The 141249-nt window shown below is 39.9% G+C and overlaps 14 protein-coding genes and 1 long non-coding RNA gene across 22 annotated transcripts; 9 read left to right on the forward strand and 6 right to left on the reverse strand.

Annotated features, from left to right (window-relative positions):
* The first annotated feature begins 4670 nt into the window (after window positions 1–4670).
* On the forward strand, window positions 4671–12340 carry LOC110053484 (monocarboxylate transporter 10-like). 5 transcript variants are annotated; one of them, XM_020759718.2, is made up of 7 exons: window positions 4671–4966; window positions 5659–5725; window positions 6567–6636; window positions 6759–7058; window positions 8504–9066; window positions 9586–9955; window positions 11131–12340. In XM_020759718.2, exons 4-7 carry the CDS (start codon window positions 6851–6853, stop codon window positions 11403–11405), a joined length of 1416 nt encoding a protein of 471 aa, XP_020615377.1. In that variant the 5' UTR covers window positions 4671–4966; window positions 5659–5725; window positions 6567–6636; window positions 6759–6850; the 3' UTR covers window positions 11406–12340. The 5 variants fall into 5 exon arrangements, with proteins under 5 accessions (XP_020615377.1, XP_020615378.1, XP_020615380.1 ...); XM_020759719.2 differs by having other exon boundaries at window positions 4671–4869; XM_020759721.2 differs by having other exon boundaries at window positions 4671–4762.
* Window positions 12341–14613: 2273 nt separating this feature from the next.
* Window positions 14614–20112, forward strand: LOC110053483 (monocarboxylate transporter 10-like). Its single transcript, XM_020759716.2, has 4 exons — window positions 14614–15037; window positions 16122–16681; window positions 18096–18465; window positions 19018–20112. The coding sequence occupies exons 1-4, from the start codon at window positions 14857–14859 to the stop codon at window positions 19338–19340; spliced, it is 1434 nt and encodes a 477-aa protein (XP_020615375.2). The 5' UTR covers window positions 14614–14856; the 3' UTR covers window positions 19341–20112.
* A 2306-nt stretch (window positions 20113–22418) lies between these two features.
* Window positions 22419–40118, forward strand: LOC110053480 (cytochrome b5 reductase 4-like). Its single transcript, XM_020759713.2, has 16 exons — window positions 22419–23043; window positions 24769–24869; window positions 26293–26389; window positions 26890–26967; window positions 27130–27178; window positions 27978–28035; window positions 28220–28316; window positions 29961–29990; window positions 30161–30286; window positions 30748–30888; window positions 36552–36701; window positions 37087–37179; window positions 37705–37765; window positions 38084–38173; window positions 38328–38501; window positions 38865–40118. The coding sequence occupies exons 1-16, from the start codon at window positions 22761–22763 to the stop codon at window positions 38917–38919; spliced, it is 1683 nt and encodes a 560-aa protein (XP_020615372.2). The 5' UTR covers window positions 22419–22760; the 3' UTR covers window positions 38920–40118.
* Window positions 40119–41798: 1680 nt separating this feature from the next.
* Window positions 41799–52758, reverse strand: LOC110053466 (uncharacterized). The gene is made up of 2 exons (XM_089282844.1): window positions 52673–52758; window positions 41799–48091 (listed from the first exon to the last, which is right to left on the reverse strand). Exon 2 carries the CDS (start codon window positions 47937–47939, stop codon window positions 44982–44984), a length of 2958 nt encoding a protein of 985 aa, XP_089138970.1. The 5' UTR covers window positions 47940–48091; window positions 52673–52758; the 3' UTR covers window positions 41799–44981.
* Window positions 52759–54834: 2076 nt separating this feature from the next.
* LOC110053500 (uncharacterized) lies at window positions 54835–58436 on the forward strand. Its single transcript, XM_020759739.2, has one exon. It carries the CDS (start codon window positions 55146–55148, stop codon window positions 57912–57914), a length of 2769 nt encoding a protein of 922 aa, XP_020615398.2. The 5' UTR covers window positions 54835–55145; the 3' UTR covers window positions 57915–58436.
* Window positions 58437–58456: 20 nt separating this feature from the next.
* On the reverse strand, window positions 58457–68703 carry LOC110053501 (lambda-crystallin-like). 3 transcript variants are annotated; one of them, XM_089282848.1, is made up of 9 exons: window positions 68616–68703; window positions 65072–65120; window positions 63869–63896; window positions 63186–63395; window positions 62641–62805; window positions 61876–62070; window positions 61277–61382; window positions 59945–60187; window positions 58457–59184 (listed from the first exon to the last, which is right to left on the reverse strand). In XM_089282848.1, the coding sequence occupies exons 2-8, from the start codon at window positions 65116–65118 to the stop codon at window positions 59961–59963; spliced, it is 978 nt and encodes a 325-aa protein (XP_089138974.1). In that variant the 5' UTR covers window positions 65119–65120; window positions 68616–68703; the 3' UTR covers window positions 58457–59184; window positions 59945–59960. The 3 variants fall into 3 exon arrangements, with proteins under 3 accessions (XP_089138974.1, XP_089138973.1, XP_089138972.1); XM_089282847.1 differs by lacking the exons at window positions 65072–65120; window positions 68616–68703 and having other exon boundaries at window positions 59958–60187; window positions 63869–64239; XM_089282846.1 differs by lacking the exons at window positions 65072–65120; window positions 68616–68703 and having other exon boundaries at window positions 63869–64239.
* Window positions 68704–69006: 303 nt separating this feature from the next.
* On the forward strand, window positions 69007–75522 carry LOC110053464 (uncharacterized). 2 transcript variants are annotated; one of them, XM_020759690.2, is made up of 5 exons: window positions 69007–69102; window positions 69233–69814; window positions 70458–72715; window positions 73232–73745; window positions 73940–75522. In XM_020759690.2, exons 2-5 carry the CDS (start codon window positions 69385–69387, stop codon window positions 74143–74145), a joined length of 3408 nt encoding a protein of 1135 aa, XP_020615349.2. In that variant the 5' UTR covers window positions 69007–69102; window positions 69233–69384; the 3' UTR covers window positions 74146–75522. The 2 variants fall into 2 exon arrangements, with proteins under 2 accessions (XP_020615349.2, XP_020615350.2); XM_020759691.2 differs by having other exon boundaries at window positions 69233–69808.
* Window positions 75523–78610: 3088 nt separating this feature from the next.
* Window positions 78611–82236, reverse strand: LOC110053477 (large ribosomal subunit protein eL24-like). Its single transcript, XM_020759709.2, has 5 exons — window positions 82138–82236; window positions 81745–81820; window positions 79978–80225; window positions 79185–79236; window positions 78611–78768 (listed from the first exon to the last, which is right to left on the reverse strand). Exons 1-5 carry the CDS (start codon window positions 82140–82142, stop codon window positions 78682–78684), a joined length of 468 nt encoding a protein of 155 aa, XP_020615368.2. The 5' UTR covers window positions 82143–82236; the 3' UTR covers window positions 78611–78681.
* LOC110053504 (coiled-coil domain-containing protein 28B-like) lies at window positions 82217–84499 on the forward strand. Its single transcript, XM_089282850.1, has one exon. It carries the CDS (start codon window positions 82331–82333, stop codon window positions 82736–82738), a length of 408 nt encoding a protein of 135 aa, XP_089138976.1. The 5' UTR covers window positions 82217–82330; the 3' UTR covers window positions 82739–84499.
* A 235-nt stretch (window positions 84500–84734) lies between these two features.
* Window positions 84735–94400, reverse strand: LOC110059927 (5'-AMP-activated protein kinase subunit beta-1-like). Its single transcript, XM_089282849.1, has 7 exons — window positions 94335–94400; window positions 92199–92359; window positions 91359–91536; window positions 90673–90766; window positions 89806–89929; window positions 86709–86932; window positions 84735–85695 (listed from the first exon to the last, which is right to left on the reverse strand). Exons 2-7 carry the CDS (start codon window positions 92314–92316, stop codon window positions 85615–85617), a joined length of 819 nt encoding a protein of 272 aa, XP_089138975.1. The 5' UTR covers window positions 92317–92359; window positions 94335–94400; the 3' UTR covers window positions 84735–85614.
* Window positions 94401–94474: 74 nt separating this feature from the next.
* On the forward strand, window positions 94475–105214 carry LOC110059928 (uncharacterized). Its single transcript, XM_020766642.2, has 2 exons — window positions 94475–94612; window positions 99056–105214. The coding sequence occupies exons 1-2, from the start codon at window positions 94552–94554 to the stop codon at window positions 103255–103257; spliced, it is 4263 nt and encodes a 1420-aa protein (XP_020622301.2). The 5' UTR covers window positions 94475–94551; the 3' UTR covers window positions 103258–105214.
* A 2621-nt stretch (window positions 105215–107835) lies between these two features.
* Window positions 107836–110345, reverse strand: LOC149117188 (uncharacterized). Its single transcript, XM_089282851.1, has one exon. It carries the CDS (start codon window positions 110286–110288, stop codon window positions 108069–108071), a length of 2220 nt encoding a protein of 739 aa, XP_089138977.1. The 5' UTR covers window positions 110289–110345; the 3' UTR covers window positions 107836–108068.
* Window positions 110346–114603: 4258 nt separating this feature from the next.
* LOC149117189 (uncharacterized) lies at window positions 114604–120112 on the forward strand. The gene has a single exon (XM_089282852.1). The coding sequence runs from the start codon at window positions 115070–115072 to the stop codon at window positions 118862–118864; it is 3795 nt and encodes a 1264-aa protein (XP_089138978.1). The 5' UTR covers window positions 114604–115069; the 3' UTR covers window positions 118865–120112.
* A 2955-nt stretch (window positions 120113–123067) lies between these two features.
* LOC149117190 (uncharacterized) lies at window positions 123068–130926 on the forward strand. The gene is made up of 2 exons (XR_016205581.1): window positions 123068–123990; window positions 129755–130926. It is a non-coding gene; the product is annotated as an uncharacterized LOC149117190 (long non-coding RNA).
* A 1178-nt stretch (window positions 130927–132104) lies between these two features.
* Window positions 132105–139630, reverse strand: LOC110059929 (basic phospholipase A2 taipoxin alpha chain-like). The gene is made up of 4 exons (XM_089282853.1): window positions 139465–139630; window positions 137200–137347; window positions 136024–136121; window positions 132105–132758 (listed from the first exon to the last, which is right to left on the reverse strand). Exons 1-4 carry the CDS (start codon window positions 139550–139552, stop codon window positions 132637–132639), a joined length of 456 nt encoding a protein of 151 aa, XP_089138979.1. The 5' UTR covers window positions 139553–139630; the 3' UTR covers window positions 132105–132636.
* Window positions 139631–141249: the final 1619 nt, after the last annotated feature.

Raw genomic sequence — 141249 nt, forward strand, 5'->3', positions numbered from 1 at the left:
AAATGGTAGCTAAATTTTGATTGGTTGTTTATCTTATTGCCACATTAGACACTTCAGAATAAATTATTTTGTCCCTGCTGGAACTGGAATTTTTAGCTACAAACACTTTTGTCTTCAGTGTGGATCAAGCCCTTATCGTATGACCAACCTTTAGACTAACATTGTTCATGTTTACTCGTACTCTATCGTCTGTAGAAAATAACCCAAGGAAAATAAACACGCTGATTGGTTAAAAACTGCGCTGGTTGGTTAGCACGCTGATTGGTGAAAGCGCGCTGATTGGTTAGAGAGACAGAACTAGCAGCGGCTGTTGATGTAATGATGGCGCGAGCAAAGAGAATTTACATTTTAATGATCAAAGTAAGCAAGTTGTTTTCTTTTTTTCAGTGGTCGCGGAATTTTCTAAAAGAAATAGAAACATGTTTTCAGTGTTTCTCTCGGGTTGTAGAAACACTCGTGGAAGTTTGGGAGAATTCAGAAAAGCTGGAGAAACTCTCGCCTGTCGGCCCGTGTTCCCTCTTAATGCGTTTAAGTTCGTTTCTTACCACATATTTCAAGTTTCGTTGTACAAGCCATCAGCGTAGTGGGACCGAAACGTAAGTTTTTGTCGTTTTCATTAAGTTTGCTAACCTATGATTTATAGCTGACTTGCCCTCCCTCGTAGGGCTTTCTTTCTTCTTTCTTTTTATTTTTTTTTGTTTCTTTTTCTTCTTCTTTTTTTTTTTTAATAAGGGCCCCTACGTATGAGCCTGGTCAACTGTGCTGGCTCGGTTTTTCCGAGATCCGCCTTGCCACTCTTTTCTTCGTAAAAATTTCGATGAGTTCATATGAGAAGCCGGCCTGACCGGGTTACTGAGATCTCGGTAATAGCAGGGAGAGGAATTTTCCCATATGCATGTGGACACACGAAACTTTTTTGACTAAATAGCTTTGCTTTCCCTGACATAGAGCCAGAATTGCGTAATCAGTTTTCCTTTGTATGTATTTCCACTTCAGAAGTATGCGAATTAACTTTGTATGAGTGACCGGACTCAACAAACAACAAACATCTTCGTGGCACGATTTTGTTTCTGTAAATTTCATCCCGGTCGACAGGGCTGAAATTTCTCATGCGAAGAGACAACAAAATTCGTTCTGATAACCGAGCCAACCCGGTTATCGACTTTACATATTGTAATTCGCTTCGCGTTTTCGTAGGTATTTTCATTTTACTTTGTATTGTCTCCTTTACTCCTCGCCTGCAATCCTAATACAGGCTTGCTAATTCAAAAAATATGTTTCCCTTTGTGTTAATTTAGTCCTAGTAACCAATTCGTCTTTCTTTTGGTTGTAGTTTTTATGAGACGTTTTCTCTTTTGTTACTTAGTCTGTGTCGCAGACGCTACATACCGCCGATATATAGCTTTTTATTCTAATTGCGCATTCTTTAACCACTCCGGTCGCGCAACTTCTAGCTGGCAATTCGTTCTGTCTTAATTTCTCTTACCGCTTAAGTAATTTATGCGTAGTTGCCACTAGACATATCGTCAAGAAAAGGAAAAGGGTAGGACAGTTGTATCCGAGGAAGAGTTAGACAGCTGGCTGTCGGTTTTTTTTTCTCTTCTGGTCAGACGACTGTTTGACCTGTTTATTCATGAACATGACCGTAAGGGGGCGGCGTTTGGAAGGAGAGAATGATCGCAGGTTAGGGCGCTATGGACGATAGGCGTTGGGTTTTTTGTCTCGTGATGAGTGCCACGCCCATGTCTTGTCCTGACTCCTTTTAGTCTAAAGCGTCTCGTCTCATCCTGCGTGCCTGATTTGGAGAGAAAAACAGACTAGCCAGCAGCAGTCTGGGAACAGACGGGTGGTGGGGGGTAGGCCTTTTCCGTATAATCCAGCTGAGGACGCAGCATACGGAACATTCCCAGCATCCGATGGCACTACTATGAAGCTAAATTTGTTTATGACTTGACTGTTAGTTGCAGTTAGTCTTGTGTCTCGTGATCATCACTGGCTGTGCAACAGTCAAGGTCAGCCCACACGTATCTTGTCAAGGTTCTCAGTTTCCTTACACGTTTTGTCTGGGAGGTTTAGCTTTTAACAATAATAGCTTCCATCGGTGTTCATGTTTGGGTCTGATAGGGTCTCCACTGAAGTTCCTGTTTTGGCGTAAGTTCTTAAAGGAACTCAGTCACGGTATTTTGAGTTATTTTGGCCACATACAAAATTACCTGTAAATGGTAGGAAATCTGAAAATAACAGTTTAATAAGATGGAACAACACCAAACACATAATGATAAACCATAAAGGAACAAGGATGGCTAAGGATGGAGAAGATTACTGGCATGGAATACAAATGACGAATTTGAAAAATTAAGGCTAAAATTTTCAATATGCGCAAACCGCGAAGTCCTAGGCCTTGATGGCTTTTCTATTGTTTTTACCTCTTTTGAGCGGCCAACCCCTTTTAAGCGGCCACAGTCCATTTCTCCGAGGGTGGCCGTTTAATAGGGGTTCGACTGTATGACGACGATTAGGCTTTTGTCGATTGTGCTAGTATAATTTTTGACATAATTTAGCAAACCAACCAAATTTTTAAGCTTTTAATCTAAATTTAGCACTGTTAGCATAATCTAGCTTTTTTGACTTTCACGAAATGAAAGAGTAACGTAGTTTGGTTTTGACTATTCTTCTTTTTACGTGCTCTGTTTTTAAAACTCTTTCTCTCAGTAAATCTTCTTGGCTCCGGGCTGCCTTTGGTCGGTGTGGTGTTTCTTGGTCTCAGTCCCGCGCGTAGGGTTCGGTAGTGAGATGATGGTGTGGTCGTCGATCCGACCACTTCTCGAGTTCAAGTCAGTCAGTTCAGCAGTTGACAATGCCGTACAAAGAGCTTCAATCTCTCGGAAGCGTTTATTGAAACCGACCAAAGGAAAATATACCGAAGAAAAAAACCTTAGAGACAAAAACGGATGTCTTTATGAATGAATTAAGGTCATTCCACTGAAATAGAACCTGCACTGAGATTTTTGTAAAACTTTGCCTATTGATTGTTTATATTGTAGGAACTTAAATTTGGAAATAAAAATGAGGGGTCCCCATGTTCGTTTAGAAGCAACAGCACCTTGTTTATACCATATAAATCCTTACAATAGCACCATGATTATAGTGACGATTGCTTGCTAAATTCACGTTTCCGACGATTGTTTCTTGCTCAACACTGAGAATTGGCCCATATTTATTTTACATGGAGAAATTTATTACTCAGTTCAACACTACAGAAAAAAATGATAAGTCACGGTACTCGTTTTCGAGAAAATGACGATTTACTTCTATGGCGAGGTCCAGCCGCAAAGAAAAAGCCGCCATTTTTTAATGCGCGCGCGCTAATCACGCGTGAAATTATGGGCAGTAGGGATGCGTAATGCAATACTGGGGAATGACCATAAACCGGCAATTATGAGAGGAAAGTTTGAGTCTTCGAAACGCTATGCGCTTCTTCGTCAGTGTTTCGTTTTCACTCGCCCTGTTCTGTCTTTATTTTGGTTCAAAGCCAAGTAGCATATTTTTGATGGTAGGAAGCATAAGTTAGAGAAAGTAGCATAATTTTGGCATAATTTCCAAACATTTTGGGCATTGCTAGAGGTATAATACAGTCAAAACTGTATTAGGCGGACACCCACAGGACCCGTGCTAGCGTCCGCTTAATACAGGGTGTCCGCTGAAAACAGGTTCCCTCAGAATTCGTCTTAAAAGGGTCAAATAGCATTCTCGTGAACGGTCGAGAACTCTGAAATACCGTATTTCCATAAACAATGACGAGTATCAGAGGTAAAGCGATTTCAGTATACAGTAACCGTACCTATATTGATCGAATCATGTGAAGGTTTACAGCAAAATCAAATAAGAACAAAAGTTCTGTAAAAACAAAACCGAATAACAAAATGTTGCATTTCTGTGACAGCTCAGTTTGTTGGCAAACTTGAATGACCGATATACTAAAACGTGGACAAAAAACTCGTGCATTCTTTTTGCAGTATCCGTTTGATACAGGTTTCTAAAAATAGAAATGACCATAAAAGTCAAGGTGTCCGCGTCCGCTTATTAGAGGTGTCCGTTGAATACAGGTATTTTTTACAGTAAATGTGGGAAAAGAAAAATGGGACTTGCACTGCTGTCCGCTTAATAGAGGGTGTCCGCTTTATATGGGGTCCGCTTAATACAGGTTTGACTGTACGCCATTTTTACGAGCACAATCGACAAGAGCTTAACGACGATTGTTCAACTCGCAGCACCTTGCCTGCAGGGTGAACTCTCAGTTGAGAAATAATAAAAATTTAGAGATTTTACTTCATATTATTTTCACGATTCAGGGTTAGTGCCTAACAATTTCCTTGTGAAGTTTAAGAAAAGAAAAAAAATTAACAAGTGCTCCAGAGTTTCTCGAATTAATACTTGCGCTAGCAAAATATTCATATAAAAGTTTTCAAAATCAGGCAAAGCGTATATACAACAAAAGAATATTTCTTGCCATGATATTATTTGAAGCGTTAATTTTGCTTAAGAGAGAGTATAAGTACTAGGAATTTGTATTCTTTTCTGCCATCTTGGGCCTTAATTCCGCCTTTTCACAATCCAGAAGTCCATTTCTGACAGGTTTGCATCCTGTTATTCTCGACAGCGTTGTTTACCAGTTGCATCATCCGTTTCCGTTCTTCCCACGGTCTGTTATCAAATTACTATTGAAAAATGCGATGTCAATTTTTCTCAAGCGCAACAAAAGGTGAGAAAATTTTACTATCACCTCTGAAACTTGTTGTAGATACTTCCTCTTTCGTCAGATCGAGTCTTTTCGGAAGCTTAAGTTCTCGAAGGGGTGACTCATTCGATGTAAGTACTTAGCAAATATTCGAACAACTCGAACTATCCGTTTGAGCCATGGCCAGGAGCGATCGAATAACGCTTCGAAAATAATGTTCGTAAGGAGGTGAGTTTCAGCGTCTCCCGAACAGAAATGAACACAATTCTGAAAATGCAGGTTTTCTTACAACTAACGGGATCCACATTTTATTTTGTGAAGCTATTTGGTGGCTTACTTTAAATGTTAGGTGATGAACTGAGCTTTTGTGAATATTGTAATTTAAGAGCTTTTGCAATCTTTCGTCGATTACCGGCTTAGCTGAAACGTATTTGACTTTCACTGTTTTCAGAAGGAATTAAAATAAATTGACCTTGATCTCAAATATTTCAAGCATTACAATCACGCGGAAAGTATTGCAGTATACTTCAACAGCCGGTTTTTCTTACAATAATATTATATTGTTTTAGTTTACCTTGGGCAAAAAATATTCACACCTATTGTAGCAATAATTCGTGCCTTACCACACGACGAGGCCTTAAAATAAAACATTGCACCTGTTCTATTTCAATTAAGGAAGAATTACTTTTATTCACAGTCAACCTAAATGGAAAAACGTGCTTGTAGGACTTCATGTTTTTCAGTATTTTAAGTTTAATTCAATTTACTATCATGGAAGTACTTGAAGTACAGTACAACAAGTTTTTAATTGAGACGTGTAAGAGCTTATCGTTTTTTCCTAAGAATATCGTAGACCTTTTGCCCATGCTATGCTTTAGTTGTATTTTCATCTAACAATGTCATACATTTGTTTTTTCAAGAGAAACAGACGGACCTATCACCTGCCATTAACTGTCAGAATTCCAGGAACAATTAAATATTAGACAGGTATTGGGATAGCTAATTTGAGCAATTTTTCTAACCTACAACCTAAAACTTGACATAAAGTGCTATTAGAAGCAGTAGAGGAATACAGTGACAAGCGAGCATATTGAGCTAATTGCAATTTTGAGGGCTCCAGCTGCTGACTAATGCCTGTTACTTAAGGTCATGGTAGGGAACTGAGCCATTTCTGTGAAGTAATTGAATTTTTGCACGAAAGCTTATTTCCTCGAAGTTGACAGAGATTGATGCCACCCAAGGAAATGCAAGACTCAATGAGAGTATGGCATTCTTTTTGGGATAAATTTAATATTAATGCAAAGGATAGAATTGGATAGATTAAAATAAGTTTCATTGTCAGTAATTGGACAGGTGCACAACAAACTGGCATCAAGTTTGTTTTTTGCAATAAACTATTGCATAAATTATAAATTCATGTGTCTGTCCACTTAATGGCGAGGAAAATCAGCCAATAAGCACACAAGAATGTTTGCAGTTATTGTAGAATTAATAATTATTCTATTTGCGAAATGAAATGTTCATCAAGTACTTTGGGTATGGTAAAGGCTTTTTCATGACTCCTAGCTAGGACAGCTGCTTTATCTCCCCTGATTCCTGGGGGGGGGGGGGGGGGGGGAGGAGGAACTCCCATATAAAATGGACAGGGTTGCTCATGCCCTAAGGGATACCAAGATCCTGTCTTGTAGGTGTGGCTTGAATTTTTTTTCACCCCTAAGAGTCTAAGAGGTACCAATTCTAAAACAATACATTAACTGACTCCTTCATAATTTCATCTGCTTGTAAAGTTTCAAAGCCTTTAGTAGATAAAATTGAATATTTTTTTCAGCTCAGTACCCCGAAAGGTACCCCAAAAGCTCCTGCCACTGTGGACGTTTCAAGGCTGAACACCCTAAGAGGTACCAAATCGCTTTTTTAACCCCTAAAAGATATTCCCAAAAAGATGCTTGCTCAGATAAAAAAATTCAGGAACAATAATGTAATATTTACATCACCTGTTTACCTCATATTTATGTTTCAGGAGTACTTTGCAGAATCAGTCAAAACAGCATTTAGCTTTTGTGGGATCATGCCAACCATTTCCTAAAAAGCCTCCTAAAATATACTGTGAACATGGAAGATAAAGAACGAATGCTTGGAGACAATACCGATGCAGAAGAATCACAACAAGACAACTGTGGAAAGCCTGAAGGTGGCTGGGGCTGGGTTGTATGCTGTGGCACATTCAGTGTCAACTTTATAGTGTTTGGAATTCATAACTCCTTTGGTGTAGTCTATGAATATTTGGTGGACGAACAAAACATGGGAGAAGCAGAGACAGGTAAAATTATAAGTCAAACTACATGTGCAGAGGTCTTGATCGATAAAACTTAAGTCTTACTGTTGCTGGTTTTCATTGTCATGCCATCAAGAATAAAATTAAGATATAAATAACCTTGCTAAGATTTGGTCTGTGTGGGTTTTCATTTGCATGTTATTTGGAAATGTGTTTCACCCAAATTTATAGAGTTTCCTATGGAAATGCTATATTGGTGCACCTCAGAGGGACCCCAGGATGCAGGCCATAAAGTAACAGAAACTTCAGAAGGATTAGTAATTTTTAATTTTGGAAAATGTTGACATCACATGACAACCAGAAATTCAGCATCCCCGACCTTTTTTTATGGGAGTTTCCTCCCTCCCTCAGGCATGCATGACTCCCATCTGCTACTTGTTCCAGACTGCGAAGTTCAGTAACAATTACTGTGAAAATCTGAATTCAGTTTCCATGCAAAAAAGTGCAGTGAACAGCGCTAAAAGTCACATATGATCCCTGAATAACAAGTTTACATTGCAGGTATTAAAATCTCATAAAGATACGAATAATTCCAGCAAGAGTGGTGTAATTTCCATATCCTTACAAGCGAGGATATTGATTACATCATTTGCTGCTTTATCATGGTTGTTTCTGCAAACAGTTACCTCTCAAAAATGAAATTTAGATTTTTGTGCTGCCTTGTAATATCCCATTTCTTATACAATAATTATAGACATGAGTGTTGTACTGGAAAATACACCACTAAAAATTCATGGGACCCAAGTGGCATATTTGTATGGTCTTAAATTTATGACATTTTTTCATATCTTTAGAATTTCTGAAAATGTTACTTAACAACAAAACTTGATGTCAGAAAAATACATCTTTAAATTTACCAAAAACTTGATCAAGGGTAAACTTACTGCCTTTGCATTGCAGTGTTACCCTGTCATTCAACTCTTTTAAACCATTGCCACTGGGCTGTGCTTCAATTTGATCAACTCTTTTAAACCATTCCCCTTGGGCTGTGCTTTAATTTGATCAATCAAAATCTAACATTGGATGGGTGAAGCTAGGTGCATGTTGTTAGTTCCACACAAGCTTGTACAGGCTCAGCTAGGACACTAGCAAATGGACTGGGCACTAGCGCTGTCTTTTTCACGCACGGTATCATCAATAACTGGTTACAAACAAACTAACAAACAAGCAAACAGGCATTTACATTGGATTCTTGCAAAATCGTCCAGTGACATGAGGGTAAGATTAAACGAACGGACAAACAAAAACAGAAAGAAAACAAACGGAACAGCCTGGGATTTTGATGAACGACAAGCTAAGGCACCTGAATGACTGTACCAAAACGCTATACCTTTAAGAAGAGAGAGCCATATTAAGTCAAATCAAAAGATCAAGAATACAGCTTACGGTTGATCAATTCCTAATTTTCTATGTTTCTTTCTGTATTTTAGCATGGGTCGGCGCCATGGCTGCATCCCTCAACTTCTTCTTTGGTCCGCTGACCAGTATTTTGTGTGACCGCTTTGGTTGTCGTCGAGTAGCCTTTGTTGGAGCTGTTCTTTCAGTATCTGGACTTTTTCTTACGTCGCTTGTCACGCGTCTGCATTACATGTACCTCACTTATGGACTCCTTTGGGGGATAGGCTCGAGTTTTTCTTTTGTTCCTTCTATCGTGATGCTGGGAGAGTACTTTGATAAAAGACTGGCTTTAGCAAATGGACTGGGCACTAGCGGAAGTGGAGTAGGCTCATTGGTAGCCTCGCCTGCGATTAACTACTTACTACGGGTTGTTGGATGGAGTAATTCTTTGCGTATACTTAGTGGTGCCGCGGTGTTTCTAGTTGTAGCGTGCTTCCTCTACAAGCCTCACAAAACGAGACAGCGTGACAGGAACGTGACAAAACAATGCAGTCAATTGTGTGACGTTTCCATTTGGAAAAACCGTGCCTATGTAGCTTGGGTTCTAACAGTAGCGCTTTTCCAGTTTGGATATCCAGTCCCTTTCGTCCATCTGGTAAGTTTAATTTGAGGTGGGGGTTTTATTGTTGGGTGATATTATCGGTACCATAGACAGAAAGCTGCCTTGATTCCCGTCTCCCTCCTTACCGCCTAACCATTAAGCACCGCTCTGCCTGTTTACTGTTCGTCAAATCTATCTTGAATTTGTCTCCCTCGGCTTTCCCTCCACTATTACCAAAAAGGCTGTTGGCTGGGTAGGCTACTGTTATATTTTAATAGTTTGGACTGTAAAATGTATTCTACTGTGAAATTGCTAAAAAAAGACAAAGGTGTAAAGATGTTTTCATGATTTTTCGGTCTCAGGTTGAGGGTGGTAATGAGTGTTTTCGTGTGCGGTGAATCGATAGTTTCATTCAAGCCATTTCCATCTCCACTTTCAAGAACAGCTCGTACTATAGTTTTCCTACACGTCAATCCTTCGACTGCAAAACTGACCATTTACACAAAGGCTGTAAGAAGATGCTTTAGCACAATGTTTATCAGTTATTAACCCATGTTATCTCCCTTTCACCAGGTAAAATACGCAGACGATCTTGGTATCCCACCTTCTAAGGGCTCGTGGCTCGTCGGCTTTCTGTCAATCACGTCCACCGTGGGACGAGTGATCTTCGGCAAGCTTTGTGAATTGCGGTGCATCAACAAGATTTACGTGTATCAGTTTTCACTGCTCGCCATAGGACTCAGCACAGTGATCTGTCCGTTCACAGCGAGTTACGCAGGTCTCGTGGCCTATTCTGTTGTGTTTGGGTTTTTCGATGGATGCTTTGTGGGTCAAGTCGCGGTAATCACGGGAGATATCGCGGGCAAGGAGAGACTCTCACAAGCGATAGGCAACATGTTTGGTGTTCTGGCCATACCTATGAGTCTTGGTCCGCCAGTTGCAGGTAAGGACATTAATTCTTGCTCTTAGTGGTCGGAAGTCTAGCTTGTTTACGATTTCTCATGGGTATATGAATTCTCTAGTCGCTTCATGCTACAGAAACCGGAATAAGCTCCGGCCTGATGGGCCACTTGATTCGTATGGCTCTGTTCCCGACGGAGGTCCGGCCCTGCAGTATCTCTGATTGGCAGTTGCTCGGTTGCTTGGCAATTTTGCGCGCAAAAACAACCAATCCGAAATACTACGTGCAGTGCTACGTCATCAAAATTGATTTTCTCGCTTCCAGTCCTCTGTAGGAAAAAGATGGTGGGTGTAAATTTTACGGCAATACAATGCGAGCCTTACACAGCCCATGAAATGCAAGGAAAGCCATATTTTGCATATTGTCTCTGTGCTAACGTCATTGTGTATAATAGGTTTGAAGATTTTAGAAGTTTTCAGTATGCTTTTGTGAGCGTTGTAAAAATTTTCCTGCGCACGGGTAAATGTACCAGTCGCTATACTTTTTTCTTACGGAGGAACCCGGACGTCTGTATCTCAGGGCTTTAAGCGCGCGAAGAGACAACTGTGCTTAATTTAGTCCCAGGCTAACCTGGTGATTTGCAAAGTCTAGTGTTTGCCTTAACGTATTAAGTTAGTGAGAGGCGCGTGGCCTCATAGTTAGTGCACTCGTGTCCGGATCAAGCGGTCCGGGTTCGAGTCCTGACCGGGGACATTATGTTGTGTTCTTGAGCAAGACACTTTGCTCTCACAGTGCCTCTGTCCACCCAGGTGTATGAATGGGTACCTGGGGCCCGTTTCAGGAAAGCCCCGGAAAGCCATTTTTAGTTAATCGGTATTTATAAACAGACAGGTGTATACGCCTGAAACTTCTTGTATAAAGAGAACCTCTGTTAGTATTAAGAATATATGAATAAAATAGCTCTGTAGTCAAAAGGTTTGAGATTTTGCTATTGCTTTTCGGTGCGAAAACTTTTCGGAACCTTCGAGAAACGGGCCTCTGCAAACTTAATGCAGGGGGTAACCCTGCGATGGACTAGCATCCCATCCAGTGGGAGTAGAAATACTCCTAGTCGCCTCATGCTACAGAAACCGGGATAAGCTCCGGGATAAGCTCCGTCTGCAGACTTAACTTCCACCTAAACGTATTTAGTGCGGATCTATTTTTGTTTTTCACAGGCTGGCTTTACGAATCCTCGGGCTCTTACCATCAAGCCTTCTTTGTGTGCGGTGGTGTGGCCATTGTTTCATCTCTCTTCGTTTTTATCGTGTCTCACTTGGATCGAAATCAAAGGCGACGTTGCACCCTCCGAAAACGCTTAAGTAAAACAGCCGACCCAAGCGCCGCCTGTGTATGCGAAGAGAGTGTGGAAACCGGAAGTGAAATGTCTGCCTTGGTAGAAATGATTTCCCGTGAAGTGCTCATCGTCACGGACAAAGAAACTGTGTTATAGTTGATAGATTGCGTGACAAGCTGAACTAACCGCCACTTCGGTACAGATGCGTAAAACTGTCTTCATCAACTTTAATTTTTTCAAGTAATAATTTTTTCTTCCTCTCTTTATTGATGTTTTAAATGCTTGGCGTATTAGCAAAGAGAGATTTCTGTCTCTAGGACTTACTCGGCTGGATTGAAGTGAGGGAGGGTGGTGTGGGGTGGAATTTCATGCGTTTTACCTGTGATAAGAATTGCGCATGTGTTGCCAGCGTAAGTAAACATTGTACGCTAAATAAGAAAATAATAGGTTAAGATTAGATCGGAAACAAAATTGAAGAAAAGGAAAAGAGTTTTTAACAAAGTTATCGTGGGTAGGGAGTCTAACGAGATAATTGTCCGCTATTTCAAGCGTACACTTCTTTATAGAAAAAAACATATGCGTTGTTATATTTTGAGAATCATATTTTTTTATGGTTGGTATTTTTCTACTTGTGTAATATGGGCCGTTTTATTTACATTTATAAACTTATGCGGCGATGATATATCGTTAATTATTTATTGATGGTGTATAATAATATATCAATATCTGGGAGTGGCTTGCGGACCACATTGGAACTGGCTATGTACGTTTAACAAAGATTAATTTATGTTTATATTATATGGGAATTTTTAGTCATAACAGTTATTTAAGTATAATATAACAGAGAAATTTAAGAATTTACTTCTGCCATATACATTTAATTTAATGCAACTGGTATTTCGTACTAATCTCGTATATTTAAAGACGACTTACGTATTTAAAATTGCTAAATTAAATTTGTTTGGAAGACGTAACTATATAATGATTATGGAATAATTATCAAACTAGAAATTTAAAGGTAAACAAGAATGTTGAAACATTGGGGATAATTTGGTTTGCGGAAGGCAACAAGAATCGCAGAAAGGACTCTTTCTACTTCTCTTTCATTATTCAGCTAACTTCAACTCCAACTTCAACTGATCTGAACTGCGAGCAAATGAACCCTTTCTTACATACTCTATCCCTGGGCATGTGTGGTCACACGGGACAACTGACCTTGAAGGATCAGACACTAACCAAAACAGACAAACCTGTTAGAACATGAAGCAAAACTCTTTCACACGACTTTAGCTTTCAGAAGCAGACTACCGAAAGCTCTTCAGTGAAATAATTAATAGACATTAAAATTCGGAGAATAAAACCAAAACAGGGTCGTCCTTGGGAGATCCAGACCAAGGCCGGTAGACGAACCCAAACACGACCCGTGATTGTTCAGAGCTAAGAGCTCGCAATACTGAAACTAAGCGGAAAAAACAACTTAACCCTTGAATACCAACTAGGCATATATGCGTAATTAATGTTCTTTGTAACATCTGTGACGTCATCAATTTCAATGTCATCAGATATTTTGGCTCATGCGCATGCCCGGAATTGAAATTTTGCTCAATTTTGTACCTAATCCTCGAAAAATCTCTCCTTTTAGTAAAAAAGAAAAAGCTTTTTTAGCAAAACTTAGGCTTATTTAGCGTCATGGCAGCTAAAAACCTGACTAAACGGTTAAAAACGGTATTTTTTGGCGAAAGTTTGGTATTCAAAGGGTTAAAGAAAAGCACAAATTTTCTCTAAAACTTTCTTTTTCGCCATAGATCGGTCCAATTTTCCATTCTGTCTCTAACGAGCAAAATTTAGCTCGATGAAGGATTTCATAAATTTTTGGTTAAGGTTACGAGACATTTTTCGGACTGTCGGGTGTCCTCGTAAATCACAAGACTCCCACAGTAGATACATAAAGAAAACAAATTGAAGATCATGTCCTAACATAACTTGATTCTACAAACAATGTTAAGCTTCAGAACAAAGAACTGGGAAGTGAAGCAATGATTGTTTGGAGAGGTATCATTATTGACAGCTAACCATGAGTAAGCTAACCTGAACATTAGCCTAACTGGAGCGTTATTCAGACAAACCAGTGAGCTATTGCGGCTAAACGGAGAATTATTCAGGTCTAGTAATCTACTTTAAAAAGGACAGGCAAGCACGGGCAGACAAATGCTGGCTATAACGAGTTTTCAAGATGTTACATGTAAAGACATTGTCATCGAATACTTCCTACAAATATAATCAGTCTAAAAGTATGATCATTACCTCCTGACCAGTTCGAGTTCTTCGATCGAGTGCAACCCTAAAAGATATCTTACCGGCTAAAAGACGTTTAGTCCTGAACACTGTACGTGAGACCAAAATCCGTGATTTACATGCACCCCGATGCCAAACGACGACTACCCCCGACCTTTTCCCATGGGAGCTCCCCCGGGTATTCTGGCAAACGAAGCGTTGATGCTGCTTACCCGAAGTACTATTTGGACTCGACTGAAACTCCTTACAGGCTTACTGAAATGGTATTTAGAATATAAACGAAATTCGATTTAGGCTAAGCGCTGAGGCTATTTAGAGTAACCGAAGTGCATTGTGATCAGAGTCAGTTATTCACTCTTCGACCATCCTTTGAAGAAAAGTGTCAGTTACACTGTACTTTTGTTTTAGTCGCATGTACGTACCGGTATTACGTGCCTATCTTTGTTGCTCTTACATTTCATGTAATAATTTTTGAACGCTTTACAGTGCTACACCTGCATGTACTGCCACGGCAATAAAAAAAAGAATGGCACCGTAAATCAAGTAAAAATATATTTCTTTCCACAAAATTGACCGTAAACCAGCACTGGAAAGAAATCACTTCCACTGGAAAAACAATAACACTGACAAAACAAATAAAACAGCTCCTAGCCTGTCTCTCGGAACTGGAATTTGAACTGCAAGTACATACGTCACAATACGCAACCGAGCTCATCTTTATATACATTTTGTGATCAGATTGAGAGCAAATCTCTTTGAGCTTCAGTCGCAAAAAGCCTCCAAAAGTGAACTGTCTTTCTCTGAGAGATTCTTCATTCCTATTCACAAGAATAGCTATGGCCACAAAAGCATCATGAGCAAGTGTGGTCAAATGTTGGAATCCAAAAGTCCCCCCTCTCTCCCGCTCCCCCCCGGGTGGTCACACATTGAGAGCAAGGGTCATGTTTTTTCTAAGACTACGATTGATTTATCCAAAAACATGTGACAAAAACATGTAAAACCGTGCTCTGTGCTACGACAGGCGACAATAAAACTCTGTCAATTTCAGTATTTCCTCATGACAAATGCACTGAAGTAGGTTCTTTTGCAACCATATTTGGGCTCAAAGCATGCCCGTGTCGTCACCGTCGTCACGCAACGCTTCAAACGAGAAGAAATTTGCATACAATCTATATTTTCGCGCGCCTCTGAAGCTATGCAAGTTTCAAGTTATCAATACTTAAAGTTTCTTTTTTTTTTTAATTCTGAAATCTCAGATCCAGATCTGCTAAACTGAACAACGTTTCGGTTACAGAACAGGTCATTTTGTGCAATGAAGGACAAGAGCGAAGCAGAAGTTGTCTTGCGCGACGCGAAGCCGGATGGAGGGTACGGATGGATTGTATGTTGTGGAACTTTCATCGTTAATTTTGTGGTGTTTGGGATCCACAACTCGTTTGGCGTTGTGTACGTTAATCTACTGGATGATTTAGACCTTGGAGAGATGCAAACTGGTAAGCGATTATGGTGCGAGCTTCTGTAAAATTAGGTAAATTTTGTTGTGTACGTGATCAATTGTCTATAATATGACCGACAACACTTTTTCATGTCAATCGCATTCGATGAATCTTCTTTTGTTTTAAAAAGTTTTCCTATGGCGCGTGCTGAACTTCTCAGCAGTGCAGATTTATTGATGAATAATACGTTCTAGCTGTTTTACAATTTAACTTATATTCCCTTTCAGAAAGTGAGTGTGACTTGTCAAGTAACCAGAGAAAGTTTACTTAACAAAAATTAATATTAATTATAGTGTAATGAGTTTGGGTTGCATCATCCCATTTTAATATTGTTAGTGTGACCTTTGATACTCTGATTATTATAAAGATTTATTTGGGCCCCATATGAATTTTTGATACAGTGATCTGTTATGCCAAGTACTTGCATGCAGATCTCATTCTTTGCACCGAAGCCTCAGAGCTACTTTGTCTCGCATTTTACTAACCAATAGATCTCAAGATGATCTTGTGATGTGATAGAAGAGCAAATGAATTTCAGCTTCAAAAATCAACAAAGCATGAAGTAAACATTCCTAATTTTCTTTTATTACTTGCCCTAACTGCTTTGTGTCTACCCTTAAATAGGTTTAGGCCTGAAAGTTGATTTTTAATGTATGTCCCTTCAAATTTCAGTTTTTTTTTTCATATCATTAATTACATTTTATTGTTTCCTTTGTGACATTTGTATACAGTAATCTGTATAGTGAATAGTGGAGAGAGGGCAGAGTAGTGGGGATAAGAGAGGGAAAGAGGCCCTGAGAGAAGAGAGGGGGAGGGGAGGGGGATGAAGAGAGAGGGAGAGGAGGGGGGTGAAGAGAGGGGGAGAGGAGGGGGCTGAAGAGAGGGGAAGAGGAGGGGGAAGAGAGGGGTAAAGAGAGGGGGAGAGAAGGGGGAGAAGAGAGGGTGAGAGGAGGGGGAGAAGAGGGGCTGAAAGGGGAAGGGCAGTAGGGATGTAGTAATTGGAAGGACCTTCCCAGATTTAATAATACTTCGATCTTTTTAGTGAAACAATTTATTATTATAATTATTTTCTTGCTCACAGCATGGATTGGTGCAATGGCAATGGGCTTAAATTTCTTCTTTGGTCCAATAACAAGTGCTCTGTGTGACCGTTTTGGATGCCGTATTGTGTCCTTTGCTGGAGCATTATTGTCTGTTCTAGGGCTGTTTCTAACATCCTTCATACAAGAAGTTAATAAAATGTTTGTGACCTATGGCTTGGTCTGGGGGATAGGCTCCAGCTTTGCCTTTGTGTCATCAATTGTTGTTCTTGGACAGTACTTTGACAGGAAATTGGCCCTGGCCAATGGAATTGCAACATCAGGAAGTGGAGTTGGCTCGCTTGTGGCAGGACCGGTCATAAATTATTTATTACAGACAGTCGGATGGAAAAATTCCATGCGTATTCTAAGTGCCATTGCTTTGTTGTTATGGATTGCTGCACTGCTTTTCAAACCAAGGGAAAGTCATCAGGATATCATGGAAAGGAAGATGAATTCCAAGCTATTTGATACATCAATATGGAAGAATAAAGCTTATGTCTTATGGGTTTCTACTGTAGCTTTGTTCCAGTTTGGTTATCTTGTTCCATTTGTTCACTTGGTAAGTCATACATTTACAATATTCCTATCTTGCCAGAGGTTATCCTACATAATGTAATGTAACATAATGTAACATAACATAACGTAATGTAACGTAATGTAACATAACACAACACTTTTCTGTCTTTATTTAACCAGGGAGGTATAAATCCTGGTTTCAATAGGACTCAATGATGACAAGTATTTCCACTTGCTCTGTAAGTCTTAGAGGAGTGTCAGGGATACCCTTAGCATTAAATTGCCAATATAGCAGACACTCCTTTAAGCAGATACCCTTGCTGCCAGAAAAAGAGTTTTTTTGGGACAGGTGTCTGTTTATGGTTGGTTACAAATGTAGCGTTTGTGTGTTGGCTGGCACCGTGAACAAGTGTCCACTACAGGTGGTGTTTGTCGGCAGAAGGCTTGATCGTACCATGCTACACACCTGGGTAGTCTGAGCAGTGTATTCCAAGAGGGAAATGTTTTGCCCAAGAGCACGGTTTAATTTTTGTCGCCAGTGTTTAAACCGGCATCAAATAATCCAAAGTCCAGCACATTAACCATTAGGCCAGTGTGCCTGTCCAAGGTGAGAGGTGTACATGTCTAGTAGGCTACAAATGTATATGGGTCGCCGGTCTGTTCCACACTGAATAGTGGTCTGGGTTCTAGCTCCTCTCAGGGTTGTCATGTTGTGTTTTTGAGTGAGATTTCTTTCATAGGGCCACCCTTGAAAAAGGGCATAATCTGCAACAGATCACCAAGGCATTTACCATCAGGGGTGCAACTGGTGGCGGGGGGGAGGGGGGAGGGACTGGCCTGCAATACTGGAACATTCAATTGCCCCTAAAACAAACACTTATGTATCTTGCAGCCCATACTATTTGCCTTAGAGGGTGTCTGCCTTGGCAGAAACATAACAGAGATATACTAGTGGATTAGTTTTAGCACGTTGTAAATAAAAAAATTAGGGAAATTCTCAAGGTGTTTGAATCCATAAATGCACTCCGTAACACAAAGTAACTAGAACTGTAGATCTATAGTGAGACATTTCCCAGGTGTTTTACATTTATACAATCAACTCTTGTTATAGCGGACACCCTCGGGACCGTCATTTGGTGTTCATAATAGCGAGTGTATGCAACAGCAGGGAGTGATGAAAAGTAGCCTTTATTTGTGGGTTTTGAAGTTTCACATATCCAACGATTTCGCAATAGTGGGAGTCCGTATTTTGTGGTTTCAACCGGAGATTTAACCTGTTCCAAGCTCACGGTCAGTGGCGACGTTCGAAAAAGCGGGCGCGGGACGAGTATGTCCATAATAGCGGGATGTTCATAATAGCCATGGGTGTGTCCGCAAGGCGAGAGTTGACTGTAGTTGTTTTGGAGTTCCAAAGTTCCCTAAAAGTAAACAATTTGTTTTTGTTTTTTTATTTCTAGGTGAAATATGCTGAGGATCTGGGAGTGCCAAAGTCTCAAGGAGCTTGGCTAATTGGATTTCTTTCTATCACCTCGACCGTTGGACGGGTGTTTTTCGGCAAGATATCAGATCTCAAATTCGTCAACAGATTATACATGTACCAGTTTTCGATTTTCGCTATTGGATTAACAACCCTTCTGTGTCCTCTGACTAGTAACTATGCAGGTCTTGTCAGCTACGCGTTGATATTTGGATTTTTCGATGGATGTTTCGTGGGTCAGGTTGCTGTGATCACTGCTGATGTAGTTGGTCACGAGAAGCTCTCTCAAGCGGTCGGAAACATGTTTGGAACGCTGGCGATACCCATGAGCCTGGGGCCCCCTCTTGCAGGTAAATCAAACCCTGTGGGGGTTTTAAAGGGAATTGAAAGAGCTTTGTCCCTCCCCCTCCTATTTCCCCCATTAAACTGCCTGCCCTTCTCTAAGTTACAAGACGTACCAGTGCAGTTTTCTAAAAAGAAATTTCAATAGATTAAAATCGTGTTGTTTAACCCTCCAATACAAGTTAAGACGAAAACTTTTTACTTCTGCGATACCTTTGTGCAAAGTTGCAATTGGTGGTAAAGAAGCGTGAGACCAGTCACGCAACTTATGGCCTGCGTGACAGGCGTTTAGAGGGAAGGATGAGGGGGAAACGAGAGGCACGAAGCGTAAACTTACTATATTATTTCCAAACTTGACCAAACTTAGTGTAAGTCTTGTTGTTGTAACTAAGTTACTTGGAGAAAGTGTAACATGCCTGCTTGACTTGGGTACATGTAGCTGACAATAAAAAAATATTACTGGCTTTCAAGGAAGATAGTGGATCAATGAACGTTCAGCTAACTAGAGCGAAATGTATAGTTGACGTTTTGGTCTCACAGAAATCTTCGTTATATTTCAGGTTGGTTACATGAAGGATTTGGCTCGTATGATGGGGCATTTTATATCGCTGGTTCTGTGGCCGTATTTTCCTCTCTGCTGCTCTTTGGTGTCGACCGCATGATACGAAGTCAGTTTAAAGCAAGCAGGCTTGTCGAGCACAGAGAGACCAAGAACAACGCTTCGTTGATTAGTGGTGATAATGATAATTCCTCGCCTTACGACTATGGTTATAAGGACACGGAGTCCCAACCGATGTTAGAAGATGAATGTTCTAGTACACATTTTAACCGGCTGAAAATTAGCGAGTTTCTCATGTTTAGTGACAGAGAAACTGTTTTGTAGCAAAGAGTTGGAATAACTTATCGAATCACTTACATCTCCAGTAGAGGTTAGGCGCGTTAACACTACGCTAGAGGAATTTGAAAACGGAGCTTTATTTCTCCCGTAAGACCTGTCGTCCACACTAATCCTTCACGAAAACGGAGCTTTTCGAAAACGCTCTTCAAACCGGAGGAATTTGACAACGCCAACTTTGCGTTTTCGTGTGGACGGAAAACGTTTTGAAAAGGGAGCTTTTCGAAAACATTGACGTCGCGATAATCATGTGATTTTATATTCCTGGCCTAGTTTTCTTCAACCACAAACCCAAAATGACGAGCGATTATTGCGTTTTCAAATTTCTCCGGCGTAGTGTGAACGGAAAACATTTGATGCGTTTTCAGAGTGAGAGCTCCATTTTCAAATTTCTCCGCTGTAATATGGAAGGGGCCTTAGTTTTTCGATAAAGTTTTAAACATATAGAATCATGAAAATGTAACTTGTATTCACCGTAGCAAAAAAAAAAAAAAAAAAAAAAAAAAAGTTACAAGGCAATTTATTGGGTGGGTTCACCGTTTATAGATATTTAAAATCTTTTAAAGGATATACGTACATTTTTTACTTGGTAAAAAAAAAAAATTAAAAAGTCGAATATTAATTATTTAAGTAAGTTTAAAAGATCAGAGTATAAAAATGCGCATCGTTTGCTAAGACCATTTTTAAGAACCTTATGAGTTTATAGTTTCACTCGTCTAGAAATATTGAAACGGAAATTACAAACCTACGTATATGGTAAGCCATTTCTAATTTGCTTGTACCTCTGTTTCAAAAGGAGTCTTGATGCACAACTTTTGATATTGAAATGGGATTTTCTTGCACGTTCATTGTCTAGCAAATCCCGGGACGCGGGGGGGGGGGGGGGGGGGAGGTGGTACTCCCCTATATGGGCTATATAGGTATGTTCGCCCTAAGGGTAGGGTTTTGCAGCCGTTTTGGTCATAAATAGGGTATCGATTTTGGCCATTTTGGTCATAAATAAGGCATGGTTTTTGCACTCTGGTCTTGAATTGGGTATGTTTCTTAGAAGAAGCTACTTTTTCATCATTATCAATAAGACCGTCAACAAAAGCCCTTCATAACTTATGTTTACGACAACTGTTTCAGCCGCAACGGACATAAATCGGCTATCGAATTTTTGGTCAGGCCATACATAGGTTGGGAAAAAAACGCAGATTTTGGTCATAAATAGGGTAAGGGTTTTGGGAAGCGGGCCGCACACCCCACCCAACTTTTCCGGAAGTACCCCCTCCCTCGGGTGCAAATCAAACTCATTTCCATATGAAAGGTCGTGTACCAGGACTCGTTTTGAAACAGAGGTAGAAAAATGGCTTATCAGTAATGTAGCTCACCCCGATTTTTCGTAGCACTGAAAATTTTTTTTCTAGGTATTGTACGTTTAGAACTGAGAAATAAACTATCAAAATTGAATGGCGTGATACTCAGTAAGCGCATTAGAGGTTTGTCATTATAACACTGTTCTCCATACTAAACCGTCAAAATGATTTTTGTTATGCAGATGTGTAGCAACCGAAATTGTTTCTAGCAATGTTGCCAAATTAGCATTGTTTTTTTTCTGTTAGTTTCTACCTTGAAACATTGCGCGTAATTTTACTAATAATCTCAATGTGTATTTACCAATTGCAACTAGGCCGTTCGACAAATTTCACGAAAAATCGCCAAAATATCTTTCCGGAAATTCCAATAAAATTTTCTGGCTGGCTGGCTGGCTGGCTGGCTGGCTGGCTGAATAAATGAATAAATGAATAAATAAATAAAAATAATGATATTGAATCACTTAGGCTAAAATTTTCAAACTTTTCTTGTAGGAGTAGGAGTTGAGGAAGAAGATTCTGACAGGCGCTTCAATTTTGTTAGCATCCGCCATTTTGGAAAATTGTGGCTTTAGCGCTTTTAGTCTGGAATACATTCTTCAAGTGGAATTTCGCTGACTGGATTGTTTGTGGCGTAGAGCGGACTATTGTTTCAAGAAAATTGCGAGGAAAACACAGGGCTTGCCTTCCATAAATTTCATATATTTGTCATGGCCCAACATATTTATTAAAAATAATATAAATTGAATAACAATGCCAAATGTGGCGCTTCATAAGTATTTCTAAATATCCCCAAAATTTAGCTAATTTTCTGCCAAATATCCTAATATTTTCTAAATTTCTCGGAAACTTCTAAATATCCCTTAAAATATCCGAAACATTGTGGCGATTGACGCAAGTAACTTAGAACCAAGCTGTAGCCAGCTGAAAAATCGTTCTTACTGTGATTAGTATTGTATACGATATTGCACCCAAAGTTTGAACAGTTTAATTTGCAGCTTGTGGTAACATTCATGATCATCCAGGTGAAAATGAAAGACAATATCAGAATACTGTGTTCAAGAACTGATGTGTCTTTTTTTCTATTAAATAAATGTGCACGTTAGATGAAATGCAAATGCGGCATTATAGTACGGTCTCCGAACTGAAGAAGCTTCAAGGCATAACGAGTAGAACGATCGCGTGACAAATCGATGCAAAACACATATTCGTGAAAGACCAGTGACAGAAATTAAATCGAACAGAGTTGTTAGAAGAAATCGCACAAGAGGATCGAGCACTGGAGTAAAGCTTGACGAACAGACTGAAAGGAAAGAGGTGCAAGCAAATTATTTGCGCTAAATACACCTTCAAATAAAGTGCAGTCCTAAGTAAAACAAATTAATATTATGTCAAGCATTTGCAAATACGACATCTGGTAAAGAAAAAAGGAAAAAGATAAACAAATCGAACAAACCGAAAAAAACACAAAGAATTCCGCTTCAGGTTAATAAAACCGAGAGAAGTAATTGATTGAATTGTTTTTCTCGCGATCCGTAAAGAGGAAAAGGATCCCTGAGTTTCTGTCAATTTCAATTTTAGGAGAAACCATACATAGCAAATGTTTTTGTTACCAGCGGTTTTTGTGCACAAACAAGTGGCGTAACAACATCCCGTTTCTATGCACAACGTTATGCTTTTCGCAGCATTAATTAGCATTTTGCTCATGATAGGAATGTATTTGTCAGGTATGGTGTGTAGGTGACAAGTTTAAGTACGATCGAGCAGTGCAAGTTTTACACAAGCCATGAAGCAAATGAAGAGAGGATCAACTTAAGCAGCTTCAAGGTAGCGCGCGAGCAAGCTCTCTGAATGACATTTGCGTACGGGATTTAATTTTTCTCACAGGTCTCACGGAACCGATTTGGAAGCTTTGAGCACGCCTCATCTTGTTGTGCAGTTACTTTACCAAAATCATTTTAAAACAGTAAGTTACAGAGCAGGAGAATTTCAAACCGGCAAGCTGGGTTGTTCAGGCTCGAGCACCGCGAAATCAGCGGCTTCAGACCGAAACATGCAGGCACGTGATGACGAAAACGACAACAACTCGTCCGCCATGACAGCTCCGAAGATCAACTTCCCGGCGGAAAATTCGCCTCAGAGAGCGAATTCGGCGGGCTCTTTTAACATCAGAGCCAAAGTTGTCCCTCTAAAGCCGGGAAGAAGTTTGATGGACTGGATCCGGCTCGGAAAAAGTAGACAAGACTTAGCGGGAACCGATGGAATTACAAAAACTGTCACTGTAGAAGAACTAAGCAAACATAACACAGAACACGATGCTTGGATCAGCATTCGAGGTTGTTAAAGTATTTTATTTCGCTTTGCTCTTTGTTAGATTTTGTTAGCTAAGCATCACGTTTTTCTCATAGGAAGAGATTCTTAGTATAAAATCAGCCGGGGGAAGAATGTAGACAAAACAAGCCTACACCTTCGAGATCGATCTGCTCGATAGCCTCTGGTCGCATTCACAATGCATAAGTTAAAAACTAGTATTTTTACTTTATTTGTCCCTGGTTGTGGACGGCGGCCGATGAAGCGATCAAGCGGTTGTGAGCAGAGCCTCCCACTGAGCAGAAACAGAGCCAAAGTTGAGAATCTCTGTCTTGCAGGGTGAAAACAAGCCCTGCCAATACTCTTATTATTTGTATATTCCAAGGTCAAAACTAACCTTAAATGACCTTAATCTATAATTTCGTTGTGGAAGGTTTCTTTCATCGCTTCACGTTCCGTATAAATTTGTTTGTACAGGGTTACACTGGACGTGATCTGCATCATTTCACTAGGGAGGTCATGTAGCAGCCCTCGTAAGGTCTCACGCGAATGGCTCGATACCCGTTGAGAAAACAATAGAACAAACAACAGAGGCAATTTACCTTGCCCCAAAACAGTAACAGCTGCTACACTATGACAACAAATAGAATAGTTGCAAGCTTAAGAGAGTTACTACATTTCTGATTAGGGATGCTGATATTTACATTCATACTATGCCATAGAAAATTCAGCCAATCAGAATACAGGAATGCAATTATATATTTGTTGGTATTACACTCAATCTTCACACCGCACACTGTGCAAATGTCAATAATTTAATAAATACTAATACTAATACTAATACTACTAATAACGATAACGATAACGATAACGATAATAATAATAATAATAATAACTTTATTGTTGAGTGTATTGGCTGCTGATTTTTTTATGACGGTGTATACTGTAGATATATTATATGGCAGCACAAGGACATGAATTTAATTTTCAAGTGGTGAAATATTGCATTTAACACAAGAAAATATAATTGATATCTTCAAGCCACTGTGTAATCCTCTTTCTATGATATAGACAGACAGACTGTTTGCACAAACAACCATGAAAAAGCAAGAAAATACATTGAAGCATATCAGCAAGAATGCAGACTGTACAGATGCACAGCTTGAGGCAAATAGGCAACACCAGTTTATATGGCTGACACAACACCACTTTATCTGCTAAGCAGCTTGGGTGCATAAAAGATGATGCAACTTCTGGTTACCTGAATATGTTACATAATTAATATCCTTGTTAATGAGGGTATGGAAAATAAGCCACTCGAGTCCCAGATGTAGTTTCTCATGAATTTTATGAGTAGTGTATTTTCCATAAAAGACTGATATCTATATAATAAAAAAACAGTGAAGGCTTTGGTGTATGCTGAGGGAGTAGTAACTGAGTAGAACCACCTTTCTTTTATTGTCACTCATTTCTGTTACTTAACATGCTGAAGAACATCAGTTCTACTAAATTGGAGGCTTTACTGTTCATCTCAGCTTTGTATTTTAAAAGCTGGGATTGGGCTTTTGCCAAGGAAAGATAACAAGATGTAAAATTATAAACTTTATTGCCGCCTGTCTCAGACTTCCAGATTGTGAGGCAGGATGGGACAGGAGGCAAGTGAAAAATGACACTAATTAAAGCATTTATAATCATAATCATATTCATAAGTTTCTGATAATTGAATGTATTTTTATTTTATACCATTGTAGGTAGAGTATACAATGTGACACCTTACTTAGAGTATCACCCTGGAGGTATTCCAGAGCTGATGAGAGGGATAGGGAGAGATGCCACTGATCTGTTTGATGAGGTGAGTAGTTAGGTGCTGTTGATACGTGTATGGGGGTACATGACCCACGTTTGGGGGTGGTTTTGAAACCCTGACTGTGTTAAGGACAAAGGAACCCCAAATCACCACCTTATGTAAGACAACATCCTCTATGCTAGGACATGATTTAGGACAGAGGATGAACTGTACATTACTATCTGGTATCCAAATTATCTGCTGTGTACTGATAACATGCAAAAAACCGGTGATCATTTCTGATCTATCAGCAAAAGCAATTGGGTAACCATACTTCTGTTTCCAACAGATTCAGACTCTCTTTAGGATAGACTCAAAAACATTTGTACCCTGATTAAACCCATACTCTGCTGAGGGTTGGGTTTTGTTAAGAAAAGGCCCATTATAGTCCAGTGGTTCAGGGCCTTAAAGTGGGCCACTTATCTGCTTTCAGTAAAACCGGTCCAGAGGCATGTCCCTACATAGACCACATAGCATGCAGAGTACCCAACCCTGCTCCCCGCAGCCCTGGAGCCAAATGATATTTAGCAATTTAAGCAATTGTCAAGTGGTTAGGGTACTGACCGTGTGTTCAAGTCCTGTTCTGACCACTAACTGGTGTTGTTCTCGGTAGTCCCTGAGTTCAACTCCTAATGGACACCCTTATAAAATAATAACCAACCACTTTGCCTTCTACAATTCGGGATTGTTTATAACCATGCTGTTATGTTCCTTTACATTATTTGTTTCATCGTCTGTTTCCATTGGCCCTAAAAAGCCCTACCATGGCACGGTAGTCCAAGGCCTTAAAGTGGACCTTTGGCCACTCATCCACTCATCTGCCTTTTCATGTCTGTGGTGCACCTTAAGTGGCTTTTGATGCTTGATCTGACAGTGTTTAAATTCTCTTTGAGAATCATTCATTATGTCTGGCACTTGGCTGTTTTGTAGATCTCAATGATTTTTAGATAGATCTCACAGCAGGGTTGTTAATTTAAAACCTGTTCAGAGACACTTCCCTTTGTACTAGCAGGGGATTCATTAGGTGCCAGGCACTGGGCAAATTGACCAGCTGTGAGGATGATTTCGCCTGCCTGATTTGACCATCTAAAGGAAAGTTTTTCTTGCAAAGAAGTCCAGTTCAAAAGCTTTTGTCTGCTTGTGAAAAGCATTTTCCCCCTGCTAAAAACATTAATAAATCCTCTGCACTAGTCCATATGACATGCATAGTATCCCCCACTCCACCCTGGAGCCAAATGACATTTAGCAACTGAAGGACTTTTTAAGAAACTATTAATAGTTGATAATACTGCAACAAAAAGTTCCATTCAGCACCAAATGGTTAATTTAGGCAACCTTCTCCCTTACATGTACACACTGGTTATCCACTTGAACATCAGATTCCCTGTCACTGTGTAATATCCTCAATGTATGGTCGTGTACATTACAGACACATAAGTGGGTAAATGCGGAGTCAATGCTGGAAAAATGTTTTATTGGTCCTCTTAAAAGAAACAGTGTGGTCAAGATGAAACCTTCCAGAAGCGGTATGTTTAATGATTATGCCTTTTCATGTCTGTGGTGCACCTTAAGTGGCTTTTGATGCTTGATCTGACAGTGTTTAAATTCTCTTTGAGAAGCATTCATTATGTCTGGCACTTGGCTGTTTTGTAGATCTCAATGATTTTTAGATAGATCTCACAGCAGGGTTGTTAATTTAAGTAGCTGGCAGTGGCCAAAAATTGCCATTTTACTTCATGATCTTGGCCAGGTATTTTGAAGCCTATGGTGCATGTCCTTCAAAACATTGTGACAATCCTGCACAGGGCAGCTTCCTCAACAGTTAGCCAGGCTATCCAAGAGGTCATAAGTTTTATTTAGACCCAAAGTGCTAAGTTTTCTGTAAAGTTCTGTGAAAATCACTTCTGGTCATTGTACACACAATGTACATTTGGGACAGAGTCATACATGTATCTGTGTGTTCTACATTTTCCTGGAGATAAGATTTTCCAAGCTAACCAAAATGTCTGTTTTATTTTATTTGAAGGATCAGGAAAGTCGTTGGATGTTTCAACAGGATCTTTGAAGTCTCACAACAGTCTGTTTGTTCCCGGGGCACAACAAGGTAAGGATCTTATCTGTTTCATTTACCAGTGTATTGTGTAATTTTCTGATGATTGGCTCCCTTAGAATTGTTAGAAGCATAGGTAAAAATCTAGTTTAGACTGTGTTTTGGGGTGTAAATTGGGGAAAAATATAGCTTCAATGTTCTCTTTTTCTTTTCCAGTTGATGGATTTGCTGTTCCAGTTCCTCCACAAAACAAACAAGACCCAAGGTCAGAAACTAATTAATAGAGATCGTAATATTACAGATAGCAATAATTTTAATGTTCAGTCATTGAGTCCCAATATTGATATTATTTGTCACTTCCATGTTGAAATTATCTTTTTTTACGATAACTGCAGAAATTCTCACGTGCTCATTGGCTAATTTTCATTGTCAATAAGCGGACAGACACATGAATTTATAATTCATGCAATGCGTCAATGAGTGAGAGCGGACAATTTGAGAATTTGTTATCGTAAAAAACAAATTGATGTCAGTTTTTCATGCGTTTGTCCTATTACTGACAATGAAATTCGTCATAACATTGTAAAAGTAGTCTGCGTATCCACTCGGCTATTGCCTCGTGGATCCATAATGTTGTTTGACAATGTTATGATGAAATTCATGATCAATAACAGGACAGACGCATGAAAAACTGACATCAATTTGTTAAACTGACACTGTGAAACTCAGAATTAGTTATGGAATGTTATTGTGTAATAAGGAAAAAGTTAATTAGGTGTGAAAAACTAAATCACAAACAGCAATAGAAATTAGTTTGTGGTTTTGAGGTTTCCTTGTGTGTCCTGAACTTTATTATGATTGGTCAGTTCACTAATGACCTGTCTGAATCAAATCAACATGTTCATAAGTGATTTTCTGAATTCTAGCTAATTTTTTTCACAGTAATTAAATACAGTTTTTTTAAATTAATACCACAGTATCTGCGGTCCCACAGTCAGCATATAAAATTTACTGTATTTTGATCAGTTTATTTATCATGTTGCTTATTTTTGTTTCTGTTCTAGCTATGATTGGTACCAGAATGACAAAATAGTTACAATATCAGTTTACACCAGGAAAAAGGTTTGTTTTAGATAAAACTGGTGATTTGTCTAGAGCTGAAATAGAGTAAAATTTGAAAACAAAACGAAAAAAGCAAGCCTGGGAAATAGGAATAAGTCATTGGACAGGGGTAATTTGATTGGTGGAATGTTATATTAATAATTATGTTATAAAGCTTGATGAATTTTGCAATTGTGTCTTACAGGATTTTAAAGCAGAAGATGCCATACTAGAATTAAAAGATGGAAAAGACTTTGATGCTATATTCATTTTAGGAGAAAAAAGCTTTCGAGTACATTTAGGTACGGTAATGTCTTCCTTTTTCTTCATTAATTCTTGCTTGAATAATTAACTGACTGATTTATAGTTATAGGTCATTGCAGGGCTGCAAATAACAGGCGGTCATCAGACACTGGCCAACCAAAATTTTCTCGTGAAATGAAATCCCAATTGTGGTCGGACATGACGTCCCGACAATTTTTTTTCTATCGTAAATCATTTTACGGTAAGGACGAATAAAAAATCTACTGTGAGTAAATCTTACTTTTTTTGGTGATGTCCGGCCACAATTTGTTTTGTCTGACCAAGATGACGTCTTCGCAGGACATATGTCCTTTCAAGAGAAAAAATTCTTTGCAGCCCTGCATTGTTATTAGTCAGTGTCTTATTGAAAGTAGCCTCAATTTGTGTTTACCTTTCCCTAAAATCGATCTGCATTTATGGACTCAGTATGGCCTGTAGCCACATGTTACACTTCTGAACGTAATATTCCACTCTCTTAGGAATCTCTTCTTCAAGGAAAACAAGGATTGTTGAAAGAGAGTGTTACAAGGGCGGTACATTCCCTGCGTAGCTAGTTTACTTAATATTTGCTTTCTTGTCAGTTGGGAAATTGAACTCACGTTCCTTTAAATCAATGATGGATTTGTGCTATACCAGCACCTGCCATTTTTGCCATCATTGAAAAGGTGGCGTTAATTCTTCATTTAAATTGACCAAGACTGCAGTCTCGGTTTGAATATGACTAAATACATGTAAACAACCCCTTCCTCTCTGAATCAATAATGAATTTATGCTAAATTTTGACCATTGTGATGACGCATATCGTTGTCGATAAGAGTACAGACAATGCTAAACCACATTCGATTTGTTTTTTACCACAAAATCAACGTCAAAGAAAATTTCTTTTTCAGAGCGTGACCATGAGCGTGATACATTGACGCGAGCAGCATTGTCTGGACTCTTATCGACAACGGCAAATTGGCCAATCAGATTGCAAGATTAGTAGCAATTGTAGTAAAAAATTTTATGACTATTATGCTGCACAGTACATACCAAGATTCTTTCTGAAATATTCCGTTTTTGATACAAAGCAAATGGCTCATCTAGGAATTACAGATTGGACTTAAAGCTGCACAGATACACAGAAATATAAACGAGTAGAGAAATTTGTCTTTTTGAAAGTCGCCGATTTCGCCGCTTCCGAAATTACATACTTGAAAACTGATGTTTGGTAGTACAAATGTCGAAAGAACAACCTTTTTTGTCGGAGCCATTTCTTGCTTCTCAGTTTAAAATTCCTGGAAAAGCAGCTTTTACAGATACTCGACAATTTACGTGCGGTTGTCCTAAGACCGGCCTATCGCTGACGGGATTCTCTCTCTATTCTCTCCCTTCTTCCCATCACCCTCTGCATTTAGAGAAGAGGCTTGGATCGGTCGGTTATATCACGGCAAGGCTGTGCTTTAGAAGCGCCCAGGTGCCAGAGGCGACTATCTTTTGCCTTTGGGCGACTGGAAAAACTTTCTTTTTTATATATGCACAAGTGCTGGGCACCCAGGATTTCATGGTTAGGAGCCTTTGGGCTCCTTGTAATTTTTCTTAGGCAACAGCCTTGTATCTCGTCAATTTTGATGACAATAATTGCTTTCCTTTTTTTCTTCCAGCACTGACCAGTCCTATATCTCACCAACAAGGTTTGTAGGCAATATAATGTAATTTGTTTTGTATTCGTTCTTTTGAGAATTAGAATTTTTAAATGAGAGCAAGAGTTTTTAGGATTGCTTTTTTGTTTTCCAACTTTGTGTTTCACTCGTTTCTTATTTGACGCTGCCATTTATTTGTTTATTTCATAATTATACAACAGTTCGTTTGTCTGGAGAGAGTGGAAAAGTCGACATTCTTTTAACAAAAGAGACTGCTGGGGTACACTGGACAGAGTTAGGAAAAGGTCTCCAAGGCAATAATTCATTCAAGCTACATAAAGACAGAGGTATGCAGGAATGACGGCTTTTGTCTTCTGCCGTGTACCTAATAAGCAATCCGCAGTTATTGAACGATAAAGCCGTTTGTCATATATATGACTAAGAGAATATTAGCCTGTGAGCAAGCTCACCTTTGAGTCACACGCGCAAGCGGCGAAGAGCACAGCGATCCGGCGGGAAGGAATCTGGTGAAGAGGCGCCACTTTCTCGTCTCGCGGCTTCGCCGCTCGATTTCGCGCTCGCGGCTACGCCGCGCGCGCTTGTGTTCCAACGTGAGCGTGCTCGCAACAATCAGCAGTTCGTTCTTTTTCTGAAGTTAGCTATTTGCAGCTGATTAAATTTTGGAAACAAACCTTTACGCAATGCCCCTTTAACCTTTCGCCCTAAATGCTAACGAGAATCGTGATTTAAGAATCTAATTTTCATTGTATGACACGAAACAGAAAAGTGTTGGAATTTCCAATTACAGAATCCAGGTTATGGGATTGCAGAGTAGTCTCCGTAGAGTCTGTGACACATAACTGCAAATTGTTTTGCTGTGAGCTGCCTAATGGCGTCATCATGAGAATACCAATAGGACACCACATACACATGAGCAGAGATGTTGAAGGTTTGCTACATAGACAATAGCCTACATTCGGTGCGAAAATATTTATCTGTTCCGATGAGCGAACAGTGTAGCTCGAGGAAACCTCTGAGCTTTGAGGAACAGATCATGTCCACGGGCAAATATTCGAGCATATTTTCGCACCAAATGCAGGCTGTTGTGTTTATTATCTTAAACTATTTTTCGCAACACGCACAGTTTTGAAAATTGGGGAATATCACTCGGATATTCCCCCGTTTGAGCTAGTGCATAGTCAGTCACGCGACGCGTTTAGACCAATCGCGTGCCTGTTCTTCAGGCACGTACAATTGAAACTTTCAAAACGTAATAGGCTAACTTCGATATGTTAAAATTCTAACATGACTCCGAGGCTTAGGGAACTAAACCAAGGCTTGGCGTCATGTTAAAATTTTGATATATCGGAATAGGCCTATTGTCTTTCCTGGGAAAAGGACCATCCTCGACATAGTCAGCTGATTATTGACATAAGTTAGTCGACGTGATCTGGCGTTGGGGGTTTCTGCTGCTTTCTGTTGTTCTCTGTCGGGCTTTGTGCGAAGCACGTTTCGATTGTCAAGGCTGTTTTGAGACGCTTGTTTTTGGAGCGGACAGCTCTTCAGTTTACGATTACATTACGCCAAGCTGACCGGTTTTCACAGATATTTTGATCAATGTTGAAATCTTTCAGCGAGATTCTAACGAATCGTCTGTTTCGTCGGTCCTTCTGACTACCGTGGGAGCAAGTTGAGCCACAAATTCACCATAGAAAATGTTCTTGGAATACAGTCTTCACACATTAACGTGCGTAAGTCAAAAGGTTTAAAGTTGAATGCAAATAAGCATTAAATCTATGCTGTTCTTTTTTGCATTCAACTTGACCTTGCAGACATCCACGCCGATACTACAGAAATCCCGGAGAGTGCGTGATGGGAGAAGAAAGGGAAGGAATACATTAACCATCACCATAGTAACATGTGCCCCTATCAAATGACTATCTACCTATCTGCCAACAAGAAGATCTGTTAGATCTTATAACCGCGCTTTTAAAATTTAACTGTTTTCTTAGCACTACAGTCGCAACGCAGTGTATATTCCAAAGCAATCTTTGATGATTCATGGATTACTGTAGACATCACAGCACTTGATCAACACAAACTCTATTATCGCGCTATCAGTCGTAGCCGTTGTGACATCTCCGATGACGTAGTAGTCTTAATCTGGAACTTTCTTCGGGATATGTATGGGCATGAAGATACGAACACTATTACAAACCGCTTTCTTTCTTTAAAGTCACGATTAAATTTAATTGTTTTTTCCCTTGAGTTAAGGGTTAGCAAAGAAGTCACACGAGTCACATAATTCAAGAATTGCGTTATCTACGGCTATCTTTAGTACGGTGGTTATTTCCCTACCAATGACGTAATCTTTGCACGTTCTGACACGTTCTTTGCTTGGCTTGCAAATATTTAATTTTCCTCCGATCTATGAACTGGCTGTGATGAAACAGTCAAGGGATTTACTTCATTTGCGTAAAACCACAAGAAATACTCACAAAATTACAAATAAATTAATGACCGTCGCTTCTGCCGAAATAAACTTGCAAAGTAAACACGATCGTATTTGTCAGGTAGCGAAAGTGAAAGCTGCAACGCCAGCGCATTCCATGGCTGACGTAATACCTTTTTTCACCGTATCTATTATTCCCTTTAAATCCAACGCTTTGATAAAACGAAAAGAAAATATATTTTACCCACAAAAAAGAAAACAATATCGGTAAAATTGTCCGTGTATTTATGTTTCAACAGCTTCTGGCGGAAAAAAATCACATGTTGCGGGACTCAAAGTTTGGCCGAGCGGAAGTCTGCGTCTGGTCACCGACAGAAAAAAAAATAAACAAGAAGATCTGTTAGATCTTATAACCGCGCTTTTAAAATTTAACTGTTTTCTTAGTACTACAGTCGCAACGCAGTGCATATTCCAAAGCAATCTTTGATGATTCATTGATTACTGTAGACATCACAGCACTTGATCAACATAAACTCTATTATCGCACCATCAGTCGTAGCTGTTGTGACATCTCCGATGACGTAATAGTCTTAATCTGGAAGTTTCTTCGGGATATGTATGGGCATGAAGATACGAACACTATTACAAACCGCTTTCTTTCTTTAAAGTCACGATTAAATTTAACTGTTTTTTCCCTTGAGTTAAGGGTTAGCAAAGAAGTCACACGAGTCACATAATTCAAGAATTGCGTTATCTACGGCTATCTTTAGTACGGTGGTTATTTTCCTATCAATGACGTAATCTTTGCACGTTCTGACACGTTCTTTGCTTGGCTTGCAAACATTTAATTTTCTTTCCGATCTATAAACTCGCTGCGATGAAACAGTCAAAGGATTTACTTCATTTGCCTAAAACCGCAAGGAATACTCGCAAAATTACAAATAAATTAATGACCGTCGCCTCTGCCGAAATAAACTTGCAAAGTAAACACGATCTTATTTGTCAGGTAGCGAAAGTGAAAGCTGCAACGTCAGCGCATTCCATGGCTGACGTAATACCTTTTTTCAGTGTATTTATTATTCCCTTTAAATCCAACGCTTTGATAAAGCGAAAAGAAAATATATTTTACCCACAAAAAAGAAAACAATATCTGTAAAATTTTCCGTGTATTTATGTTTTAACAGCTTCTGGCGGAAAAACATCACACGTTGCGTGACTCAGAGTTTGGCCGAGCGGAGGTCTGCGTCTGGTCACCGACAAAAAAAAAAAAAAACAAGAAGATCTGTTAGATCTTATAACCGCGCTTTTAAAATTTAACTGTTTTCTTAGTACTACAGTCGCAACGCAGTGCATATTCCAAAGCAATCTTTGATGATTCATTGATTACTGTAGACATCACAGCACTTGATCAACGCAAACTCTATTATCGCACCATCAGTCGTAGCTGTTGTGACATCTCCGATGACGTAATAGTCTTAATCTGGAACTTTCTTCGGGATATGTATGGCATGAAGATACGAACACTATTACAAACCGCTTTCTTTCTTTAAAGTCACGATTAAATTTAACTGTTTTTTTCCCTTGAGTTAAGGGTTAGCAAAGAAGTCACACGAGTCACATAATTCAAGAATTGCGTTATCTACGGCTATCTTTAGTACGGTGGTTATTTCCCTATCAATGACGTAATCTTCGCACGTTCTGACACGTTCTTTGCTTGGCTTGCAAATATTTAATTTTTCTTCCGATCTATGAACTCGCTGCGATGAAACAGTCAAAGGATTTACTTCATTTGCCTAAAACCGCAAGAAATACTCACAAAATTACAAATAAATTAATGACCGTCGCTTCTGCCGAAATAAACTTGCAAAGTAAACACGATCTTATTTGTCACGTAGCGAAAGTGAAAGCTGCAACGTCAGCGCATTCCATGGCTGACGTAATACCTTTTTTCAGCGTATTTATTATTCCCTTTAAATCCAACGCTTTGATAAAAAAAGAAAATATATTTTACCCACAAAAAAGAAAACAATATCCGTAAAATTGTCCGTGTATTTATGTTTTAACAGCTTCTGGCGGAAAAACATCACACGTTCCGTGACTCAAAGTTTGGCCGAGCGGAGGTCTGCGTCTGGTCACCGACAAAAAAAAAAAAAACAAGAAGATCTGTTAGATCTTAAAACCGCGCTTTTAAAATTTAACTATTTTCTTAGCACTACAGTTGCAATGCAGTGTACATTCGAAAGTAATCCTTGATGATTCATTGATTACTGTAGACATCACATCACTTGATCAACACAGACTGTACTATTGCACCATCAGTCGTAGCCGTTGCGAAATCTCCGATGACGTAATAGTGTTAATCTGGAACTTTCTTTGGGATATGTATGGGCATGAAGATACGAACACTATTAACAACAGCTTTCTTTCTTAAAAGTCAAGTTTAAATTTAATATTTTCCTTGAGTAAAGGGCTAGCAAAGAAGTCACACGAGTCACATAATTCAAGAATTGCGTTATCGACGACTATCTTTAGTACGGTGGTTATTTCCCTACCAATGACGTAATCATTGCATGTCCTGACATGTTCTTTGCTTGGCTTGCAAATATTTCATTTTCCTTCCGATCTATGAACTCGCTGTGATGAAAGAGCCAAACAATTTACTTCATTTGCCTAAAACCACAAGAAATACTCGCAAACTTGCAAATAAATTAATGACCGTCGCTTCTGGCGAAATAAACTTCCAAAGTAAACACGATCTTATTAGCCACGTAGCGAAAGTGAAAGTTGCAACGTTAACGCATTCCATGGCTGACGTAATACCTTTTTTTAGCGTATTTATTAATCCCTTTGAATCCAACGCTTCGATAAAACCAAAAGAAAATATATTTTACCCACAACAAAGGAAACAATATCCGTAAAATTATCCGTGTATTAATGTTTTAACAGCTTCTGGCGGGAAAAACATCACACGTTGCGTGACTCGGAATTTGGCCGAGCGGAGGTCTGCGTCTGGTCACCGACAAAAAAAAAAACAAGAAGATCTGTTAGATCTTATAACCGCGCTTTTAAAATTTAACTGTTTTCTTAGTACTACAGTCGCAACGCAGTGCATATTCCAAAGCAATCTTTGATGATTCATTGATTACTGTAGACATCACAGCACTTGATCAACATAAACTCTATTATCGCACCATCAGGCGTAGCCGTTGTGACATCTCCGATGACGTAATAGTCTTAATCTGGAAGTTTCTTCGGGATATGTATGGGCATGAAGATACGAACACCATTACAAACCGCTTTCTTTCTTTAAAGTCACGATTAAATTTAATTGTTTTTTCCCCTTGAGTTAAGGGTTAGCAAAGAAGTCACACGAGTCACATAATTCAAGAATTGCGTTATCTACGGCTATCTTTAGTACGGTGGTTATTTCCCTATCAATGACGTAATCTTTGCACGTTCTGACACGTTCTTTGCTTGGCTTGCAAATATTTAATTTTCTTTCCGATCTATGAACTCGCTGCGATGAAACAGTCAAAGAATTTACTTCATTTGCCTAAAACCGCAAGAAATACTCGCAAAATTACAAATAAATTAATGACCGTCGCTTCTACGGAAATAAACTTGCAAAGTAAACACGATCTTATTTGTCACGTAGCGAAAGTGAAAGCTGCAACGTCAGCGCATTCCATGGCTGACGTAATACCTTTTTTCAGCGTATTTATTATTCCCTTTAAATCCAACGCTTTGATAAAGCGAAAAGAAAATATATTTTACCCACGAAAAAGAAAACAATATCCGTAAAATTGTCCGTGTGTTTATGTTTTAACAGCTTCTGGCGGAAAAACATCACACCTTGCGTGGCTTAAAGTTTGGCCGAGCGGAGGTCTGCGTCTGGTCACCGACAAAAAAAATATAAAAAAAAATAATAAACCACGGGTAAACCTAGAACCGCGCTCGGCCCATGGCCGCGCGGTTAATAAACCACGGGTAAACCTAGAACCGCGCTCGGCTCATGGCCGCGCGGTTAATAAACCACGGGTAAACCTAGAACCGCGCTCGGCCCATGGCCGCGCGGTTAATTAGATCTCCGTAAAATGCATTTTATCACTGTTCGAAAACGTTTCTTTTTTTCCTTGTCGATTTTTTTTCTTTCTCCGTAGGTATGCAGATTAGCCGCCCTTATACAGTGGTACTGCCATCTCTTCAGGTGGATCCATCGGAGAGGGAATATGACGGGAAACGCTTTCATCTAATGATTAAACTCTACCCTGATGGAACGCTGACTCCAACGTTAAATGCTGTCGGAGCTGGTGAGCTTTTTGTTCACCTTTATTATTCAGTTATCATATTGAATTACAAATTTGTACTCTTAAACTCGATATTGATGTTATTGAAGTTGTGTGCAAACTTGTTATCGACCTGTTTTTGTAACTGTATAACTACTAGAAAATGTTGCTACTTAGACAATAAGGACCGATTTCATCACAGAATGTAAGCAATGCAAATGATTTAGTAACTGCAATGTACTCCTCATTGATTGGCCCAAATGAAAAAGGTAGAAGAATGGTGTATGGTGATGCGTGTCCCTTAATCCTTGAAAATCATCTTACGATGTTAGCACGGATCCTGTCCGTTATATACGCAGGCTTGTATGTACTGTTTTACAAACTGAGGAAGATATTGGGACTTTTGCAGGTGACAGTCTCCAAATTACTGATCACTCGGGAGATTTTCGAGAATCTCGATTGAATGAAGCCAAGGAGATAGTTCTTATTGCCGCTGGGACAGGTGTGTTATTAATAATCCTAATTATCATTGAATCATCAATCGATCGATCAATCGGTCAGTCAGTCAGTCCGTCCGTCCTCCCGTTCTGTGAGTCATTCAGTCAATCAGTCGGTCGGTCAGTCGGTCAGTCGGTCAGTCGGTCAGTCGGTCAGTCGGTCAGTCGGTCAGTCGGTCAGTCGGTCAGTCGGTCAGTCGGTCAGTCGGTCAGTCGGTCAGTCGGTCAGTCGGTCGTTTCTTTCTGTGGTATTTGCCTTCGTTTACTCTTAAAACTGTACTTGAAAATCACTGATTATCAAGTCGTTGTTTTACCAAGCCTCAGAGACTGTGGCTTGCATATGCATGTGCTGTTTCAAGGGTCGGTCTATTCGTTTGAATGGAAGAGGGATGTTGTTAGTGGCCGTAAACGAATCACAAGAAATTAGTTTAACAATCCAGGTATTGATTTATGTTCCTTGCAAAGTAATATTTCCCCAGTTATCCTTTAGATCATCTACCTGTGTGTTTATACTAAGCTGTTTTTCACAGGGTTCACACCCATGGTTAGGCTCATTCGGCACACAGTGTTGGAGAATTCCTCAGTGGACAAGTAAGTAAATTATGTCGTGACTCATTTTACACTTCTTATCCAAAAAGCGAGTGTAATGTTCTCACGCATTTTTGGTATGTTTTCAACATGACAAAACAGTTTTTTCCGCAAGGATATTTCCGTTAATATAACGAATCCCTTTGTTAGAATGTGTTATGTGTTGTGATCTCGTATAAGTATTCATGATAATACTATTTCTTAATTTTCTTAAACCTGTCTGTTTTTGCATCGCACGGGGAACTTCCTGAAATAAGTCGACTGCTGTGGTTATGAACATGTAAGGTTTAATCTCACAACAAGCTTTTTTTTATTGTGCAGGTCTGTCAAGCTCTTGTTTGCAAATCGTCAAGAAACAGACATCTTATGGAAGCAGCAGTTGGACGTGTTAGCCGATATCGCTAGTCCAAGGTGAGAGTTCTTCCCATCATTAACAAGTGAGCACAGCACGTTCTCAGGCCTGTTTGTTCTCGCCGTTTTTTGTCTGTTTTTTTTTTTCCTTTGCTCTGAATCAGTTAGAGGCTGTACGTTGAAAATCTCTCTAGGATGTATCACTTGTTTTCAGATTTCAAGTGTTCTACACGGTGACCCAACCCAACCCTGAGTGGGAAGGCTACGAAGGTCGTGTTTCCATGGAGATGCTGTTAGAAATTTTACCCCCTCCACCTAGTGCCGGCTGCGAAAGGGAGTTACTTATTGGAGTGTGTGGTCCTGATGCGTTCACGCAACACATCGTCAGGTGAGAGAGGGAAATCATTTTTGTTCGGCTTACGCTTTTAATTTTAATTTAATCAATCATGCCAGTAAAGAAGTAGTTTAGGCGCTAGTGAGGTCGACTTTTGGGCCAGTACATCCTAGTTACAGCTTTTCCAAAGGACAAGCTCCAACACTGGTTTTGTTAAGGTTGCACCCTTCAATGTTAGAGTTTTAAACTCGTCGAGAACAACTGCAGTACACGAAAGGTTGAGGTGTGGAAAGTCATGGCAACTGTTCGAATGCGCAACGCGTTTATGAGCATTTTGTAGTGTTAGCTTTGTAAGATATTGTAGTGGAAATTTCATCTTCATTAACTGTGTGTTTCTATTTACCCTTTCATGTGCAGCATGCTAAAAGACCTCAGTTACACTGGAAAAATGATTCATGCCTTCCTGGCCTGATTTAAAGCTTCAAGTGTACATTAGAGTTTGTCTTGTTTACACCAACGCGCCACAGATTCACTCACAAGACGTCAGTTACCCTGGGATAATGAGCCATGCATTCCTGGCTTCATTGAGGCTTCAAGTTTTACTAGACTTAAATGTGTTCACACCAGCGCGCTACAAATTCACCCACAACACCTCAGTTACATTCAGTGCATTCCTGCCTGTATTGAGGCTTCGAGTTTACACTAGATTTAGTTGTGTTCACATCGACGCGTCACGGATTCATTCAAACTACGTCATTTACATTGGAAATCCATGCATTCCAGGCTTATCGACAGCAGTATGCTTGTGTACACTACAGTAAACTGCGTCCACAACAGCACGTCACGGGTTTAGTTTAGATCTCCTACCGTGCAAAAATCATACGTGTAATGTTCACATGCGAACAAGTGATCACTCTCAATACACGAATGTCGATCATGCAGTTACGCACCTGGATTATGTATTGGCATCTTGTACCTGTTTTGAAACTACACGAGTATGAGACTTCCTATCTCTTGTGACTTGAACTGGTTGAATTGGACAGGACCAATTTACGATTCAAACGTGACTGGAGATTCGCATGGTCACAACGCCTCAAAGTTACTCAGACGCTTGAGCGCACGTGATGAGCACGTGATGTGCACGTGATGCAGCACGCATGACTCAAAATTGACCCAGGTCAGTGTATCTTGTACGCGAGTAACCGTCTTGCCGTCCACCAAGCATTATACGCCTTTCAATTACTACGACAGGAATTTTCTCAATTTAGCAAACAAGATAAATACTTTCATGATGAGAACGTTTTGATAAGACAAACTCTAATAATGCAGTGTTTTTACAATTGATTCCTATGGTTACCACGGCAGACACGGAGATTATACAGATTCTAAGACCAAGATTAGATATAGAATTTCCTTGGCAACTTCAACCATACAAAATTTCAATAAATGAGCATCTTTTCTGTAGGATGTCCTTGCTGGTCAAGACAGTCTTAAGTTTCACGAGCTAATCGTTCTCCTAGTAGAGTCTTTATTTATTGTTACATCGTTTCCAAGATGACTAAACTATGTAACTGTAATCTCCCTCCTCTGTGAGACCTAAAAATGTGTACATAAGCATTCTTTCAAATTAAAAACAGAATAAAAACTTTGCGATATCTGCCGAACAGTCAATTGTGTTCTCGTTCATTCTTTAAAACCTTCTTATACTAAACGTTCTGTTAACATTGGTCTCAGTAGCCTCCAACCCAGATGGTCACGCAGACGTTCTTTGGGCTCGTCACGCAATCTTCCTCCTCCACTTGGTGGAAGAAAATTGCGTGACATGTCCAAAGAGCGTCTGCCCCCCCCCCCCGGGGGGTACTCCCTTACATGGGCTACATAGGTATGTGCGGCCCCAAAGGGTAAGGTTTTTCAGCCGTTTTCGTCATAAATAGGGTATCGATTTTGGCCATTTTGGTCTTAAATAGGGTATGGCTTTAGCACTCTAGTCTTGAATTAGGTATGTTTCTTGGAGGAAGCTACTTTCTCATCATTATCAATAAGACCGTCAGCGAAAGTCCTTCATAACCTATGTTTAGGGCAACTGTGCCAGCCGCAGCGGTCATAAATAGGTATCGAATTTTTGGCCAGGTCATAAATAGGGTGGCAAAAATCGCAGACTTTGGTCATAAATAGGGTAAGGGTTTTGGGAAGTTGACCGCACACCCCCATCTAACTTTTCTGGGAGTACCCCCTTCGGGGCGTCTGCATAGAAGGCTATGCTTCCAGTTGATGGAAAGCGGCGGGATTAAAAGTTACGTTTAGGCTGCTCTTGGTAGAAGCATCACTGTTTCTGATGACAGTTTGAAATTGTTCGAGCTAACATAAAGGACTCAAAAGCAGCCAAGAAATGACTCAAAGATGACCAGTTTCTTCATACGGAAAAGTGAAGCAGAGGAACCGTCAGACGCCGGCATAGACTTTCTAAAAGTCTTTTCCAATAATTCTTCCCTGGCCTGTTGGTTTCGCCGTTGGTTAGGTCGCTCGCGCTCGCCCTCGCGACTTCGTCGCTCGAAGATTACCCTCAATAAGTCAAGGATTAAGAAAAGGTCGACTTGTGGCAAATCTAACGTCTGCACAAAGGATTAATACTCTTAAGCTGACTAACTTAATTTCGCTTCAAAAGGTACGGTACGCCTTGAAATAATCTTTTTACCGGATTTATCACGCGGTGGCTCTTAATTTAATAATAAACTACATTGCAAGTTGCCTGAACTGTACGCATAATACAGAACGTTAAAAAAAAAAACATCGAATAAAAGAATCCTTAAAATTAAAATAAGGTCTCTGTGAGGTTACAAGACGATAACGTCTACTAGGAATGTAGGCTGCGAATGCAGACGTATTTCCGGCTGTCGCTTGTCTCCGCCGAAAGTAACGTCTGCGAACCCGAGCCAGGAAACGATTTCTGTGACGTAATGACTTGTTTCTCCTTGGCCAATCAGATTCCATGATAAAATGAAACTCGAGAGCTCCTCGCAGCGAATACCTCGCGCAGTAGTTCTAGGGCTACTTGAGCTAAACTGTGATTGGCTTAAAATTCCTACGTCAGAGAAATCGTTTCCTGGCTCGGGTTCGCAGACGTTATTTTCGGCGGAAACAAGCGACAGCCGGAAATACGTCTGCGTTCGCAGACTACTAGGAATGCAGAGGTCATTAAACAAAGAAGGGCGAGGGAGTGTAATAAAAATAGGATCTGTCGCACTCAAAAAAGGTGGAGGGATTTCTCGACCATTATGGCCTTGAGTTTTTCTTTCAAAAGGGGTAAAGTACAAAGTTTGACAAGCGGTGTGCAACAATCGCGCGCACAAGAAGGCTTTCCAAATGCCTTTAATTCCGCAAAGGATAACAAGGTATTAGCCAGAACCCTAAACAAAATTACCGTTAGCGTGCCACAGTTTATTTTTTAAAAGACAAGACTCCTGAAAAATCAACTCGCCAGAAGTGGCAGATATTGGTTAAGTTTCTAGCTACAGTAATAATCAAATGGTGAGCAACGCGTCGCAAATTAAAACGACTTTGTAGGATACAAGTAAATATCACTCCTACTGGTTCGCACTCGACTTGTCTACTGGAAAATAATCAACTACTGACTGAGATGTAAGTTAAAAATGTTGACTACTTACTCAGGAAAAAAATAGTCAAACATCGGCCTATGCTGCTAGAACAAGACACTAACTTATGACAAAATCAAATGATCAATTGAAATAAAACATGAAAATGTTCTGTGATCCCGGAATTATGTACAGTTCTGGTTATACGTTACTTGTGTAACTCACTGGACATAAGTCAATAAAACAGTGGTAAACAAAGTTAGATACTGCGTCCGTCCCGATCTTGATATGGTCGACTAGAATTCCATCGAGTGGAGTAATTTACTTTTCTTCTGAACCGAAACGGAATCTTCTCTAAAGAAACAGGTAGATATATACTGAAGGTATTAATATACAATATAGAAATAAGAAGCGCACATGTAAAGTCTATACCTTGTGCAAGCTAGATGAAATAATCTCCCTGACCCCAATTGTTCAAAAGGTGGATAATGCTATCCACGGGATAAAATTGTAAATGTTAGCAAAACAAACACACTATCCACTGGATAGTGATTTATCCGGTGGATAACATTATACATCCTTCGAACAACTGGGGCTAGATTACTAAATTAAAATTGTTTCCAGTTTTTACTTTAAATACCAATTGGGTATAGCTGCACAAAAATGTTGTATGATCTCGTTAACAAATTGACGCCAGTTTCTTATGCGTCTGTCCTGTTATTGATCACGAATTTCGTCATACCATTTTCAAACAACATTGTGGATCCACGAGGCTCTAGCCGAGTGGATCCGCAGACTACTTTGACAATGTTATGACGAAATTCATTGTCAACAATAGGACACACGCATCAAAAATTGACGTCAATTTGCTTTTCACGATAACAAATTGTCAAATTGTCCGCTCTCGCTCGTTGGCGCATTGCATAAATTACAAATTCATGTGTCTGTCCGTTTATTGACAATGAAAATTAGCCAATGAGCGCGCAAGAATTTCTGCAGTTATCGTAAAAAAAGTATTTGTAGTAAAAGTTGTATCTGTTAACACGTGATAGCAGGAGCCATAATCGGGGACGGAGACCGTAAGTCTTGAGATCCGCGCGCACCTATGATATGGGAAAATTTTTCTATTTTTAGAACAAATTGCGCCATCCTGACGTCATATATCCGCGCGGATCCACGCACGTGTCGGGGGCTCTCGCGTGGATGTTGTCACGTTGCGCGATCAAAAGGTGAGAGTTGCGAGATTCTTTTGCAGATTTTTCACAGCGATGGCAGGGAATAAGGCAGGGAATAAGAACCAGAGCTCTTATACGTAGTTCTATGCTCTGAGCTAATAGAAAAGGTGAGTTTTTCAGGGTCGAAAACATGACTTCGATTTCGCGCTGTGAATGAATGCTCGCGCTAGTTGTATGCGTAAGCTTTTGCGCTTGTTCTATAAAGAAAAGCTATGTAAGAAAACTCTTTGCTCTGGTATCGAGTTAATTTGTGAGTTTCCCAAACAATACTTAATTATATCCAAACCCTGTTTTGATAGTTTCTTATTGTTTCTGTTTGTTTGGCGAGTTTGCAAAAGTTTTTGAAAGGAAAGTCTGACGCATACAAGTAGCTTATTTGCATAGTGCAGCGCGTGCTCTTTCATGTCCGAGTCGGTGTTTTCAATTGTCAACAAATCTTGACAAAGATTTCTTTCGTTGTCTTTTGTGCCGAGATGCTGCAACAGGTTTCACCAGCGCCAAAAGGCTACTAACATCATGTGTGTTTCTTTAACATAGTGATATTTAAGACTGCGAAAATAAAATAGACAAGGAGTTTTGATAACTCTACCAACGAAATCGAAATCTTTATTCGAGTACCGTGACTATTCGAGTTGATTAAAGAAAGCTGATTATTTCTGCTGTATTCACATATTTTCAGATAAGCTTTTAATATGTTCTCAAACATTTATCAACCTTAAACATATTTAAAAACTAGAGATACACGAGTTCGATGTACGTTTTCACACGAAAGTGGGGAAGTCCAATTTGTCATGTCAGTTTTACTCACTGTACAAAACATGCATCGGCGTGCGCTCTTATTCATCGACAACAGTTAATTTATTGGATTTTTACACAAACAAAACTGAGCAGCACCTACAGACATAAACTTTAATGTCACTTATTAGGCCTTGATGAAACATCAAGCGTTGCTTACAATTCAGGCGAAACTCAAACATGCAATTATTTTTTTTTACTGTTCGATCGAGATAGACTCTGGTGAAATCCTCGCAAGCGTGAGGCAAGAGGAGGGAAACTTTGAAGTCCTGAAACGCTGCTATATCCAAATATATCCAACTGGTTTTTTGCTGTGTTTTGGAAAAGCTGTTAATCTTCAACATATGTGAAACTTAGAGTGGAGTAATGTGGAGCTCTTGTGAAAGAAGCAGCGGAACACAACTTGGTCAGTGATATCATAAAGTGGCACATAACTTAAGTCGACACTGTCTTACTTCACTCAAACTGGAGCAGCTTACGACGAAAATACTGAAGCAAAATTCCAACAGACCTGAAAGTATTGAGTTGTGGGCCAAAAGCATCAAACGTTTCGGGAATTTCGGACGCCATTTCCCCGCGCCACATCCGCAAAAATCCTCGCAGCATGTACGCGCGTGTGCCGCACGGGATGGCGAAATTTGTTCTAAAAATAGAAAAACTGTCTCATGTCATGAGGACAACCCCAATACTACAAATGCCGCGCGCTTACGGTCTCCGTCTCCGATTATGGCTCCTGGTGATAGACTGAATAGTAAAAAATCCCCGAAACAACGCTTCAACTGGTAACGAAGTGTCAAATTGTTTCAATTTCCCGGGTTATCAAACAAAGTTATGGACCTGAGCAAAGAACTGAATCGTTTATAAAACAGACATTAGTATCCAAGCATAAGAAACTTTCTGACTGCGGCAGTTTAGTTGTTTGCACACGAAGAATCTGGCAAGCTTCCTTGTAAGTTCAGCGTAACGTCATCTCCAATCAGGACAAATGGTGCCCAGTCACTCACCGTGTACTTCTTGGTTTCTCTCATCCACTTCATGGACTGGTGAAGAGCTTTACTTGCACTCAGTTTATCACGCACCAGATGCCCGTAGAAACGAATCATGAACTCTTTGGTAGATCTGTCATTCAGAAGCCACAGCGACACCAAAACTGAGCGTGCTCCAGATGCAATGAAGGCACGAGCAATACCCACAACTCCCTCGGCTTTCATGATCTTTCCGCGACCACTGTGACAACAGCTGAGCACAACCAATTTGGCGCGGATACCAACCTTCGAGATGTCTTCCATGGTCAGCATAAAGTCCTTCTTGCTAGGAGCCCGTTCAGCGGAACAACTCGGGGAAAGAGCGATCTCTCCTCTCTCTGCATCACCGTGGGCCGCAAAGTGGATTAAACTCACATCCTGCATCTTTCTAAGAACCTCCCGTTTTGTAGCCTGGTTTCCTACAATAGCAGCAAGGCCCAACAATGCTGCAATTTCTTGTGCCTCCTTTCTGGCTTCAGGCAATGGTTGCAGTCTTGTAATTGGGTGAACGGCAGGGTCACCAACAATAAGTGCCCCTGACGCGCTGTGATACTCGGCAGGACTAGTCTGGATCAGCTCAAGTGTTGTCAGTGAAGGTATTAGGCGAATGCGGAAGGTCTCTGACAGAAATTTTGCATTTGAATCTTGCAGTGCGGAGAAGGGCACCATAAACAACACACCGTCCGGGACAATGATGATGTCTTGGCGTTGAACGAGATCATCAACAGGGCCGAACAGTCTCTTGTACAACAGTTGAAGGCTTGACTCCTTCTCAATCTCGTCTTCTTCATCCTCCACGAGACGCTGCTGGGTTTCCTCTTTCCCTTCATCAGCTGATGACCACATGCGATAATATGCAGACAATGAGCGATCTTCACATTCAGTGCTTGCCGGCAGATTCAAAAGACCCGCGATGTCTTCCTCCCCTGATTTTAGTTTAGATAGTCTTAATCGGATTTGCCCTTCTTCCATAATCCAAAAAAACATGTGATCAAACACAACAGTTATGAAGATAATTGTACTTTGATTTTGAATGGAAAGTTGTCTTAAACCATTCACGTAAATCTCGTTTGAAAGTTGTCTTTGGTGGACGCCATACTTCTGTGACATCAAGTCGACAAGAGCCCTAGCTCGTCCTCTTTCTGCGGTGCATAATGCCTCAGGAACTTTTCCTTGAAGGACCAGAAGGGTACATAATACCCAGTAGTTTCGGGAAGTCAAGTTGTTCAGGGAAATGCTGTGTTCATCCTGAAGTTTTTCAATGTCCCTTTCGATAGAAGAAATGCTTTCAAAAAGATGCTCACATGCCTTTTTCAATTCTCCGTTGTTGGCACTATAAATACCTAATGACAAAAGTGCCACGTGTTCTCTTCCTGCGTCTTCGACCTCTCTCAATATGTTGAGACCTTTCTGTTGAATCTCTATCGCTGTTCTAAATTTTCCGAGGGCGTCGTAAACAGAAGCGCAACAAATCAAAGCTGTTGCTTCGCCACGCTTGTCGCCCATGTTTTTCAGTATTTCAATTGCACAGTCATAGTTCTCAAGTGATTTCTGGTATTGACCATTGTTGCTATAGAACAAAGCAAGGTTGATGTAATTCGCTGACATTTGCCTTTTGTCCCCAGTTGCATTCGAAATTTCGAGCGCTTTCCTCGCGTATATCTCTGCTTCGCAGGATTGTGAGTCTAGAGCATAGTACACAGCACCAAGCCCATTCATAGCGGCTGATTTTAATTTCTTGTCTCCGGTGTCCTGACCTACTTCCAAAGCCCTTTTGAAACAATCGACGGACTTTTTATATTGGCCAATTTCATTGTATATCCGGCCAAGCTCACTGAGGGATCTTCCCTCTGCCGATTTGTCACCAGTTTCCTTCAGAATGTTGACTGCTATTTCCTGGTGGTCGAAGGCTTTTTTGTACTGACCAAGTGACACATAACAAGTCCCAAGACCGTGGTGTGCGATTCCTTCTAGTCCTTTGTGTTGAAGTTTTGTCGCTATTTCACGCGTTTTTTGAAAATACTCGATTGCATCCCTGTATCGGTCGAGCGCATGATAACTAGTACCAATGTTGTTGTAGCAGGCACCTACATCGACCAGATCTCCATGCACTCTCATTATTTTAAGTGACTTGAAATGACAATCGAGAGCTTTTTGGAATCCCCCAATCTCTTGGTAAGTACTTCCAAGCTGTTGATACGACATTGCCGTTCCTCTATAATCTCCAACCTCTTTTAGTATTTTCAGGGACTCTTCTAGGTAAGGGATTGCTTTATGGTATTGAAGGAGCTGTCTGTACACGGACCCAAGGTCGCGTAGTACTTTACCTTCTCCTCTTCTGTCTCCGATTTCCCGACACATTCTCAGAGCTTCACTTTCGAACTCGATGACTTTATCCTGTTTACCAAGAGCGGAGAACGCTTGAGCCATGATAACACAAGCGACTCCTTCTTTCTGTTTGTCTCCATTTTCTTTAGCAGCTCTATGTAATTTGCTTTGCCAAAAAATTACTTGAAAGGGTTGAGCAGTGCATCTGAACGCCCAACTGATACCTTGATTTGCTGTTTCCTCTGCCTTCTTCGCTTTAATTTCTTTGCTGTTTTTCAGAACTTGCTGGACGCTTGCGAAAGCTTCCTGAAACTCATTTGTGATCAGATATACTCTCGCCAGTTGATGGTGCAATATTGTTGCAAGGCTAAAATTCCAACATTCTTCTTCACTTTTGTTCAATAGAATTTGACACTCTTTGTAGAAGTCAATGGCTTTATGATAACGATGCGTACTGAATAGAAAGTCTGCTACCACGAGACCAATATCCAGTTTCGTAACCTTTTTTTCACCCATTGCGAAAAACAACTGAAAGCATGAAGTGTCAGCTTTAAGTACCTACGTACTGTTAACTACTGCTTTTCCAAAAAATCATGAGGATTGGAGTCTTACTTGGTTCACAGTTTAAGGCAATCGCAATCGAGTACTGTTGAAGATTGGAAAATTGCCTGTGAATTAGAAAAAGGTGAACAGTAAATATCTACGAGATCAATTTTGGCGTCTACTGCGCATCCGTAGTAAGACAAAAGAGGGTAAAGAAGCTATCAATTTCGACCAATCACAAGTGAAATCGCATCGAGAGAACACTCTCGCTTTGCCCAAGTGCGCTGATGTGTGTGGCTCTGCGCGATTTTGTGAAAACGCGTAGCAAAGTTAACAGTTACGGCAGAGAGCGCGAGAAAATAATTTTAGATTAAAGTGACCGTGAAAGCATGCGGTTATGTTTCGCGTACTATGCTTTGGAAAGGAAGTTATAACGTAGGGTTCTACTCTGATCATCGGTGGCAAGAAATTTGGTTTATAGCATTTACTAGTGTACTAATGGAAACCGGCTTTCTGTCAAGAAAGTAGAAGTTGTCGAGCAATGTCGACACAGATCAAATAGCTGAAGGTTTAGTTGGGCTTGAAAATGTTAAACTGAAAATCAAAACCCAGTCAAACCCCCGGTGGGGGGTACTCCCAGAAAAATTGGGTGGCGGTGTGTAGACTGTTCACAGTCCCCTATTTTTCCGTGAGATCGTAGCTGTCGATCATTGAGTTCGATGGGCCGCCATCTTGGTCTCTTGATGCGAGCGAAACTGGGGAGTGAACAAAATGCCCATGGGTAGTGGCGGTGGGGTTAATAGCGTGGGGGTGAAGGGGCAGAAAAAATAGGGGACTGTGAACGGTCTAGGCGGTGTGCGGCCCGCTTCCCAAAACCCTTACCCTCTTTATGACCGAAATCTGCGATATTCCCTACCCTATTTGTGACCTATCCAAAATTCGAGACGCTATCTATGACCTAACTCTTAAATCAAAACCCTGTTTCAAACCTGCGTTATAATTAGTTCCCTGGTTCAGACCAATGTTAAATTACCGTAAACATAATTTGTGAAGGGCTTTTGTTGATTTTCTTTTCGATAATGATGAAAAAGTGGCTTCCTCTTAAACCCATTTTAAGGGTAGAGAGCAAAAACCATACCCTATTTATGACCAAAATGGCCAAAATCAGCTAAAATTGATACCCTATTTATGACCAAAACGGCTGAAAAACCATACCCTTTGGGGCCGCACATACCTATATAGCCCATATAAGGGAGTACCCCCCCCCCCGGGGGGGATCAAACCAGACAGCAAAACAAATACCTGTGCCTACCAAAATATTTTCCTATCATTCCCTACTCTAGAAAATCTCAATATTCTCGTTAGTAACCGAAATTTAAGTCAAGGGAGCCTTTGCTGAACAATTTCTTTCCCATAAGGTGGACTCCTCAGCCCCTAAATTTGATTATTTCAGATGATTTCTTCCCATCCCTGTAACGAGAGGTCACGAGCTGCTATGAGATCACGTGCACCACATATGACACATGATACAGTATTAAGTGATCGTTTCGTAGACTGTTCACAGTCCCCTATTTTTCCGTGAGATCGTAGATGTCGATCGTTGAGCTCGACGGGCCGCCATCTTGGTCTTTGATGCGAACGAAACTGGAGAAATGTCCAGTACAAAATGTCCGTGGGTAGGGGTGATGAAGGGCACGGCTGGCGGAAAAAAGCCCCTATTTTTTCTGCCCCGTCACCCCTACGCTATTAGCCCCACCGCCACTACCCATGGGCATTTTGTACTCTCCCCAGTTTCGCTCGCATCAAGAGACCAAGATGGCGGCCCATTGAACTCAATGATCGACATCTACGATCTCACGGAAAAATAGGGGACTGTGAACAGTCTAATCGTTTCGCAATTCTTGAATCAGACAGATCTTCTAGATTAGAGTTCGACAATAAAAGTACGGCCTTATCTGAAAAAGTCTCATGTTTATGGCAGAACGAAACAATCCTTTACCCTGAGAATCAGGCAATATCGCAGAAGACACACTACGCATTAAGTGGCTATTTTTCTGCGAAAACAATGTGACGTCATGTCTAAGTCTCAGTCCGACAGAGCTTGTCTCGCTCACCGCTAACCCCGGGGGCTAGTTTATGTACGCAGTGCCGAAAAAATAGATCTGTGCAGCATAAATGTGTACTTTATTGGAATATCTTTCCCTAATGTGTCCTCATTTGTTTAATTTTGTTTTCCAACCATGGGAAACTCAAACAACTACTAAAAAGTGGTTATAATTATTTTGAAAACCTCAGTCTGAACAAAGCGCTTAATTTCAGGAGATTTCACCGGTGTCAAGACAGTTTTAATCGTCCTTTGTTCTGTTATAACACGAGCAAGGAAATGGCGAGAGAGCCACAGATGCTTATTTCACGTTCAGTGTCTGTGGAATTTCTATTCGTGATCACAGTACTACTTTACGTTTCCCCGGAGCAAACGTTCACAGTTGGGAAAATTATATACTTCAGAAAGATTATTGAACTGAAGGCTTCATAAACACAAACCTTAGTCGATGAATTCCGGTCTTCCATGAAGTTATTAGCTGGAATAGTATGGATAGTATAGATCGTTTTCACTTCAAAAAAACATAAATTCAACTTCAAGTGTAAAATGTCCGGGAAAATATGTAACAAGATATCTATTTTAGCCCTCGCAGAGTTATCTGGTATCATTACATTGCGTACGTAACGCAATGCGGCGAAGGTCAAGTACGTATAAAAACCAAGGTATACATCACTAGTTTTGTTACTGTATTTTTGCTACAGTAAATTGCTTTTTTGTTGGGTCGCAGTCGGGACGCGGGAAATGTAACCTGAGATCGTCGAAGACAAGACTACCAGAACTAGCTCGGGTGGAGGACAAAACTAATGGACAAATATGACGTGGTTGGGGAATGCTGATTGAATGAAGTTGTCAGTCATAAAGTTTATAACACTCTGTCGTAGAAGTCAGTGGAATATACGAAATATTATTTGCAACCCCGCAAGGGTTATATCGAACGTTAACTAGGCTGCGACCAGTCTTTTTCTTTTCCCATCGGGCGAAGCGGATTCACGAATGTGATGTCGGTTAAAGAAGAACGATCGAGCAACGCCTCAATCCACCCCAGTAAGAAACAGAATTTTTGAAAAGAGGATTTACTTTGTGATGCTAAACTTTTCAGAACCCTTGCATTCATCCCACGCAGAGATTTTGACTTGTCATTATGCAGTCTCTGCAAATCATTTGACATTACCATAGCAACCGCATTTTAAGAAGGAGTTCAAGACATGCAGGTTTCTTCTTTCTGTCACAGAATTCTTCGTTTCCTAAGCGAAGGTGCAAAAGCAGCACTTTTGTTACATTCTAGATTCACTGGTTCCTGTCAACAATGTTATTTTCGGACTTTCTGAGAAACTAGAGAAATCTAAGGTAGTGAGGGACAAAAGGTTCTCCGTATTCAATAATAAAGAAATCTTACGATACCGGAAGTGTCTACTGTTGTCTTTAGATTTCTTGGGTTCTTTACTAGGTTAAATACAAGTAGACTGGTGACAAAACAATGGTCAAGAAAATTGAGAAACGTGTCCATCCCGGGGGGGGGGTACTTTGGGAATTTCTGGGTGGGGATGTGCCTCTGGGACCCTAGGACCCTTAGCCTATACCAGAGCTAGCTCAGCCAGGAGCCCATTACCCATTACCCAGGAGCCCATTAATGGACTCCTGGTTCAGCTGAATTTTGCTACCCTATACTAGAGTAAACTCCCTAAATCCCCTCATCTATCGACACTGTTGAGGCTGATTTGCGTGAATTTAAACTTACCGATTTGATTTTTTTACATTTTTGAGTGGCAATTCCTGGTTTCCCTAGTCTAGATAAAATCTTCAACCAACTAGTCAGTTTTGTGAAAAATGATACCCTATTCTAGATCCAAACGCTCTGATTTATATACCCTATCCTAGAGTAAACTGCTTGAAAACCATACCGTTCACAGCGGCACATACCTATATAGCCCATATATGGCTATGCCCCCCCCGGGGGTGTCCATGTATTTTTCATCCTGTTTTCAACCGATAAGAACTGTGTAAAATTGTAGTGACTGAGATTTGCAACGACAACGCATGGCATTCGTTCTGTCTCGATGAAGTTTGATTTCCTGCGACGATTCTTTAATTTTATTGCACACTTAGGAACGTGAAATTTAACTCAAAAGTCTTAGTGTAACGTCATCTCCAATCAGAACAAATGGTGCCCGATCACTCAGGCAGTACTTCTTGGTTTCTCTCATCCACTTCATGGACTGGTGAAGAGCTTCACATGCACTCAGTTTATCACGCACCAGATGCCCGTAGAAACGAATCATGAACTCTTTGGTGGATCTGTCATCCAGCAGCCACAGGGACACGAGAACTGAACGAGCGCCAGAAGCTAAAAAGGCGCGAGCAATACCCACAACTCCCTCGTCACTATTCGCCACTTTTCGCGACTGTTCGCCACTATTCGCATTATTCGAGACTATTCGCACTATTCGGGACTATTCGCTATTTGGGACTATTCGCTATTCGCTATTCGCTATTCGGGTTTTCCAGACACCCTCTGAATTAACATAATATTCCACCGAAAGCGTCCACAGTTGGGAAAAGCACATGCTACAGATAGCTAACCAAAAGTTTTATAAACACAAACCTGTCTTCAAGTTCTCTATGCAGCTATTCCAGTGTAAAATGCACAGCAAGATGTGTGTCTAAGTGGTTGTGGTTTTAAAATATGATCTACACAAATCACAGATCATATTACCAGCACAGGACAATCTCGTGACATTGTAAGACACATGGCCACACGTCACGCGATGTGGTGCGTATACCGAACAATTGGAATTTTTACTTGTTACATATTACAGCAAATTGCTTCTCTTTTGGGACACTTAGATTCAATTGGTAACATCCAAGGCCAACATCTAAGTTCTCTAGGGATGGGGATATCGAGCAAAGTCGTGATCATGTTTTTTTGGTTGTTTTTTTCATTTCTTAGAGTTAGAAGCAACAACATCACTTCTACCCACCCCTCCCACCCCCCCGCCGAAAGATAAGCAAAAATAAAAATCCTCTCGCTCCCCAACCCAGTCAGGTAGGATTAATAATGTTAGTATGCCCTGGCTAAATTGGGATGATGTTGAGGGAACAAAGGGTATTTCTACAATTAATCAAAGGGAGTTTTGACAGAAGATTTTAGGGAACAATGTAGTTTGACAGGGAACAAGGGCGAAGACGTAAAACTTTTAAGCGATGAAGCCAACATGCTCACCCCCCCCCCCCTTCTCACCCCTGAGAGGCCCTCAGATGATATCCTTAAACAACAAATCCTTCATTCTAACTGAAAAAAGCAAGAATAACAACCACTTAAAGAAGATCGATTTCTTTTTTCTGGTCTATCGCCCAGTAAACCCCATTAGAGAAAGTCTGCTGTGGGATTGACAACACGCTTACTATTGGTTTGAGTGGGATGGGAGGGGGGGGGGGGTAGTGTTTGTATTTTTTGCTTGTGCTATGCCGATCAACTTGCTACACCCACTTCACCTGCTTCAGACCAAAATAAAAAGAAAAATCCACTTCCTATCAATATTTCGGAACACCTATCAACTCAAATATTCACATTTAACAAATCTTAGAGGTTCTTGTTAGAAGTTACGCCTTTGTATCTCAGAACAAGGGAACATGATAGTTTTACCACCTCACTAAAACGTTGCGAAGTTTTTGAAAATTAAATTGCAAAAGTTCAGACCAAAACAGATAAAAAAAAGACCATACTGGCGACATGTAGCTACTTCGACTTTTACTTATATACCGCAAAATTCCGATCGCAATTCTTCGGCTTAGTTTTGTTCAAAAGGCTTTTTGGTGGACTTGGTTCGGACTGGATAAAAACCGGAGGCGTCTGAAAATGTTTATGTGCATACGAGCCAAACGCATACATGGAAAGCGACTGTTCCCATGCCAGCTTCTTTTCATCAGTTCTGATTACCAATTCGGAAATTAACGCGCGGTGGCGTTTATGATTTGTTTTATCTCACTTCCTGAGAGATTTCAATCTTTAATCTTCTTCTTCAGGCCCTTCTCAACCCTAACCACTTGAAAGTACTGTCACAGGGGCGACTCCTATATGAAAAAGGTTGGAGAGGCTCGTTGTCTCGCTTAGGGGTATCAATCAAGGATTCTGGTCTCACTCTAAGGGTGTTGATGACGAAATGCCACTGATTTAGCCGTCAGTCTCTCTTAGGGTGCACTCACAGATATAATAATAAAATAAACGCTCTCATTTCCGTTTTTAGGCCCGATTTCCGCCGGTCTCCCCGAGTCCGGTCTACTAGTAGGGGCTTCTTCCCTGGATAGCGGCCTGTAATCGAACCTATTCCGTTTTCAATGGTATCTTTTAGGAATAAAATAAAGCTCAAGCCATGCCCAGGTTGATCTCCTTTAGGGGTTAAATTCAAATTTTCCGACAAGCATCCCCGACCGTTTCATATGGTCCCTCACCCTTCCCCTCCCCCTCCATGGTGTAAGACTGAGCAGTCTTGGGAAAGGACATGACACAGTAAGGAAGAAAGGAAATAAATGTAACGCACATATAATCTGGCATTCTCTGGGTGTCTGTAAAGCTGGCTCGTAATACGTCGAATAACCACTGACTAATTTCTACCTTAGTCATGCAGACCAAAAGCGGCGCTTTAACAAAGCCCGTTGCCTCCAAAATATGGTGAGCTCGATTTTGTTCTACCACCGGACGATTTACCAAAATAGTATTTTGTGTGGTGAATGGTTGATTTTTGATGTAACAATTTTTTTGGCACTGGTTAATTGGGATATGGCATCATTTTACCGTGGACTAAATTGAGGTAATTGCACACACTCAGTATATCTCCCCCAAAATTTGATCATTCGAATTGCGCGAAAGTGAAAGATCAGTATCGACCTATCGTGACAAGCTATATGTACTTTACGCAATGAGCCGGCTATAAACTAATAATTACTTCACGTTTCATTTTCAAATGGGAACCACTGCTGTCTGTCTGTGTGCATCAGTGCAATTCCATTTTCAGTGGCGACCTTTTGAGCTGATCAACTTATCCGTGTTTCCTCTTTTGTAAATAAGCTTCAAAAGCATGGAGAGCACAAGCGAAGAAACAGCATTGGACATCGCATTGTTAGTCGCTCAGTTCTTGGTTAACAGCCATCGTTACCAGAACGCTATCGATCTTTACGAAGAGATTTTGATCATTTCCAAGCTAGAGTGCTTTCAAGCAATTTTCTTCTTCGAGGATGTACAACTTTTTATACATCAACAGCTAACCAGCGCCTATTACTGCTTGGGGAACGCAAATGAGGCAGTGAAACACGCACAACGGGTCGTTAAAATGAGCATGGAAAACGGCAATCGAGCACAAGAAGCGACAGCCCTTGGTTGCCTCGGCTTGCTGTACGAGGACCTGAAGAAATATGACAACTCAATCGCTGCGTATCAAAGATCGCTTGGATTACTGGGAGAGATAGGTGATAAGCAAGCTGAGGTTATAGTCCTAAACAATCTAAGCTCTGTTTATGATGGTCTCCGTCAGTATGACAAATCAGTCACGTCCCTGTTAAGAGCGCTGGAAGTCCTGAAAGCGCTTGGCGACAGAGCTGATAAAGAAGATGAAAGGAAAATTTATGCCAACCTTGGTAAAGCATACCTCAGCCTCTGGCAACACGACGAGTCCATTTACTATAAGACGAAAGCTCTGGAAACCAGCCAAGCAATTGGAAATAAATCAGGAGAAGCATTTGACGCAATCAACCTCGGAAACTTGTATTTCTTTCTTGGAAAGTATGAAGAGGGGATCAAATATTTGGAGAGATCCCTCGCGTTAAACAAAGCCGCCGGAAACAAGCAAGGAGAAGTGAACAGTTCCTATAATCTTGCTAGTTTGTATACGGTCCTCGGAAGGTATGATAAAGCCATGAGCCACTTAAAGAGATCTCTTGATATCAGTGTTCAAATCGAGCACGAGCTGGGAGAAGCCAGATCGTACCTCGTTCTGGGTGAGGTATACCGCTGTAGAAGCATGTGGGAAAAATCAGTCACATTCCTGAAACGTGCGCTTGAAATAATGAAAGAAATTGAGGATAAAAGTGGAGAACTAATCGCCCATGAGTCCTTGGGAAGTGTTTATGGTTCCCGTGGCGATTATGATAACTCGCTTGAAAATTTTGAAAAAGCTCTAGAGATCAGTGTCGCGTTGGGGGACAAAAAAGATGAGGCCTCGGTGTGCAGCAACCTGGGTGCCCTGTACCTCAATTTTGGTCAGTTGGATGATTCAGCCAGTTATCAAGAAAGAGCTCTCCAACTTTTAAGAGAAACTGGCGACAGAGAGTTTGAATCTTCGGTTCTGTCCAAGTTAGGAACTGCCAGCTTCGTCTGCAAGCAGAGTCCTAGCGAAGCAGTTGAGTATCTGAGTAAAAGCATCTCATGCAGCGAGAGACAGAGTGAAGGACTTGATGACCAAACGAAATTGTCACTCAGGGAACAGAGAATAGGGTGGTACCATGTCCTCTACGTGATTTTGATTTACATGGGGAGGTTTACCGATGCGCTGTACGCCGCTGAAAGAGGACGCGCCCGCTGTCTGGTAGATTTAATGGCAGAGAAGTATTCGATTGAAAACACGTCTCCACCAAGGAGAATTGGGGTAGAGTTTAGCGAGATGAAACGCCTTTCCTCGAACAAGCAAGTTAACATCGTCTTCATGACCACATCGTTGACAACCGTCTTTTTCTGGGTTATCAAGCAAGGCGCGGAAATCGCTTTTGTGGAATCAATTTGTGAACAGTGTTCTGAAGACGTGGAAACTACCCTGGAAGAGATGGTAACGAAGAGTCATCGGTCCGTCTGTGAAAATAATGAGGCCAAGTGCGAAGATCGCTCACTGAAGGCGCTATATGGAGACGTTCAAAATGAAGCGATGGACTTGCGCAATGTAGAGCTCACAGAGGACGAGGAGGAAGAGGAAATGAAGAATACAAGTTCAATACTGCATCTGATGTACAACATGTTAATAGCCCCTGTTGAGCATCACATCAAAGGTCAAGAAATCGTCATTGTTCCTGAAGGTAGCATGTTCAGGGTTCCATTTGCCGCACTGGTAGACGCCAGTGGAACGTTCCTGTCGGAGTCGTTACGAATTCGACTCGCTCCGTCTCTTACAACTCTCACTATGATCCAAGAACGCCAACACGATCTCCACATGGACCAAGAGGGCGGGGCTCTGATCGTCGGAGACCCGGACCTTCCTGGGATAATGAGACTGTCACCATTGCCTGGAGCTCGAATAGAAGCCATAGAAATTGCCCAGGAGTTGGGCGTGACACCGCTGGTTGGAAAACAGGCCACCAAACATGCAGTATTGCAAAGGATTCAGGAAGTAGCTCTGGTCCACATTGCTGCTCACGGAAGCTCAGAAAGAGGAGAGATCGCTCTCGCTCCCGACATTTCTCCTTCTCAAGTACCAAAGAAGGAGGACTGTTTGCTGACCATGGCAGACATCGCAAAGGTTGGTATCCGAGCCAAACTGGTCGTGCTAAGCTGTTGTCACAGTGGTCGCGGAGAGATCATGAAAGCCGAGGGAGTTGTGGGTATTGCTCGCGCCTTTTTAGCTTCTGGCGCTCGTTCAGTTCTCGTGTCCCTGTGGCTGCTGGATGATAGTTCCACCAAAGAGTTCATGATTCGTTTCTACGGGCATCTAGTGCGTGATAAACTGAGTGCAAGTGAAGCTCTTCACCAGTCCATGAAGTGGATGAGAGAAACCAAGAAGTACACGGTGAGTGACTGGGCACCATTTGTTTTGATTGGAGATGACGTTAAATTTGACTTTAATCTGCGGAATGAACTAGTCTGACTTTCTCGAAATATCACTTCAGCTTTTTTCCACATTTGGTACTAGTTTTAAAGGCTTTGGTTTCAATGGAACATAGTCACAGGCACAATCACAGGCAAAAGTTAATGAGCGAGGTTAAGTTCGTAAAGCATGAGGCCGGGTTTTCGTTTGAGACATGATATGAACATACCGTATTCGACTAGCACAAAAAAATGTATCAAATAAAATAACTACATAATAAATAAATGAATAAAAATACAAGTCAATGCAATGATGCAAGGCTATAAATCTTTTGTTGTTGCAAAATCTACACGTATTCTATGGAAGAATTCAACAGCCCTTCTGGAATTAAAATTCAAGTGTAATTTCTGTTTGTTTTTTTACCTACCTAGCTTTGGGTGTATTTTTGTTAGTGACAACCCATCACATTTAGAAATGGTTAAACGACTTACGCCGCACGCTGGCTTTCCCTCGAAAAAGATTTTTACCTTAATTGCAATTGCGATAAGATGGTAATGTTAAAAAAGGAAAAAAACAAAAGAATGCCACTTTAAGCTCAATACTCCAGAACAAAAATATACTTTATTTATACCGAACTGAATTTGAGTGATTTTACTGCTTTAAAGTCCGATGGAGAGTTTTTCATAGAGTCTCTTCAGAATAGACGATTCTATGTATTAAATTATTCGTCGCCTTACAATGGCCCTTTTTCAATAATATAGTATTAACAACAAAATTTTCGTTCCTAACTGGTTTTCTGCACGCTAATTTCATAATTGAAGAGCGATCACGAGAGCATCCATTTACAACAGATCTGACCAGGTATGTAATAACAGGAGAGTAGATAGGTTATTACCTGCTGTCTGGCAAAGGTTTTCGAAAATTGACCTAAGTGAATTTTGAATAAAAATGTCTAAAACAGGCGTCCTAACGTGATCCGTTTTACTATCGATAGCATCTATAGCTTGTTGAACTGAACGATGGAAAAAAGTCGCGGAGTAATCAGTTTGGAATCGCTTTCTCGACTACTCCAGGAATTGCACTCCATTCTATTGATCACCATTACAATATTCCCTTATTCTTACAAATCATTATCGCTTCACCGAACTCCTTGCGCAAGAGAGGCGCATAAGGCCTCGACAAGCCACGATTAGCAGAAGGTAAGAAACATCTGCAGTTGTAATAGGATACTAATTTCAAATTGTTCCCAACTATTTGTAATGAGCTGACCCTTTGCAATACATTAATATGAGGTCTGCAGGCACAGTAGGTATTCCAGGGCCAGTTGACACTAAAACAGGAAAAAAAAAAGAAAACAACATCAAAAGGTTGGCATATTGATAATAGTTTTAAAAGTTTGATGTTTTATAACTCCATTTATAGGTGTCAATAAAGCATTGTGTTGTGCTGTGCTTTTTGCAAAGTTTGCACATTTTTTGGTACGTAAAACCGTAGTTAGTAACTATGGTAAAACTTAATACTTTCCCTAAAAAAACTATTTCACAACATCAAACTGACACTGCCGACCATCGAAAGTTGTATTGGAGTTACTAAAGCACACAAAACCTTGCAAGTAATGGAATGGTAATCGATTTTCAGTTTGCGTGCTATTATACCTGTAAGAAACATTCGAGTTTTTCCGCGAGCTTGGAATGCCGATAAATTGAGATCTGTTCGTCGCTGTGCCTTCCCCTCCTCTCCATCCCTGTTCTATACCAACCCACCTTAACTCGGATAATTGTTGAAAACGTATTTTAGGTATTAAAATTTACTCCGTAAATAATGTATTATTAGTAATAGAGTGGAGTACAGTTTCGGGAGTAATTGCCCGAGCCTGAGTAATCTCAAATGTTACAGATACGACTAAAACTATTAAATGATAAAATAACAATAACAAAAAGGCATACAAAGAGAGAGACGATTACAACCTAAAAGCAATGAGTCCCATTAAGGTGAAATATAATAATAATGATGATGAAAAAACCTTAGTAAAAATGTTGATGTAAATGTATTTTTAAAACGTATGCAAGAAGAATCTTGTTGATTCTCACCCTGAAAATTTACGCGTTAATCGGCGCTGTTTTCATTCTCTTGTTGCGTTTTGTGCTGTGCAAGTGCTGCTAGTCGCCTATCTCTCAAATTCCTTCTTTCATTCAGCTGACCTAGAGGCATGGTTTCAGCTAACGCCTTCTCAAGTTTGTCCAGTGTTTCACCGCCGAGTGTCCGAGGACCTCCCTGTTCCTTACAGACAGTTTCAATGTTGGCTCCGTACCTCTCACAGTAATCTCTGATTCCTAAATGGCAAACACTACACTTCAGTTGTACTCACATTTGACACTGCTAACAACAGGAGCATGTGTTTCAAGGCACGAATGCTGCTGTAAAAAGCTCATGCAGAATTTGATGAACCAGATCAGAAATTTGTCACTCTTTACATTACAATTTACATGGCCAGGCAAATGTTTCCCTTATCATGTGCATACGACCAACTAAGCAAGTAAAAAATCACGTTTCTGAACTGGAAAATCAACGACAGGATAGCTAGTTCATTTTGAGACCTTTCAAGTTTCACGAACTTCAGGGCTGGAGACATGGCGGAACTTCTTTGTCAGTGTAACCTTTATGAGTTCCCTGTCTATCCGGACCTTGCAATATCCCTAGTTGATGGGTCTCTTTATTCTTGATACCTATCTCCCTGACAATGCAACGATATTGTTAGGAGAAACTACATGTTGGGCGCTCTTAGAGGTGATAAAAGGTTTTACCACACCCATATTCGCAATTAGCCAACCAGAAGCCATGCCTCTGTCCTGATATCCTGCGATATCAAGTCACTGACCCGATATGGCTACGATATCATGCTCGCTTGGCCGAATTTGGGTTCGGTAAATACCTCATCGTTCCTATTTGGTACCCTTCGGCGGAATATCAGGTTCGTTTGGTCTCGCCATGGGTATTTGGGCTCAACTATGTCTCGCCAAAATACGAGCCATGGCTCGACCAAACTCCTACGATTAGGTATAAAAATTACAGATCCATGAAACACATAATTATATATCCACCATCTTACAAGGAAGAGTGTGAAATCTTTTTCAGGCTGTACGTCAAGACATATTTAAGTTAAGAGAGTTTACGAGTTTGGGAATAGAAAAAGAGCCTGCAAAACTGCAATCTGGGTGTTATAAAGGCCCTTCCATTTACAAATACGCAGAACAGATGCAGCTAATGAGTGATTAAGGGTTTGCTCAATCCAAGAAGTACCATTCCGTATGGATAGTATTTGAAAGGGTGACCATATTTCTGTCAAAAATTATATACAAGGGACAGGGCTTTCCCGTATTTAACTTTGTTAGGTATCCCCACCCCACCCCTGTACAACATACCATTGGCATTTAGCTGCATGGTTTCAAATGGACCTATAAGTGAATACCGTAATCCAAGACCATCTGTCATAGCAGTGTCAACATCTTCAGGAGAGCAAATACCATCCTACAGAAAATACATACAATTAAGTTGCTCTGTTTTTCTCTTTTTATTTTTCTAAAAAAACTTGAAATAGACAAACAAGAAAAGCTTCAGGACGTATGGTCGACCGTAAGGGTTAATCTGAAATTTAATTTTAATCTGAAAGTGTTTCTGGAGTGATGTAATTTCTAGATCAATCCAAGGCTGGTATCGAGTTTGAGTGTAGAGCCAGGTTGTCCAGCATTCTTGAAGAACCACCGAAAGGATTTTTAGTAACAGAATAAACCTAACATTCTCTTACATGTGAAAATATAGGTGACCCTCTGCAAATACCTAATTCTTCTTTTACCTTAAATTTTCTGAACTGATTAGTAGGTATTGGCCACAGTTCAGTTAAACCTTTTCCATCCATAGAAATCTTACACTTGAACTTTCTGTTTCTTGTCTGCTGGTCAACTAAATCAAGGACTCAGTGTAAAAGAATGCCCCTTCTCTCTCTCCCCTCACTATGTCCTACCTCTACTAGTCTCCATGCCTCCATAATAACAGCATACTGCAAACGGTTTAAAATGAATCCGTTCACTTCTTTCTTAATGACAACAGGTGATTGTCCAATGCCTTTCATTAAAGCTACTGTCTGGTCTACAACTTTACTGTCTGTCCAGGGAGCAGGCACAACCTCTACCAGAGGTACATAATATGGAGGGTTTATCTGAAAAAAGGAGATATTATTACATGCTGGCTTTACAATAAAAGTATTATCCTGTTTATACAGCACCCTTAGCTGTGATAACCAATTTTGTTTGACTCGGACAAAAGCTGACAGTCAGCCATCTTCTTACTTAGTTGCCTGTGGTTGAAACTTGTGATCCATCAGGCTTTGCTTTCTGTACACAGAGAACATACCGAGTGCCCCGGGGAAGGGAGGGGGGGGGGGGAACTTCCATAGGAAACGGTAGAAATGCTCATTGTCTCATTTAGGGATATGAATCAAGGATTCTGGTCTCATTTAGGGTGTTATGAATGACAAAATGACACTAAAGGGTTTTAATTTCTATCTTTTAGTCAGGAGGATTCTGTTGATACTGAAGGGTCACCCTAGAACAATTTCCTACTATTGTAATTATAATTATTGTTATAATTATAGTACCATTATAGGTATGCAATGTGTGCACAGGGATAAGTGGCTGTGGTTCTTTGTGTGTTGCAGACATAAGGCAATTATTAGTTCCCGTTGTAGAATGTTGTAAAAATGACATATTTATAAAGAGTTAGTACTCACTGGATGGGCCACAATACACTGACTGCGATGCTTCAAAGTTGATGTGAACTTTGATGGCACAATGCAAGATGTTGAACTAGCTAGTATTGTTTCCTTTGAAGGGATAAACTTGTCCAGATTCTCAAACACCTTTATCTTCAATTCCAAGTTTTCTGGAGTGCACTCCTGATGTTAATTAAAATAGACATACAACTTTTAGTTGTAACATTTTCAGTTAACATTTCTTACACTACATCATGCATGCTTGGCTTAATAACTCTAATGTCAAAGAACTGGTGTAATGAGTTTTGCAGTTAAGTTACAAAGCAGCAGATGAAATGTTTTTGTTAGTTTCATTGGAACTATTACACGTATATGTAGCAGGAAAGTGATATTATGTACTGTTCTGAAGAGCAGACGGCATTGAAGCAGCCCCCTAATAACCTAGAAATACAATACAACCAGAAATCCCTTGAAGAAATATAAGCCCAATGCTTCGAACCAAAAGTTACTTACAGAAATTGTTAAGGTAAATTAAATGATAATAATCTTGAACTTGTTCCTACCTGGACATACATAGCCCCATCTAATGCTCTCTCCAGGTCATCACAGCTTGCAACTAACTTAAAAGCTTCCTGAGCTGTCATGCCTGGGCTACGCATCAGGCCCTTAGACTCCATGTCACGTAACTGAGCCTCAATGCTTGTCAGTGCATTGGTTAACTGACTAGCAACTGTATCATACAGTGAGACATTGAAACCAGCACTGGAGAATATCTAGAAATTGAAATTGAGGATTCTTTTAAAAACTTTCAACTCAACCAAATGTGTGTTTCAGAAAATATCCAAACCCTCACATTATGGGATCAGGTCAGGATCTTACTACTAACAGTTTTGACAAGTTGCTTGCTTCTCACTGAATAGCCACACCACGAAAGCTCTCGCTCAAAATGACATAATTTGGATTGTGCTCTCTATTTGATCACACTCTGTGTTCTTTAAGCTTAACTTGTAAGCAAGTCTGGGGACGTCACAAGCCAAAAATTTTGAAGGAAAGTATGAAACTTAAGTATGAAATAATAATCATTTTTCGAAGGGGTGGGAATTTCAAACCAAGAGACCAACTTTTGGAGGGAGGAGTGTGGGTGTTTTAATGTCTATGGAGCTAGCAATAGAATGCTATGTGTTACTTGCACCATAGCAGTATTATCAATAATGTAGATGGAAAAAAGGTTGATTTGAACACTTACCACTGACCAACATCTTCCTATTAACCCACTGGAGAGAAAGATGAAAACCAATGAAAACAAGAAATCATTTAACTGGTAGGAAAACCTAACTGCTATCATCTATTACTTATTAGTAGAATTCTTACTACTAGTATACTGATGCAACTGCTGCAATATGATTGGCTGAGCTACTCAATATACTATCAGCCATTAGGTCACTTGCAAAATAGTGTCATTTTCTCATTTTTGCAAAATTATGGAGGGACATTTAGCTACAAATGGATAATTAAAAGATTAGGACATTCACGGTTTCATGACTCAAAAAAACCTAGAAAATGGTGGACAAAAAAAAAAAAAAAAAAATGATGAGCACACATACACAACATGAGATTCCAAACAACAATTCAGTCTGTGCAAGTTTTCTAAAGCATAAAGTTACATACAATGTACTACAATAATTGAAAATGGTTAACTGAGGAAAAATTTTAAAGCAAGAATCTTACTAGAACAATTCTGGTACATGTAGATTATTCTCTCGATTTTTTTGAGGTGATAGTTGATTTGGCCTTCGGCCTCATCAACAATCACCTCCCAGAAATCTCAAGCTCATAATCTACGGAGTGCACAATCTGACCAAGCCCTTTTATGAGGAGTTTAGACTGTATAATGTACCTAGCAATTCATAACTGTGTATAATTTTGTCAATCAAACCAAAACATGACATGAGCTCTTTTCACGTATTCTTAGTCAGTTGACATATTGAAAGGCCTGTAGAGAGTACAGTCAGGTATAGATCTTGAGTCAGATAAGATCACACTGACATCATGTCCAGATCCAGCTAATTACTTAGCTATATGGGCAGTGATATGAATTTGGCACATTTATGAAGGACCACAAAATTGCTATGAGATCTGCACTGGTGTACAGCTTCATTTAGAAGAATTTCACAACAAATAAAAAAACTTATTGAATTTATAACCATTTTTGTTCTCCTTCCTTCAAAATGTACTGTCTTGTCCTTTTTGATCTGTCCAACAAAGGTCGGTCCACTATGTACAGCTATACATGTAGCTAAAACTCAAATATGTCTGTTTGGATTCTCTGGGGTTACATGAATTTGTTTAGTGATAGCTGGAACAAACTTACATTGAATAGCAAAATGCCAGTAAAACTGTAAATGGTGCAATGGTCAATATTTAGTTTGCATGAGATAGTACCACCAACCTGCCGATTATTGTAATTTTTCCTTTACTGCTTGGTGAAGATGCCATTTCTATAGGAAGGATACATAAAGCTTTCAGTTTAGTTACAGAAACACTCCAGAACCTTTTCAATCAACTGATTTATTAGATAAATTATCAGGCTTATTGCTCTTAAAAATTAAATACAAATTTACTTGATAACTGAAAATCCAACTGAAGATTTTCAATTTTGCTGTTTCCTGAATGTACTGTCCCACAAAAAAAAAAACAACAACAAAAGTTCAACAATAAACATGATGACTTAGATGCCCTTAACTATCTGTGATAATCAGAGCTAATTTAACAGGCCAGGAAAAAACATAGGGAACACAGCAGAGCTGTCATCAAGTACCATAACCCATAACACCAGTTATGGCTGGGTATGTTTGATTTCCCTTGACGCTACCAGTGAAACTGCCTATTGTTGATAGAATTCACCCACAAAGTACCGGTAACAAGTTTTCTACGGGTGTGGAGAACAAGGCTACAGGTGACTCAAAACTTAATGACAGCCCTGCACAGTATGTCCATTTTGCTGCCATATCACACAACTTTTAAAACCATGGTAAACCATAATGACAGTCTGGAATGATGCTGACAGTTGGGTACCACTGGAAATGACAAAATGGATGACTGGTTGGAATTTTCTGATATCTGCAAATGCAAGAAGCTTTCACTCTATTCAGACCAGGCTCTTTTTGTCCTTCAATGATGGGAGGGTGGGGTGGGGAGGTGGATTCTGCCCCCATCCCAGGTCTGAATATATAGGGTGACACCTAATCCTAATCTAGGGAAAGATAAGCAAAACATCTAGTAAGAACTTTGGACCAGGATTCAAGGAGTCAGATGGGATCAGGCAAGCAACAAGTTTTGAATATACCAAGGAGTGGGTAAGGCAACAATATGTTTGCTCAAGGTTCTCAGTCCTTAAATTAGACTTGCCACATGTCAAGCTTTTCTTGATCCTTTACTTATTTATCTCTTCGAGCTACGAAGTTGTGAGTGCGAGCGACGTAAGTCATGAGAGGTGCAAGTTGGAAAAGTCCTTTCCAATGGCAAAACCAACAGGCCAGGGAAGAATTATTGGAAAGGACTTTAAGAAACTCTATCCTTAAATAGGGTATCCTTTGTTCACTTTTAGGGCCCATTTATATGGTCTTAGGTACCCAAGACAACCCTTTGCTTAAGGCAAATTTACCAAGTCTTTATATGTGAAAATGTTGTCCCTGAAGGCAGAGTCAAAGTTGACCCTGCATGATTATTCATAACCCTTATTGATTAATCAAATGTGCAAATATCCCTCTTTCTATGTATTTTCCTAGGTCACTCGATTACAGTGGGTTTTGCAGAGTTAATTTTCACTTCTTTGACACCAGTTTCTGCTGTAAATCCTAAATCCACACATAATTTATGAGACACTCGCTGTGCCAAGAGTTGTCCCAGTTAGGTGACCCAAAGATTTTATATGAAGAAACGTTGTCTGAGGGTCTTGAAGGGTATTCTCGGGATCCGGGATTTGACCAAAATACGGTGCGGGAATCGCGACCTGGGATTTGACTTTTTCTGGGAAGTGGGTCTAGCCAGACTTTGGGCACGGGATGCAGGATTTTTTTTGCCTGTCTGTCGGGAATAATTTTGGGAAATCCTCACGATCCAAATAAATGTTCTAGTGGCCAAAGAGAATTAACCAGGCGAGTGCTAAGTGGTGTCTGTTTTCAAACCAAACTATAGAGTGTGCCTGGTTAATAGTTATCTAATTGAAACCGTCAGAGGGTATTTTGTTCAAACCAGATGCCAGAAAAGTGCACATGGTGTAATAGCATACCAGTTATTGACTCGATGCTCAGTTGACTCAATTGCTCAAGCTCTTTAGTCTCTTCACAGGTTCACATTTATTGTAATCTTGAGGGGATTTTTTCAACAGCTTAACCGCTAGATGGCCATAGGAATGGCAAATAGTGATGCCAGCTCTGCTACAGTAAAAGATTTGGTCTCGTTTTATATTGTGGTTACCGATGATACTTCTGGTTCTAGCACCACAACCTTGGCGATCCATAAAGAGAAATTTAGTGCTCCACTAAGCAGTGACGAACACAAAGACCTGTTCAACTTCGTAAAGCACTTAAAAACCTTCCCTGGATTAGCAGAAATCGTTAAGATTAAAGGCCTCAGAGAAAACCTGGAGGTCACGATTGCCATATGGTGCTCTTTCATCATACTGGGGTACAAAAAGCTATTTCTTTTTGCAAGAGCCTTTAAAAAGTGACGATAAAGCTGAGAGTTACTTGTGGTAATACATTGTCTGTGGCTAGTTTTACGTACGCAGCTGGTTTCGTCCCCGCCTAAGGACTTATCAGAGATCTTTCTGCTTGGCAAACTTGTTGAGCATCATGGCCGAAGTCCCATTCACTAACAAAAATAATGATGACAGCAATCTTGCCTTATATCACATAAGGATTTCTGACTGTACAAATAGCCTTTAAAAACACATGTAAATTCAAAATGTCAATCAAAAGAGCCAATTTACATCTCACATTTATTACCTTTTGTAGAAATTAGACTTTTTAATGTATTTTTCTGGGAAAGAAAAACGGGATTCGGAATAGTGATGAAAAAAGTGTGGGATGTGGGATCCTTGTGAAAAAGGAGCGGGAATGTGTGATCAGGACCCTCCCCCCCTCCCCCCCCTTCCAGGCTCTCTTGTCCTGCCTGCCAGGGTTAGTGTTACCCTACCTGCCGAGGCAAGACAACTTGCCCACCTGAGTTGTGTCACTCCCTGAGGCAGGTTCGCAATCCTAATCTAAGTGGTTGGTGGAATTTTGCAAAGAAATAAGCGAAATGTTAGCTCAGCCAGGGTAACTCAGGGTTGTCTCGGGTAACCAAGACCATATAAATGGGCCCCTTGAGTATTGTAGTCTTGGTATTGTCCTTAGATAGGGTTCTTTTAAATTGTAGCTGACTAAACTAAATATTTAAGAACCTAAATGAATATGAGTACACTAAAGCTGCCTTAAGATACTACTCCTCAAACCCTAGTATATTTACAAGCTTACATTTAAACATCAAATTTATGTATCAATGTCTACGTCCCTTTATTGAGAATTTACTATCTGATCTAACGCAGTTTCCCAAGCCTCTAAAAAAAGTACTCGTACACATTAATTAGAAAACTTTTAAATTTTTTAACAAGACAAAATGCACGAGCTCGAAGACACGTGATTGTCCGCAACATTCCCGATCGAAAGAAAAAACCTTTTGGCTTGATCTAAGTACGGTCGATCTGTTTGGCAAATGATACGTTTGATAACTATCATTAGCGACATTTATTCCTTCTCTGAACTTTGATAAAACTGGAAAATGAAAAGGCAAAAGCTTAATTAGAGCTGCAAGTGGTCGCTGCAAGTTTAGTTTTAGTTCTAGCAACAAGTAGCAGGTTTCACCGAGGCTTTTCGCTTGTGAAAAAAAAAAAAATCAAATATTTCCAGAACAAAATCCCTCAAGGATAAAGACAATTAGCATGCACAAACCTGAACTTGTTCACCAGCTTGGGAGGAGCAAAAAATTTCCCCAGATGCTAAGAAAAGAATCTGACATCGATTACAGCATCGCTTTTTTTGTGATGAGCCTGCGATTTGTTAAAAGCGGAAGGGTGATACCTTGTAGGGTAGGGTGGGTAACATTTACAACAAAGAACATGCTATCAACGCTATGATCTACAAACTCACCCAGAATATCACCAGAAATTCAAAAGGGATCTTTTTAATTCCTGCTATGAAGATTTGAACGAGAGAAATACTGGCAAATAAAAACAGTGTTTCAAGCGCAATAATATAGTTGTACCTACCCCCGAGAAGGTTGATAGGCTCTGATTGGCTAACCGTCAAATCACCAAGTAGGGTGGGTCGGGGATTCCCCGCGGGAAAAATCCCTGGAACCAACTTTGAAAGGAGAATGTTGTCGCTATTTTAGTTTCGTTTTACGAAGAACGCTTTGCGGAGTTTTACTGCGTAAAAGGTGAGCCTTTGTTGAAGATAGTTTAGTATGAGTTTTGAAGAGAGTAAGAAGGTCAGCACTGGGGTTTTTTCGGTTGATGATGTCGCCTATAATTTCCCTAACATTGACACAAGTTCACTTCCTGTTTTAGGTCTGCTTTTTTATACGTGATCCGATTGTCGTTCATGTTTAATTTGAAATCGTTAATGTTGGAATCGACTGGATCCATTTAATGTGAAAGGGTTGTGAAGAAAAGATTCTGGTTAGCGGACTCAATCTGTGATCCATCTACGAGCAACAACAATGGCTTCATTTCAGCCAGCCAGTCATCTATTTGAACGAAACATATCCTTGAACGATTTGGACTCGGCTTTGGACGTGAGAGAAATCGTACGCAGAGATGTCGTGGTGCCAGAGGACGTCACGAAACACCGCTATCTCGACTCGTCGACCAAGTATTCGTTCGTGCTAACGTCGTTTCAAGATTTCACTATCGAGTTCCGCAAATTCGTGTACAGCTTTCTAGTCGACGGCTATATTCTCAGGGAACTTGAAGCCGCGAGGAGACTCAATTGGTGTTCCTCCTTGGGCCGTATGGTCACGGTGAACACTCTGGGTGATGGAAACTGTCTTATGCATGCAGCTTCCATTGGCATGTGGGCAGTGAACGACAGATATCAAACACTGAGAAAAACTGCCTACGAAGCATTATTGGAGGACGTGGAAGGTACAAGTAAGTTAAGGTCTATAAAAAGGGAATGGGAGAGGAGGGGGTTGGTGGTCGCTTTTGCCCAGCTTTGCCCCTGACATAAGAATGTAAAAGTTACCCCTCCCCCAGGGGTAACTATGCAGGAAAGATTGAAATATATGTTAAGTGATATTTCATAATCTTAATCTTTCAATGTCCTTCTTTGCTGGTAATTGAGATATAAATAATTATGAACATTTTTGTTTTAGTTTCAGCCATAGATTTCATAAGGAAGTAAAAAAAAGTGCTGCTTTGTTCAGCATACAAAACAAAATATTATTGTTGAGTGAAGTTCCTATGGGAACTATGTACAAAGTGGCTATGGTTGACTGGATACTGAAAAATTGGAAATTCAAGTCATGCACTAAAGGCTTCCTTCTCTTGTACCAAAATTAACTCTTAACTCAAACCAAAAGTGATTTATGTTGAGAAAATTATCCTGTGTCAACACTGCATGCCATTGTAATTAAGAACCTCTTAGTTATACGTGAAATACAGGGCTCGTAAAAAGTGCTGGGCAAATAACTTCTCATTCTCACTTGCCTGATTTGGTGAGGGCTAAAGAAAATAATTTGCCAACTTATTGTAAAAAAGTCATTTAAAGTCGATACCTTGTTCTTTTTTTTAGGATTTTACTATGGCCGTTGGAAAGCTGAAGAAGAACAGCAGATACTAAATCAGATTGGTGGATACGACAGAACAGAGGAACAGTGGAATCATGAATGGGAGGAGGTTATCAGGCTCATTTCTCAGACTGAGTTCCCATGTGGCCCAAATGGTGCTCAGTTTGGAAGCCTTGCAGAAATTCACATCTTTGTCCTTGCTAATATTCTGCGTCGTTCCATCATTGTGGTGTCAGATGACACCCTGAGGGGACCTTATGGCGATTCGTACTCTCCAATAAACTTTGGAGGTATCTATTTACCTCTGCTCTGGGACTCTGTTGACTGTGTGAAAAGTCCGTTGGTAATTGGCTATGCAGGTGGACATTTCACAGCAGTTATCAGTATTCAAGATGGTAAAATGGATCTAGGCATTGAAAACAATCCAACAGCAAGCAGCTCAAGTAATTGCATTCATGCTGTGCCATTAGTAAAATATGATGGAACTCCATTACCTGTTCATTTCCTTTACGATCATGAAGCACCATTAGCAAGTGACCGTGTCCGCCAGTACTTAGATTGTGCAAAGGTACCCTTTTCAAGCAATCAAGGAGAAACCAGGCAAACAGTTCTTGTTGCAAAACTGCACTTTTCAGAGCAACCACGCTGCATGAAAGAGCTCATTGATGGGTACTTCAGGAAGGCTAGGGAGGAACACCAGCGAGTATCAAGACACAGTCAACTTCATGTTCAATTGCAACCAGGTACCAAACAGCCAGCTCTACAGATTGTGGAATGTCAAACTCAGGGCTGCAGTTTCTTTGGATCCACAGAAACTGGTAACCGCTGCTCTAAATGCCTAAATGAGTTTCTAAGGACCTTGGGACCTGCTTCTGAACCAAGGCAACATGTTCCTACAGGACAGCCAATTACCTCCCCGCAACCTGTTGCAGTAACAGCACAACAAGCACCAAATACCAGTGCATGGCAACACATCGTAACAACACAGGCAGCACCTACTACGAGCGTGGCACCTTCCATGACCCTCCCTACAGCGAGGTCTGTTAAATGTCGTACCACAGGATGTAAGTATGGAGCTATTCCTAATGGAGGTGGTCTTTGTGAGAGGTGCTCTGAAGCTGAGAGAAGTGCCGAAGAAATGGCAGCAAGCATGAATCACATGAGTCTGGCCTCAGCAAAGCATTGTTCAAACAGTGTGAATGGCTGTGAGTTCTTTGGCTTGCCTGAACATCATAACTTGTGTTCCAGGTGCTACAGAACCTTCTGTCTTAATATGGAAAACACTTTGGGAGTGCTGTCCCCTACTGGATTACCACCAAGCAGTCCCACAGCATTGACACCACCAGACCAATGCCAGATTCAAGGATGCCTATCTCCTGGTGTCCCTGCATTGTATGGTATGTGCGTTCAGTGCTACACTCGTTGTATACATTCCTTTATACGTACTCAAGGAAGATCTGTTGGAGGTGCGACGCAGACTAGACCACATCAGCCATCACCACCAGTGGATGTCATGAGAAAGAAACAGTTACCTACAGGTGGGAGGAACAAAGGTGTCCTATGTGCTTCTCCTGGTTGCTGCAATGAGGGAATCTTTCATTTGTCTGACCTATGTGCAGAATGTCATGCAAGGAACACTGCTCCATCTTCACAGACAAGAAATGCTTCAGTGACCACAGCAGGCATGGCAAGTTTTCCAGTACCTCCACCTCCTCAGAGCTCCGTGACAACAACAGCTTCTTCGACAGCAACAGCTTCTGCTGCTCCTAGTCATCAACTCACATCAGCACTTACAAGTGCTATTGGCTATAATAATAATTACTGTTCCAACCCAATGTGTCGCAATCCAAGAAGAAAGAATGGAAGAGGCTTATGTCAGAGATGTGAAAGTCTGAGCACTGGCTCCTTGCAAGTCAATCCTACAGTTAGTTTGCAACAGCCAACGAGACCGTTTGATGCAGCTACCACAGTATCAAGTATGCCACCAAGGCAAAACACACTAGCTTACTCAAGTGCCATGTCACAAATGTATACCACTTCTGAGATGGGCCTTCCATGTCAAGTGACCACAGCTCAATTACCACCTTCTGGAGCTAACTCTGGCAAGTGTGTCGTGGGCTGTGGAAAACCAGCAGTGCAGGAAGGTGGTTTGTGTGAGCAGTGCTATGCTGCAGCTTATCAGCTGGAACTTAACAGACAAACAGTTTCCCAGCCATCCAGACAACAAAGACCCGTAGCATCTAGATCAGTCACAAGAAACCAGGTATGCACTCATCTGATGTGAATTTGTATGGTCTAGATAGAAGCATAGTTATAATGAGATATCACTCTGCTACATGTACATGTACATGTAGAGATCTACTGCAACAGTAGATCTGAGTTGTATGTAGCCAAAGTCAATCAAAGTTTTTCTTCCCCTGCTGACTCAATCACATTTTACACAACTTGTCGATGGAGAGGCATCCACGTTGCAAGTATATACTGCAGTTTCTTAATTAAAAGTGTCTTTCACATTATATACTAGGGACCTTCAGATTAAAGTACAAACAGTACAAGATGGAGTATGAATACAACTTTTCAGTCCATTGTGAACAGATTGAAAAAATTTTGATTGCCAAGTATACATTCTGAGTCAAACTTGATGTTCAGCATACTTTACCTGAAGGTCCTTATAGCCCAGAGTTGCACATGGGTAAATCCATTCTTACCAGATATTGTAAGCCAGAAGTCCCTGCTGTGATCTCAATTGCATGTTTTTTTGGTTGATTTCTTTTCAAAGGTGGAACAAAGAAATATTGCTGAGACCAGCTCTGGTAGCAATATTCAACAGACCGAGGCAACAGCAGCCAAGAAAAAGGCAACACTGCTACCATGTCCTTCTAAAGGATGTATGCAGTTTGGCAGCCCAGAGAAAAATGGCCTTTGCGATGATTGCTATCACAAGAAGGGCAACCAACAGCAAGGTGCATCAGCAGCTACTGGAGCTAATGAGCAACAACAGGCTTCAAACCACACGTGGGACCTCCACAATACTCACAATACTGTAGAGAATCATCAGTTCGGCAACAGATCTTATGGACTACAAGGTCCTGTGCAAGTCTCCCAGATTCAAAGTCCGTCATATGAGTCTGGCACAAGTGGTCAGAACTCGAGTTTGGGAAATGGTGCCTTACATGGTCAGAAATGCTGTGGGACCAACTGCACCCTGTTTGGAACACCCGAGATGAATGGCTACTGCTCCAGGTGCTTTTTGGAAAGCACAATACCTCAGTCGTACCCTCATTCAATTCCAGGTAATGTTCATTGAGCTCTGTACTACATGTACATTTAGCTTAAACATGAAAGAAATGAATCAACTTACAGGTGGTATGATAAGGAGGTGCATGAAGAACTAAGAGGTGAAGTTCTCCTAATTTTTTGTCATCGTGAACAATTTATACTCTTCCTGCATGTGTTAACTGAATTTTTATTCTCAATCTTTTGGTAGATTTCCCAGCTGAAGTTTCATCATCGTCTGTTGCATCCCGCACCACATCACCAGAACAGTGCAGAGTAACTGGTTGTGCCAATGTTGCCGCAGCAGACAGGCATGGTCACTGCCAAAAATGCTTCACAAGATTTTACCCAGACGTGGTTCATCGTGAAGCAGTTGTTGAAAGGCAGATGTCTGAATTGGCTGAAACTGTTAATTAGTTATTGTAAATGGAAAAAATCTTGTTTGAATTGAACACATTATGATTATAATCTTAAAGTTACACTGAGGATTTATGGCAGATGTATGTGTATGCCTTAGTTCACGGTGCTGATCAAAAAAGGAGAACACTAAAACTGACAGTGGATCATGTCACAAAAGTAAAGCAAGTCAAATTTGAGATCAGTAATAATATTGTGAACAGTCCTTCAAGTCAATGAATTCATCTGTTTGGGGTCTTAATTGTTAATTACCTAATTATCTTGCTTGAATTCATAAGCTTTTGTGACCGAGGCAGTTAGGGAGAAATCTTACTACTGAGGAAAATTCAATGGGCTTAAATTTCTTAAACAAGCAGTGCTGGTCATTTTAGCAATGAGCAATTGATGATTTGTGCTGAGAAGTTGTCTTTCTTTTCTCCCCAGTACAGTACAAATATTAGAAAGAAGCGGAGTTGTGGGAAACATCCTGGGCTGTTCTTGCATGCTGATTATTCTGTCATGATTCAAGGCTTAGAGAAGGTTGGAGAAACTCAGTTTCTCAGACTATGAAAAAAAAAAACTGTCAGACTTTTATTCTTGGGCAACAAAAAATATAAAAAATAGTTATACAGTCTAACCTGTTTATACAGATGCCAAATAGGCATAGCTGAGTGTCCCTATGATACAGGCAGAGATTATATGGTTTCTCTGGGACAAAGTGAACTGGCCGTAATATAGGGCTGTGTGTCCGTATTTGTTCAACACTGTCCTGAAAACAGTAGTCAGCAGGGAGAAGTTTTCCACATTAATCTCAACAGTGTTATCACTATTTATACAAACAATAGCCTCCATTTGGCGCAAAAATATGCTAGCCAAAGGATATTTTCTGCGGACATTATCTGTTCCGAGAAGCGAACAGTTTTCTAAGAGCGTAGCTCGAGGAAAACTGTGAGCTTCGAGGAACAGATAATGTCCAAGGACAAATATCCGAGCATATTTTCGCCCTAAATGGAGGCTATTGCATTTACTATTCTTCAAATCTTTTTCGCAATGCACACAGTGTTGAAAATTGGGGAATATTCTCGGATATTCCCCAGTTTGAGCTGGGGAATATTCAGTCCCATGACGTGTTTAGACCAATCACGCTCAAGTGAAAATATTCGACGGATTATAAGGCTTAATAGTTAAAATAATATACATATGTTTTGAGGACAGTGGGTAAAAGGAGTAAAAGTAGAAATTGATAAGTTAATGTTCAACTAGGATTAACTTGGATGAAACAAGTTACTGGATCCACAAAGACATTGAGTTTTACATGCCTCTTAGCTTTAATTAATAGAGTTTGCCAATGTAATTATAATTTAAAATAGAAAAAATAAACCGTTTTTGAAGTATCAACCTGAATAGAAAGAATTTTTATCTGATCCATATGCTCACTGGATGTCCACCCACATGGGTGGATCAAACCTGGATGCTAAGGGATGGCCAAACCCATTGAAGGAAAGTACAAAGCTGTACTGGAATTTCTAAAGAGGTGCATCAAACCAAATACTCATTGACCCCCATAATTATTATGGCCAGTCTTTTTTTGCCTCAGTGAAATGCCCAAACATTTTCTTGTAAGAAAGCTAGGTGTAAATGCAACCACCCCAATAACATGACCAACAGCCACATATTTCTGAAATCCCAATCAGTATAATCCTTTACAATTCTACCACGTTAATATGGCCACTCAAACCAGATTTGTTCATCTTTCCATGGTTATAATGTATGTACTGATTGAAGTTTCAACATTTTTAACATTATCTCTGCATTTCAAAATTATACTTACTGAAGAAGAGTTGTTTGGAAGTGCAATTGTGATATGCCACTTAGGATAGACCGGTCACAAAATTTGACTCTACCCGATTAAAACAGCCAAATTTTCTGGCCCGTTGGTAACCTTATTAATGGGGTTCCACTGTATCTACATGTACCTTTGGGTAGCTACCCTGAGTGGGACCCTGTATACTGGACACATGGTTTCGTGGAGTAAGAGGCTACCAGCAGCTCTTAACTACAACTATAGACTATGAGTAGGCCCTCTTTCGCTTACTGTAGCCCGGCCATTTTTTCTTCTAAGGGTTTCCTTTGCGTCAGGCGCAATGGAATAAGCAAAAGAGGGGCTATGCTTAGTCTACTACAAGTAAGGTACAATGGGCTGAAAATTTTCATTTGACTGATGGGCTTCTGAAGACTGGTAAACATCTATTTCAGCTGGTTGAATAATGTTTAAACCACGTTTGAGGGCAGAATTTGTGCAACTCTACCGTGGTTTGGACAGTCTCACAGTAAACTCGTGCTCTCTACAGGGCAGCAAGGCCTAACTTATTACCTTGTTGGGTGGGATGTCCCAATATAGGCCATACCGTAAAATTCTGAAAATAAGACCCAGGGCTTATTGTTTTCAAAGGACCTTTTTGAGTGGCTTATTTTTTGGAAGGGGCTTATATTCGGAGGGGCTTATTATAGGAGGGAAATTTGCATTTCAAAATTGGCTGGGCTTATAATTGGAGGGAAATTTGTGTCAACATTTTTGAATGTGCAACTGGCAATATTAAGGTTTTGGCAAGAAATTTGTCAATGAAAATGCCAAGTTCAAACACAACGGCACTAAACTTCATTAAAATGGAAAAAACGGAAAAAATGGTAACCTTAACACTTGTTGACCACATTGTTTTAGTGCATGGAATCATTCTTTTATGACTAAAAAAGGCTTCCTGATAATGGTGATTATGTGTAGTTTGCTTTGCTTTGTATAATTGAGGATAATTTCCAAATACAATCCCCCCAGGGGTTGTATTCAGAGGGGCTTAATATGGGGGGTATTATTGCATTTCAGATTTGGGGGGCTTCTATACGGAGGGGCTTATTTTCGGAATTTTATGGTATATAAAATATAGCCTCCATTTGGCATGGAAATGTGCTGGAATATTTTTCCGCGGACAATAGCTGTTCCAAGAAGCGAACAGTTTTCCAATAGTGTAGCTGAACAAAAACTGTGAGCTTCAAGGAACAGATAATGTCTAAGGACAAACATGAGAGCATATTTTCCCTCCAAATGGAGGCTTTTGTGTTTATTATCCTTCAAATGTTTTGCGCAACACATGCGGTTTTGAAAGCCTGGGAATATCACTTGGACATTTCCCAGTTTTAGCTTTGGAATATTCAGTTGTGATGCATTTAGACCAGGCGTGCGCAAGCAAAAATATTTTTATGGATTACAAAAGAAAATAATCAATACAATAGTTCCGCAGTAAGCTTTGGATTGTGTTCTGCAATAAAGATACTGACTTTTGCTCAGTTGCTACAATCATGACATGGTATGTAAAAAAACCCTAGTTGAATGAGAGGGTAATCATTTTGCAATACCACAAAATAACGTCTCACTAGTTTATTACTGGCTCCCAGCAAAGATGCTGCTGTTTGTTTACAAGGGATGTTGAAGGTTATATTAGTTTCTTTAAATGTACACATACACACTGAGTCTACAATGCATGCAGCTTTTTGTCCCCTTCCCAAAGTTTCAAACAAAGAAATCTCTAAAAGAATGGCTGGCATCCCAAGGCATGATGACTTAAACACTCATTATTGTAAAGACATTGTGCTCAGGGCAGCCACTACCAGTTAAGTTAAGATTCTTACACAGTTGAACCTCTGGTTGCGACCACCTTCCTCAGCGACCAGTTTTCCAAAATACCAAAAGTTTCCTAGTCAAATCACTATTAATTATTTGGAACCTCTTGTAAGCGACCCCATCTCTTAAGTGACCACGGCCACTTACATAGAGCTATATAGCAAAATTTTCTTTTGTATTTAACCTCCCATAAGCAACCGCTTGACAGATAATGGAGTGAAAATTGGATAATAAGGTGTTGTCATATGATTGCATTCCTTGCAAATACCAGATTTTTTTCACAAAATTGACTTTTCACATGAAAATACATTTTAAAAATTTAGAGAAAAAATGCGCATACACTGTTCTCTCTGTCTTAAAAGAGACACCCTTAAAATGTCTTAAAACTACCATAATTATGCTACTGAGGCAAATTTTGACCCTATAATTATGGTCTAAGCTCTCGTTTGTGACAACATATATATAGGCCTGACATTTTGGGTGGTCGCTTATGTGAGGTTCAACTGTACTTTCCAGTTTATTTGTTCTGAGGGCAAATCAGTCTACATGTACATGATTGTACTATATTCACCATGTTCCTTTCTTTGCATAATTTGCTAGTTGGGTGCTGATTTAGGCTAATACTGGTTATATCTATTGCTCTGAATGATTCCTAAAGGGAATGGGGGATGTATGTTAAAATGAGGGCAGCACTTTGTCCTGATTGTAAGAGATGTTAAACCACTGCAATTAATTATTAGAAAAATGCCTGGGAGCTTTAAAAAAAACTAAACTGTTTCAAAATAATTCAAACAAGCAGAAAACAACATGTTCATTTATCAAAGGCTTTATTAGATGTTGGAAGCTATAAAGTACAGATGAATTTAAATTTAAATTTAAATTTAGCGCTTTCCTCCAACGCGAGGAGCCTTTGTCTGCACAGGTTTGGCTGCCTTCTGCTTTTGGCGGACAGGTTGCTGCTGCTGTGCCTTTAAGTATAAACAATGTTTAGGTTAGCATAAACACAACAAATGCACAGTGATATATAATTGTTAAATTTCTTATCAATGTTTTACTGACTCTTTAGCATGCACCTATGTCAGCTCAGATATTGAAGGACAACTTGGTATATTACTTGGACAAAACAAAAAACACTGATCCCTAAAACATACTACATATATGTTATATAATTACCCACAGCATGCAAAACTCATAAAAAATTTCAAAACATTAATAATCCTTCCGTTTTTGGGCATCAACCCTCTACCTTTTCCTTTACGTTTAATGGAATTTTTACTGTGTTTGCCCACCAGCTAAGATACATGGAAGGGTCTCTGATACATCACTGACTTTATCTTTCTACTTAAAGTTAAGCAATAATAGTGTGTGCATTAGGGAGTTTTACCTTGACTACTTTCTTCTGTTGCTCTTTGGCCCTTGCCTTTTCTTTTGCAGCCCTGTGGAAAAACAGGACAAAAAATACTGTTGACATACAAACTCGTACAGTATTACAGACATTCACTCTATTTTTTATTATTATTTATGCACTGGTCCAGAACATTTTGCTCAGAAATAAGTTCCAATCAGGGATACTCCATGAGCACCTCAAACAATGTAGGTATAAATAAAATCATCACTGAAAACGACTGGACAACAATGTCGCATAGTGCAGCCTACAAACTGTACTGTACTGTTACTCAAACATTCTTTTTTTTTTTTTTAAATTAATGACAGTTTTTACTTATCACAAGTGCCCTTCAGGGATGAGAATATAGCTTAACAGGTTAGAAGATAAAAATTCAAAAAGAAAGCCTGGAGGTCTTGAACTGTGCCTGTCAGCCCAATTTATCTCGTTACCATAATTTACGTAAAATTAAAAATGTGAACAGCAGGTTACTAGAAAAAAATTAGCAAGGCCAAAGGGTGATTTGCAAACATCACTTATCCATGTGAAGGAAAGGAACCTTGAGACTAGCTCATATTGGCAAAGAAGAAATTTCCCAATACAAAATCAACAAAGAAAACAGGTCTTGTAATTTCTTGGGTGTGAAATATATGTACAAGTATACAGTACACACTGTACGTCATATTCAATACATGCATTCCAAACCTGTGAAATGTTTTAAAGTGAGATTGCCTTGACCTGCTTTCTGGCAATAAAGGGAGATACAGATTTCTAGATCAAGCATCACACCAACCTAATAGCTTGTTCCCGCTGGGCTTTTCTTACTTCAGGTTTCTGGTTTCGTTTGGCCAGGATGTTCTCTAGAGTGGCACCCTGAACTGAACGCTGGAACTTAATGTTACGCCTTGTTCTTTTTTTGGTCACTTCCTCAGTGGTACCCTTTTTGTGCTTTCGGCGATACAGGACTGTCCATGTTATCTTGCGGGGATTGCGGTGCATTAGCAAGGCCCTCTCACATTTCTTGTTGAGGAAGTTAAAGACCTAAAGATTCAGGAGAACATTCTTTAGTATGTAAGTTATAACCTTCAAATTTCACAAAACTGAAATTCAAATATTTAATAACATCCTTCTAAATATACAGTACATACATGTATTCCTGACTTGATCAATTGAACCAAGCCAAATAAAATATAAGTCAAACTCAGTTGATTGGTTCGGCAGTCAGATACAATCAAACTCTATTTCTTGATGAGTACGACATCATATTCAGTCAAACCATCAAATTCCATCAGTTTGATTTTGTTTGAAAAGAGAGAAAAAGAATGTAGAAATATCAATAAGCTCTGATCTACATTTCAATATCCGATATCTTATCCTAGTTGCTAAGATTAACTACTCATTGACCAAGAGCGAAGTCTTTACAGGAAAATCTCAAGCCGAGACCTTGCTGTACTGACCGAGCAATAGCGAGGTCAATACAGCAAGGCTAAGGTTTGAGATTTTCCTGTAACGACAGAACATTAGAGGTTAATAGGTTAATTATTATGTGGCTTTTTGCTTTGTTTTAGCAGGCCCTTAATCAGCCTGTGAGCATTACAGAAGAATAATTCCTGGAATTAGCCAATCAGAGCATGAGCAGCCACCAGCCATAAGAGAGGATAATTCTACGCCCTGCTTCTCATCTGGGTACTCATGCTGTCATGTTTCAAGACCACACACAACACAGAGACCCATTGAAACCAGTTTAATGCCTGGCTTAGTCAATTGAACATTTGGTAATTGAACCCAATCAAACTTCAAGAGCCCAATTTTGTTATATTGAATAAGGGTTTCATTAGCATACATTCAATTGCATTTGATTGCCTAACCCAATTGATCACATACCAGAGGCAAACTAAGCAATTAAACTTTTATTCTCAATAGATTTTTCCGAAAATTCTAAGTTAATGAATGCTTGGTCTGTTCTGAATCTTCGTTTACGAACGAGTTACTCCGCAGCACAGCTAATAAATGTGGCATCGACGAACCAAGACTTTGAACAGGCAAGGAACTCGAACTGCTGATCGGTGGCGAAAACTAGGTGTCTCCGACTCCGCACTCTGATGTCAGCGCGCAGGAACTCTGATGGGATATGGTCTGCTGCAATTTCAAATTCAAAGTCCTGGGGATCTTTCTGGTCTGATGCGAAGATCAAAACACTTTCATTGGGATATTTCTTCTAGTTTACTTTTGTAAGTAAACTAGAAGTTTGTATCGAATCGACATTCTATCCGCTTTAGGTGTCTAGTAGCTTTGTAAGATTTGCAAGATTTGTAAGATTTCCCCTTGCAACGAAGTGACTCTTTGATGGAAAGAAGTGACTAACGGATGGAACGAAGTGACCATGGAACGAAGTGAACGGATACCAAATCAAAAATAACCAATAACCAAATAGAACCAGAGTACATTTTAAATTTCAGTTTGTCTTGGAAAGGTACTGTGACTGAATCCAAATTACACGTTTTTGAAAAAATAGCTTTCAATATGTGACTCTACGGAAGATGCAACAAACAAAACATACCTTTCCATCCAGCCGACAGTACCTCTTACCATGGCCGGGATAGATTTTGTACCCACTGTAGTTACACAACTCGAGCCTTAAAAAAATAGCACGTTTAGGATTTAGTACATAACGAAGGTTTGCCACATGAATTGTGCCTATGATAAATTAATTTATTATAACGAAGGCTTGTACGAAAGAATTCATTTTCCCAACAGAGGTAGAGCTCTACGACTGAAATCACCTTGCTGAGGCACTTCTACAACAAGCAAAATTTCAGTACAATTTTAAGTCCTAGTGTTTATAAAGCCCCGCTGATTGAAACTTAAGGGGTCGAACTAGTAGTTTATTGTTCGTAAACATTCGTCTATAGAGAATTGAGTCTGGATGGAAAAGGATTTTAACGAAACTTACTTCATCGCTGGACGATGATTAATTGCGGTGGAAGAGAAGGAAAGTTGGTGTGCATGCGCATTAGAGCATCGATGCGACTGCGAGCAAAGAGCACTATGGGAATTTTCAAAATGGCGGCCGTATTGATAGTTAAGCTTGTTGAACACAAACGATTGAAACAATAACGACTATACAGCATTTTTGTAGGAAGAAAATGGCCAAGAATATGGAAAGTCAAGGTAGCAGTAAGAGCAGATCGAGGGACGCAAAGGAAACTGAGAGATCGCCGGTGAAAGCTACTCCGAAAATTCAAGAACATTCTTTTCTGACTGACAGAACAGACGTGAAACAAATGGAGAAAGGATTGTTAGTTCTCATGCACGACTTCAATCACGGAAAGCTTCACGCGTTTGGAAAGGACTGCACTATTGAAAAGATGGATAAAGTTCGTGAGCTTCAAGAACGTTTGGCACAATTGCATTTTGAACTTGACAACATGACTGAGGGATTTGGGGAGGAGGAAGAAACAAGGAGCGGAGGAAATCTGGAGAAATTAATGAAGAACTTGGAAACTCTTAGTTCTACTGTTCAAAGCTTGCATCACGAAAGTTCGACGCAATAGGAAGGGCAATATTACAGCGCTGAAAAAGAAGGATGTTACACGATAAGCAATGATTGCCCACTCAAATCCACAGAATACCCTGCCTATCTGGACAACAATCTGCGCAAGTCGATTTACTGATACTCCAGCTGATATACATAGTCAGTATTATTTAGAGGTTATTCAGTGGCTATACACATTGTAAGCAATATATTTCCGTATCACCCCTTTAGTTTATTTTGCCTGCAGTTCCTTGTGCTACTAAATAAACTTTTTTTATTTTAATTGAATCTATTTTAATCCGAAATCTAGAAATGTTTTCTGTAACACACTTAATTATATGGCATGGTAGTCGTGAGGTTATTTCAAGCATTCTGATTGGTTCATTCTCAGTATGGATTTTGCCATAGGGAACAAATTGTTGCAGGCTGTGTACATGTATTTTTGTTTTTGAAAAGTGGAAAAATTCAGAATTTAGTGCCATATGCGTGTTATAAACTACTCACTAACCCATGTAGCTTGCTCGAGCTTACTGGACAATATTGGCCCTTGGGCATTATTGTATAGACCTTGCTGTGCTTGGTCTGTACTGTCACGACCTCAGACCAAAAGTGCCCAGTACGGCCCTTGCACTTGGTAAGTAAGAGGTTATTATTTTGTGGGACCAAGAATGAGGCCCATATATAAATGGTTGTTATGTCATGCTTGTGCTGTTGTGTACTATTTTGTCTGGCAGGGGGAGCGGAGACTCCAGTGTAAAAGTGACAGGTGCAATAACTGTCAGTGAGTTTTGAGAGGAACCCTAAAAAGTCCCATTTTCACTTTCCAAGGGATATTTCACACGTGATAGGAAAGTTACCAGACACCACACAGAGTGGTACCAATTATGTAACCCTAACAGTTAAAACAATCATCTGGTTTCTTTCCTATATGATGCCCCCGATGTCTCTTCCCTAAACAAGGTGTTTTGATTTGTCAATGCATTCATTCTCTTCCATGTTCACAGTGTCATATGAATCACAAAATGGTTTTTTCATAACTTTCAGTTCCCCTGATTAACCTCTATGTATCCCAAGTTAGCAGGAAATTGTGACTTAACTTTCTCAGGTATTCTGTGGTTGCAGCCATTTGCACCTTCAATACAGCCTATATTATTTTATGGACAGGAACATTCAGAATTGTCCCTCACTTGAAGCTAAATGAATCATTCTGAAATAAACTTGTGTCTGGGGTGGTCTATGATCTCTGCTCAAAGACCATTGGTTTAATGGTGGCAACAGGATGTGTTGCAGAGAGTTCTAGGGATAATAAGACTATAATTATTATTAAAGTATTGTAGTGGTTAGTGTAATAAAACTTATTATTCAAAGTAATTCTAGTGCCAAGTAAAAAAGAAAAATATATGGTGTTACAATATTATTACATGTATGCAATTCCCGCTGTTTTGGTGGTTGTCCTTTGGACAACAAGACTTTGTTATGGCTAACCCTCTGTAAAAACAGTCCTAGTGAGAGCTACTGTTGCCACTAGGTACAAATAGCTCACAAAAATGCCTACCAACACCAGAAGGCTGTGCCAGTAATGTTTTTACCACAATTGCGACTAATTGCATTGCAGGCATAATGCAAGTAAGAACAAAAAAGTTAAATCAGCGACACAATACGAACAAGTTTAGAGACTGTGTAAGTTATCTTCTAGAAGCTTAGATCAAGGTATCTTCTGATAATTATTGGTCCTGAGCACAGGTGCTCTAAATACAAAATAAACATAGTTTATGTTCTTTTCCTTAATTAATAAAAATGTTCTTAACTGTGTTGATATTTTTAGCTTGTCAACAATCAGCCGGTCACTGTTTCCAACAACAGTGAGTTTTAATAAATGAGTTTCTTAGAAACAAATGAAAAAAAAAAAAAAAAATTCAAATCTGTATCATGACGCCCTGACATAATATTGTGGTGCCATTTTGTTGGAGAATTCATGTAGGAACAACAATTCAAAGTATGATCTACAATATTGCTGCCTTTTGTTGACATTGCTTCTTGTTATTAGCATTTATTTAGCTATTAATATCATGATTTTTCAGTCATGAGTACATCATTATTTAACCTGCGATAACCAAGTTCAATATGAAAACACTGTCAACTTTTTACTCTCTCAGAGTCTTTGTTCCCCTTGACCAGCAGTATGCAGACGAGCAACCTGGCTGAAGATATCAGACTTCTGGTGGAATTCGGCATGCGTAGGTGACACACCCGCAGCTGAATGGCTCAAGTCCCCAGTGTTCTACTTCTGCTCATTTCTATTGTTTTTGTAATCAATCAAAATCGAGCTAGCCAGTAACACAATATTTGAGAGCCAGATGTTTTGTCATGTTTGCACAGTAAGGAACAAAGACTCGAGGAACAAGGTCTACATTATTTAATGATAATATTTAAAAAATCACCTTATACAACAGTATGTTACCACAACTATGGCTGAAAATAGAGTTGAAAATCTATTTTTTTCAAAAAGCGACTTGTTGTTGCTTCCACATTTTTGTAAAAAGCAACTAGCTTGGAGGTCTCCCAGTATTAGCTGAAGACTGCCTGGATGCACATGTGTGTAGGCTGTAAATTTGAATTTTCCCCTCATTCCTCAATAATGTAACAACAAATACTGTAGTTCTTATGTGATTTACACAATCCCTAGACAACGAACTACTCAACTCAGACCTGGGATTGCAAACCAGGCATTTTCAAACAGTGCATATTTACTTTCCTCGCCAATGTCAAATAACTTTTCTGCCGAATTCCTGCCGTAAGTCCTTCAACTCATCTGATCCATGAAGACAATCCAACCACCTTGATCGATCATGCTACACTGCATTAAGACAGCTTTTTACATAAAGCAAAATGTTTTTATTTGATTGGTTTGTATAGCAGCGTTGAGACATATTTCTCCCTAAAGCGATGTGTCCCACTTAATGTCATAACTCCATCCTGGAAAAGAAAGAATACAGTCTCCTTAATAGTGAGTAAGACATAATTTGGATAACGTAACTTCAGAGATTCCAACCCCTTTTGAAAGAAAATAGGGAGACTCTTTTAGCGCCGTAGGCGGCAGCCTCTAGGGGGGTTCAGGGGCATGCTCACTGGGAAATTTTGAAAATTTAGGTTTTCTCAAATGCCTTTTACTGCATTTTGGAGCCGCTAAATGGAGTAAGACTGCTGGCCTGATGAGTCTGCACAACACACGGCAAGAGACTGGGTGAGATGATATGAGAAGAAAGTGTAATACATCGCAAAAAATACTTAAGATTAGCATTTTTTCCCTTGTTTTCACAATTTTGTTATAAATCGGGAGAATTTGATAAGAATCGGGAGAGCGGGAGGCAACACATCAGATCAGGAGTCTCCCGATCAAATCAGGAGGGTTGGAATCTCTGTAACTTAGAGTAGAAAGTATTGGCGTAACTTGTTAAATTATCAAAACTGAAAAAAATAATATACAATAATGATAAATTACACTAAATAAAAAACTGACACCATCATGAAAAAAACATAGCTAAATCAAAGGTTTAAAAAAAATTTACAGCACAACCATCAATAGCTGTTATTTGTAGCTCAGTCTGCCCTCATATATTTTCTTTTGTTTAAAACTTTTAAGGCATACAGTATAAAATAGCAAAAATTAGTGTTATTTCCTTGGGGCAGATCCGTATCGAGAAAAAGTTTGCCCAGGTTCTTGAGTTAACGACCTGAGTCCATAGGAATTCTGTACATAGACTACATGGTTGAACCAAAACCAACAAAGTTTCTAGACGTTAACAATGCATCACTCGTGGGTCTGTTTTGTGAGAAACTGTTCAGCATAATCAGCCAATCAGATTCTAGGACTCCTGAATCTGAACTGCTTAGATTTTCGATGAATACTTAATAAATAAAATGGAAACACATGTACTTGACTGGTTGCTTTCATAACCACATACACAACAGTTACTGTAAACAACTACCTTTATTGAGAGTGCATAGAGGTGATTGAGAGAAACGTGGTTTGGTTCTGGCAGAAGGGATGGGTCATTGTGATCCACAACATCTTTATTGAGTATGACATGAAGTAGATGTGGTGGTAGAACTGGAGGGACACTGGCATGCATGCCATCTTGCACAATAACAGGGTTGTGGTGTGATGGAATGAGCTGCCCATAGGAGCCAGGTGGTGATCCCGACATCGATTCTAAAAGAACGAATTATATCATTATTGAATTACAAATTTTATCTGAGTCAACCCCTCCTAGACAAATGTCGTATGACTTGCTAAGAATGTTACTACATGTACACTGTAGGTAACATCACTTCTTTACTTATAATTGGAAAGGATTTTTAAAAAATATGTTTGAATTTATATTTGGAAGGAATGTTGTGACTGATAAATGTTAGATGCATGTACAGGAATACTGCATGGTAAAACAATAATTAGAAGATCTGACACAAGTCTGTCTCTGGGCAAACAGTCATGACAAACTGCAAATTAAAGCATCTCTTTAATGGGCGGCAAATCAAAGCAAGTTGTACACTCAGGTATCTTTCTAGTAACATTTTAAACAGAAGCTATATAGATTACTGTAGATTACACGGGTCAGAAAACCTCGCTATCTCGACCTCTGTTATCTCGAACTCCCTGCTGTCGACACGTATCTCATACTCATATCCTTTTCCCTGTGGATATACTTTATTTTAGTCCTGTACTATCAGCCATCCTGAGCTACATGTACATTGATGTATTTGTTTTTTTTTGATATAGGGCAATTCCACATGAGTGGTGTCAAAATCCAGATTTTTGAAAAGAGGTTGCACATGAAATTATATCCTGTTCTACATTGTGAACAAGTTAAAGTACACAGAAAAATAAATTTCTGCTCCCTCACAACAACCATGTCTTCACGGGGGGGGGGGGGGTCCCCAAAGTAAGTATTTATTTTTTTACAGCAAACAACAAGCAAGAAGTAAAATTTTTCAACTTGCCGTATCAAACTTGGAAAATATAAGGGACTTCAAATACTTGTATCAGAAAAAGTCCCTCACTGGAGTTAATACAATAACATAAGTGACATAAACTTCACTCTGAACTTTTTTTAAAGGTAGATATAACAAAAATAAGTTTCGTCACGGACGTTACGTAATGTCCACAATGTTTTAACAATCTTTTTTCTTTTCTAAAATAACTACATGAAAGATTTTAAAACCATTCTTGCCACACAGCTAGATCGATATCCAATAGAAACATTTTGGTAGAAAAAAAAATCTCTGGCAAACACAAACATTTTTGAATGGCAGCAAAGCATTGTTCTGGACGTTACGTCACAGATGTTACACTTCTTGAAGTTAAGTAAAAACATTTTGAAATGGTTCTTAAAAGCTAAACCATTACAGCTACACCACAAGACCATATATCTTTCTAGATTTGCTCTACTTTCATCTAACAAACATTTTGCCAAAAACAGCAGCTTTCAAGTGGGTTGTAAACTATTCTGAAATTCAACAAGAGAAGAGGTTCTGCCATTCTAATGAACATAGACATTTCTAACATTTCTTAAACCCTTTTATGTTTTCTATTACTTTCAAGAGTTTTTTTTACAGCTAGTTGCTCTGGAATTTCAAATGGTCCATTGATTAAGTGAGGAACTACAACAGAAGTAGCAAAAATGTTTGAAACGTGGACCTTTTTGTTTTCCCTTGTCTAGGCCAATAATGTGTAGTTCCAGGAAATATCCATACCTCCCCCATGGAAGGGATTTTTTCTAATACCTCCCCAACCCTCTGGAAATTCCAGTGAAGCTTCATACATTTTTTAAAAATTTTTTGGTCTCAAAGAACCCCGCACCCCCCAGGAAATTCCAATCCCTTCTGTGGGGGAGAATGGATATTTTCTGGAACTGCACAATAAGTAGTTGTGCTAACTCTGTAAAGAAACCTTGAATTTAACAAAACTGCCAGTTTTTTCTATTTTCTGGCAAAAGAAATTATTACATGTATTCTGGTGACCAACATAAGTTTCCAGGCTCAGAATGCCAAAAGCAGGCTCAAATGCAGATTATAATTGATATAGAAAGCATGTTATGTCCACCAAACTTTGCTGTGATATTTCAGGGGTTTTACCTGAAGTGTCAACCAGTTTCATTCATAGTAACATAAATATTTGCCTATCTTGCCTTGTATGACTGAGAACCATGCAGAAAAGCTGAGTTGTCTCCTATACTTGGCAATGATTCAGACAGCGTAACGCCCACAACATTGGTTGTAATGTCCGCAACGTTAAAGTTCAAGTACCCTTGCAAAACTGTGAATGTCAGCTCAAATGAAATCAGCCTTTTTGGGTCACACAACCACGAAACTACATATATTTGAAACAGTTCAAACAAAACCCCCTGACACTTCACAGGAATTTTGAATAAATACTAATGAACTCAGTATTGTGGTTGTTTTTTACGTAACATCCATGACAATGTTTTTTTGCTCTAAATCTCTAATAGAAATCAGTCAATCGGAAAAATTGTACAGCCCAGTTAACATGTCAGTAGGCACAAACATATTCATAAATGGAAAACTAGACAACTCCTTTTATCCTTTGTTTGTGCTAAATTAAAGTTTCAAATTGAGTCTGAACGTAACATCTGCGATGGCGGAATTGCCCTATAGTGGGTTCAACTGTATATATTCATGTTTGTTTTGATTCATTTTAAGTTCCTCTTGTTATTAGTTTTTGTTTAATTAATTTTTTTTTTTGGAGGGAGGAGGGGGGGGGGGAGGGCTTAACCATAATTATTGATCAATGCGTAGTTCCAGAAAATATCCATACTGTACCTCCCCCCCACCTCTCTGGAAATTCTGATTGAGCGTCATACATTTCTTTAAATTTTTTGGTCTTACAGAACCCCCACCCCCCAGGAAATTCCAATCCCTTCTGTGGGGGAAGTATACATGTAGATATTTTCTAGAACTGAATAATCTGTATTATAAACAACTTTAAGATGTCCATTAATTGATGATCCACATTGATACAAGAAGTCTTAAAGGAGAAGTCTATAACTTAAGGTTGTCTATACTTACTGATCGAGCCAGCAGAACCAATACTGGCAGTAGCATCAGACTCCAGGGCTTGAAACACTTCAAAGTCAGACTTCTTTACATTAATGACATTGTTTCTGCCCCCAAAATTGTCGTTTGTGGTTGGCTGTTAGGAACAATACAACATTTTAGTTTCTGAATGATTTTTTTCACATCTGAATTTAACTGATTGATAACCCTTTATTTGCAGAACATGTACTTTCAGTGATGTCAATCTTTAACTGATAATAATATTATCTGGTCAAAAGTAACAAATAAAAAAGAGAATAATAGCGTAGCAATCTTTGGCAAGGTGCTCAGCAAGGAAAATAGAAAATTCCGTGATTGAAAAGGCAAAGTTCTACTGACAATACAAAGGAAAGTCTTGAAAATATATCCTAGGTGACTTTTTTTTTTACCATCTACAAGTTTTTCATCTCAAAGTTTCATTACAAAAATTGTTAGTCTTTTAATCAGAATATCCCAATGTTGCTGAGTGAATTAAATGAATGGTATACTATGTGCAAAATACTACAATAAAGTTTGTTTTTCTTCAATCAATCCATGCAATTTTTATAATATGTTTGTAAGTAGTATGAGTGTAGTATTAGAACTACATGTAGCTGGTAATGTGGACTGATCTTGGGATGTCATTAGAAACAGCACTGTGAAAAAAACTGTCCAGTATTTTATGTACATCAGAAAAGACTCCCAAATCTTGGCTGGTTTGTTGCCATGTTGTATGTGTATCAGCTGGTTTGACTTACTCACAGTAAGGTTAAAAGCAAGAATACCACAAATTGACTGACTGGGATAAACTCTAGGATGACATCACATGTATAATTATTTCTGTTTATAAATAGTACTTACAGCATTTGGGTCATGAATCCAGCGGCCATCAACACAAAACTTGTACTCATGCTCGCCTTCAGGCAGCTCAATTATTGTTGAGAATTCCCCTTGGCTAGGCAAACAAAAAAATCATTGTACAGTATTCCACTTAATAAAGAATGTAATATTCAACTAATGAATAAAATTGAAGTTTAAATTATGACTATTCATGTAGCAAAAACAACATTTTTCAACTGGTTTCACTGATCATGACTCTCACAACTTTTTCCGTGAACTGGAACCAAGCTTAGCAAATGTAAACTACCGGTAGTTCATTTGATTGAATTGGATTGAACTTTTGTAATTTTTGGCACTTTTCCAACCATTTGTGATTGAACAGTTAGACCAGTGTTTAACAAACCTTCCAGTACCAGGCAAACAAACCATATTCACTGTTTTCAGTACCAGTAGTTGTGGTTGAAATGGCTGGGTCCAACACAACCACAAACGTCATGTACTGCTAACACATTAACCACAAAATTATGCTAATAGATTTGTTTCTTAAATTGGTAATACCTCTCAAGCAATTTAACTTTAGAATCATTATAAAGTGACTGTCAACAAAAGATCAAAGTTCCAAGGCTAGATCTCTGTTAACGGCTTTGTCATCAGAATGCCAGGATGCAATGAAATGTGAGATATTGCTATATACTCTTCCAGCTTACCTTAGGTTCATAGGGATTCTTGTTTTCCAGTCATTAAAACTCCCAGAAAGTAAGACTTCTCTGCCACCATTCTCCCAGGTAAACACTGTTGGTACTGTTCTTTTTTGTGGTGGCTCCCCTTCCATAGAGTCATCATCATAATCATAATCACTATGATCATCAATTTCTGGTTCCTTTGCTAAATAAACCACAGATTGAAATAAAAACTGGTTCAGTACTGTTCACATTTAGACTGTGAGCAGTCTCTTTCTCTCCCTAGCGAGTGATGACCAATTAAGTGGCAATTATCAAATGCACCACATGAGAAGTGTCTTCGCTTAGCTAATTTTGCATGTCGCAATGAACATTACATACGTGTATCCACACTTAACTACTGTTACCTCTTCATAATGAAGCAACCGCTAATCAGAAACGCTTTTACATCTAGACATCTTTTCTACTACAAAATACTTCATCTAGTCTGATCAGTACTTTTTGAAACAATCTCAGACATCTTGACACTGAACTCTATGTTTAGTAATATAAGGCAATTTCTCATAGGACCTGGCATGCATATTAATCATTCTACATAATGTACACAACAGATGGCATGCATACTTCATGTAAATAATTTTAAAATATATTAAAGAAAGTAATTTAAGCCAGCCCTGTATTTTAACTTGTTGTTTCGATCTAAGCACCTAGCCTAACCCTTTGGAATTCCAGTCTACATGTAGCTTCATACTAAAATATGCCTTAATTACAAGGTTTGCCTTTGAATAGCTCTCCCAAGAAATTCCATTGACCTTTCTTTTGGATGGGTTTGGATATGAATGGGAATCATGCATACATAACACTCACCTGATAAAATCATCTTAGCTTCTTGCTCACTGGGGAACATTTTCTTGCCAGTTTCAAATTCTAAAGTAGAATCTGAGTTGTGCACATCTTTATGCTTCCCTAGTCCTGTGTTTCCCATTGTTTGTTTGTTTACTCACAGCACCTCTATCATAAACGTCAAGCTGTAAAAAGCACAGTATGCAGTACTCTGAGAAATGTGTTTAGCCACACATTATGTAAACAAAAAATATCATCAAATATGCATGTTGCAATTCAAAATGAAATTCAGATTAAAATAATATTCCTTTGTCTCTTAACCCTAATTATTCATGGCTCAAATTATTGAATAATTAGGGTTAGAAGACAAAGGAAACTGAGAATCAAACTAGGTTGAAATCATTTTAACCTGAATTTCATTTTGACCTGCAACATACAGTCAAACCCCATGTGGACAACATACTAACAAGGTATCCATACTAAAAAGAAAATATGTGAACAAAGGACCAATGACATACCACTCTTACTATGACCCTGCTAGAACAATCAGGTCTATAGAAAAACAGTGTAAGCTGGCATTTACATATAGGACCAGGCTTTCAGCCAGAAATTTGAAAAGTGCCGGTGTACAAAATGTGCTATAAGGTCTACTCAAACAAACAATTATTTATAAATTGACATGTGAAAAATACAACAATTTTCTTTTCGAAAGTAGGAATCCACAGGATGCCTGAATGATTTGGTGGCTAATTAAGCCTGCATAGGACCAGAAAAATTGACTTGAGTTAATCTAGAAAAAGCAATCCAACCCTGTAAACATTTTAACAATACTATTTATCTAGCATGTGCAATTCAGAACATTCACAAAGACATTCTCACAACGTTCTGAGGTGAAATAAACCTCAACAAAAGCGAGCACTACATATTATGTACATGTGCATGATAAAAGTTAGGTTGGGCTGAATGCGAAAATGTTTGGTTGCTAATTATCCTAATTTTGTACAGACAGTCTACATGCCATGACCTAAACCTTGGAAAAAACAATCTTCCAGGCCACATACTCAGTTGTTAAGCTCACAGTCAGTGCCTTCTTCCAATGAGTGCCCCATAGAGTGCAATAATTAGATGTTTGGCCATCAACTATGCTCTCTCGTCTGAACATAATAATTATGAACAAACATGTGCGTGTACTGTCTTGAGATAAACACAAACATGATGGTAACCCTTCTGGCCCAGACAGTGCAGGGTCCAAAGAAAACCAATGTTGAACTGTGATGACTACTACACTGTAGCCCGAAAGTCATTCTTACTTGCCCCAAAATAATTTCTTCCTAATATGATTAATTAATTTTAAATTAAACCAACACTTCTGTAATTTGAATTGCCTCAAAAACTTCTACTTCAGTTGCCTGTCAGGCAGGCAAAGAACAGAATCTGCTAGCTAGCCTGATCCAGCACGCCCAGGTTATCAGAGAAAACTTTCTTTACACACAGCAGCGTGAAATAGATTTCCAAAATTATATAAATTACCAGCCTTGATTGACTAGAACATCTTCTTACAAGGCTTGCAGCGTTTTACTGTATACGGTATTAACGCTTTCAAAGGGTGTTCTGATATGTACAACCGTTAAATACCCAGTTATCCAATTCGCCTCCTTTCTAACCTGTTTCTAACACACCATTAGACACTTGAAACATTTTAAACTGCAGAGTAATTAATCTTTCCGATCAGCTGCATAATAAGTTTAGGAAATCAAGTTTAATTTTAGCTTCTTAACTGATATTCTAAAGCTTTTGAATGTTTATAGCTTGTCGATCAGGTTAAGAAAAACTGTTGCACGGTGTACCACAGCAAAAAAACTTTTTCAAAGCAAAGGAGTCAAAAGTTTATCTTTTCCTACATAATTCATCTCTCCACCAAAATAGTTTTGAAATGCAACGATTAGTACGAGGGTTTGCGCGGTCAAAAATGATTATTTACTTTTAGTAACGGCCATGCACAATTCAATAGGCTCTGTTGAAAGTCGAGAGGATTTCAGGAAATGTAAAACTTGACATGTTCATTACTCTCTCAATAAAACCTTAAGCAAAGACAGAGAAATAAGCGAAATCTCTACGACCTTACAATAATAGCAGAACTTTTTATAGCCGTATAGTTACCTGTGACTTTCCTTGAGCACGAAACCATCACAAAACACGAAATTATTTTTAGCCCCCTGTTCCCGCACGCGATGATGGGATACAAGTGCCCAGTACTCCGACCGCGTGGCGTCAGGGTGTTGTAACGCGTATTTCGTGACTCGCCCAAAGGAAGTTTCGTTTGCGCACCACGCTACGAGTGTTTACTAAGGAAGGAACTTTAATATTGTCAAAGAAAATGCCAAGAAAAAGCTGCCTTCACATAATATTTCTCTTGTTGTTGTGTTTCATCATTCAAGGTGAGGAGTTTAGAAGACGATGTAGGAATTTTTATCAGCATATACAAAATGACATTATACTGCATAATATTCTGGAAAGTGAAACCAAATTGTTTTTATATCTTCGTGTAGGATTGATCGTATATTTTATGTCTTTTGTGTTACGTCATCTTTGCCGGGTACAAAGGGTGGCGATCGTCCTTCAAACAATTACCGTTTCGTAGAATTCTTGTCAAATTTTATGGGCCGCATAGTCTCGATTTTATTGACTTCATTGGCAAAGCAGTGTACAACCCCTACTATGGCATATACATGTGGGGGAAACAAATCGTTGCTCTATCCAGCTGCATGGATTTTATAGTCTTTCTGTTCAAGTTTCTAATCACGATATACCGGCGAGCAGCTGGTGTCTCAGGAGAGACAACTGCTCGCAGGGTAATCACGATAGTGATCAAAGTCTAAAACAGAAATAAAGGCGGAAGTTCCCCTCGTGGGAACTTAAAAGATCCGACAAAGGCAACTTTCAGGGAATTTCGATTATCGCATGAATAATGCCACGAGTTTTAGTATTTTCCGTGAGTCTAGGATTGAAAACATTTCGTGAAGAGAGAATGTATGCTTCCAATCCAAAATAACACAATATGATGTGGTAAGATCCGCAGCCAAGCGAGACTTGCTATTGCGTGTTGTTTGTTGGGAAGACGTCACGCAATCAGTTAAATGATAACTATAATGACCTGATCATAACAAGTGTTCAAACACACTTATCTCTGATTTAATACGCATCAGTTTTATAAAAGTAAAATCAATGTAAAAAGCGAAGCAAAAAACAGTGTCCAATGTTCAACTTAAACGCTTAAACACTTGAATTTCACTGGTGCCCCAACTGTTCTGGTACGGATTTTTTTCCAGTGGTAGACTGAGATTGTGCTTCGGGGTATCATTGACTTTCTCTGGTGTAGACTTCTTATGATGGTACTGGTCAGTGCTGTTTGGCTTCCTGTCTGTGCAGGTACATGTGTGGGTGACTTCCCTGCAGCAACGACAGCTTCATATCCTTCTTTTGTGTGACGTACCGGGGCCTCAATGCCTCTCTGTTTCAGCGTAGTGTATTTCCATATTGCCTTCTACCAGATATGAGTGATCCGATAGCTTTTGAACACGGGCAAGAGGTACCGGCTTCCCAGATTTTGTTTCGCCGTTCGGCCACTCTAACTTCTAGGCCTGTTTCAAGCTCTGGTGGTTCCTTGGCATGGGAGGCGCGGTGGCATCATGGTTAATGCACTCAACTCCAGAGCGAGCGGTCCGGGCTCGAGCAATGGCCGGGAACATTGTGTCGTGTTCTTGGGAAGGACGCTTTACTCTCACAGTGCCTCTCTCCACCCAGGTGTATAAATGACTATCACACTTAATGCTGCGGGTAACCCTGCGATGGACTAGCATGCCATCCAGGGGGAGTAGAAAATCTAATTTCTGACGATTGAGGGACGAATCAGTCGGAAATTGTTATTCTGACAGCACGTTGGAAAGACTCGCGTTGCATCATGGGATGCTTAGGGACTATTTAACGTTTTGGCGGGAGATTTAAGTCATTCTAGGTCGGTCAGTCGTAGTGTTCGCCCACTTTATTTTTTAGGATTAGTTTTCGATTTGATCAACTTTTGTAAATAATTGTAGAATACTCTTTCCTCCGGGTCTCGTGCTGCTGCATTAGAGGAAGAATACGTTTCCATATATTTTTTGGCCACATATAAAGGGCGTGTTTTTTTATTATTATTTACTGGTTTTTCGTACCTGGACTGACTACCCAAGCAATTTTGTGGTGGTGTTTTTCGTTCTAATTCTTAGAACCATTAGTTAATTTTGTGGGGCAAACATTAGGATACATTGAATCTGATGGCTGACTGACGCATCCTCAATAAACTTTTCACATGAGTGTTTCGTGTGAGTGTAGTCAGAATTACTCCTAGTCGCTTCATGCTACAGAAACCGGGATAAGCTCCGGCCTGATGGGCCACTTGGCTCGTATGCAGGCTTAAATACAACCTATACTAGTTCCTCGGCACTTCTATCCTGATTGCTCTTGTCCATTTGCCCCTTGGTCTTCAATTTCTCCTTATGGCACCTTCTCCTTCTCTGGGATACAGAAGATTTACTGACATGGGTAACAGCGTCTAGCGTGCGTGTTGTTCGTGACATCAGTCTCTGTACTGGACTAGAGTTCAAACGCTCTGTTGGTGTTTTCCGTTGATCTAACAATACCAGCCAACCGCCAGCTACGCAGTCTACCGTGCGCTTTCTTGAAAATCTTCTTTGCTACACTTACTGCAGTTTCGGCCTTGCCATTGGATTTGGCATGTCTGGGTGATGATGTCACATGCTTGAAATGTCATTATCTAGAAAATTCTGTGAACTCTCAGCAGGACCGTTGTCGGTAACTGCTCTTTTAGGAACTCTACGATGTAGATCGCAGTTGCGCCAACATCTTTGACATCTGAGTAGCTTTCTGAAAGTAAAATGTATTCCTTGGGATTCAGGGCAAGATCTGCACATATCTTCGTCAAACGCCTTGGTGTGTTGCTCGGACCATACAAATTGGCCATGGTGAGGTCTCTCAGGACTGTACCACTTCAGATAGCCTTGGTGGAAATTTGGTCAGATAATCGCTAAAACCGAGTAGACTCAGAGTCTTGCATGTGAGCTTGGGCATGTCGTTCACCGCATAGACTTTGCCCAAATCTGCCTCGAGACCATCCTTGCTGATGACATGGCCCATGAACCTAACTTGTGGAGTTTTTTGAGATTTTCATCATGGCTAGCATCTGCTTCCTCCTAAGTGTCTCCATGTCTAATTTCAATTTCCCTAGATCGGCAAGTTTCTTGCGCAGCTTACACGCAAATTGTTTCGGTGTACTGATCTTAAAGGTGGATACACCTCAAGGTTTCACGAGTGAACCATCCAGCAAGTTGAGCCTCAACTAACTGCTTCTCAGCGGTGGATCTCCTGTTTGGTTTATATGACGGCTAGATCGCGGAGACTCATCATCTTGTAAATGGCGCCGGTGTCCACCTGATATTCTAACTAGATGTGGTATAACTTTTCTATGTCAGAGAAGATTATCAGTGGCGTTGAATTGCTTGCCTGGTGTTTTCACACTGGAGACTTGTTCGATATGGAAGAGCGGATCTTCATTATCGGTCACTTCATCCTGAGATGTATCTGTTTCTTCTGTGTCTTGTTGCACTCATTTATGCCCTTTTTGTGCTGTCCTCTCTCGTGCTGGCTTGTTTTATATCGTGACAAACATGCAAAATGATTTTGCTTCGAGCAAACGAGACATTTTTGGCCATACGCTTCACAGTTCGTCTTTCCTGTGTTTCTTGTGGTCGATCCACCACATCTGCTGGAATTCTTCTTCGCGTCCTTCGTTTCCTTTACGTCCTTTGTACCTTCCTTTTTTTCGCGTTATTTGTTTGTTCGTTGCCCACAGCGTTGACTTGCTCGTCCGTTGGGGTCTGATCCTGTTTCATGGAATCGAGCTGTTTGGTTGCGGCCTCATTCGACTTGTAGATATCAAGTGTCTTATCCAGGTTCAATTCCTCTTCTTTGAGTAGTCGCAGTATTGGAGCTTTGTCTCGGATCCCAGTTACGATCCCATATCTTATCATCTCGTTGATCTTCACTATTTGCCGCCGTACTACAGCCCAGCCGTACCATATCTTAAAGTCCCTAATCTTTCCACTCCTGCGTAAAAAGCTGCCCGTTTTTGACTGGAGAAACTGTAGAGATTTTGGAAGAATAACGTTGCATAACTCAGGACGTCCTGAAACTGAATCTTCAGCTAAAACTCACTAAATTTGAAACGAGTTTGCCAAAAAAAAAGTGTTAAGTTACGTGACCAAACAATTGTCCAAACAAATGACGCAATTTTATTTGAACCCCGTTAACATTGAAGAGTTGTCACAAAGTTCTGCAGTTACTGTTTGAGAGTAATTTAAGTACTGAATAAGTTTCAAATTAGCTCTGACACTATGCTGTAATATATCAAACACGAAAGACCGTGTTTGACCATATTTCGAAACAGCGAAAAGGGAATTGAAAATACGACGCGCAGCGCAGTATTTTTGACGAACTTCGTGGCGTTTGGAAAGGTGGTCAAACATTGTATTGAGTGTTTGATATATCTTCTCAATCGAAACTAAAACTAACGAGAAAATGGAGAAATAAAATCATAAAAATCTATGCCAATTAAGATCAGATATCAAAACACCGTCACAGCCAGGATTTCCTTTGTTTAAACTTGAAGAATTATTGTTGAGTTTGAGAAGGGCACTTCATACATTATCAGTTTGGAAGTTTGCATAAATTGTAAATAATTTGTAAGTTTAGAAGACAAAATAGCTACCCTAACAAAGTCTTATCATGTGACATAGACAATATCTGTGTTTTACCAATCCTTACAGCTCCTGTTTCTAGAGGAACAGACTGGTACATTTCCCGTGAATCAGGTAACGACAGTTGGCCATGTGATAGAACAAAACCATGCAAACACATTTGGAAGGCGGTCACCAGGGCGTCCAGCAAGGACTACATTTACGTGGACGGCACAAACACTGACAACGATCCCTACACCTGCCAATCAGAAACTCCACCTCATCCGGGAATTTACATCAACAAGAGCCTCTCTCTGGTAGGATTCGGTCCCAAACCTCCTCACATACGATGCTCTGAGGGTTTGACGTTTAATGGTTCTGATGATGCGCAGCAGATGCATATCACCTTATCAGGTCTGTTCCTGGACGAGGGCTTGGTGTATTTTCAGGATTCGTCGGTTAACGTCGACAGATGCAAATTTGAAGGAAGTAAACATGGTGTACAGTTCTTAATTACCACGAAGATGGTTTCAAACATTCAAATTACAAATTCAGTTTTTGTTAAGAATAGTGAGTGTGTCTCAGTTGTTATCAACAAAACAATCAACCTATCAGAGGCTGTCCACGTAGTTTTCACAGTGAAACATTCCTCTTTTCATGGTAATGTCATAACAGATCAGGGAAGCTGTGTGTCTTTCCATGAGTCATCTGATAATAAACATTCTGTAAGTCTTAACATCACGCTGGAAAATGTCACGTTTATCCACAACAAGTTCAGTACGAAAGGTCTTGTTTTTTTAGATATGGAAAATGCCACCCAGGATATTCACTTTCAAAATGTGACGTTTATGAGCAACAATGCCTTATCAGACCGAGATGTTTCTTCGGGCTACGGTCACAGTGAATGTATTGTTCACAGCAGCATTGTAAGTGTTGTTGTTAATGCAAGCAGCTTCACAGGTCAGCAAGCTCGATCATTCAATGTAAGCGCAAGAAAAATTTCATTACAGATTAATAACTCTAGTTTTCGTGGTCACGAAGTCGAAGGAAATGGCGGAGTCATTTACCTGAGGGGAAGCGACCATTGTGTACTTAAAGTTTCGGAGTCAAATTTTACTAACGCTTACGGTTCTTCGGAGGGTGGTGCTGTCTTCATTACGGCTCTCACTGCATCAGTACAACTGCATCATACTACTTTTTCCAACTGCACATCTTTAGGAACAGGGGATGTATTCATTCATACGATGTCACGGGAAATGAGTGCAGGATATGCTTTGCATTTGATTGTGGAGAATTCCCGTTTTGTGGGTTGTAGATCGAATGATATCGGTGGACCCATAAGTGTCCTGTATGAAAGCCAAGTCAAGATAAGCATCAGCAGCAGCCATTTTATTTCCAATTATGCTGCAAATGGAGGAGCTATAAGTCTGTTACCGTTTAGGATAGGTGATAAACACTGGAAGAGCAAGCCCAGCCAAGTAACAATAAAAAACTCAACATTTTTCCGCAACCGTGTAGTAAGCGGCGGTGCAATATATTTGGTAGTAAATAATCAAAGTACTCTAATCCTTGAAAATGTCATCATGGAGTCAAATAGAGCGGAGGGGACTGGAGGCGCAGCTGCGATCAGCCCAATTTTTGCGTTGAAGATACTCCATTCCCGATTTTTGAAGAATAAAGCTAATGAAATTGGTGGAGCGTTCACAGTTAGTGATGTAAACACACTTGAAATAAAGGATTCACTCTTTGACGGGAATATCGCTTTGAATCTTGTGTTCGGCGGACCTATGGAGTTTGGTGGAGCACTATATATCAGTTGTGGCTTAATCACCACGCTTATTGTAATCACGAACACGACATTCAAGAATTGTTCAGCGGAACAAGATGGAGGTGCTATATACCTTGCCCATGAAGGTAATGTCAGTCTGGTGATAAGAAGGTCTCGTTTTGTGGAAAATCTATCATTACAATCAAGTGGAGGGGCACTGTCAATACAATTACCTCAAGACAATGATAAAAATCCAGGGTGTGTCCAACAAAAAGTTAAATCAGCCAGTCAGAGAAATGACGATGATTATGATGAAGAATTTGCTTTATTGGTTTCCAAAAATCACCTGAGTTTTGAAGACATCACGTTTGAGAGGAATGCTGGGGTTGTCGGTGGTGCTGTGTATCTATCGAATGGAAAAGCGACATTTATAAATTGTTCTTTTACCGATAACTTTGCTTCATCTCAAGGTGGCCATATATACACAGTAGAGGGATCCGCGAGTCTTATCATACAAGGAAGCCTTTTCCAGCAAACCACGAAAACATTGCAGCTATTCACAATGAACTACTCCAAGGCTTCGTTTTTTCATGTAGAAAGTTCAGGACCATTTAAAGTATACAACACGACAATGAATGTCAGAGCATACGGTGTTAAAAATCCACTCATGTTAGTAGCAAACGGTAGAGTGATAGACCTTGGAGATGACAGTCTCACAAAGTTTTATTGCCCAGTTGGAAGTCAGATGGAAATTCTTCGTTTTACTCAAGAATTCACGACTCAGGTTAACAAAACACCATGTAAAATTAAAATCACCACACTTGAACTAAGCTGTTCGCCATGTGAAGGGAACTCCTACAGCCTACAGCGCGGCTATGCGCTAGGTTCCAGGTTAGCGGTAGGATTTCAATGTCTTCCATGCCCGTTTGGAGCGAATTGTACACAAAATATTTTAGCCAAGCGTAACTTTTGGGGTTATAAAGAACAGAAAAATCCACTATCGCTTCATTTTATCATGTGCCCTGCGGGTTATTGTAGTCCTCCTCAAGAAGCGAACTTTCCAGAATACAATGGTTGTCAGGGCAACCGTTCTGGCGAATTATGTGGACGCTGTGATGATGGCTACACGGAGACACTTTACTCTACAAAGTGCAGACCATCGCATCAGTGCAAAGATTATTGGTTCTGGCCAGTGGCTTTATTTTATGTATCGTTCATGGCATTGTACTTCATATTTACGCCTCCTATTGTCCCCTGGATCAAGCGCCAAACCTTGTGGTTCAAAGAAAACAATGCAGTGAACCAAGATTATAACTTTGACAAAGGTTATCTGAAGATTCTCTTCTACTTTTATCAAGCAGCAAATCTTCTCGTCGTTTCCAGCTCGTCACAACATGTCATTAAAACTAATCTTATCAATCCAATTGTTGGGTTCTTCAACTTCAAGTCATATTCTGTTGGATTCATTTGCCCATTTGCTGGCCTCAGGGTGGTATCTAAGCAGTTCTTTTCTGCTTCTTGTGTGTTTTGCACAATGTTCATGGTTTGCTTCTTTTATGTTCTGCATTGCGGAATTCAGAGGTTTCGAGGTCAGGGAGCCCCTTCTGTTGGCCCCTATGTTGGCGGTATCTTGCAAACCTTGTTGCTAGGATACACAACTTTAGCTACAGTAAGCTTCAGTCTGCTACGCTGTGTTCCCATTGGCTCAGAGAAGCGTTTGTTTTATGATGGTAACCATGTTTGTTTTCAGTGGTGGCAATACATTTTGGTAGGATTTGTCTGTACATTTGTGATACCCTTTGTGTTTGTGCTGCTTTGGGGTACTTATAAGTTGTACGGTAAGACTCTGTCTGTGTGGAAGTTTCTCTTGGCTTGTTTCTTGCCGTTGCCATCGTTAATCTACTGGTTGTTCATCTCCTTCTGTCAAGTACTGCGCAATCCAGTGAACGAGGTGTCGACTCCACAACAGATGTCATTGAATTCTGTAGAGAGGGTTCTTTACGATTCTTTTAAAAGACCGGAGGAGGGTCGAAAATTATCTCTGAGCTGGGAAGGTATTATGATCGGCCGACGGTTGATTCTTGTTGTGATGAAGTCTTTCGTGAATAATCCGATGCCTCGTCTTCTCATCATGAGTCTGTTTTGCTTTCTATTTCTTCTCCACCACCTCGTGGCTCAGCCATTTCGCGATAGTCTTGCTAACGCGGCAGAAACCATTTCTTTGCTGTCTATTGCCATTTTGGGAATGGTGAACTTGTTTTTTGCTTCTTTTTTGTCGTTGGCAGTTCCTTTCAACGATCATTTCAGTTCTTGGTGGAACGTCTGTGAAGGAGTGGAAGTGGTGATCCTGTGTTTGGTACCAGCTGTGTGTGGGCTCGTTGTGGTCATTGCTATTTTGTCTCAGTTGTGCCGGTTAACTGTTGTGGTTTGTCGTCTTTTGTGTAACTTTTGCTGGATTTGTTTTCGTTCTAGATATAGCAGCCAGAACGACGAGCCGAAACCATTATTGGCTCCAGTGGGTTGAACTATGTATAGCAGTCGTTGGCATTTCCGATCATCAAAGCCAAGGGATCGGTTCTCTTGTAGTAAAGACTCTTCTACATGCAAAGTCTATCCTTGTTGATTGCTTATAAACTTACCGAATTAAGTTCAGTTCTAGGGTGTCATAATACAGTGTTTTCTGGACTATATACTCAGTAGAGTTTTGCCGGTGTTCTCTTGATCAAACTGATGTGAATACGACGCCAGTTATTAGAAATACTCGACTGAAGTTTGGCATGATTTCGTTTTTTCGCGCAGTCGTTATGTTCATGGAAAACGCAAACAAAAGGGGTCAAAATCAGGAAAAACGTGAATTTTGCTGATGGCTATATCTTTAACCATGCTGTATGGCATTCATTTGTCGGTGCATTTAGTATTATATAAAAATATGATTTAAAATGTTTTTGCAATTTTACTCGCAATCAAACATATAATTTTTTTTATTCTCGTATATTCCATTTGCATACAGTTTAGTTGAAGATATTCAATTGGTTCCTTGTAAACATACCGAAGGCTCAGTTTTAACAGTTTGTATCTCACCTAAGATAAAGTTTTTGATTATAGCAGTCCGTTGTTTTTCTGGCCCGGGTTGTTTGAAAGGTGGATAAAGCTATCCACCGGATAAATCACTTATCCAGTGCGTAATATGGTTTGTTTTGTTAACACTTATCCACAAGAGAGAGATTTATCCGGTGATAGCTTTATCCAGCCTTCGAACAACCGGGGCCCGATTTATAATATCTATCAGCAACACGCTAATGGTTTAAAAGAAAATAGTTGTAAACTTTCTAATTCGTAAACTATCTTTAGCCTCCATCTTCATACTATCTTTCTGGTCTAATCAGTATAACGATGGTAAAGTGATACCGGAATATAACTACTCAATAACTTGTACCAGAAACTCATTATGGGTTTCTGCTTGTACATTAGACGCATAATGCATATTATCCCATTAACCTTTTATCCTGAGTAGACGTAATAATAAGTTTATTTTCGTTTTAATTTCGGACAACAAAGTGTCCGAAAATGAATTAATTGTCCGAAATTTGCAAGCGTCCGAAATATTTACAGTACAGTATGAAACTTAGAGGTAGCTCCAAAGCTCTTAGTTTCCTTTATGCCGGGCTTTATGGAGCGAACTCTAGTTGAGACACTGCTTGACATACGTAACGGCTTGATAGAAATTGTGTTATTTTCTCGTCGGTGTATTCATAAAACCTTAAGGCTGCGAATTTTCACAGATGTTGTTCCAGTCGAATTCGTCTTTTGCAGACATAAATTTATTTTAGCTGTTTCAGCAACGTGTCCGAAATTGTTGTCCGAAATTTTTCCGAACTGAATGAGATATAAAGTGTCTGAAAATTTAACGCTTGAAATAAAACGTCTGAAATTGTTTTGCAAGTACAGTATAACATATTTAGGTAAAGTGTACATACGAGCCAAGAAGCCCAGCAGGCTGGAGCTTATCCCAGTTTCTGTAGCGTGAAGTGACTAGGAGTATTTCAACTCTCCCCTGGATGGGATGCTAGTACATCGCAGGGTTACCCCCAGCATGAAGTTCGCTGGTGCCCAATTGTACACCTGGGTGGAGAGACGCGCTGTGAGAGTAAAGTGTCTTGCCCAAGTACACAACTCAACCAGGGCTCAAACCCGGAGAGTTCAAACCAGAGACGAGCGCACTAACCGTGAGGCCACCGCGCCCCCACATACCTTGCACAAAGGTAATTATTAAAACAACGAGAGTCGTGGTTTGGTGCATTTTGTAGTGATAAAAAAGTGTATATATGTCGTGGAAGACTTTGACAAAATAGTGAAATCCAACATGGCGGATCGAAGGAAGTAAACTTATTGACGTCTGGAGGATGAAATAACAAAAAACATGTTCATTTTGTAGAAAAGTAATTTTCACATTTCTCATTAAAACAACAACAACGAAAAAACCGTAGGAGTTTTATTCACTCACCCTTGTACCACGGTGGGGGGTACGAGTTTGCATAATACGGGTTCGAGGGTTAAAGAGCTTTTATAATAATAACAATTATAATAATAATAATAATAATACTAATACTAATACTAATACTAATACTAATACTAATACTAATACTAATACTAATACTAATACTAATACTAATACTAATACTAATACTAATACTAATACTACTACTACTACTACTAATAATAATAATAAGACGAAATATAAGTGATAGAAAGCGACGTTTCGGTGCATGTTGCACCATTATCAAGGTTACATAATTAAAGATAAAAAGCGGTTTGTGAAGAGGCTAAGTTGAAGCGAATTTGCATAAAAGAGTGCCACGCTAATTACATGAATACTTTAGCACGAAGACAATCAGACTTAGCCTTAACCTCTTCACAAACCGCTTTCTGTCTTTATGTATTATGTAACCTTGATAATGGCGCAAGATGCACCGAAGCGTCGCTTTCTATCAAAGTCTATATTTCTTGTCTCATGTATTTCCAAATCGTTTCTTATAATAATAATGATAATAATAATAATGATGATAATAATAATGATGATGATGATGATGATGATGATGTTGATGATGATGATGATGATGATGATGATGATAAGCCGAATGTGGGGCATGAGAACGGAAACGATACCAGTTATCATTGGAGCACTTGGAGCTATCAAAAAGGGACTAGGAACTTATCTTGGAAGAATTCCCGGCCAATTAAGCATCAGTGAACTACAAAAGATAACCTTGCTAGGTACAGCACACATTTTGAGGAGGGTGCTATCAAGCTAAAAACTGGCTATCCCCTAGTGCCCCAGGACCATGGTTTGGTCTCGGTCCTAAGGACTCTGAGCAAACATTACGTGAGGACGACAATAATAATAATAATAATAATAATAATAATAATAATAATAATAAGTAAACGAAATTGCGTAACTCGCTCGTCTACTTTTTCTCATGATTTCGTCTTATCCAGCAAAAACCCTGCGCTCATAATAATAGAGAAATGTTTCCTTTCCAATATCATTTTGACTTAATCAGTTTCCATCCAGTTAAACTTAACAAAATTGTGAGATCCAACATGGCAGATCAAACAAAGTGCGTTAGCTTAATGACGGCATGTGACGTCTATGACGTCAAAAATAAAGAATCTTGTCTGTACGCCAAGCTTAGAGATATCTATTATGATTAAACGCAAATAATTTTCGTATTTCTCAATACAAAGAAACGTTAGGCATTACATTCACTTACCCTTGTACCACGGTGGGGGGATGAGTTTGCTTGTAAGTCCAAGGGTTAAGACATGTGAGATAAGGAAATCTCGTGATTAACTCGCCTTGTTTTTCTTGTGATTTCGTTTGCTATTTGGGAAAAACCCTTTGTTCATAGAAATAGGAAAAAAAAATCTCGCGTCTAACCAGCCTGGTTTTCTCTCGACTTCATTTACTCTTCAAGGAAACACTGCACGTAAACACTTTGCTCATGATCATAGTAATAGAAGACAAACTTGCTTGGTTTTCCAAGAGAGTTCCCACATTCAAACCTGCACTGCGTTTGATTTTTGTTTCGAAAATCTCGCCAATAACTCGTTGACAGTTCTTTGTACGGTGACTAACTCGCATGATTTCCAAGAGCCTTTTCCTTTATTTCAATAACACCGCGTTGATATTAATACAGAATTAAAATCTCGTAAATAACTCACCTGATTTTCCACGAGTTTTCCGTAGACATGTCGTGTATACTCTTAATTTGGAAATCGTCTGATTACAAGCAGTGAGTTGGTTTCGAAGGAGCTTGAACCAGCTATGTACGCAACATGGCAAGACCAAGCTTCACTCGTGCTGCACTTTACATCTTGTTGTGTATCGTTCTTAAAGGTACGTTTTCTTGGCATAGAACACAAAGATAGGTCGCTGTAATAAAATGCACATTGTCACGGTACACATGAAGGTAACAGTTTCTTGATTCTCTGACGCGGAAGAAAACAAACGAGAAAACGGCAAGCAGAGTTTAAGGTATTCGTAGATCATATTCACCTGTAAAGAAGTCATTCAACTCTGCATTAACAGTGATTTGGTGATTTGATCTTGTGTTTGCCATGCAAATTTTTGTGGGGTCAAATTATAATCATATTCATCTTTTAAGTTCTATTTTTAACCTTACGCGATGTAGCAAGTTTGAACAGTTTTCTAATCACTGTAGTTCAATATTTGTTCAAGGAGTTGTGCGAATCTACTTGGAGGAAGGCTGCATTTCCAGAATGTAAAAACACTGATTTTGTCGGAGTATTTGAAATTGCGACGTCACGAGCTACAAAGTGTAGTTAACGCCACCTTTAGTACAATGTATAAGTTAGAGAAGTGCATTATGAAGGGCAAACAGTAACGGAGATGAAATGAAGTATTCAAAGTAAATGAAGTGGAAGTTTTGATTTTTAAGGACCTTTAGTTTATTACTGTTATAAACATGCACTGCTTTGATACTAGCAGAGAATATCTCGCGAATAACTCGTCGAGTTTTCTAAGAGATCTCTCCCAGATTCAGGTAATTCAACATTTCCTTTACGTTTCTTATAAGATTAAATTTGGAAATACAGTTAACAATAAAGATTAGCGAAAAAACTGAGCAACGACGTTTCGGTGTCATCCTGGCACCATTTTCAAGTTAAAAAATATTTGTGCGAAAAGTAAACTAATTTATACCAATGGTAGAGGTGCGAAATTGAATAAATTAAGATTAAGATAGCTGTTCAATGTTCATGTTCATTCCAATGAGGTGTCAAACACTGGTAATGAGTTCAGTGTCTGTTCAAAGCCTAAACAAATACTTTTGCGCGAATGGAGTCTGACTGTGTGTTAAGGCTCGGTTTCTTCTTGCGAATCCACAACATTTCGTGGATCAAGCAATCGAACTTTCCCTGACATTTCTTTAGGATCTTAAAGTTGTTAGTCAGGTCACCAACTGTATCAACTCGGTGTTCATTTTGAAGGTGTTTTCCGATGGCGGTAAATCGGTGTTCCTCAATGCGCTTGTAAAGATGACGGCTAGTGTAACCGACGTATTCTGCATCACACAGATCACATATATAGTTATAAACAACGCACTGTTGATTGATCAAAGGTGGTTTTGGCTCTTGTACTTTGAGATCATCGCCAATTTTACGGCTTCTGAACACCGGCTGTAGTTTGTGATCAAGTTTATTACTCAAGTCCGAGAGATGTTTCTTTACTATGTCCGCTGATTTCTGGTCTTTAAAAGGCAGGACAATGCGGTAGATATTCTCTGTTGGAGGCGTCGATCTTGTGTCTGGTGACATCACTGAATTAACGAAACGGGTGATGGTGGAGTTCACAAGAGAATCTGAGTACTTGAGGTTAGAAAAGATCAGTTTAAGGCGTTCGCATTCTGTTGAGAATAGTTCCCATGTTGAGGACAAGCGGTAAGCACGGTTTAACATGGTTTTAACTAAAGATCTTTTATAGCGGTTGTCGACATGACTTTGGTGGTGTAAGAGGAGACCAGTGTTTGTGGGTTTACGGTAAACACTTGTTACCAGCTTGCAGCCCTTCTTGCATATTTCAATGCCGACAAATGGTAGTTTACCGTTAGATGCGATCTCCATGGTGAAGGATATGGATGGATGACAGTTGTTCAAAGTCTTCAGAAAGGCTTCTGCGGTTGGTATGTCTTTCATTGTGGCTAGTGTATCATCCACGTAGCGTCTGTAGAAGTCTGGCAACTTGTTCTCGTTTTGTAGCTTTTCCTCGATAGAACAAAGAAAAGTATTGGCCATTAGGGGACCCAAGGGAGAGCCCATCGCTACTCCATCAATTTGTCGGTAGAGTTGACCGTTAAATTGAAATAGCTGGTCCTTTGTTGCTACTGACAACAGTTCAATTAGATCAGCTTTGCTGATATTTAGATGGTGTGTTTTGTTGAACCAGTTGTCAACAAAAGCTCTATCAGCAAGGATCTCGATGGTTTCTTGTAGTGGGACGTTCGTAAATAGCGAAGAGACATCATAAGATACTAGGATGTCAGATTCGTTGAGGCTCAGATTGCGAATCTCATCAGCGAAGGAAAATGTGTCAGATATTGTGTAGCTGTTGATCGACAGGGGCTTCAGTTTATCGTCGAGCCATTTCGCGAGGGCGAAGTTGTAAGTACTTGTGGCGGATAGAATGGGCCTCATCGCCAGTTTTTCTTTATGAGTCTTTGGCAGACCATAAAGATGGGCGAGTCGTGATCCTTTCGGGCAAACTGAGTCGGCAATCTGTTTTGGGAGAATTTTGCGCACGACAGATTCAAGGTGTTTCTCTTTCTGCAGTAAAGGGTGGTAGTTTTTGAGCGGTCGTCCACGCGTCTTGGGTCTCTCCAAACTTACGGCGGTAAATTTAGCTGTATCGTTGATGGAAGATTCACTCAAAAGGCGAACATATTCTGCCTTATCCATAACAACTACTCCTGTACCTTTATCTGGTTTCGTGATTACGATGTCATCTCTTCGTTTTAGTTGCTCAATAGCTCTTTGTAGCGCTTTCGGTGGTTTGGGGGCTTTGCACTCGATGTAGTTAAGTGCGATCGATCGAAGGGTCGCCGCAGCTAATTCCTTCTTATCATCGGATAATGAAGGCTCCAGTTGCCAGAAGGCTTTCTCGAAGCTAGCTTGAATGTCCACTGAAGAGATGCGTTGCGGCAAGGAAAACTTCAAACCTCGACACAGAACAAGCTTCTGGAAGAATGAAAGCTTGTAGGAGGAAATGTTCTGGATATGTTTGTCCACATCGTGATCTTTGTTTAGCAGCTTCATGATTTTGTTGATATGGCCGCTCATCATTTTCTCATAGTGCTTTTTGCGGAGGTTAACCATCGTTCTCAGGATGCACATGTATTGGAGCGATGAACAATTCCGGCGTATTTCAACGTAGATTCCGTTAAGTTCCTTCTTCAGTGTCGCATTTTGCTTTACTTTTGCCCTTAGTTCTTCTGCGATGACATTAGTTGAAAATTGCTCGGAAGCCTTTGACCATTTCATATGCTTTGTTTGATCAACTTTGGCGAAGGTAGGAGTTAGTTCGAAATTCTGGCAAAGCTGAAGAAACTGGATGGCTCCATCGCATTAGATTTGTTTCTTGCTGCAGTCTTCAAGTCGCCTGAAGTACTGCAGCTGGTTTTCGCGTTGTAAAATTCTTATAAGATTAAATTTGGAAATACAGTTAACAATAAAGATTAGCGAAAAAACTGAGCAACGACGTTTCGGTTAGAGCTTTTGTTGACAACTGGTTCAACAAAACACACCATCTAAATATCAGCAAAGCTGATCTAATTGAACTGTTGTCAGTAGCAACAAAGGACCAGCTATTTCAATTTAACGGTCAACTCTACCAACAAATTGATGGAGTAGCGATGGGCTCTCCCTTGGGTCCCCTAATGGCCAATACTTTTCTTTGTTCTATCGAGGAAAAGCTACAAAACGAGAACAAGTTGCCAGACTTCTACAGACGCTACGTGGATGATACACTAGCCACAATGAAAGACATACCAACCGCAGAAGCCTTTCTGAAGACTTTGAACAACTGTCATCCATCCATATCCTTCACCATGGAGATCGCATCTAACGGTAAACTACCATTTGTCGGCATTGAAATATGCAAGAAGGGCTGCAAGCTGGTAACAAGTGTTTACCGTAAACCCACAAACACTGGTCTCCTCTTACACCACCAAAGTCATGTCGACAACCGCTATAAAAGATCTTTAGTTAAAACCATGTTAAACCGTGCTTACCGCTTGTCCTCAACATGGGAACTATTCTCAACAGAATGCGAACGCCTTAAACTGATCTTTTCTAACCTCAAGTACTCAGATTCTCTTGTGAACTCCACCATCACCCGTTTCGTTAATTCAGTGATGTCACCAGACACAAGATCGACGCCTCCAACAGAGAATATCTGCCGCATTGTCCTGCCTTTTAAAGACCAGAAATCAGCGGACATAGTAAAGAAACATCTCTCGGACTTGAGTAATAAACTTGATCACAAACTACAGCCGGTGTTCAGAAGCCGTAAAATTGGCGATGATCTCAAAGTACAAGAGCCAAAACCACCTTTGATCAATCAACAGTGCGTTGTTTATAACTATATATGTGATCTGTGTGATGCAGAATACGTCGGTTACACTAGCCGTCATCTTTACAAGCGCATTGAGGAACACCGATTTACCGCCATCGGAAAACACCTTCAAAATGAACACCGAGTTGATACAGTTGGTGACCTGACTAACAACTTTAAGATCCTAAAGAAATGTCAGGGAAAGTTCGATTGCTTGATCCACGAAATGTTGTGGATTCGCAAGAAGAAACCGAGCCTTAACACACAGTCAGACTCCATTCGCGCAAAAGTATTTGTTTAGGCTTTGAACAGACACTGAACTCATTACCAGTGTTTGACACCTCATTGGAATGAACATGAACATTGAACAGCTATCTTAATCTTAATTTATTCAATTTCGCACCTCTACCATTGGTATAAATTAGTTTACTTTTCGCACAAATATTTTTTAACTTGAAAATGGTGCCAGGATGACACCGAAACGTCGTTGCTCAGTTTTTTCGCTAATCTTTATTGTCCTTTACGTTTAGAGGAAAATTAGTGACTAACTCGTATGGTTAACCCCGAGATTTCTTTTAAACACCGCATTGATATTAATAGAGAAAATGTCGTGATGGGAGGGGTATCATTACGTTTCTGTTGAGTGTAACGTAAGGTAACTTTGTTTAAAGACAGGGGAAAATTCCTTCAGCCTTCCTTTCGGCCAGGCTCCTCTTGGAACTAGGTCTGGTGGGAGGGGGAGGGAGGGGGGGGGGGGAAGGAGGGAGGGGTCTCCCATGTGAAAAAGTCGGGGTTGCTCGTTCGAATTTTAAATTAAAGCCTTTAAGGGGACCATACCTAGTGTGAAGAACACCCTTAAAACGGACATGACAGCGTTTTGTATAATTTCTTCGAGTGCAACCCTAAAAGATAACTTGACGGCTAAATATAGTAGCGTTTCGTCCGGAACACCGTAAGTGAGAGATCATCGTCTCTTGTTGAATCCAAATCCGCCTTCCGCCCTGTCGGTCCGTTTAAAGATTGATCCGGACATTCACTTTTACCGTTCCGCTGCTATCGGCAAACATGTCGTCGAAGTTGGACATATTTGCGGGGCAAGAAATCCACTCCCTTATCAAATACATAACGTAAATTCTCGGTTGAAACTCCGAGTTAGAAATTTCTGTATTAACATTTACAGCTGGCGGGGTTATTTACGCGTACGACAGCCCATAACGAGAGGACATCAAGATAAGTAATTCCATTGGATACGTGTAATTAGATTGATTGTTATACATTGAACTCACTATCTCTTTTCTGATTGGCCGAAAACGTACAGTGAATTTTCGAAATCAGCAACTGTGACGTCATCTCTGCAGATTATCAAGGACACTCAAGGTCACGGGTAATCCTGTCAAGTTCGCGCGCTTTGTGTTGCTTGCCGCCAGTGAAGAAGCAAAAACATGACTTCCATTTTTTTTCGTCCAATGTATAATAAAACAATTATTAGATTCGGTTTTTGTGACATCCAGAATAATCAAGGTCTCGGCAACAGTTATCAGCCTCAGCCTTAGGCTTCGGCTGATAAACCCTACCTCGACCTCGATTATTCTGGATATCACAAAAACCTCCGTCATCCAATAATTGTTTAAAATTTACACCGAAAAATCACTCGGCCGTGAAAGTTCAAACTCTCTGGCTTAGTCGGTAGTCCCTCTTTTCGCGCGCTTCTCGCCCCCAGGATTTCGCGTGGCCATAATCGGTAGTTATTTGGTATTTTCATGAAATGGGCCCGGATGGCTACAAACTTTAGCCGCACCTAATACTGGCGCAAGCAAAACGATTATCCTCGACGTCAATTTTGTATTCCAAAAGTCCTGATACAAGCCCAAAATGCACAATAAACAAACGCTACATTCCGCCAGAACTTGTGCGAGAAAGGACTACAGCTGCAGGCAAATACGTTTAGCCAGGGTAATGGGCTCCTGCTCTTGCTAGCAACAAAGTAAATATCAAGGTTATTCGGCCCATAAAACTCGAAGTCTAGCTAAGTGAGGGTGTCAGTAAAAGATACCCTCCCCTCCCCACTGCTTTTCACAGCTGGCCACCAGCAAACCACCAGCAGATAGGCCAGTGCCTGGGCGATGTCCTCACCCCGGCCTTGACGGTTTCCTCCTGGGATTAGACCGGTTGGCAAGGCCTCGGTTCGGGCTTGGCCCGAACAGCGAGCATGTTTTTTTTTTTCAAATCGCTCAGATTCCTTTCCTTGATCTACTTGGAATTAACTTCATTTGCTACTGAGAATCCATCGCTACATGGCACTCTGCAAACATTGTGGCCATTTTTCAATTAGCGAAATGCAAAAAATGTTTGCGCGGAATAACGTACACAAAAAATACTTGCAGAAACGTAGCCACCCTCATAAACTCCGTTTGCAGTATATTAAAGCTTAAAGTGCGACAACCTGATAAAAAACTTAAGGCTCTCTTGATCGAATGAAGATTTACGGGCTGTCAACAATTTTTTGGTATTGTTTTGATAATTTTTTCGCACGAACTGGCCTAAACCCCCTGTGTGTGTCGCCTATTTTTGGACCAGTATTAGTGGTTCTTCTAACGTTTTTGGAAATAACCATGTCATTTCTACATCGTATGAAGTTAAGGTTCCATGTTTTGCACCTTTAAAGGACACGTTTTTGGACCTGTCACAAATTTTTAAAGTTTAATTATCATAGCTTTTTAACAGTTACAGGGTGAGAACTTTAACACCTCCCCCCCCCGCCACTCCTCCCCCCGTGCACGGTCCCGACAGGAGCAAAAAATATATATATTGCATATTGAATTCAAGGAAAATAATGCAATAGTACAGATTTTTTATCTATCACTTTTAAGGAATCTTTTGTTACAATAATGACGCCGATTACAAATTACATTGTTGTTAACATGCCCTCACCTAACAGACGAATTGGAATTAACTGAATTCTAATTAACCCAACCTAGCCCTTCCCGGAGAAAACAACTTAAACGGTCCATCCCTGGTTATCTGTTCTCTTAACAGCCGGTGAAAAAAGTTCAGATTTAAGCCAAAAAGTTTAAAGTATACCTAATTCGGAAGACAGTGTGCGTTTCGTCACGAATCAAAAAGAGAGTCGGCTTGGTTAACAGTGCTGTATTGACAACATAGTTGACTTCATTCCTTTCTAACCATTACACAGGACGTGTTTCTAATGGAAAGGAATTATACATCTCCTGTACATCAGGTAACGACAGTTGGTCATGTAATCAGACAAACCTCTGCGAAACCATTTGGAGGGCTGTCACGTTGGCGTCACGAGGAGATAAAATTCACTTGAACGGCACAAACACTGAAAATGATCCCTACACCTGCCAATCAGAAACTCCACTACATCCGGGAATTTACATCAACAAGAGCCTCACTCTGGTAGGTTTCGGTCCCAAGCCTCCTCACATACGATGCTCTGAGGGTTTGACGTTTGACGGTTCTGATGATGCGCAGCAGATGCATATCACCTTATCAGGTCTGTTCCTGGACAAGAGCTTGGTGTATTTTCAGGATTCGCCTGTTAACATCGACAGATGCAAATTTGAAGGTAGCAAACGTGGTGTGCAGTTCTTAGTGAGTAGGAGGATGGCGTCAACCATTCAAATTACAAATTCAACCTTTGTCAACAGCAGTGAGTGTATCTCAACAAAACAATGTCAACAAAACAATGAACCTATCAAAGGCTGTCCTAGTAATTCTTAAGCTCAAAAATTCCTCTTATCATGGTAATGCAATGTCAGATGAGGGAAGCTGTGTGTCGTTCAGTGAATCACCCGACAATAAACATTCTGTAAGTGTAAACATCACGCTGGAAAATGTCACATTTTCCGACAACAAATTTGGTTCAAAAGGTCTTGTTTTCTTAGATATGGAAAATGGCAACCAGAATATCAACCTTCAGAAAGTGAAGTTTACAAAAAACAGTGCATTGTCGGGCCGAACGTTTTTTGCAAATGACGGTCACAGTGAAATTCTTGTTCACAGCAACACTGTAAAAATTTTTATTAATGAAAGCAACATCTCGAGTACAAATGCAAGATCATTCATGGTAAACGCATCTAACATTTCGATGCAGATCTTTAACTCTAGTTTTGGAGGCCACAAATGCGAAGGAAATGGTGGAGTCATGTTACTGAAAGGAACCGATCGTTGCCACGTGAACGTGTCCAATTCATCGTTTGTCAAGACGTCTGCTTCTCAAGGTGGGGCGTTCGATATTGAATGCGTAAAGTTCAGGTTGAATTTACTAGAGAGTATTTTCTTACATAACAACGCTACAGATGGAAATGGAGGTGCTGTCTTGGTCACTGGACACAGAGCTTCAGTATGGTTTCTTGATTGTTCTTTTACGAACAGCCTAGGGGAAGGAGAAGTGGTAGGAGAGGAGTACGGAGGAGGGGCCTTATTTGTTACTTCAGAATTACCGCCCATTCATCGTTCAACATTTCAGACGAGTCGCTTAGACGGTGCTATTTTTTTGACCGTGGAACGCTGCAGATTTATTGGCTGCAGATCATCGTTTGGAGGAGTGTTAGGTGTCTGGTACGTTAACCATGACCATCTACAGCTGGTCATTAAACACAGTGGCTTTATTTTCAATTATGCAATCGACGCTGGAGCAGTAGAAACTTGTTATAGTACTACGCATTATCCTGGGGTTATGACAGATGACTGTCGTACAAGATACACGGTTATCTTTGAAACCCCAATAGAAAACTCGACTTTCTCAAGAAATGAAGCAACTATTGGTAGTGCCCTAATTTTAGAGGTTGGAATCTCCAATCACAGTGTTATAACTCTTGACAAAGTTATTATGGATTCAAATAGTGCATTCGACATTGCAACTGCAGTTATTTTGAACGCTTGCAAACTTAAAATATCCCAGTCCCGATTTCTTAACAACAGAGCAACTGTAGCAGCGGGTGGATTAGGAATTAAGGATGTCATAAGTACTGAAGTTGTTGACTCCATTTTTGACGGCAATTACGGCGGGGCTGAGACTTCATCTGTTCCGAGTGGAGGTGCACTTACCTCGCTAAATTCTGATATTGATCATCGTTACCATGATAGTGCATTTATTTCGATTATAAACTCGACATTCAACAACTGTTCTGCGTCAAGTGGAGGCGCTATATCCTTGGTGTCGTACAAACCTGTACATCTCACAATAAATAGCTCTCGATTCACAAAAAATCACTCCGTGAAGGGTGGAGGGGCTATACGGTTGTCACTAACAACAGACACTAAAAATCCAGCAAAATGCAATGCAGATTACCGGCCTTCGTGGCTTTACAAAAGTCACGTGATATTCGAGGATACAACATTTGAGGAAAATATTGCAGCTGAAGTGGGCGGCGCTGTATACATAACTAATGGCAACATAACACTTTCCAGGTCCCATTTTGTTGACAATTTTGCGTCTCTCGGTAGTCATATCTACGCAGTGGATGGTTCCACAAGTCTTAATATACAGAGCAGTCGTTTTAGTCAAACTGTAAAAGAATCGAATCGTAGCATACCAAAAAGCACAAATCCCTCTTTTATTGATTTCAGGAGCGGAGGACCAATCTTTCTATTCAACACCACATTGAACGCAAGTCTCTATAGGAACAAGATAACTCTGATTGTTTTAGCCAAAAGTAATCTAAAATTTCTTGGAAAGGACAACTTGACAAACTTTTCTTGTCCTTTAGGAAGTAACATGATGAACACTAATTTTACAACCAATATCACACAGAACAGCTCCTGTAATGTCCATATTATAACTCAACATATAACATATGATTGCTTGGCGTGCGCGGAGAATACGTATAGTCTTCTGGGAGGTCATGCGATTGAAGGACAAATAGATCCAGGATTTCAGTGTCTTCAATGTCCATTTGGAGGAAACTGTACCCAGAATATAATCGCTAAACCTAATTTCTGGGGATTTAAAGAACAGAACAACCCACCATCCCTTCATTTTACCATGTGCCCTGCGGGCTATTGTAGTCCTCCTCAAGATGCGAACTTTCCAGAATACAATGGTTGTCAGGGTGACCGTTCTGGCGAATTGTGTGGACGCTGTAATGATGGCTACACGGAGACACTTTACTCTACAAAGTGCAGACCATCGCATCAGTGCAAAGATCATTGGTTCTGGCCAGTGGCTATATTTTATGTATCACTCATGGCATTGTACTTCACATTTAAGCTTCCTATCATCCTCTGGATCGGGCGCCAAATCTTGTGGTTCAAAGAAGGCCAACCCGCGAGCCAAAATGATGACTTTGACAAAGGCTATCTGAAGATTGTCTTCTACTTTTATCAAGCAACAAATCTTCTCGTCGTTTCCAGCTCGTCACAACATGCCATTAAAACTAATCTTATTGAGCCAACTCTCGGGTTCTTTAACTTCAAATCATATTCTTTTGGAATGATTTGTCCATTTGCTGGCCTTACGGCGGTGTCTAAGCAGTTCTTTTCTGCCTCACATGTTTTTGGCACAATGCTCATGATTTGCTTCTTTTACGTTTTGCATTGGGGAATCCAAAGGTTTCGAGGTCAGGGAGCTCCTTCTGTTGGCCCCTATGTTGGCGGTATCTTACAAACCTTGTTGCTAGGATATACTACCTTAGCTACAATAAGCTTCAGTCTGCTACGTTGCGTTCCCATTGGCTCAGAGAAGCATTTATTTTATGATGGTAACCATGTTTGTTTTCAGTGGTGGCAGTACATTTTGGTAGGATTTGTCTGCACATTTTTGATACCCTTTGTGTTTGTGCTGCTTTGGGGTTCTTATAAGTTGTATGGTAAGACTCTGTCTGTGTGGAAGTTTCTCTTGGCTTGTTTCTTGCCGTTGCCATCATTAATCTACTGGTTGTTTATCTCCTTCTGTCAAGTGCTGCGCGACCCAGTGAACGAAGTGTCGACTCCGCTCCAGGAGTCAAGGAATTCTGTAGAGAGGGTTCTTTACGATTCTTTTAAAAGACCGGAAGAGGGTCGAAAATTATCCCTGAGTTGGGAAGGTATTATGATCGGCGGACGGTTGATTCTTGTTGTGATGAACACTTTTGTGATTAACCCAATGCCTCGTCTTGTCATTATGAGCGTGCTTTGTTTTCTCTTTCTTCTTCACCACAGTTTTACTCAGCCGTTTCGCGATAATATTGCTAACACAGCAGAAACCATTTCTTTGCTCTTTATGAACGTGTTTTTTGCTTCTTTTCTGTCGTTGGCAGTTCCACATGAAGATGTCTTAAGCTCTTGGTGGAAAGTCTTTGAAGGGGTGGAAATTACCATTCTTTGTTTTGCACCTGTGGTTTTTGGGCTCCTTGTGGTCACTGCGATATTATCGCAGTTATGTCGGCTAACTGTTGTGGTGTGTCGTCTTCTTCGCAAGTTCTGGTTGGTTTGCTGCCGTTCGTATTGCAGCAACCCGGACAACGAGACGAAACCTTTATTGGATCCAGTTAGGAGTTGAACTGGTTTACCGTTAGTCCGTAATGACCCTCTCTCTGTTACGTAACGCTTCGATCTCCGTAGAGGGACCCTCTCTCTCGAAAGAGCGTAACGTTGCGTGGCAGAGAAAGGGTCAGAAGCGCGCTAGTTTTTAATAGTGTTTATTCGGGACACTAAAGACAATACAAAAATTTATATTTACAGGTAATCTGACAAAGCTAGTTAATGCATCTGATTGCTAATCTAGTAACCCCAAGGACGACTCTCGTATAACAGGAACGGGATTGCTCGTCGGAAATTTTGAAAAGTTCCTGAGAACTACCCCTGAGAATTACCAAGATGATGTGTTGTGGGCGTGGCTTCAATTTTTTTTAGCCCTTAGAGAAAACAATTCTATTAATTGGCGCTGACTTTTCCGGCTTAATTCCATAAAAGGTACCGCAAAAGACCCTGCCGTGGACTTTTTGAGGCTGAACACCCTAAGAGGTACTAAAACTGCTTTTTAACCCCTGAAAGATACGACGAGCACCCCCCGTCCTTTTTATGTGGGAGTTCCCACCCGGGCTAGTAGTAACATAAAAAGCAAATTAATTTGTTAAAGACACCGGGCGGTCTTAGGCAACCTGGAAATATTTCCTGAACTTACGGCAATTTTTAAAAATACTGGGAAGTCTTTGGTTATATTCAGAAATCTTTGTCTTTGGAGCATTTTGGTAAATCATAGGAAGTTTTGCAACTTTGGCCAGGCTGTGAGATTCTTTGGCAGTGTTCGGGATTCTTCGGAGTAGATGTCCCTTTCAGGGAAGAAAAATTAGCGGTAACAGATAAAATATTTGCACTTTGGGTCAGTTTTTGGACGATTGTACGTATGAGAAACACTAGCTGCTTAGCTTTTGAGGTGTAATATTAGCGTTACGTGTAGAGGCAAGAGCCTTAATCGATTATGGCTCCTGGTAGAGGTAAAAAGGTTATGTGATTTTCGAAACTTAGAGCAGTGAAATTAGTTTCTGCAACAAAGCGAAACTTGAAGGTTATGTAATATGGAAAAAGTAATTAAATAGTTTTAAAAGATGTCCACAAGTTTATATCGAAATGCAGGAAAATTCTCATTAGAATACTGAGATGAAATAGTAAAACTGTGATTGTGAAATAGTAGCAGATCAGGTCCATCAGATGATAAGAATTGTTTGTGACGAAATTTGCTATGTAGCGATTGAATTTTCTCAGATGTGGATTGTTATTACATGTAATAAAATAGATATTTGTTGAAGTGATATTCATAAATTTCTTACCAATGATATCTAGTACTCAGGTTCTTAGGACAGCGGTTGGCCATCAAAGTGTTTCCTGCCAATCAGCCGCTGACCGAAGAGCCCGGCGACTTTATATGAGAGATTGGTCTGTTCCAGTTTAGCCACCAGGGATTGCAAATTGTGTTTTAGCATCGCTTAAGGTGTGTCATTCATATTTCCCTATAGCTACTTATCAGTGGGACCTCTTGGGATACGTTTTCAAACAGAGCTAGCGGCAAGGACAGGAACTAATTGTCATTTAATGAGTTTTAACTTTCTCATATCCAATATAACTGTCAACATTGTTGCCTGAACTTACCTCTAAGGTGGCAAAATTGTCCTGATCTACCTTAAAGATCGTGTCGATCACATTTGCCATTCTTTTATATAGGAATTTCTTGTGGTGGTTGAGTTTGTAAGAATACTTCTGAAGAGTTGTTATACTGTTTTGTATTGCTCCACGATCACCTGGCCTGGAATTTCAGTTAAATAAGACATGCATTTGGGTATTAACTCTCTCGATTTTTCATTCTGCTCTCTTGTTTGAGTTTATTATTAAATGCTGAAATTTTATTCTAGTAACTTGACAGATGCCTGGGACCTTTTACAATTAACCTTTATTCATTAAGTCGGTTTACAAAACTCAATACGTTTCTATGCTCAACCCTTGACTACACAGAACAAGCAAGGTTCATGGGCAGCAAAAAAAAAAAAAGAAAAAGAAAAAAAAAAAAAGAAAGAAGGAAAGAAAAAAAGCTAATTAACATTTTTTCATAGGCTGCTAGCTGGATCTGTTGAGTATTTCTATGCATCTAAAACTTTGCTCGAGCTAAAAATTTAACACCAGTGGTTATAATGCCAGCGAAAAATTAGCCGTCGTGGTTAACTTTCTCCAAATTACTCAACTATGGTCATTTCAAGCGGAGTTGTTTTATGGTGTATGGCGATGACATGTACCAAGATTTATAACTGAACTCAATTTTTACACAATCTTTGTTCTGCTCATGAAATCTATCGTTTTTTCTCGTTCTCCTTGCCTGTACGCGTCGCCGTCGTGGTTTGCTCAAGCTCCCTGTTCCATAATAGATCACTACAGCTTGACACACGTAACGGCTTGATAGAATTTGTGTTATTTTGGCGTCGATGTATTCGTAAAACATAATTTTTTTTAGCTATGTTTCAGTGACATGTCCGAAATTGCTCTCCGAGATTTCTCCGAACTGAATGAGATAAAAAATTGTCCGAAAATTAAACGTTTGAAATAAAATGTCTGAAATTTTTTGCAAGTAATGTATAACATATTAGGAAATACGCGCACTGATTGGTTAAAAGTCGTGTTTCTATTTCAGTAACAAATGGATTCCAAGTTGCCGTGCGTCTGCTTAGTAATAGATCACAGATGACGTCAAAATGTGGTAAGAACAAAAAAAGTGGTATACGAGGCGATAGCCGAGTGTGCCACTGATGTTCTTACCAAATTTTGACGTCTTCTGTGATCTATTACTGAACAGACGCACGGCAACGTGGAATCTATTTGTTTTATATAATAACGAAACAAACTACTACAGATAAAGCTTTTTAATTTCAAAATCTTTCAACATAACTCGAAAGTTGGCCTTTGCCCACTTTGGCGAACACGAAAAAAAGTCATTTGACGTAATCTATTGGTTGCTATGCGTAGCAAAGAACTGTGATTGGTTCAGGAAAATCAAGCTACTGTCAAACTTGACTCGAGCGTCACTTCTCGTGGAATGAAAATTTACAGCGAAAGCAGAATTGAACTGCAAAATCCACAAATCTTAAAGAAAATGCTGGAAAGTCAAGCCAGTTTTTTATCATCAGAGCAGCCCTGTGAGCCAAAAAGCTTAGACGTTGCCTTGAATATTGCAGGAGTTGAATATTGAAAATAGCGTCGGAGACACCTTTTAGCTACGATACAGTTGGCCGTGAGCTGTAGTGAGCTATACTTTGCTTGCTGCTGTGCCCTGAAACGGACTGGAGCATTCGCATCAGAAAGCAAGGTTATGTGTTTATTTTTAACTGATTTTAAGAAGTGATGTTTTGATGTTTTGATGTTTCATTCCTGACATCAATCAGTGTGCCAACAGTTATTTTGAGACTGAGAAATTTTGATTTCTCTAAAATATATTGATCTCATAAACATTTTGTTTATTGGGTTTGCTAAATTCGACATAAAGCAATGGTTCTCGGCTTAACAAGACCATTTTTGTGCTTGGTTTAGTCTCACTCGACTACCGACTGAGACTGCTCGAGTATTTTTCTGAGTCATTTTCTAAAGAAGAAACGGCTTTACCCTTCTTCTTCCTGCTTCTCGTACCTGTTCAATGCCTCGACAAGACTTTTTTGTACCTTATCTTTTGCCCAGTCACGTAAAATATTATCTAAATTCTCAAAACTTTCCACCATTTTAAAACAGAGGGAAAAACTTTGTAATGATGACGTCAATCGTGCGTCTGTCCTCTGATAGATCAAAGGCGTGAACCAATCAAAATGCCAGAATAACCAGGGATGTTATATAATACTCGATAGAAACACAGAACTAGCACGAGCTGTTGACATAATGATGGCGCGAGCAAAGAGAATTTACTTTTTAGTAATCAAAGTTAACAAGTAGTTTTCCTTTATTCGTCACGGTGTTTTCTAAAAGAAACATAAAACATGTTCTCCGTGCAGCTTCTATCGAGTTTTATAAGATTACTGAGATACTACGCACGCTCAGATTGGTCATTAGAGTTGCTAAACCTATGGTCTATTGTACCGGTAAACCACAAACCTCGGTTTCCGATCTATGGCAGCTCTAGGCGGGAACTAGAGAACTCGGAACTCTAGCGATAACAAATGTAATTAACAGTTTTGCCTTTTACTGGCTGAGATATTAGTAACACGAATATCTTTTCATTCAACATATACATGGAAATTTGCAAGAAAAACCAAGACCAGAAGTTGGTCGTCATATAAAGCTTTTTATTTTTTTTTCACGACAAAACTTTTACGCCGACTCCGGTTACGCTTGAGATTAAGATTAAGGAAGTTTTAAACACTTATTTCGGTGCTTTCCACGGTCTGTGGAGGACGAAGTCAGCTGGGCTTGACACAGGCGGCCCAAGCTCACAATGCGAGGAGTTATTATTATTTTTTAATATTTATGCGAACGTTCAGCGCGCGAAACGTGACACAGTTACCGCCGACATCTACTATTACATAACGACCGAGTTTGGTTACGCGAAACGTGACCTTCGGTTTGAATTTATAAAGGTTTGTAAGGGGAAAAACGGTTATCGACATTACAGCCGAAATTTTAGTATTTTTGCAACAAAAATGGCTCACCTCAATGCCTTGTTGTCTTTTTTATTGTCATCTCGCTTCTCAGCTCGATCCGAAGCCTTTTAAGCGAGTTATCGCTTTTTGGTTTTCCTCTACTAAGGAAGAGTAAAGGCTACACACTCGATTCTGGACTGACCCCCGCTCGAAGCGAAAAAAAAAAAAACACTGAAATCCCGCCGGCCGCCCCAATTTCTCCGCAGAATCATAGTACAGGGTTAAGCGCTCCCTTTCAGTTAAATTCCAAGCCAAATTCATCTCCACAGCGCACGATACAAAGCTTTGAATCGAAGAACGCTAACCATCCGGAATCAGTGATCATGCTGCCGGGACCAACCATGGACACATTCGTAACCCAAGCGGAATGGCGGGCTGACAAATTGACCCTAACCAGGGGAAGGGAGCGCACAGTTCTCGACAAGCCAGGTACTTTGCTCCACGGTCCCCTGGGAAGATTTTTGTCCAGGCCGCCGACGGAGCCAAGTGTAGAGGAATGAAGGTCCTTAGTCAAGATGTAAGTATGCACTAAATATTACTGAATATTCGCGGCACATGTCACAATAGCCAAGGGAATTTGCTTTAGTTTTGTTGCATCACAGTCATATTATGTCTTACTCTAGATTTAGCAATTTTTCAGTGTCAAATTTTGTCCTTTAACGGTGTACTTTTATTCAGAATTTATTTACATATGGTGAACGCTGTGAAGTCGGTGTTTCTCTGTATTTTGCTAAATGAAAACTATTGCTTAGAAGCTAAGCTTATGGAAATCATATTCATTTATCGTGTAATGCATGCATGCATTGAGTTTAAACTCAAAAATTTCTGAGAGAAAAAAATCTTTTCCCTGCTTTTTGACAACTCAAACTGATCAGTCAAGCCCAGCTGACTTCGTCCTCCATGGCCACAGACCGTGGAGAGCACCGAAATAAGTGTTTAAAAAAGTTTTGCCGGGGAAAAAATAAAAAGCTTTCTATGACGACCAACTTCTGGTCTTGTTTTTCCTTGCAAATTTCCATGTATATGTTGAGTGAAAAAATATTCGTGTTATTGATATCTCAGCCAGTGAAAGGCTCCATCTAACGCGCGCTCTGATTGGCTGAAACAGCGTGCTTTATTAGAGAACAGAGCACGGGTTGATGATGGTAATTTGGCTTTCGAGTTTTTGCTTCGGAATTTTGACAAATTTGACCTAAATTAAACATCCCCTGTGACTTAGGCAAACGCAATGGAAACGAGCTATTTGTCTGCAGTAAATGTGGGTCACAGAGACCATTGTTAGCGACAGTAGTGTTAAAACTGTACTAAAATAACAAGTTTTGCCAGATTCCCGCCGACAACACATGTAGCGAAATGAACAAATTCTCAACCTAAACAGTGCTTCGATAAGAGACATTATATTTGTTACGAAGGTAGAAATTATACTAAAGAAGTAGAACTGACAACGACAGAAAACAACAAATGAACTGTCTCTGTTTATGATAAGAAGCTTTATTTTTGTAAAAATGCTCAATTGCTCAAACAACACTTACATGCAGTTTAGTAATGCTCGTTCTCCGGTCATCTCAGTGAAGTGAACCGACGAGTGGTCAGTTCAAAGCTTGCTCCGATATTCTCTTCTGTGCTCAGAGTAGAACCAGTGGGAGCAGTTTAGTCTTTCTAACTTTTACGCTAGTTTGTGAATCCTGCTGCATGCGGCTACAAGCCGCAAATAACTGTAGCTGCTTTCAAATTCAACTCGGCATTTCGCATTTTCATCCGCAAGCTTTGAGCTCCTCGTTTCGCAATTTCCACTGGAAAAGTGCATGTTTTCATGGTCTACAATACGGCCGGATTCCTCTGGACTATAAACCTTTACCTGCCTTAAGATTCGTATTTAAAATTAACTAAAAAGCGAACTTTGAAGGCACCGTTCTGCTCTCAAAAGCCGCTCAAACTACTCGAAACTGAAAGCTTAGCTGAAGTCCAGTTTGTGATTGACAGCTGTCGCTTCGTTAACACAATACAACCAGGGCTCGAACCCGGAGAGCTCTATCCGGAGACGAACGTACTAACCATGAGGCCACCACGCCTCCCACATACCTTGCACAAAGGTAGTTATTAAAACAAGGAGAATAGTGATTTGGTGCATTTTGTGGTAACAAAAAAGTGTAAATATGTCGCGAAAGACTTTAAAAAAATAATGAAATCCAACATGTCGAATGGAAGAAAGTGAACTTAATGATGTCCAGAAGATGAAATAACGAAAATGTCCATTTCGTAGGCCAAGCTTAGGGTCAATTACTGGAACGGAAAATGATTTTCATATTTCTAATAACACTGAAAACATAGGAGTTCCATTGACCCTCCCTAGTACCACGGTGGGGGTATGAGTTTGCTTAATATACGTCCAAGGCTTAAGACATACTAAATTCTCGTGACAAACTCGCCTCGTGATTTAGTTTATTTAGCAAAAACCCTGTGCTCATAGTAATAGAGAAATGCTTTACTTTCCAATATCATTTTAAATTCATCAGTTTCTGTCCAGTCAAACCTCACAAAATAGTGAAATCCAACATGACAGATCACACAAAGTGCTCTTAATGATGTCATGTGACGTCTATGACGTCACAAATAAAGAATCTTATTTTTCGGCGCAAGGTTAGGATTATCTATTAAACGGCAAATAATTTTTATATCTCTCATTATAAAGAAACGCTAGGGTTAGGGTTAGGGTTAGTGTATACTCTTAATTAAGTAATCGTGGAAACCGTCTGATTGAAAGCAGTGAGTTGGTTACGAAGGAACTTGAACCAGCCACGTATGCAACACGGCAAGACCAAGCTTCACGCGTGCTGCACATTACATCTTGTTGTGTATTGTTCTTCAAGGTATGTTTTCTTGGCATTGAACACAAACATAGGTCGATATAATACATTCACCCACCCTTGTACCAAGGTGGGGGGATAAGTTTGCTTTTAAGTCCAAGCCGGTTAAGACATAAGATGTAGATTTAGCCAAGCGTAAAAGCGGAGCTTCGACACAGTTGTTTAATAATAATAATAATAATAATAATAATAATACTTTAATAATTTATTGATTTATATTGCGCTTTTTAACATAAAAAGATCAAAAGCGCATTACAATATTAAAATATACTTAATTTAATATGCACATAAACTAAATTTAACAATAATTAAGCAATCTAAACGCTGAAGGCTAAAAGCTAACTCGAAAAGATGTGTTTTCTTAAAAGTTAAAATAGGACAATATTGCGCAGGCTTGCTGGGAGCGCGTTCCACACTGTAGGCCCAGCTACGATGAAAGATCTATCACCAAAAAATTTTTTCGTTTTCCCTGCTGGATATAGTAGAATAGTACCTGAATTAGAGCGCAATGAGTAGCGTGCGTGCTTTCTAACATTAATTGAATCGCTAATATAAGCTGGTGTCATAGCATTTAGTGCTTTAAAAGTTAAAAGTAAAATTTCAAAATGTATTCTATACCTAACTGGCAACCACAGTGTAATTCTTGCAAAACGGGCGTAATATGGTCATATTTGCGCTCGAAGTTATTAACCTAGCTGCTGCGTTCTCTACTCTCTGCAGTTTAGTTATTTCACAATCTGAAAGTCTATAAAGAATTCTATTGCAATAGTCAATTTTGCTTGTGACGAAAGCATGCTGAACCATTTCTAACTTATATCTAGCTAAAAATTTACTTCTTTGCTTAATATCATGGAGCCAGAAAAGTGCCGCGTTACAAGACTTGGAAATATGGGTAGACTTGGAGAAGTTAGAGCCAAACCAGGAGCCAAGACTGCGCACTTCAGACACGTGCTTAATGTCTGTTGTGCCAACACGGACTGTACAAGGATTAATTTTCAACAGTTGTTGTCTAGATCCGATAATAAGAAATCCAGTCTTATCATCATTAATTTTTGGTTTGTCCTGGTACATCCATTTTCTTAAGCCACTAATGCATCTTTCCGTGGCGCACACCGCCTCTGCCTGATCCGTCGGACTGTTGGACTTAAAAGACAAGTAGAGTTGAGTGTCATCAGCGAAGCAATATTTATTTGGATGTTGTTAATAATAAACAATTATTGGATGAGGTTTTTGTGATATCCGGGATAATCAAAGTCGAGGTAAGTGTTATCAGCCTCACCCTTCGGCTTCGGCTGATAACATTAACCGAGACCATGATTATTTCGGATATCACAAAACCGAATCTAATAATTGTTTTATTAAATACATTGTTTTAAAGAAAATAACGAAAAACGCATTATTGCACCGAACACAGTTTATTTTCGACAAGCCATGTTCTTACTTCGCTGTCCGTGAACTTGACATTGCTCTTGGAATTCATGCATTGCGCGCGCAACCTACAGATTATTCACTGATCTGTTAGCAGATTAGTGAATAATCTGTAGGTTGCGCTGTTTCCCAGAATTAACTGTAGGCTTTTAGCCAATGGGAGATGGTGACTACAATGTATAATTATGAAAATAATCCAACATGTAAGGCAAAGTTTTGACGATTTTGTAGTTTCGGCCCAAAATTGTGCCGCATCCGCATTGGATTACATTGCAGTTTTTTCTATAAGACTGCTGTGATCAGCAGAGCTTTATGAATGTGTGATAATGAAAATGAAAATTGAGCCTTAATTCCTGGGCAGATTTCATAGGGGAACCAGACAGGCCACCCTCTCCCCCTCCACGCCTTTTTTTTCTGTTTTCTTTCGTGGATTGAGTGATGGTCGACGTAAGTCAATCGCTTTCCAGGTTTAGCAGGTTTAGCAAGCATGTTCTTAGCCCTGCGCCAGCACTCACATCGCTTAGCGGATTCTCCCAACTCGAGATGGACCAAGGAGCGCTTGGAACAGGACATTGATGCGCCATCTTGTGGCCAATTTGAGCCGAGACGTCGCATTTCACCTTTTTCTGGTCTCAAGTGATTTTTTCTCTCTAATAACTACTGGCCAAATCCGTGCTAAATTAGAAACATGTCAGATCTTTTTGTACATAAGCAACGTGTACACGAAAGGGGCAGCAAAGCAGAACAAAGCCATTAAATGTTGACACAAGAAGGCCGCCAATAGGTACCTTCTTGAAAAGATTTAAGAAGCGAGCAATCTGATATTTTTGTTTTTCATTTTTCATTGTTGATAGCGGTAGGCTTCTATCTTATTGGGTTGACTACTGCTTTACAGTGTAAGTAAGCTTAATTTACACTAGATTTTTGATTCGGTCAGTGTAAAACGCAGATTGCGGACCGCAGACTACAGGGGTACTAAAATGCAGGCCGCAGACTATGGACTTTTTAACTGAATGGTGTTACCATTTCCACCATTGAGAGCTAACCGTAAACAGGCTAACTGGAGCTTTAATTAGGCTAACCTGAGTGATATCCAGGCTAACCGGATTGATGTTTAGTTTAACTGGAGCGCTATTCAGGCTAACCGGAGTGCAGACTACAAATTAGCCTGAATAATAATGTTTATGGTCAGCGCCCGATAATGGAAATAACGCGATATATACTTATGTAGTCTGTAGTTTGCAGCCTTCATTTTACCCCAGTCTACAGTCTGCGTTTTACACTGACCATTTTCAATTCGATTGCCAGCAAAGTGGAAGTGAAATCTGAACGTCTTTGTTCATTACTAAATTACACAGGCTATCAAAGAATATTCGATTGTACAGTATCTTCAGAACATAAATTAAGGAAAAAAGAGTCTACTCCCATATACATGTGCTTGAGTGTTGAGTGTTAAAGTTCAAAATATTATGGGTAATCAAATTTCTCTAGGTCCCGGGTTAGAATCTAGTCATAGTTTATGACAAATTGTGTGGCTATTAAGGCCGATACAGGGTATGCTCTATTTGCTATATGGTCCATTTGCACGACTAGTACACACGGGGGAGCATAGTGTGGGAACTTTCTCCATATTATGGTACACAGGAGGGAGCATTTTCAAGTTTGTTTAATTTGCCCCGGGATCTTGCTCCCAAATATTTAACTGGTTTAATGTTGTGGAGCGTTTTGCAGAGTGGAAATTCTGCTCCCGAGAATGAATTAAACCCATGAAATTGTTGATAGACATGGAGGAGCTTTGCTCCGGGAGCGTGCCCCTGGAGCAAAACCCCTCGTGTGTATTGGCCTTTATGTTGGTTACAGTAATTTGATACACCTTAACTGATAGTAATTTTGAACATAGTTAATAGTCTCCCTCCATTACTATGTTTTGAATAGTTAATTTTTTTAAATTTATTTATTTCCACTCCACTTTTATTCTGTTTGCAGAACGGTAAAATGGCTACAATTTATCGGGTCTAATTGACATACAAACCATACAAGAGACATACAAGTTGTGGTTTCACTAGATAGTACAAACTAAGGTAACCGGAGTTGTGGGAATATCATTCCAGATTTGTATTATCCATGTCAGCAAACGCTTATGCTAAGTATGTGCTGCTTGAGTCAAACAACAAAAACCCCAATCATTCTGTAATCATTGCAGGCTGTTAAATTTACTTTCTAGGCTCTACTTCATTTTAGGACTATTTGTATTTTGGCCGATGTACAATGATGTTTAATCCCTAAAAAGGCCAATCACTGCTCTGAGATTGTACAACTGAAGTGCATGGTACCTATGCAGTCATTGGAGAGCCTTAATTGCATATTTCTTGCAAAATAATGCACAACATTTGACTTCAATGTCCTCGGACACTTTTACTTGGAGAGCTATCGCTGCTTTTCTTTTTTGTCCAAGTGTTTCCTTCCTCTGACTGGTATCGGTGACATTCTATCGTGCTTTAGAGCAAATTATTGCTGAAAATGTTCACTAGACATAAAAAACTTCTGTTCGCTAGAAAAGGCGGCAACACACAGAGTTCGCGCTCGCGCAATGCTATCTCATGTAAGCCCTCAATGCGGTGAAGGAATAGAATTCGTATTGCAGTCAGTCTTTCGTGGAAAGACAGTAGCTGACCATTACTATTCAGCAGGTCTCGTATAGACAAAATGTCACTGTCAAACCATTCTTTGATAAAAACTGGTTTTCCTCCAACGAAAATTTCTTTGTTATTAAATAGGACCGTATCTTGCGTTCCGTCGTAGCTGTAGAGATTTTATAATTCGTTGAAAAAAGTAAGAATATCTTTGTAAAACAAGGGCAGACCGTCTATGTATTTTACGTCATAATTACATCATAAAAAGTTCAAAACTCCAATTTTTCTTAGGTAATAATCTGGAATCATTTTCCAATTTCTTATTTCTTACAATTGTGACTTGATGTGATGGAAAAAATTAGCATGCTAAGGAAAGACCATCAGAAGTATAAGAGAATCTTGAGCAAGCTACCCTGGAAGTCCCAACTGTTATCTGTTATTAGCAAAATGAGGTTTAGTGAGGTCACTGTTCAGTTTTAATAAGCTAAAGCTAAAGTATGGAATAAATCTGATAAGAACATTGTACATTGCATTGCTATGGCAACCTTTTTATGTTTAGATGATAGTTGGATCTTGCTGGGCAGTGATTGGGCTTTCATAGCACTTTCATAGCGTCTCTTTTAGTTACACCTATTCCGGTTTGGGGGAATGGGTACTGACCGGACTTTTGATTGGGGTCGTGCTTTCTAAATGGTACGGGAACCGGGAGTAAACGGTATGGAAAGCGGGAGTAAACGGTACGGGAAGAAGGAGTAAACGGTACTGGAAGTAGGAATAAACGGTACGGGAAGGTGGAGTAAACAGTAGGGGAGCCGGGAGTAAATGGTAGGGGAAGCGAGAGTAAACGGTACGGGAAGCGGAAGAAAACGTTACGGGAAGGGGGAGTAAACAGGAAGGGAGCCGGGAGTAAATGGTAGGGGAAGCTAGAGTAAACGGTGCGGGAAGCGGAAGAAAACGTTACGGGAAGGGGGAGTAAACAGGAAGGGAGCCGGGAGTAAATGGTAGGGGAAGCTAGAGTAAACGGTACGGGAAGCGGAAGAAAACGTTACGGGAAGGGGGAGTAAACAGGAAGGGAGCCAGGAGTAAATGGTAGGGGAAGCAGGAGTAAACGGTACGGGGAGCGGAAGAAAACGTTACGGGAAGGGGGAGTAAACAGTAAGGGAACCGGGAATAAATGGTAGGGGAAGCGGGAGTAAACGGTACGGGAAGGGTGAGTAAACAGTAAGGGAGCCGGGAATAAATGGCACGGAAAGCGTGAGTAAACGGTACGGGAAGGAGGAGTAAACAGTAAGGGAGCCGAGAGTAAATGGTTCGGGAAGTGGGAGTAAACGGTTCGGGAAAGGGCACTAAATTTTACGGCAAGGGCGAGTAAACGGTATCGGCAATTCAACGGGAGTAAACGGTGAGGGAGCCGGGAGTGAGCGGTAGGGAAGGCGGGAACTTTGGACCCCTTGTCCGCACTTGCGTATCATCGGTGAATACGTCGTGAGCTTGTCGACTTTACAAGGGGCTGGAACTTTTCTAATCCTGAACATGATTCAAACAGGCAGTATTGAAATCCTCGTTCATTTCTGTTTGTGCTGTAACCCCACCACTATGAAGTGTATCTCTGGTCCCAGCACTGTTTACATTGAAATGGGGTTTGATGGTACTGTTACTCCGCGACGAAAAATACCAATACAAGAAAGACTGTAAAAACACAGTTCTTAAAACTGAACAATTTAATAAAAGCGAAACTATTGAGCAGGACCGTGCAAACTTGAGTTATGGTATTACAACTTTTATTGTCTCCTACGCGTTTCGTCTGACTATAAACGCAGACTTCGTCAGGGAGTAAAAAACTACAACAATTATAACTGTATATATTGTTAGCGTGGACTAGAGTAGTATGCCAACATCATGCAATAACTTAAACGTGATTTTCGTTTAGGAAATACAACATACGCGTTTACCTCTAGGAATTGCGTCCAGGAAACAGGCCTGAAAATAATTCTACGCAGCGAGTGTCCTGTTATATTTTGGGGACCACAGTTTTAGTGCTAAAATTGTGCTGTGAACGCCATTAAAACACAAGGGATTGCTCACAGCAGATTTACTAGACAAAAATATAGAGGAGAAAAAACACTGATAAAATATTGATAAAAATAATGACGATGATTATGGTGATAACGCTCATCTGACCCCTCGGCGTTTCATGTGTGCAGACTGTCACTGAAGCCAGTTCCATTGACATGCTCAACAATGGTGGTGCTTTCGGTAATCTTTGTAATTGGGGTCATAATTGGAGCGGGCAAAACAGCGAGCAGCAGCTCCGTCGCACTCACAAATGAGCTTCTCACAACGGTCGTTATTTGAACCTAACATATCAAGAAGAAAAAAGGATCTGTCGTAAAAGTTTATACTGAACATCATTATTGCTGTTCTACGATTTTCCCGGGGTTGATGCTTTCGGCTATGGGGGATAAATAAAACTTTAATATTTTAGTATGTTATGTTGAGAGATTAATTTAAGGTCTGCTTGATTCGAGCCACAGAAGCCAACTGTTCCGTTTACAATTTAAACTGCAGTCAAGATTCTTTTCCCCCGACAATTTCTGGGATCTCAGGAGTCTTTGCACACAGTTTGTGTTCTAAATTAACGATAGTGATAAATGCAGAGCGAGTTACGAATTAACGGTAAACGTTATTCTGGTCTCGAGAAAAATCGAAAAATCAAATGGTTATCAAACCCTTCATGGGTTATGACTCATCAAGATTCAGCATTGATAGCCTGATATCATATTTTCAGTCAATTGATGATTCCAACAAATTGCTTGTCCGAGAATTGCCTTGCTGGGCAAGTTACTGTTAGCAATAGCAGCAAAAAATGCCGCGAGTGAACGGCCATTTTCCGCTTTGAAGCATGTGAGGACATTTTTTCGTGCAACAACTGGACACGCAGGGCTGAACCATCTCATGATGCTTCATGTCCACAGGGTCAGGACTGACAAGACTGACCTAGTGACTGCAGCCAACGAGTTTCTTGGACAGCGGGAAAAAGACAGCAGTTGTTTGGAAATTTGCTGCAAACGATTTACCCATAAAGTTGTCTTTTCCATCGAAGTCAACTCAAACATCCGAATTAGGTAAAGAAATGTTATTGTCCGTGGGGTCTATATAATAGTTTAATTTATCCATCATACAACACTGACAAGTTGCATATCAATTTGTACAAACCTGTTCAATCAGAAGAGTACAACGAGGGGGGCGTAAGGGGAGGTCCGAAAACCGCAAAACCGCGCAAAAATACGCCAAAAAACCGCAAACCGCGTCGGATTTTTTCCCGAATACCGAAACCGCACGTATATAGAGGCCACAATATGAAAGCTGACGTCAGCAAGACTTGTGATATATTCTGATAACATTGTACGTTAATATTAAACATACCATCATAACGCTAACGGTATATTGTACTACACTATTATACTCTGTTTACTACTAACCAAATGCCAAGTATGTGGGCCATGTACTTGAACGAGTACTGATATCTCCCTTGACTTTGAAAAACTCTGTCACTGATCCTGTACGTCTTGCATTGGGTGCCTGATTACCTTGGACGACCCTGTGCTAGTTGTGGAACGCGGAATAAATGTTTCTTCTGGAATTGTGACCTTCTTGTCTTGTAAAGAGTTCACGTTCAGTGGAGAAGACGATTGTTTACCTTATAACGAAACTTGTTCTTTTTTCTGACATTCTCCCCTTCTTTTCCTTCTTCATAGAAGATTGCCACGTAATTAATTACTACGTCCTCTTCGCTTTCAGTTGCGAAGTCGGCGACCTCAGTTGCCATTGTCGCGCATTGAATAATCAAAGCAACGAGAACACGAGGCTGTACGGCTGTACGAGCTAACATCTGGCATGGAATTTCAAGAAGTCGACGCATCGTTGGCCAAAACGACCAAAACGGTTAATCACATTAAGTATTAACTGGGAAAGGCCGTAATTGCAAACCACAGAGTTAAATTGTAAGCTGATATAATGAACCCTGATGCGTTGTAAAACAAAACACTTGGCTCGCGCTCAGAGGCGCGCTTGCAAAACAACCGGATGCCGACCGCCTGCCGACCGTTCTAAAGAGTGTTATCACCGCAGACATTTTTTTTTCACCGAAAACCGCGACTTGAAGGTTGTAATAACCGCAAACCGCTTAGTGTTTTGAAACCGCAACACCGCGAGTTAAAACGAAAATTACCGCAAAACCGCACCAAAAATAACGCAAAACCGCATCATCGCAAACCCTTACGCCCCCCTCTACAACGTTGAAGCAAAATATCCGATCAATGGTTTTAGTAAGTAAGTAAGTAAGTGAGTAAGTAAGTAAGTAAGTAAGTAAGTAAGTAACCTTTATTTAAACACGATAAGTAATTAAGCTTGCAGCTTGTGGGGTCGTGTATAAATAAACAATAAAGAATAATTAAACTAACTCGTGTCCCCGGGGTCGGTTAAAAATTGCCGGAAAATAGTCTCAGATGGCTGGAAATGCTATTTCAGAGACAATATATTTCAAAAAAATTCCTAGGAAGCACGCCTCGGACCCCTCTAGAATCTAGTGCCTTCAACGCTCGTGATGTTCCCTCTCCCCCCTCACCCCCACCCCCCACCCCTCAGTAAACTAAACCGTCCTATGGGCTTGTGTTGAAAATTCAAAAATTAAACAATTTGAAAACCTTCGAAGCGAATGTAATAGACGGAAAATGCCCACGGGCCGGCTTCCTGCGTGGGGTTCCACCGGGACTAATCGCCCATTAAAGTTCCTGCTATTATTTAGATCATGATGTAACAGAAAATTTTCGCGAATTTGGAATTTCAGACCTTTACGGCAAGAGAAAAAATTATAACGAATCTTCGGCAATTTTCTGTCTGGTTACTTTCATATAAAAACAAGGGAATGTGATGTTTCATTTGTTTTCCTAATAAGCTAATGTCGTCAGTCCTCGATTGCAACTTCGTATGTCGTCCTAGACCGGGCAAAATAAGTGAAATACTCTAGTAGGAATTAGCAAGGAGTGACAGGCCTGCACAACTTCTAACAATGGAAACTTTTGTACCATGTAATATATGACCCCTTTATAGTTTTGCTCTTACGAGTATGTCTTTTAGGGATTTACCTCTTTTATACGATATTAGTGGTGGCTCTTTGAAAATTTGCCGTAGAGAAGGCTGATTTTGTATCAAGTGCCATTTTTCCATTAAAACATTTTTGAGGTTGGGCACTGATGGTTGATATTGTGTTACAAAAGGCAAGAGTTCTTTCCGGCTTTCATGTTTTTGTCTTAGCGCCGATTCCCTTTCTGTGAATTTAATATCTGAAAGGAGTGTTTCGATCGTATCGTAGAACAGACAAAGTTAAACAGCTGTTATTTCGTGGTCTGTTCTTTAATCAACATTATTTCACGTCTTCGACAAGCGTTGGCGCGGAATCCTGGTAATTGGAGTTAATTTTCTCGAAATTTTTTTCGCGGGGATTTATTTTTATGGGATGTAATTTTTGCGGATCGTAGAAAAAACCTCGAAATTCTCGAAAATTAGATCCCGCGAAATTTCATGCCACTTGGTAGTCCATGCAACTAAAAAAATCCTCACCACAACCAGTGCATCCAGATCGGTCATACCAATCCCAATACGGGTCACAGTTATTTCTCAAGGCTTGATCATAGCACTCGTCATGAGTCTTACAGCATCTAGAATATTAATAACACAAACAGTAAGGAAAGAAGAAGAAGTTCCTCGGAACGATGACAACAATGTGATCAAACGCAACGTTCTTCCCGAGTCGCCTCATGGAATAAAAAAAAAAATCGCTTCAATGGTAAGTCTTTCGCTTCAGTCCCATGCACACAAGAGTTCTAAAACCTGAGGAATGCTATCTATGAAAGTTGCAAACTGTCGCTTTCGAGTTAGGTTCCGTTTTTTAACAATTACGTCTGAAACAAATTTTGGTTTGATCTGATTTTGAGCTTTACTGGCTCTGGCTAACAGATCATGAGATCCAACAAAGTCCTCAAATTGTTGTGGTCGGAAAAATTGTCTTCACGAGGTCCTTCCCTTAATCTTGTCAACTATCAGTTGGGGAGCAGGGTTGGCGCCGTGATGAGAGCTTCCGCCAATGTACAGGGCAATAGTACGTTAACTTAATATGGAACTTTCTGTGTAAAAGTTTAACTGAAGTGGCCGAGTAATAATAATAATAATAATAATAATAATAATAATGATAATGATAATGATAATGATAATGATAGTAATAATAATAACATTAACAATAACAGTAACCGTAACAGTAACAGTAACAGTAATAGAAATAGAAGTAGTCATAGCCTTAGTCAAAGTCATAGTCATAGTCATAGTCATAGTCATAGTCATAGTCATAGTCATAGTCATAGTCATAGTCATGGTCATGGTCATGGTCATGGTCATAATAATAATAATAATAATAATAATAATAATAATAAGACTAATAATAATACTAATACTTTTAATACAGTGTAATGATGATAATTTTTATTCTTTAAATCTCAGTGACTTACAATAATAATAATAATAATAATAATAATAGTAATAATGAGTTCTCTTTCATACAAACTTGAATTTTACATGTATCTAGTAACTAATAATGATGATGATGATGATGGTGGTGGTGGTGGTGATGATGATAATAATAATAATCAACCCCAATTACACCGGCTCGTGTATAACTGGCTAGGTTTGCCTAGGAGCGGTGAAAAAGAAGGAACTTGACGAATGGACGCTTCTGTTAAATACCTGTCTGTTCCGTCGACTGGCGTTCCGCTTCCACCACGTCCACACCAACAGCCATATCCGTTGTAGTCCCATCTACTGCGGCCTGTCGCACAGCTTATCATGCTTCCGAACTGCAACAAATGTCTCTTCACTCGCTTTAAGGGAAAACCTGCCGAATTAACGATGAAAATAACACACTAAACATGATTATTATGCTGGACCTGATTAATTGTTTTTACCCTCTTCTCTGCCTCATTGCCTAGTGGTGTGGAAAGCAGTGTTGAATCACAGCGCATCAGTTGCAACAAATACCTTGAATGGCACCATTTCATGATTACAAGACTCAGATTTCATTATATGATTACAAGACTGCAAGATTTGAAATTGTTGGCGGAACTAGAATACTCTTAAAATGCTGAAATGACTCATAGTCAAACTCACGATTCTTTGAGTTTGCCGAAATAGCCATAGCTTTGAGCATCAATGAGCTAACCTGCTCCAATACCAGGGGCACCCAACAAGGAAACTTTTTTGAAAGGGTTTAAGAGCTATTTATTGCGTTCTCAGATCCTTCAATGACCGTATTTACGCGGACCATAAGTGGCCTGCTTTGTTTGGCTTTCTTAGCTGAATACACAAAAGGCAGAAAATTTTAGGAATTGGAAACTCTTACGCCGAAATCACGAGCTGATTATGCCGCTCCGAAAATGCCAGTTGATCTTTCTTCGTAGAAAATCTCAACGTATTTAGCTTTCCGAAAACAAAAGGGACTAAAGTTTCTCCAAGTTACTAAAGTTCAACGTAGCATTTAACCGAAGAAAACTCTAGTTTTTTTTCACATAGTTTAATCCGAGATTCTGAGATGACTAAGGCCTTCCGAACAGATATTTCACCGAAACTATACGTTCGGTGAAGAATTTGCATCAATATTCACAATTGGCGCATTGAAAGAACTTTGACTTAAGCTTGCAGTAAACAGAAATTAAAGACTCGTTTGACTAGACTGTCTCCTTTCAAAGGACACAATCATAGTTTTAAGTTTTCTGTTAAAGAGTTCCTATTCGAATGATCTTCAAGCTTGCAACAACAATTTAAGGGCACCCAAAGAGCAAATTCATGTAAAAGCTTTAGAGAGACATCTCTAAGTTCCTTACAATGTATAAATACTGTTTAAGAGATGTTTTGGTTAGCTCAGAAGAATTTGACCTGTTCGGATTTCTTAGTTGAAAATTCAAGTGGCCGAAAATTTTAGGGAATAAAATCTTCCTTTCAGAAATTGCTGACTGAAATTTACAATTCATGAACTTGCTTCCCGAAAATACTAGCTGACTTTTTTGAGTGCCAAAAAATAATGAACCTTACTCTATCGGAAACGTTAGGGATTAATATTTCCACGGTTGCGAATCTTTTAGGTGATGAATGATTCAGTAAAGAAATCAATAGCTTTTCGTCAACGTAGGATCCGAAAATCTCCCACGGTTTGACTCTCCCGAACAGATGTTTAACGGAAATGTCTCGTGGGTATCTTTACCTTTGACAGTCCCGAACAATCACGCATCGAAAGTCACGACTACCCATAAACTACTTGGTGGTCAAATTTGCCGCTCGACAAAAAGAGATCTAAGATGGGTGTTAATCTAGCGATTAACACCCATCGTTCAAGATGTCTTTTTGAAGCTCTTGAAACGTTCTGTTTTAATAAATACCAACAAAAGTAAAAAGGATTCAGCGAAAACTTAAACTCCTAAAACTTTGAAAGGTTGGTCTTACGTTTATCCACACATACGCTCACAACTTTCGCGTCTCAAGGCCGCTTAATTGCGCTACTGTTCCGGTCCTTCTGAACTCGCAACTGGTCTACTTCAGTTATATCTCACCTTTTCTCAAACGACAGAAACCGAACATTTTTCAAACACCTTCGCTAGTTCATGAAGGAAATCCCTGAAGGAATAATCTGAGCCTTCAGGGTAGAAAATCCAGGAGTACCACCCATTTCTGAATGACTCGCAGTTGTAACGAGCAACTTTTAAGCCTTAATCAAAAATATTTGATGCCCGTGTCACGAATTTTGGCAGAAATCAAAGACGGCCATCACCATCCATAATCTTTGATGTGGTGTAAAGGTATGGTCAGAGACGACCTTTACCATCTTTGAGATAGGACAAAAGTGTTCATCAAAGGTACGTTTTCAAGCGGTGATACATGTTAACAGCAAGAGTTTCTTGACCATGTTGATTTTACTCGCTGCGTCACTGCTTTTGCATAGACTATAAGATTGGTACTTACTCTGGTCTTCTTTTACCAAGCCGGTCAAACAGCATCCGACCATGAAGGCGAGCAGCAGAATGATCTTGATCAAGGGAATAGGTGACATGATGCGATATTGTTCCTCTGCGATAAATGAATGGGAGATCTAGACACGACCGCTTTATAAAGCCTTTGACCCCTTCTTTGTATTTCCCTGTTTTAAAAAGCAATTAACAGTTGTTTGTACTGCAATTGCTGAAGTGCAAATAAGGATAGAAAACATTTCTCATGTTTCCCTAATAACTTCCTTGCTGCTGCAACAGGTGTCACTAGTCTTTTATTTCCCGAGTACTTGCCCAATTTGGGCCACCTTATCCCGGTAAAATCAATTCTAATTCAGTTAAAATAAGGCCCATTAACTCACATACTCGAATCTTTTGCCTAAAGTTTCACAGTAATAAAAGCAGTTTTCAAGATAGTTCCTGACCGACTGTCACGTCTCTATCACCGGGCTTGCTGATGCGACTGACGGATTGTTTTTGTGGACGTTAATTGTGTTACATGAAACCAAAAACACGTTCTGATCTTCTTCATTGTTTCTACTGCACTTGCTGAAGTGCAAAAAAGGATAAAAAACATTTGTCACGTTTCCCTAATAACTTCCTTGCTGCTGCAACAGGTATCACTAGTCTTTTATTTCCCGAGTACTTGCCCAATTTGGGCCACCTTATCCCGGTAAAATCAATTTTAATTCAGTTAAAATAAGGCCCATAAGCTCACATACTCGAATCTTTTGCCTTAAGTTCCACAGTAATAAAAGCAGTTTTCAAGATAGTTCCTGACCGACTGTTACTTCTCTATCACCGGGCTTGCTGATGCAACTGACGGATTGTTTTTGTGGACGTTAATTGTGTTACATGAAACCGAAAACACGTTCTGATCTTCTTCATTGTTTCTACTGCACTTGCTGAAGTGCAAAAAAGGAAAGAAAACATTTGTCACGTTTCCCTAATAACTTCCTTGCTACTGCAACAGATATCACCAGTCTTTCATTTCCCGAATACTTGCCCAATTTGGGCTACCTTATCCCGGTAAAATTAATTATAATTGAGTTAAAATAAGGCCCTTAAACTCACACATTCGAATCTTTTGCTTAAAGTTTCACAGTGATAAAAGCCGTTTTTAACATGGCTCCTGACCGACTGTCACGTCTTTATCACCGGGCTTGCTGATGCGACTGGCGGATTGTTTTTGTGGACTTGTTAATCGTGTTACATGAAATCGAAAACACGTTCTGATCTTCTGCTCTTTTTTTGCTGAACGCAGAAAAAATGATAATGAATACACGCTCCCTTACAAGAAGGAATGGATCACCGTCTGACAAAAAAACCTGTAGCAAAATTTGACAGTTCTATGTGCAGTTGATTTGCTTTACTAGAAGTGAAGTGAAGTGGGGTCACTGGTAGAATGGAGGGGTGGGTGGGGGGGGGGTGGGGGTAGGGAGTGGCAACCCGGGAGTAGGGGAGCGAGAGATTAGAGGGTGGGAGGCTGTATATCCCAACGAGCGGAAACCGGGGAAGACTGGAGAAGTAAAATTTCGCAAGATGGGAGAATTTGGCCGAAAAAGACTCAAAGCGACGGGAGCCGGGAGCCAAAGGTACGGGAACCGGGAAGATGATTTGAGAAACACTTGTCCTCGCATTTCATTGCATTCACATGGTGAAGAAATGTACTTATACTCTAATCACCCTGAAACGATTATAAAATATTTTGTAACTAATCTTAATAAACACAAACACAGCATCAGGGGCGGGCATCTCGTTT

This window comes from Orbicella faveolata, unplaced genomic scaffold (genome assembly GCF_042242905.1).
Source record: "Orbicella faveolata isolate gen_17 unplaced genomic scaffold, um_ofav_v1 contig_12, whole genome shotgun sequence".
Lineage (NCBI taxonomy): Eukaryota > Metazoa > Cnidaria > Anthozoa > Scleractinia > Merulinidae > Orbicella > Orbicella faveolata.

Coding starts and splice junctions, on each gene's coding strand:
- LOC110053484 (XM_020759718.2), top strand. CDS start 6,851: ATGGAAGATAAAGAACGAATGCTTGGAGACAATACCGATGCAGAAGAA. Junction 7,059..8,503: donor CATGGGAGAAGCAGAGACAG/GTAAAATTATAA, acceptor TCTGTATTTTAG/CATGGGTCGGCGCCATGGCT. Junction 9,956..11,130: donor TCTTGGTCCGCCAGTTGCAG/GTAAGGACATTA, acceptor TGTTTTTCACAG/GCTGGCTTTACGAATCCTCG.
- LOC110053483 (XM_020759716.2), top strand. CDS start 14,857: ATGAAGGACAAGAGCGAAGCAGAAGTTGTCTTGCGCGACGCGAAGCCG. Junction 15,038..16,121: donor CCTTGGAGAGATGCAAACTG/GTAAGCGATTAT, acceptor TCTTGCTCACAG/CATGGATTGGTGCAATGGCA. Junction 18,466..19,017: donor CCTGGGGCCCCCTCTTGCAG/GTAAATCAAACC, acceptor GTTATATTTCAG/GTTGGTTACATGAAGGATTT.
- LOC110053480 (XM_020759713.2), top strand. CDS start 22,761: ATGCAGGCACGTGATGACGAAAACGACAACAACTCGTCCGCCATGACA. Junction 28,036..28,219: donor CAGTTTACACCAGGAAAAAG/GTTTGTTTTAGA, acceptor TGTGTCTTACAG/GATTTTAAAGCAGAAGATGC. Junction 37,180..37,704: donor TCTTATTGCCGCTGGGACAG/GTGTGTTATTAA, acceptor TGTTTTTCACAG/GGTTCACACCCATGGTTAGG.
- LOC110053466 (XM_089282844.1), bottom strand. CDS start 47,939: ATGGGTGAAAAAAAGGTTACGAAACTGGATATTGGTCTCGTGGTAGCA.
- LOC110053500 (XM_020759739.2), top strand. CDS start 55,146: ATGGAGAGCACAAGCGAAGAAACAGCATTGGACATCGCATTGTTAGTC.
- LOC110053501 (XM_089282847.1), bottom strand. CDS start 63,967: ATGATAGCAGTTAGGTTTTCCTACCAGTTAAATGATTTCTTGTTTTCA. Junction 62,071..62,640: donor AGTGTATTGTGGCCCATCCA/GTGAGTACTAAC, acceptor TCCTTTTTTCAG/ATAAACCCTCCATATTATGT. Junction 60,188..61,276: donor CATGCAGCTAAATGCCAATG/GTATGTTGTACA, acceptor TTTGCCATTTAG/GAATCAGAGATTACTGTGAG.
- LOC110053464 (XM_020759690.2), top strand. CDS start 69,385: ATGGCTTCATTTCAGCCAGCCAGTCATCTATTTGAACGAAACATATCC. Junction 72,716..73,231: donor GATCAGTCACAAGAAACCAG/GTATGCACTCAT, acceptor TTCTTTTCAAAG/GTGGAACAAAGAAATATTGC. Junction 73,746..73,939: donor GTACCCTCATTCAATTCCAG/GTAATGTTCATT, acceptor ATCTTTTGGTAG/ATTTCCCAGCTGAAGTTTCA.
- LOC110053477 (XM_020759709.2), bottom strand. Junction 80,226..81,744: donor ACTGTCGGCTGGATGGAAAG/GTATGTTTTGTT, acceptor CTGAATCTTTAG/GTCTTTAACTTCCTCAACAA. Junction 78,769..79,184: donor AACAGAAGAAAGTAGTCAAG/GTAAAACTCCCT, acceptor TTATACTTAAAG/GCACAGCAGCAGCAACCTGT.
- LOC110053504 (XM_089282850.1), top strand. CDS start 82,331: ATGGCCAAGAATATGGAAAGTCAAGGTAGCAGTAAGAGCAGATCGAGG.
- LOC110059927 (XM_089282849.1), bottom strand. CDS start 92,316: ATGGGAAACACAGGACTAGGGAAGCATAAAGATGTGCACAACTCAGAT. Junction 90,767..91,358: donor AGAATCCCTATGAACCTAAG/GTAAGCTGGAAG, acceptor TTGTTTGCCTAG/CCAAGGGGAATTCTCAACAA. Junction 85,696..86,708: donor TCTATGCACTCTCAATAAAG/GTAGTTGTTTAC, acceptor TTTCTTTTCCAG/GATGGAGTTATGACATTAAG.
- LOC110059928 (XM_020766642.2), top strand. CDS start 94,552: ATGCCAAGAAAAAGCTGCCTTCACATAATATTTCTCTTGTTGTTGTGT. Junction 94,613..99,055: donor GTTGTGTTTCATCATTCAAG/GTGAGGAGTTTA, acceptor CAATCCTTACAG/CTCCTGTTTCTAGAGGAACA.
- LOC149117188 (XM_089282851.1), bottom strand. CDS start 110,288: ATGAAATGGTCAAAGGCTTCCGAGCAATTTTCAACTAATGTCATCGCA.
- LOC149117189 (XM_089282852.1), top strand. CDS start 115,070: ATGAACCTATCAAAGGCTGTCCTAGTAATTCTTAAGCTCAAAAATTCC.
- LOC110059929 (XM_089282853.1), bottom strand. CDS start 139,552: ATGTCACCTATTCCCTTGATCAAGATCATTCTGCTGCTCGCCTTCATG. Junction 137,348..139,464: donor CTTGGTAAAAGAAGACCAGA/GTAAGTACCAAT, acceptor TTAATTCGGCAG/GTTTTCCCTTAAAGCGAGTG. Junction 132,759..136,023: donor ATCTGGATGCACTGGTTGTG/GTGAGGATTTTT, acceptor TTGATATGTTAG/GTTCAAATAACGACCGTTGT.